We start from the raw sequence: 141,619 nt of genomic DNA on the forward strand, positions 1-141,619 counted from the left end.
CAATTATGTGGGATATGTAATGTTGAAAAAAAATTATATGCACAATAAATAATAATAATAAAAAAAATGGTCGACGACATCACAAACCATGGCCATAGCCTTCCGGTAATGCGAAACAATAAATAAAATATGCTTACACTGCCCAAAAAAAATGGAAAATGCATTTTAATACTTTAGTTACTTTTTTTCACTATTATTTCTTTCTATTAGGCTATGTGCCCACGATGCAGAAATGAAGCAGAAAATTTCTGCAGCATTTCTGCATCTCCCTGGCAGAAAAAAACGCATGCAGATTGTGCATGCGTTTTTCCTGCAGAATACATGCGGATCCACATGCGGGTTCACATGCGTTTCCGCATGCAGATTGACAAGCACTTTCCAGGCGATAGCATCACTTGGAAAGTGCTTGACAACTAGGTCACACTGTATAAATCCATGCAAACAGCATGGATTTATACAGTGTGAACCGTAAAAATTAAAACAAATAAAGCTATACTCACCCCCGAGGCCCCGGCGTGGCTGCAGCGCTGCTTCCTGGCTTGTTCCCGGCTGCCGGCATATCGCGAGACAGAGCGGTGAAGGGCCTGCGGTCACATGACTGTGACGTCACCGCAGGTCCTTCAGCGCTGCTGGCATTCAGAGAGAAGACGCCGGACAGGTGAGTATAAACTTTATTTGTTATTTTATTCTTTTTTTACAGGTACAATGGTACCCAGGTCTGGATGAGAGTCTCCTCTCCTCCAGAACAGGGCACCATCCGCACATAGAGACGCATAGAAGCCGCTTGTACAAATGTACAGTCGCGGTTTCTATGCGTCTCAATGCAAGTCAATGGCGGGAGTTCCGCTGCGCTTCCGCAAAATTAAATGACATGCTGCGGATTTTTGTACGTAGCATAAACGCCGCGGAAAAATCCGCAGCATGTGCATAGAAATTAAATCTGTGCAGATCTAAGCAGATACGTCCCTATATATTGAGACTTAGTTAAGGGGAGGCATTTATGCGGGGGCATTTATGCATACTTTATCGAAGTGCCATAATTTAGCAAAGTGCCCTGGCAGTTAGAAAATGGCAGTTGGACAGGGCAGGAGACAGGTAAGACATGCAAGACAATTAAACAAACTTGCTTCCAGGTCATCTTTTTGGCAAACAGTATTCACCATTTGTATCTGTGCCATTTATACTCTGGTTGCTACAATCATCCACATTCACCGTTCTCCCACAAATGCGGCACACTTCATCCATATTAATCCCTCACTCCTCTCTTCTCCTATGTACAGTTGTCATGCTCTCTTCACAATGTTATACCACGCAGATCCATTCATTCCCACCATACAACGCAGGAAACGCTCTCACAAATCACTCAATCATCTGCTCACTCTCTGTATCTTCCTTCTATTAGTCGCAGGTGATATTTCTCCCAACCCAGGACCCTCCAGTAATAATAACACTAACTCTTTCCCTGTTACATTCAGAAACCCTGCTAATCTCATTAATATTCCCTGCATATCTTCTGTCTCATTCAACTGTGCCCTTTGGAATGCACGCTCAGCTTGTAATAAACTCTCTTACATCCATGACTTTTTCCTCTCTAATTCCCTCAACCTTCTGGCTCTCACTGAAACCTGGATCCAGCAGTCAGACACCACCGCCGCTGCAGCTCTCTCCTATGGTGGCCTACATTTCTCTCATACCCCGCGACCTGACAACAGATCAGGTGGAGGTGTTGGTCTGCTTCTTTCAACAAAATGTACTTTTCAGGTTATCCCCCCTGTACCCTCCCTTATCTTCCCGTCCTTTGAGGCCCACACAGTCAGACTCTACCGGCCCTTCTCCCTGCGAGTGGCGGTTGTCTATCGCCCCCCAGGTCCCCCCCGTCAATTCCTGGATCACTTTGCTGCCTGGCTTACAAATTTTCTATCCTGCGACATCCCCACGATAATCATGGGAGACTTTAACATCCCAATTGGCGATCCTCTTTCCCCATCTGCCACACATCTTTTATCATTAACCTCCTCCTTCGGCCTTTCACAGCTTGCTAATTCTCCTACACATGAGGACGGGAACACATTGGACCTGATCTTCTCCCGGCTTTGCTCAGTACATGACTTTACTAACTCTCCCCTTCCACTCTCTGACCATAATCTTCTTTCATTCTCTGTCAAGAACTGTGACTCTACTCAAGACACTCCCACCGTCCACACTTATAGAAATTTACGCGCCATTAACACCCAGAAATTTATAAAAAGGTTGCAATCATCATTGGCCCCAATCTCCTCCCTCTCATGTCCCGAATCTGCATTGAAGCATTATAACAAAATAATGCTATGCGCCCTGGATGAAGCCGCACCTCCTACACAAAGAACAATTCGGCATAGACGGCGACAACCCTGGCACACGCCTCAAACACGTCTTCTCCAGAGGTACTCCAGGTGCGCTGAACGGCTGTGGAGAAAATCAAATCTGCCCGAAGATTTCCTCCACTATAAATTTATGCTGAAAACATATAACTCTGCCCTTCACCTCTCCAAACAAACCTACTTTAACAACCTCATCATCTCACTTTCCAATAATCCTAAACGACTCTTTGACACGTTTCATTCTCTCCTCAATCAAACAGCACAGGCCCCGACCACCGACCTCAGCGCTGACGATCTGGCTAACTATTTCAAAGAAAAAATTGACCATATCCGACAGGAAATTTTCTCCCAATCCCCAAATGTTATGCATGCTCCCCCCCGCCACATTGTATCTTGCTCATTTTCTGACTTCGAACCAGTCACGGAAGATGAAGTGATCAGGCTCCTTGCATCTTCTCGCCCTACCACCTGCACCAGCGACCCTATTCCCTCACATCTCCTTCAGTCCCTTGCTCCAGCTGTCACCTCTCACCTAACTAAAATTTTCAACCTTTCCCTCTCATCTGGTATCTTTCCCTCTTCTTTTAAACACGCCAGCATACAACCATTACTTAAAAAACCATCCCTCGACCAGAACTGCACGGCCAACTACAGACCTGTTTCCAATCTTCCCTTTATCTCTAAACTCCTGGAACGCCTGGTCCACTCCCGTCTAATCCGCTATCTCTCAGACAACTCTCTTCTTGACCCTTTACAATCTGGTTTCCGCTCTTTACATTCTACTGAAACTGCCCTCACTAAAGTCTCTAATGATCTACTAACAGCTAAATCTAATGGTCACTACTCCCTGCTGATTCTCCTGGATCTCTCTGCAGCATTCGACACTGTGGATCACCAGCTCCTCCTCACTATGCTCCGCACTATTGGCCTCAAGGACACGGTTCTCTCCTGGTTCTCCTCTTATCTCTCTGACCGCTCCTTCTCTGTGTCTTTTGCCGGCTCCTCCTCCTCCCTACTTCCTCTTACTGTCGGGGTTCCTCAAGGATCAGTCCTAGGCCCCCTTCTTTTCTCCTTATACACCGCTCCTATTGGACAAACAATCAGTAGATTCGGTTTTCAGTACCATCTCTATGCTGATGACACCCAATTATACACCTCTGCTCCGGACATCACCCCTGCATTACTACAAAAGACCAGTGATTGTCTTTCTGCTGTGTCTAACATTATGTCCTCCCTCTACCTAAAACTGAATCTGTCAAAAACTGAACTACTCGTCTTTCCTCCCTCCATTAATCTACCTGTGCCCGATATTGCCATCTCCGTTTGTGGCTCAACCATTACTCCCCAGCTACAAGCCCGCTGTCTTGGGGTCATTTTTGATTCAGATCTTTCTTTCACTCCTCACATCAAATCACTCGCTCGTTCATGTCATCTACACCTCAAAAACATCTCAAGAATCAGGACTTTTCTCACCTTTGACTCGGCAAAAACTCTTACTGTCGCTCTTATTCATTCTCGTCTTGACTATTGCAACGCTCTACTAATCGGTCTCCCTCTTACTAAACTCTCCCCTCTCCAATCCGTCCTGAACGCAGCAGCCAGGATCATATTCCTCGCCAACCGCTACTCAGATGCCTCTTCCCTGTGCCAGTCATTGCATTGGTTGCCCATCCAATATAGAGTTCGTTTTAAACTTATCACGCTTACCCACAAAGCGCTCCATGCTTCAGTACCCCCCTACATCTCCTCCCTTGTCTCAGTCTACCACCCTACACGTGCCCTCCGTTCTGCAAATGACTTGAAACTAAAATCCTCCATAATCCGAACTTCCCACTCCCGTCTCCAAGATTTCTCGCGTGCTGCGCCAATTCTCTGGAATGCACTACCCAGGACAGTTCGATTAATTCCCAATACCCACAGTTTCAAGCGAACCCTAAAAACACATTTCTTTAGACTGGCGTATCACCTAAACACACTCTGTCCATCCCAGCTTTCCCCCATATTAAAATCTTCTTCAACTTCGGGTTCAAACCAACCATGCACATAAAAGCCTCTGTCAGGACTGCACACATACTGGCTGGCGACCAGTCCATGTATTATTATTTATCCTATTCAGTATATCAAGGCTGCATTATACAATATATGTACTTTTTACCTTTTGTGTCTCCCCCACTTCCTCATAGACTGTAAGCTCGCGAGCAGGGCCCTCACTCCGTTCGATATGAGATATGCTTATTCTGTATTGTCTGTATAAGTCCCCCCTAAAATTTGTAAAGTGCTGCGGAATATGTTGGCGCTATAAAAATAAACTATTATTATTATTATTATTATAACATGCGGAATCCCCTTGGGGACCATGGGGTGCGGATTACCTAGCGTTTTACAAGCGTTTCCGCTGTGGAAATTCCGCAGCATAAACGCTTGAAAAACGCTACGTGGGCACACAGCCTTAGGCTGTGTGCCCACGTAGCGTTTTTCAAGCGTATATGCTGCGGAATTTCCGCAGCGTAAACGCTTGAAAAACGCATGTATATCCGCACCCCATGGTCCCCAATGGCATTCCGCAATGTCAATGCCCATGCTGCGGATTTTTCCGCAGCGTATATGCTGCGGTCAAAAATCCGCAGCATGTTCATTAATTTTGCGGAAGCGCAGCGGAATCAATGTGCGGATGGTACCCAAGTCTGGATGAGAGGAGACTCTCATCCAGACCTGGGTACCAAAGAACCTGTAAAAAAAAGAATAAAATAAAGTTTATACTTATCTTCTGATGTTTTCCCTCCGTCGCGCTGTTGTCTGAAGGACCTGCCACGTCATCGAGTCATGTGACCCACCACATGACTCAATGACGTCACCGCAGGTCCTGCACACAACAGCGTGAGCCGCTCAAGACTCCGGACGGGGCAGAGAATGCATCAGAAGGTGAGTATAAAGTTTATTTTTTTAATTTTTACCATTCTGAACAAGTTGTCAAGCACTTTTCCAAGTGATGCTTGGAGAAGTGCTTGATAACCCGCATGCGGAAATGCATGCAAAGACGCCTCACAAACGCTTCTACCTGGCGGGAAAACCGCATGTAATATCCGCATGCGATTTTCCCGCCAGGGAGAAGCGTAAAAAATATGCTTCAGGTCCGCAACGTGGGCACATAGCCTTATTATTATTTTTTTACTTTTATTTATTATTCTATAGACCTTAAAAAAGGTAAAAAAAAAAGGTATTAAAAAGAGCCCCATGTGTTGCAAAAAGAACGATTCAAAAATTATTTTTATTATTTATTATTTTTTGGTATCCCGGCAAATAAAAAAAAAATTGGAGCTTTTCTTTCTCCCTAAAAAGACGGACATTGCCGGTAACTGAGGCCAGACAGAGCACAATTTCCCATTATAGTGATTTTTTTTTATTGTGATGTAAAAAGAACAGAAGACATACGGGTGTTTAAGACGGATGTACGGAACATCATACGGATGAAATATTCTCTGTTTATCTGGATAACAAATGGACGATTTTTCTTACGCTCCTCTGAACCCAAACTTCTAACGATCTAATGATCTTCAGCACATTACAATGATTTCTTCTGTTTTCCACAGTTTTTATCAACGTGGAGAGTATAGACATCCGAATGGACCGGGAAGTATATGGCGTTGTGGGAAAATCGTCTAAATTATGGTGCAGCTTCTCCTCAAGGGATTCTACTTCTGAGTTGGTAACGGTGGACTGGAGCTATCGTCCTCGCGATGGAGGTCCTACTGTCACGGTGAGTAGAAAGAGTACTAAGCGTAAAGAAGTTTGGTTGGGTGCATGAACAGACCAAAGATGTGCCATATTTATTATTGAGTTGTGCGTCTATTATTATAGTTGACGCAACTTGGTCCAAAAGGTTATTGCATCCGATCCAGACAACTTTACGACCATGAAGGTGCCTATGCACATGAGCGTATTTCACGTTTTGTATATGGACCACATTGACCACGGATCTCCCGACCCAAACTTGCAGCCTCATATGTGTCTGAGGCTGTAAGTTTGGTTCGGAAGAGCCACGGTCAGTCCCGACATTTTGGTCCATGAAATACGCTTGTGTGAACCAGGCCTTAGTGCTAATTCACAGGAACACATAGCGCCATTTTCTCGTCCACATTATGGGCTCAAGTCCCAGTCCGACCATGGATCTCTTGACCTGGATGATCAGACTCATAGTCAAATATGTAAATGCTAAGTTGATTCGAAACATCATTAGTTGGGCTGATACTTGAGGCCTTGAAAATATGGCCACCATGTGATCGCGAGAATCAGCCCTTCAATAGCTGCTGAAATTCAGCATGCCCTATCCTTCTTTCCCACTACATCACCTGTCTGGGGAGAATTTGTGAGGTCCTGTAAATATGGTCATTTGGTCTCAGAAAAAAATTGTGGGTTCAGCTGACTTTTAAAGAAAAAAAATTGTCCGAGGCTTCAGCTTGGAACAAAATTGGCCAAATTTATCACATTGGTGCAAGCTGAATGGGAGAAGATACAGATTAGATATTAGAAAAAAGTTTTTGACAGTGATGGTGATCAATGAGTGGAACAGGCGGCCACGAGAGGTGGTGAGTCAATGGAAGTCTTCAAACAGAGGCTGGACAGACATCTGTCTGAGATGGTTTAGTGAATCCTGCATTGAGCGGGGGTTGGACGCGATGACCCTGGAGGTCCCTTCTAACTCTAACATTCTATGATTCTATCTATGATTCTATGCTAGGTGTTACATTTGGGGAATCTTGCATGAAACTGGACATTTACACTTTCATTCACTTTAGACCAAGTATGTGCACCTAAAAATTGGTGCATGCCAATTATTAATTTGTTGCTATTTTGGACTCTCTAGAACCATGCTTTCATTTTATCTAAATGAATTTGCAACAAAGAGAAGATGCGACTTAGGTATGTAAAGTCTATAAGAGGCCATCAGCTCAAAGAGGCTACCCACTCGATCTTGCAGGTCCCGGTGTTACCCCAGCCTTCACACTTTAGCCTCTCTACAGGAATCTGGACTTATAACAGGACCTCCTGGGTTGTGTCCATGGAGTAGCTACTGGCTGGGGGAGTATGTCTGAAGCAAGGATCTGGACAGAGAAAAATAGGAATAACAGGGGTCAGATACCAGGAGGTCAGACAAATACTAAGTGAGACGGACAGGGGTCAAAGTCCAGAGGGTTTACAGACGTAGGCAGCATAACAAGCCGGGCCAAAATCAGAATAAACAGAACTGAGTATAAATAACAGAGTACATGGAAAAATCCTAGGAAAATAACTGCATATTGCTGGGAGTTTAAGTAGAGTGCGGTGCTGCCCTATTGACCATAGCAGGGAGCTGGACAGTACGCACCCATTCTATCTGGCTCTGGCAGCACTACAAGTGCCATCGACACTAGTATTCCAGCTGGACAATTCCTGAACTGTCCAGCCCTGTAATATACGGTCATTGTATATCCATTCTCACTGTAGGTATACAGTCATTGTCTAATTAGAGGCAATCATTCTTTAGCATATATTGCATTGAGCATGCATTATTTGCACTCTTCACTAGAGAGGCATTGTTTTCCCATCAGACATGTTAAGCTGTGCACATACACATAGATAACACATCCTTTAAGTGGAGCCACTAACTAATCAGTGTTTGATTACTGATTTGCTCACTTTGACCATCAAAGATCAAACATTACCCTCTTTCCCTCCATCCGATCAACTATTACCCAAAATGGGAAACAATAGGGCATTGGTTGAGATTAAATTGGCTCACCCCCTCCTCTACGTACAGTAATTCGATTCTGGATATAACTATAACAAAAACTGTGTGAAAATTAATTTCAATCTTATATTGTTTTTTTTGTTTTTTTTACAGCCATAACATTTTTTTTTACCCTAAATTCTTTCATTTCATAACAATTTTTTTTTGTAATTTTAATTTTTTGATTTTTGCAAAACAAATTGTATTTTTTACTGCCACTATTTTGGACCATTAGATTATATTGTATAACTTTTAGTCATTTTTTTTTTGGACTGGTGGAAAAAATGTTAAAAAAATAATATTTATTTGTTCAAATGTAGAAATACATAAAAAAAACAACAACACAATATAAATGAGGTATCGCTGTAATCATATCGACCCAAAAAATAAAAGTTAATGTGTATTTTATACCACAAGGTGAACACTGTAAAAGAATAACCCTGTGTGAAAAAAAAGCGTTGATGGAAATGTGTTTGTGTTTTTTTGTCAGTGTAGCTGCTTATGGTGTATGGTGTTGTTGTACTTTTTATTGGTACTATTGTGGGATACAAGCAACTTTTTGATTCCTGGCAGGTATAATTATCTGATCGTTGCTCTCCGCAGTTAGCAGATTATACAATATGTGGTATTTTTCCCTTACAAGCTGCTATCGATATACATCTCATTCACTGAACATGTACCGATAAGGCACATAAGAGATTGTGATATTACATTTTGAAGATGCAAAAGCTACATTATATTCCTTCTTTCACCCTAGTGCAGTAGGGAGCTAAGTATACATTAACTGCTAACCACCATTCTTATGAAAACTGAACTTTTATCATGAATGACTTTTCCACTTTTCCTTGGAACGCATAGCACCGTAGGTTGTCTCTTCAGGTTGTTCCTACCCTTCCTCTGGGACCCCCATTTCCCCAGCAATCTTGAGAATGGGGCTCTGGAACTGGGAAATCAGGCTTTGCAAAGCCTTATCTTGAATAGAGTTCAAGGTGCGCATGCTAAGACTGTCGGAAATAGCGGAGCGCTGTACTTGCCTTTCTCCAGCAGTCCCATAGACAATGAAGGAACGGAGGTTAAATATGTGCACCTCCGCTCCATTCAAAAAAAGCTGGGTTCCTGGGCTTCAGAGGCTGGAGGTCTCAGTGGTTGGACCCACAGTGATCAAAAAGTTACATCATATGGGAAAACTTACTATCTTGGGAATAACCCCCCTAATTAATTAATGTAATTTTTAGATAGAGATGATAAAGATCTCCACGAATGCCCAGATTTTTTGGAAATAATACCTGTTCTTTTTTTCCCCCTAGATTTTGCATTACCAGTCAAAACCATACCCCACGTCTATAGGACCCTTCAAGGATCGAATAACCTGGGAAGGTGACATTGGACGTGGAGATGCTTCCATTATGTTGGAGGATCTGAAACTCACGGATAACGGCACATTCTCGTGTGTGGTTAGAAATCCTCCTGATGTCCATGGGAATGTGCCACAGATGAAACTAACAGTAACCTTAGAAAGTAAGAGGCAAATGTCCTACTGACTTCCGTGGAGAAGATGTGGGTGGTCTGTGCAGAGGTCTCCCTGTATTTGTCTCAGTTCACATTTATTAGTGTTGTTCATAGTTTTTACTATACTATAGTTGACTTGAGGGTTGTCTAGAACCATGGTGGCTCCATACACCACATAGTGGCTACTCTCGGATACTGCAGCTCACATGATAGTCACATATTCACCATCATTATCAATTATTTATATGTTTATTTTTTGGCGGGGAGTATTTATAAAATTGCCCAGGAGGAAGAAATGGCATAGAATACTAAAAATAAAGTAAAGAATAGTTGTTTGTTTAAATCCCGCGCTGGCTCCAGCCCCTCCGCTCCGGTGGTATGAATGTGAATGGTACGTGACCTATGAAGCCAATGATCACATGCATGTTGGATGGTAAGTCACTGCTGCAGGAAACTGGCGGTCACCACCTGAGTGGAAGAATTTCCTAAAATGCCATAAAACTCCTTTGAGTATTATGTAATCCAACCTTCAAAAAAAAAAAAAAACCACTACGTTTGCAAGACTGCAACTTGTAGGTCTGAACCAACCTAAAAGGTACAAGAAGTGCAGGACACTTCATCATCATTGATGCAGTTAAAGAAGCCCTTCCATCACTACCATCAAAGTTTTTCAAAGTCTTTTCTTTAATATATTGCAGTCATCATATTATATAGCACTGTGTACTTACAATTGCTCATTTTACCCTTCTACCCAGTTAATTCTTTTTTCCATTAGGTCTATGACATCACGTGATTAAAAACAGACTAGCTGAATCCTTCTAAGCTTTATGTAGAAACAAGGAGTCTGTTTTCCCAGCATGAGTCATCATTAGAACTACAATTCTACATCACTGCAAAGTCCCTGGCAGACTGGCTCTTTCCCCTGCCAGGGACTTTGCAGTGATGTAGAATTGTAGTTCTAATGATGACTCATACAGGGAAAAGAGACTTCCTGTTTCTACATAGAGCTTAGAAGGATTGAGCTAGTCTGTTTTTAATCACGTGATATCATAGCCCCTAATGGAAAAGAGAAGAATTAGCTGGGTAGAAGGGCAAAATGAGCAATTGTAAGTGCACAGTGCTGTATAATGTGATGACTGCATTATATTAAGAGGGCAAAAACTTTGATGAGAGCGATTCTTTAGGTAGGTGCAGACGCTCCACAAACTGGTATGGTAGACTAGACCTTTAATTATCCATTACTGCAGGGAGAATTAGATTTTAGCCACTAAAACATAAAATCCTTAGGTCCTCAGAATATATTACAGGAGTTTTCTAGGACTTTTATAAAAGTTTACCCTTCCAAAACCCCTGCTGCTTCAGCGCTGATGCTCCCGGTTTCTCCATAGGGATCAGAAGTAATGGTGACCTGACTCTACAGCCAATCAGTGACCTCAGAGGTTATGTGTCATCACTTCCAATGTTGGCGGATCCCACCAGAGCGGTGGCGATGGAGCAGTGGGGGTTAGGAGACAACTTTTGAAAACTGGAAAACTCCTCTAAAATTTTTAAAGTATCCCACATTCGTGGTGGTCCGTGAGCTGGGACTTCCATGATCACTAGCATTAAAGGGACTTGGGTGCTTTTTTTTCCCCCCACGGCTGATCTCTAGATATCTATGACCTACGAGAAGAAGGCTATAACAGGGGCTCGGTAACATACGATATATTTTCGGTTACATCATAATTATTCCTAGGAAAGAATTTTAGATCTTTTCAATTCCTCTCTTTAGGTCTCTCCTTTAAGTTCAACACGGCCATTTTGCTGTCCTCGTTTTTGTTCGTCCCCTCTGCTTTGGTCTCCATAATACTGCTGATAAGGATGAAGAAGGCAATCAAGAGAGACCGGATCAGGGGACAGAAGCTGAAAAAGTCTCCAATTGAAGCATCTCAAGAGTGAGTGAATATTCTCTGCTAATCTAAAATGGTTTAAAGGGGTTGCCCGGACATAAAATATTGATGGACCTGTCCCTACGATGGATTATTATCAGATTGATGGGCGTCTGACAACCAGGATCCCAACGATCAGCTGTTATTAGCTCCGGTGGTCGGAGCCATAACAGCACAGTGCCGTGTACAGTATAGTGGCCATTCCTGGTATTGCAGCTAAGCTCCTATGCAAGTTAACGGTGATATTTGTGTTATGGGGTGACAAAGGCTAAACTGGTTTAAGGTGTTGAAGCAGTTAAAGAGGTTTTCTGAGACTTTAACATTGGTGACCAATGCTTAGGAGAAGTTATTGATATCAGATTGGTGCAGGGTATAACTCTCTTTCTGCACCCCAAAGAGCACAGCACACTGGATGTTATAAAGCTCTGTATACAGTATAGTATAGTGCCCATGAATGGTACTGCACTTAGTCTCCTATACAAGTGAATGGAAGAGAGATTGCAATACCACTCATGGCCACTACACAATGCATGGAGGTGGGCCGCTTGCGGTGCTCCATGACCTGCCGAGTGTCGGACCCCATCTTATCTGATATTGTTGTCCTATCCCAAGATTACGTCATCAATATTACAGGGGTTGTCCAGGACTTAAATTCTATGTATGTAAAGATATATATTTTTTTCCCTTTTCTTTTCCATAGTTGTATGTATGATGAAAATTCGACCACTCCGCTTCATCGAAGTTCATCTTTAGAAAAGCGCCCCGGCTGTCTAATGCGATTTTGCCAGCGATGTGTAGATGTAAGATGATTTTTTTGTTAATATAGTTGCTGAGATCTGCTTGGGACCAGAAGGGAATAATAGAGCAATAACACAAGAGAGAGGGTGAGAGTGATGTAAAGTTCACCTGGGGGGTTGTTGTGTAGGGATGTGACACCTATAAGAGCCCCCATGTCACGCACAGTGTAGGAAAGACAAAGTGCAACACGAAGGGATGAGGGGAAGGGAGCCCAGACACTAGGGAAAGGGGAAGTGGAGACCTCCTAGGCTGATCTGATATCACCCTGTCTTCCCTACCATCCCTATATTGGTTCCTCACCAATCGCCGAACAGGAAACCTAAGCCCTGTAAATACCTAGAGCTAGGCCCTGATTGGGAAGGGGGGAGATGAGCACTGATCAGTACCCACTATAAACTAAAGACAACAAGGGAGACAAACACAGGGGGAAGAAACTTAGCTTGAGCCGACAACAGAGAGATTACACCAAATGTCCTCCAAGCAATACTGAGGAAGTAAGCAGACTGCAATAGCTCCAAGCCTTCACAAGGGAACATGTGAATATCACGGCACCTTCCGGCAGCAAACTGAAAGTATTTAAACACCCAGGCCAGGGTGTCAATCAGAGCAGGAGGGAGGTAGCCGCTTGGTCCTAAAGTAAGACAGATTTAAGAAGGTGTCTGTAATGCCAAACAAAGTGACCTTCTGCAACCAGCTGCAGAATGACTATCTAGTACTGTACATCTGACACACCCGTGACACCCCGTGGCTGGAAGAAAAAATTCTTCCAGATAGAAATTCACTTTAGTGGAGTTGTCACGGTACCTGGGCTGCGCTTGATTGAATGAAGTATCCTCAATGGCATAAAATTAAGGTTTTTATTACCACAACGCATTTTGTTACTGAATTGGCGCATTATTCAAGGTAAAAAAACAAATGTCTTTGTTTTACCTTGAAAAAGGCTCTAGTCCAGCACCGAAACGTGTTGGTGTAATAAAAACCTTAATTTTATGCCATTGAGGATTCTTCATTCTCGCAAGCGCAGTTCGGGTACTGTTAAATCTCCACAAAAGTAGATAAAGTATAGCTAGCGCATTCATGGAATTGGAACTTTCTATTTCTTTCCAAGAAAAAATTGGGCTAAAAAGTCCCAGTATCTTATTATTTGTAGTAAGGTTTGGGGGGCTTTGGCAAATCCAGAATTCCCAGGCACTTCCTTATCGACAGGGCAGAGTACTCGTAAACTGCTATGTCCAATCACTAGTGAGATGTCTGCAATGTGTGTCGTTGTCTTGCTGCCTTCAGCGGGCAGAGCGCTGGTCAGTAAGAAGTTGGCTCTGACCTCACCGGTGATGATGTTGGACATTGTCAAGTTCACACCCAGTTGTCAAATCAAATCATTATGGTCCCCATATACATTAGATCAATGTTGGCCGAACCCACCAACGTAGGGGCTCAATAGATAGCTTAGATCAATGTTGGCCAAACCCACCAACTTAAGGGCTCAATACTCATTAGATAGCTGTCAGTTGAGCGATGGTTTGGCCGGCAGCTCTCTCTCTCCCGATTCCCCCATACATAGGAGTGCTCTCTATGAGACACACACTACCAGACTCCAAGTTTCCTATACACGTGCTTCCCTAAGTAGGTTTGTTTAATAATGTTATTAACATAAAATCACAAGTTTCTATTTCATATTGTAGCTCTGCTGCTGGCACACCTGCATGGTGTCCCCTTCTCCCTCCATGCAGGGACACTGGCTTACTCACCAGGTGGCCGCATAGCTGCGTCCCTCTCTGGGCAGTCCCGGCCCTGGGGCACAGTTGGTCCACAAATCCACTTGCACCACCATTGGGCGTAACACACAATGAGACATGAATGTATTTTCTAGGTGGAGAACACTTAATTTTCAGGGTTTTTCTCATGGGAAGCCATACTTAAATCTGGAGTTCATTCTCCGTTCCAGCACTGCCTTAAGAATGGTCTCCTCAGGACTGGAAGTGATGACGTCACGACTGCTGAGACCCCTGATTGGCTGCAAGGTCAGATGACTGGTGGTCGTGATGTCATCACTTCCAATTCTGGAGAGACAGCGGAGGACATTGAGTATGGCTTCTTTTAATAAACAGCTGAAAAGCCCTTTTAATAAAGAAATGTTTTTTGTTCTTTTACAGATCCACCTAATTGTTCTCCATTACCATACAGATTAATGGTTTATATAGAAAAGTTTCCGTTCTTGTACTTACTATAATTTAACTTGCCCTTTAGGATGATGAAGGCGACTACGGAGGAGACACAAGGGGTCTTTTGTGAATGGAGACTACTGGATGAAACATGAAGAACACATCCAGGCTTGAGTAAATGTGAAGTAGGCTGTGAACTCCACAGGATCATGTGGACTTTTATGTAACTTTTTATTATATTTAGGTTATTTAAGATGAAATTGTAAAATGTAATTGAGATGAACCTGAAGACTTTGTAAAGTATTTTAATGTTTGTGTAGTATGAAGTTTCCGGCTTAGAAGTAGCATCCGAATGTTGTCTTATACCGGAAGTATTCTCGAACCGGCTCGTTTTCTATTCTGTTACATCAGGCTTTGATGTTGGATGATGAACACATGAAGGTCTAAAGAAAGACACAAGATTTTTGAGATCATAGTATTCTAGTGCTGTGTCCATTACCTGCTGAACAAAACTACTCTGGATGTACGGATAACGCAGATTTAAGAGAAATTCTAGCAAAGAGTTGGGGAGAAAAAAGTCTGTGCGTGCCCTCCATTGCATTTGAGATATATCTTTGTCACAGCAAGCTTAAAATGATTATATTATATTTTTAGATATATTTTTTTATCTTTCATGTCACTATCTATTTTAAAAAAGAATAACTTTGAAAGCTTGCAGTTTTCTCTCTGAGCCTGAACTTAGGCTGATACTTCCTGTTGTGTAGAGATCATTTCTCAGCAGTCATCTCATTCTTATCACAGGCTGGATTACAATGACACCTACTGTGTATAGAGACATTATTGTACAGGAAGAGGAGGAGGTGAGCTGTGACATCACCTATTGTGAATGCTGGATCCTGTGTTATCTACTGTATATAGAGGTGTTATCAGTCATTGTACAGGAGGAGGAGGTGAGCTGTGACATCACCTATTGTGAGTGGTGGAACCTGTTATCTACTGTATATAGAGGTGTTATCAGTCATTGTACAGGAGGAGGAGGTGAGCTGTGACATCACTTATTGTAAATGGTGGATCTTGTGTTATGTACTGTATATAGACGTGTTATCAGTCATTGTACAGGAGGAGGAGGTGAGCTCTAACATCACCTATTGTGAATGGTGGATCCTGTATTATCTACTGTATATAGTGGTGTTATCAGTCATTGTACAGGAGGAGGAGGTGAGCTGTGACATCACCTATTGTGAATGGTGGATCCTGTGTTATCAGCTGTATATAGAGGTGTTATCAGTCATTGTACAGGAGGAGGAGGTGAGCTGTGACATCACCTATTGTGAATGGTGGATCCTGTGTTATCTACTGTATATAGAGGTGTTATCAGTCATTGTACAGGAGGAGGTGAGCTGTGACATCACCTATTGTGAATGGTGGATCCTGTGTTATCTACTGTATATAGAGGTGTTGTCAGTCATTGCACAGAAGGAGGAGGAGGTGATCTGTGATATCACCTATGGTAAATGGTGATGAAAAGAGAGACCATGACCTAAAAATGAAGCCCCATGTATCACAAAAATTATTTAAACATCCGAGCAAGAAATGTCTTTAAACCACATGTACAAAAAAAAACAATTATGTCTGGTCAGAGACAGGTGTAAATGGTCCAGTCTTGAATAGGTTAAATCACTCCATTTTCTGAAAGTAAAGCAACTAAATAAAAAAGTATATAAATATTTGGTTTCACTGCATCTGTAAAAGTTACATTTACATTTGCAAAATTATTTTTCTTTCATCATTTCTCCTCACTTGGAAGTTTTTCCTTCTTTTTTTTCCCTGTACATTCCTTGGTAAAATGAATGACGTCATTCAGATCTACAAATGGCCCTGCAAAAAACCAAGCCCTCATATGTCTATGTTGATGGGGGGAAAAAAAGTTATGGCTCTTATGTGTAAACAGGTCTCCTTTTCTATTTCCTGTTGTCTGAACTGAGCTTTAAGTAGCCCAGAGGGAATGTTGCTCTCATCTCTACTATTGTACATTCTGCGGAAGAGTGAGACTTTATTTACATTGTACAGAAAGTACATTAATTGGATGAAGAATATTATGTTTCGTGATGTTTTTTACCTTGTTCCTGCTGTTATGTATATACAATCCAACTCTACCATCCATTATATCTCTATTTAACTGACTGCATACATGAATTCTCTACTTGAAAGCTTTTATAATAAACTAATTTCTTTAAAAAAATATAGATATTGGATCCACTCTTTTTATATTAAGGGTCTAATTTTACTGGGCATGAAATCTTAACTTTGGTTTCCACAGCTTGTCACCAATCCCAGCAGTTTGCTTCTGATCCCGGCAGCTTGCTTCTGATCCCGGCAGCTTGCTTCTGATCCCGGCAGCTTGCTTCTGATCCCGGCAGCTTGTCTCTGATCCCGGCAGCTTGTCTCTGATCCCGGCTGCTAGTCTCCGATCCCGGCATCTTGTCTCCGATCCCGGCAGCTTGTCTCCGATCCCCGCAGCTTGTCTCCGATCCCCGCAGCTTGTCTCCGATCCCCGCAGCTTGTCTCTGATCCCGGCAGCTTGCCTTCAATCCCGGCAGATTGCCACCCATCCATTTGTTCCTGTCAGTAAATGACAAGGCCCTATTTTCTCAATAAGTAGGACCTGCATCAAAAATGAATGAGTAAAACTAACTGCACCCTCTTTGAATACCATGGTTTTTATGTATCCGGAGATAGTAAAAAAATCATGGTCCTTAAAAGATGTTAAAATTAGGTGAATATATCCTGATGATGTACAACCCATGACAAATTACACCATGTTATTATTTATTTAAAAAAAGTATCTTAAAATGCTGGAGTGTGAGAAAAATGAATTGAACCCTTACTGCTTTCATAAGAAATAAGAAGACAAGTAGCAGCCATGAGCTGCTAATCAGATGCCCATGATTACTTGCTCATCAGCAATTGTGACCGCCTTTATAAAAGCAGAAGATTTGGCAGTTTGCTGGTCTGGATCATTCAGTCCTGTGATTAATACAATGCCAAGGAGGAAAGACATCAACAAAGATCTCGAAAAAAACAATTGTTGGTGCTCATCAATCTGGGAAATGTTATAAGGCCGTTTCCAAACAATTTGGAGTTCATCATTCTACAGCAGTGTTCCCCCAACTCCAGTCCTCCAGGCCCATCAGCAGGTCATGTTTTCAGGATTTCCTTAGTATTGCCCAGGTGATAATTCCATCACCTGCACAGGCAATAATTCCATCACCTGTGTAATCTAAGGTAATCCTGAAAACATGACCTGTTGGTGGCTCTTGAGGACTGGAGTTGGGGAATACTATCCTACAGTAAGATAGTTTGCAATCTTCCCAGTAGTGGACGTTCCAGAAAATTTACCCCAAGGTCAGACCGTACAGTGCTCAGAGAAATTGCAAAAGACCCAAGAGCTACAGCTCAGACTTCAAAGAAGATGTTCTTCTCAAATTTCTGAATATTCCTTTTAAAAGAGGTATTCACAAGAACGATCTGGGCATGAACACTGCTCCATTTTAACAGGGTGATAAGGAACTGACGTTCTTGTGGGAAGTCAGGGTCCCAGCGGTGGGAAATGCCATGATCAGACACCACCTATCCTGTGTGATTCTAGGACTCCCCGTATTACTTTTTCTGTCGAGTTTACTTTTTTTTTTTGGTGGGGTTGAGGGAGGAGGGGTTGTTATTACTTTTTTTTTTTACAAAAAAAAGAGGGGTTCCTTTTTTTTCATTTTTTTGGAGGTGGGCTTTTGAACCCTGAGACCTTTGGTGACCTGAACGCTTTGTTCTTTCGAGTTATGTAATATTGAAGAGTACGAAGTTCTGAGAAGTAAAATGTAGGTTTAAGCTTGTTGAAACCTGCATCGTCGTCAGCTTGTTATAACATGACCAGTATCAGGTTGTTTTATCATCTGGTTTTTATACTGAGCCGTTTCCTTCCATTATTTCCAACGCTATAATTTTCAATTGATATGTATGTATGTAATGTTGGGTTCAGCAGGTTCACAGTCTGACGGGCAGGTTTAGCTCTTGTGTAATTCCAGAAATCCCAATTAGGCTATGTGCCCACGATGCAGAAATGCTCCGGATTTTTCCTGAGCGTTTCTGCATCACCCTGGCAGAAAAAACGCATGCGGATTGTACATGTGGATTGTACATGCGTTTTTCCCACCAGGTAGAAGCGTTTGTCAAGCGTTCTTCACATGCATTTATGCATGCGGGTTATCAAGCGCTTTCCAAGCGATTTTAGCATCACTTGGAAAGTGCTTGACAACTTGGTCACACTATAGAAATCCATGCAAGCGGCATGGATTTTATATAGTGTGACCAAGTTAGTTAAAAAAAAGAATAAAAATGTTAAAAAATAAATAAAAAAACATATACTCACCTTCCGATGGCCCCTCGTCTCCTTATCCGATCCGTCCAGTCTTCCCGGTGTCTCGCGGTGGTGTAAAAGGACCTTCCATGACATCATTTAGTCATGTGACAGGTCACGCGACCGCCGACGTCAGCACATGACTAAATGACGTCATGGAAGGTCCTTTTAGACCATCGCAAGCTGCCGGGGAGCCAAGACGTACCGGATAGAAGACCGCGGGCCATCATAAGGTGAGTATAATGTATATTTCTTATTTTAATTCTTTTATTTTTTTTACAGGTACTATGGTACCCGGGTCCGGAGGAGAGTCTCCTCTTCTCCAGACCCGGGTACCATCCGCACATTGAATTGCTTAATATCCGCATGTGCACATGTAGTCATGCGGATATTAAGCGATTCAATGCAAGTCAATGGCGGCAAAAACGCACGATTACACGCAAAATAATTGGAAGTGCTGCGGATTTTTCCGCAATGATAATCTGCAGCGGAAATTTCCGCAGCATGTGCACAGCACATGCGGATTATCATTGGGGAACATGGCAGACCTTCTACCAAGCATTTTTTAAGCGTTTCTGCAGTGGACTTGCCGCAGCGGAAACGCTTAAAAAACGCATAGTGGGCACACAGCCTTACAGTGCTCCTTACCACTATTTCATAAACAATTGGAGATGCATGGGACTCAAACTTAATCCTAGAACGCGTACCTGGGGTCTCGCAGGCCCGTCCTGTTAATTGTTTCCTATTTTCTGCAAGATTACTTTAGTTAGAATTTTGAAACTCTAGGTATTCCTCAGGTATACAGTTGTTTGTCATTTTTGTTTGAGTTATTCCATGTTATTTGCACACAGGCCTAAAAGGCCCCAGGTATGTGAAAAAGTAGATTTTTATGGTCAGGCGATCTAGGGTTAAGCAGGTAAGGGGCCAAAATGCTCTCATCTTCTAATACAGGCGTAAATATAGTTCTTCACATAGTTTGAAAACTGTAAACGCAATTAACAAATCTTCAGGAGAATCAACAGGTTATAAGACAAACTCTGATTTTTTGCACTTAAAGGGTAAGCATCCTCCAACACTTCCTGATGGGTGGGTGTCCATACTTTGTAGCTCTCCCACAAATTAACACTGCTTTTGGTGCACATACAAGTCTAATATATCCAGGAACTGTACCAATATCTGTATCTTGTCATTTATTTATTTTTTGAGTGGACAGTTTCCCTTCATGAGCAGCCTTCTGCTAGTACCATAGGTGTTGGAACTTTCCTTTTCCCTCACTTTTCAGCATGCATTGCTCCTGCTATTCTACAATGGTTTGCCTGCCCTGAATTGCTCGCCCACCTTTTCTTTTATGTTTGTATACAGTTCAACAGTCGAGAGTTGGAGCAGCAAGACAAAAATCCACCCCCACTTATTGTAGAGAGACACAGTCCCACCCCAACTTATTGTAGAGAGACACAGTCCCACCCCAACTTATTGTAGAGTGACAAACCCCCACTCATTATAGAGGCAAAGCCCCATCCCAACTTATTGTAGAGGGACAAAGCCATGCCGCCACTTATTATAGAAACAAAGCCTCACCCAATTTATTGTAGAGACAAAGCCCTGCCCCACTTATTGTAGAGATAGACCAAGACCTCCCCCCACTTATTGTATAGACAAAACCCGTGCCACTTATTGTAGAGATAGACCAAGACGTCCCCCCACTTACTGTAGAGACAAAGCCTTGTCCCCACTTATTGTAGAGATAGACCAAGACCTCCCCCACTTATTGTAAAGACAAAGCCCTGCCCCCATTTATTGTAGAGACAAAGCCCTGCCCCCACTTATTGTAGAGAGACCAAGACCTTCCCCCACTTATTGTAGAGACAAAGCCTGTGCCACTTATTGTAGAGATAGACCAAGACGTTCCCCCACTTATTGTAGAGATAGACCAAGACCTCCCACACTTATTGTTAAGACAAAGCCCTGCCCCCACTTATTGTAGAGACAAAGCCCTGTCCCACTTATTGTAGAGATAGACCGACGTTCCCCCACTTATTGTAGAGACAAAGCCTTGCCCCCACTTATTGTAGAAATAGACCAAGACCTCCCCTATTTATTGTAAAGACAAAGCCCTGCCCCCCACTCATTGTAGAGACAAAGCCCTGCCCCCACTTATTGTAGAGAGACCAAGACCTCCCCCCACTTATTGTAGAGACAAAGCCTGTGCCACTTATTGTAAAGACAAAGCCCCGCCCCTACTTATTGTAGAGAGATTAAGACCTCCCCCACTTATTGTAGAGACAAAGCCCTGCCCCCACTTATTGTAGAGAGACCAAGACCTCCCCCCACTTATTGTAAAGACAAAGCTCCGTCCCTACTTATTGTAGAGAGACCAAGCCCCGTCCCACTTATTGTAGAGAGACCAAGCCCCGTCCCACTTATTGTAGAGGCAAAGTCCTGCTCCCACTTATTGTAGAGAGTGTAACATACCTGGTGGCGGGCTTGTATGGTGCACCATCTCCCACTATGTAAGATCGCAAACTTGATCTTCAGTCCAGTCTGCTAGCCTGGCTTCTATTCATGCTGTCTGTTTGTCTCTGTTCTCACTGCTTAGGGCGGCTGCCCGGTTACTTCTTGTTTTTTGTAGCTGCTATGGGCACACCCCTAATGCGTCCTCAGCCTATTGCTGTCTGTCACTGGATATTTAAACCAGCTCCACCTTGAAGCTGGTGCCTGACCTACTCTTATCCTCAGAGGGCTTCTTGCCTCTGATGTGCCAGGTCCTGTTCTGTTTTTCCTGCCTGTCCGCCTTCCTGGAGGCAGTATTCCCAGGCCTGTCTGATCACGCTGCTAGCCTGTTCGTCCTTCCTTCTGGGGGCCGCATACCCAGACCTGTTATCTGTGTCTTCTAGCCTGTTTGTCCGCAATTCTGAGGGCCACATACCCAGACTCACTCCTGTATCTCGCTGCAGTGTCAGTTCCTGTCTTAACACTCAGTTCCTGTCTGAACACTCTCCTAGCCTGTTACCTGTTTTTCTCTATGTCTGTACCTTTCCTTTTTCTGCAGAGTCTGAACCTGCACCTAACTCCTACTCGTTGTCGCTGTACTTCCGTTTGTGAGTTTGGAGTCCACTCACTACTTCTTTGCAAGTACCTCATGTGTATCTGGTTCTGCCTTTCTCTTCCAGTCTGTTCCGTCTGAACAGAGCCCTGTCCCCTCTGCTTTGTCTTTGCTCACCGCTTTGGCGGTTTCCCCCTTGCTCTGCCTTACTTACCGCTCCGGCGGTTCCTGCCCGCTCTGGCTTGTCCACCGCACCTGCGGTTTCGCTCTGCTCAGCCTTGTCCACCGCACCTGCGGTTTCGCTCTGCTCAGCCTTGTCCACCGCATCTGCGGTTTTGCTCTGCTCAGCCTTGTCCACCGCATCTGCGGTTTCGCTCTGCTCAGCCCTGTCCACCGCACCTGCAGTTTCGCTCTGCTCAGCCTTGTCCACCGCACCTGCGGTTTCGCTCTGCTCAGCCTTGTCCACCGCACCTGCGGTTTTGCTTTACTCTGCTTGATTACCGCATCTGCGGCTCTGAACCGGTCTCCCAGTCTGTACTGGACCCTACCCAGCCTGTGCTCTAACCTGCCTGTTCCTGTATTCCCCAGTGTGGGTCAACAGCCGTGTCCGGGGTCTGACCTGGAGAGGCACCTGGTCCCTCTGCTCGGTTCCTCCCTGGTGCACAGCGTCGTAGCCGTCGTGCGACCTGGGTCGGATCGGGTTGATACTTAGTTACGCCCCTCCAGGCACTCTCCGGTTCATGGCACAGTGGGATCACTAATCACGCACACGCCAGTCAGTCCGGACGTGTGCATAACCGAGAGACCAAGACCTCCCCCTACTTATTGCAAAGACAAAGCTCCGCCCCTACTTATTGTAGAGAGACCAAGCGCCGTCCCACTTATTGTAGAGAGACCAAGCCCCGTCCCATTTATTGTAGAGACAAAGCCATGTCCCCACTTATTGTAAAGAGACCAAGACCTCCCCCCACTTATTGTAAAGACAAAGCTCCGCCCCTACTTATTGTAGAGAGACCAAGCCCCGTCCCACTTATTGTAGAGAGACCAAGCCCCGTCCCACTTATTGTAGAGACAAAGCCCTGCCCCCACTTACACTGTGTTCCAAATTATTATGCAAATAATATTTTCTCAGATTTTCCCAAATTACCTATATGAATTGCAGTCATTGTAATTTTCCAGTCAAATAACTATTAGAGTACAATTGAAAGGTTTTTGTACAAACTGCCTATGATAACAGTATATTTTTAAAAAAATAAAACACTCAAACTGCACTCAAAATGCATGTTCCAAATTATTATGCACAGCAGAGTTTTCAACCTTTTCATTTTAATAAAGAACAAAAAAATGGTCATTTTTGAAATTATAAGCATTAGCAGGTTATTACAAACTGAAATCAAACAGTTTTCAACTCAAAACTTTATTCTAGGTGATGTTACATTTGCACATAGGACCCCTTGTTCGAAAGGAGCTTCTGAACTCTCTCGTCCATTGAATTTGTCAGGTTTTGGATGGTTTCTGCTTTAATTGTTTTGCATGACGACAGAATACCCTCCCAGAGCTGTTGCTTAGATGTGAACTGCCTCCCGCCATCATAGACACTCCTTTTGATGATGCTCCAGAGGTTCTCAATGGGGTTGAGGTCAGGGGAGCATGGGTGCCACACCATAAGTTTGTCCCCTTTTATGCCCATAGCAGCCAGAGATGCAGATGTGTTATGTGCAGCATGAGACGGGGCATTATCATGCATGAAAATGATCTTGCTGCGGAATGTACGGTTCTTGTTCTTGAACCATGGAAGGAAGTGCTGTTTGAGAAACTCAACATACATTATGGAGTTCATCTTTACCCCTTCAGGGATCCTAAAAGGGCTGACAATCTCTCTCCCCATGATTCCAGCCCAAAACATTACTCCACCTCCTCCTTGTTAGCGCCGTAGCCGTGTTTGCATGGGGTGTCCATCAACCAGCCATCCTCCACTCCATCCATCTGGACCATCGAGATCATTTCTACTGTTATCATAGGCAGTTTGTACAAAAACCTTTCAATTGTACTCTAATAGTTATTTGACAGGAAAATTACAATGACTGCAATTCATATAGGTAATTTGGGAAAATCTGAGAAAATATTATTTGCATAATAATTTGGAACACCGTGTATTGTAGAGAGACCAAGACCTCCCCCCACTTATTGTAAAGACAAAGCTCCGTCCCTACTTATTGTAGAGAGACCAAGCGCCGTCCCACTTATTGTAGAGAGACCAAGCCATGTCCCACTTATTGTAGAGACAAAGCCCTGCCCCCACTTATTGTAGAGAGACCAAGACCTCCCCCCACTTATCCACTTATTGTAAAGACAAAGCTCCGCCCCTACTTATTGTAGAGAGACCAAGCCCCTCCCACTTATTGTAGAGAGACCGAGCCCCGTCCCACTTATTGTAGAGAGACCGAGCCCTGTCCCACTTATTGTAGAGAGACCAAGCATCGTCCCACTTATTGTAGAGAGACCAAGCATCATCCCACTTATTGTAGAGAGACCAACCCCGTCCCACTTATTTCAGAGAGACCAAGCCCTGTCCCACTTATTGTAGAGAGACCAAGCCCCGTCCCACTTATTGTAGAGAGACCGAGCCCCATACCACTTATTGTAGAGAGACCAAACATTGTCCCACTTATTGTAGAGAGACCGAGCCCCGTCCCACTTATTGAAGAGAGACCAAGCCCTGTCCCACTTATTATAGAGAGACCAAACATCGTCCCACATATTGTAGAGAGACCGAGCCCCGTCCCACTTATTGTAGAGAGACCGAGCCCCGTCCCACTTATTGTAGAGAGACCGAGCCCCGTCCCACTTATTGTAGAGAGACCGAGCCCCGTCCCACTTATTGTAGAGAGACCGAGCCCCGTCCCACTTATTGTAGAGACCGAGCCCCATCCCACTTTTTGTAGAGACCGAGCCCCGTCCCACTTTTTGTAGAGAGACCGAGCCCCGTCCCACTTTTTGTAGAGAGACCGAGCCCCGTCCCACTTATTGTAGAGAGACCGAGCCCCGTCCCACTTATTGTAGAGAGACCGAGCCCCGTCCCACTTATTGTAGAGAGACCGAGCCCCGTCCCACTTATTATAGAGAGACCAAACATCGTCCCACATATTGTAGAGAGACCGAGCCCCGTCCCACTTATTGTAGAGACCGAGCCCCGTCCCACTTATTGTAGAGAGACCAAACATCGTCCCACATATTGTAGAGAGACCGAGCCCCGTCCCACTTATTGTAGAGAGGCCGAGCCCCGTCCCACTTATTGTAGAGACCGAGCCCCGTCCCACTTATTGTAGAGAGACCAAACATCGTCCCACATATTGTAGAGAGACCGAGCCCCGTCCCACTTATTGTAGAGAGGCCGAGCCCCGTCCCACTTATGGTAGAGAGACCGAGCCCCGTCCCACTTATGGTAGAGAGACCGAGCCCCGTCCCACATATTGTAGAGAGACCGAGCCCCGTCCCACTTATTGTAGAGACCGAGCCCCGTCCCACTTATTGTAGAGAGACCAAACATCGTCCCACATATTGTAGAGAGACCGAGCCCCGTCCCACTTATTGTAGAGAGGCCGAGCCCCGTCCCACTTATTGTAGAGAGACTGAGCCCCATCCCACTTATTGTAGAGAGACCGAGCCCCGTCCCACTTATTGTAGAGAGACCGAGCCCCGTCCCACTTATTGTAGAGAGACCGAGCCCCGTCCCACTTATTGTAGAGAGACCGAGCCCCGTCCCACTTATTGTAGAGAGACCGAGCCCCGTCCCACTTATTGTAGAGAGACCGAGCCCCGTCCCACTTATTGTAGAGAGACCGAGCCCCGTCCCACTTATTGTAGAGAGACCGAGCCCCGTCCCACTTATTGTAGAGAGACCGAGCCCCGTCCCACTTATTGTAGAGAGACCGAGCCCCGTCCCACTTATTGTAGAGAGACCGAGCCCCGTCCCACTTATTGTAGAGAGACCGAGCCCCGTCCCACTTATTGTAGAGAGACCGAGCCCCGTCCCACTTATTGTAGAGAGACCGAGCCCCGTCCCACTTATTGTAGAGAGACCGAGCCCCGTCCCACTTATTGTAGAGAGACCGAGCCCCGTCCCACTTATGGTAGAGAGACCGAGCCCCGTCCCACTTATGGTAGAGAGACCGAGCCCCGTCCCACTTATGGTAGAGAGACCGAGCCCCGTCCCACTTATGGTAGAGAGACCGAGCCCCGTCCCACTTATGGTAGAGAGACCGAGCCCCGTCCCACTTATGGTAGAGAGACCGAGCCCCGTCCCACTTATGGTAGAGAGACCGAGCCCCGTCCCACTTATGGTAGAGAGACCAAACATCGTCCCACATATTGTAGAGAGACCGAGCCCCGTCCCACTTATTGTAGAGACCGAGCCCCGTCCCACTTATTGTAGAGAGACCAAACATCGTCCCACATATTGTAGAGAGACCGAGCCCCGTCCCACTTATTGTAGAGAGGCCGAGCCCCGTCCCACTTATTGTAGAGACCGAGCCCCGTCCCACTTATTGTAGAGAGACCAAACATCGTCCCACATATTGTAGAGAGACCGAGCCCCGTCCCACTTATTGTAGAGAGGCCGAGCCCCGTCCCACTTATGGTAGAGAGACCGAGCCCCGTCCCACTTATGGTAGAGAGACCGAGCCCCGTCCCACATATTGTAGAGAGACCGAGCCCCGTCCCACTTATTGTAGAGACCGAGCCCCGTCCCACTTATTGTAGAGAGACCAAACATCGTCCCACATATTGTAGAGAGACCGAGCCCCGTCCCACTTATTGTAGAGAGGCCGAGCCCCGTCCCACTTATTGTAGAGAGACTGAGCCCCGTCCCACTTATTGTAGAGAGACCGAGCCCCGTCCCACTTATTGTAGAGAGACCGAGCCCCGTCCCACTTATTGTAGAGAGACCGAGCCCCGTCCCACTTATTGTAGAGACCGAGCCCCGTCCCACTTATTGTAGAGACCGAGCCCCGTCCCACTTATTGTAGAGAGACCGAGCCCCGTCCCACTTATTGTAGAGAGACCGAGCCCCGTCCCACTTATTGTAGAGAGACCGAGCCCCGTCCCACTTATTGTAGAGAGACCGAGCCCCGTCCCACTTATTGTAGAGAGACCGAGCCCCGTCCCACTTATTGTAGAGAGACCGAGCCCCGTCCCACTTATTGTAGAGAGACCGAGCCCCGTCCCACTTATTGTAGAGAGACCGAGCCCCGTCCCACTTATTGTAGAGAGACCGAGCCCCGTCCCACTTATTGTAGAGAGACCGAGCCCCGTCCCACTTATTGTAGAGAGACCGAGCCCCGTCCCACTTATGGTAGAGAGACCGAGCCCCGTCCCACTTATGGTAGAGAGACCGAGCCCCGTCCCACTTATGGTAGAGAGACCGAGCCCCGTCCCACTTATGGTAGAGAGACCGAGCCCCGTCCCACTTATTGTAGAGAGACCGAGCCCCGTCCCACTTATTGTAGAGAGACCGAGCCCCGTCCCACTTATTGTAGAGAGACCGAGCCCCGTCCCACTTATTGTAGAGAGACCGAGCCCCGTCCCACTTATTGTAGAGAGACCGAGCCCCGTCCCACTTATTGTAGAGAGACCGAGCCCCGTCCCACTTATTGTAGAGAGACCGAGCCCCGTCCCACTTATTGTAGAGAGACCGAGCCCCGTCCCACTTATTGTAGAGAGACCGAGCCCCGTCCCACTTATTGTAGAGAGACCGAGCCCCGTCCCACTTATTGTAGAGACCGAGCCCCGTCCCACTTATTGTAGAGAGACCGAGCCCCGTCCCACTTATTGTAGAGAGACCGAGCCCCATCCCACTTATTGTAGAGAGACCGAGCCCCGTCCCACTTATTGTAGAGAGACCGAGCCCCGTCCCACTTATTGTAGAGAGACCGAGCCCCGTCCCACTTATTGTAGAGAGACCGAGCCCCGTCCGACTTATTGTAGAGAGACCGAGCCCCGTCCCACTTATTGTAGAGAGACCGAGCCCCGTCCCACTTATTGTAGAGAGACCGAGCCCCGTCCCACTTATTGTAGAGAGACCGAGCCCCGTCCCACTTATTGTAGAGAGACCGAGCCCCGTCCCACTTATTGTAGAGAGACCGAGCCCCGTCCCACTTATTGTAGAGAGACCGAGCCCCGTCCCACTTATTGTAGAGAGACCGAGCCCCGTCCCACTTATTGTAGAGAGACCGAGCCCCGTCCCACTTATTGTAGAGAGACCGAGCCCCGTCCCACTTATTGTAGAGAGACCGAGCCCCGTCCCACTTATTGTAGAGAGACCGAGCCCCGTCCCACTTATTGTAGAGAGGCCGAGCCCCGTCCCACTTATGGTAGAGAGACCGAGCCCCGTCCCACTTATGGTAGAGAGACCGAGCCCCGTCCCACATATTGTAGAGAGACCGAGCCCCGTCCCACTTATTGTAGAGACCGAGCCCCGTCCCACTTATTGTAGAGAGACCGAGCCCCGTCCCACTTATTGTAGAGAGGCCGAGCCCCGTCCCACTTATGGTAGAGAGACCGAGCCCCGTCCCACTTATGGTAGAGAGACCGAGCCCCGTCCCACATATTGTAGAGAGACCGAGCCCCGTCCCACTTATTGTAGAGACCGAGCCCCGTCCCACTTATTGTAGAGAGACCAAACATCGTCCCACATATTGTAGAGAGACCGAGCCCCGTCCCACTTATTGTAGAGAGGCCGAGCCCCGTCCCACTTATGGTAGAGAGACCGAGCCCCGTCCCACTTATGGTAGAGAGACCGAGCCCCGTCCCACATATTGTAGAGAGACCGAGCCCCGTCCCACTTATTGTAGAGACCGAGCCCCGTCCCACTTATTGTAGAGAGACCGAGCCCCGTCCCACTTATTGTAGAGAGGCCGAGCCCCGTCCCACTTATGGTAGAGAGACCGAGCCCCGTCCCACTTATGGTAGAGAGACCGAGCCCCGTCCCACATATTGTAGAGAGACCGAGCCCCGTCCCACTTATTGTAGAGACCGAGCCCCGTCCCACTTATTGTAGAGAGACCGAGCCCCGTCCCACTTATTGTAGAGAGGCCGAGCCCCGTCCCACTTATGGTAGAGAGACCGAGCCCCGTCCCACTTATGGTAGAGAGACCGAGCCCCGTCCCACATATTGTAGAGAGACCGAGCCCCGTCCCACTTATTGTAGAGACCGAGCCCCGTCCCACTTATTGTAGAGAGACCAAACATCGTCCCACATATTGTAGAGAGACCGAGCCCCGTCCCACTTATTGTAGAGAGGCCGAGCCCCGTCCCACTTATGGTAGAGAGACCGAGCCCCGTCCCACTTATGGTAGAGAGACCGAGCCCCGTCCCACATATTGTAGAGAGACCGAGCCCCGTCCCACTTATTGTAGAGACCGAGCCCCGTCCCACTTATTGTAGAGAGACCGAGCCCCGTCCCACTTATTGTAGAGAGGCCGAGCCCCGTCCCACTTATGGTAGAGAGACCGAGCCCCGTCCCACTTATGGTAGAGAGACCGAGCCCCGTCCCACATATTGTAGAGAGACCGAGCCCCGTCCCACTTATTGTAGAGACCGAGCCCCGTCCCACTTATTGTAGAGAGACCAAACATCGTCCCACATATTGTAGAGAGACCGAGCCCCGTCCCACTTATTGTAGAGAGGCCGAGCCCCGTCCCACTTATTGTAGAGAGACTGAGCCCCGTCCCACTTATTGTAGAGAGACCGAGCCCCGTCCCACTTATTGTAGAGAGACCGAGCCCCGTCCCACTTATTGTAGAGAGACCGAGCCCCGTCCCACTTATTGTAGAGACCGAGCCCCGTCCCACTTATTGTAGAGACCGAGCCCCGTCCCACTTATTGTAGAGAGACCGAGCCCCGTCCCACTTATTGTAGAGAGACCGAGCCCCGTCCCACTTATTGTAGAGAGACCGAGCCCCGTCCCACTTATTGTAGAGTGACCGAGCCCCGTCCCACTTATTGTAGAGAGACCGAGCCCCGTCCCACTTATTGTAGAGAGACCGAGCCCCGTCCCACTTATTGTAGAGAGACCGAGCCCCGTCCCACTTATTGTAGAGAGACCGAGCCCCGTCCCACTTATTGTAGAGAGACCGAGCCCCGTCCCACTTATTGTAGAGAGACCGAGCCCCGTCCCACTTATTGTAGAGAGACCGAGCCCCGTCCCACTTATGGTAGAGAGACCGAGCCCCGTCCCACTTATGGTAGAGAGACCGAGCCCCGTCCCACTTATGGTAGAGAGACCGAGCCCCGTCCCACTTATGGTAGAGAGACCGAGCCCCGTCCCACTTATTGTAGAGAGACCGAGCCCCGTCCCACTTATTGTAGAGAGACCGAGCCCCGTCCCACTTATTGTAGAGAGACCGAGCCCCGTCCCACTTATTGTAGAGAGACCGAGCCCCGTCCCACTTATTGTAGAGAGACCGAGCCCCGTCCCACTTATTGTAGAGAGACCGAGCCCCGTCCCACTTATTGTAGAGAGACCGAGCCCCGTCCCACTTATTGTAGAGAGACCGAGCCCCGTCCCACTTATTGTAGAGAGACCGAGCCCCGTCCCACTTATTGTAGAGAGACCGAGCCCCGTCCCACTTATTGTAGAGACCGAGCCCCGTCCCACTTATTGTAGAGAGACCGAGCCCCGTCCCACTTATTGTAGAGAGACCGAGCCCCGTCCCACTTATTGTAGAGAGACCGAGCCCCGTCCCACTTATTGTAGAGAGACCGAGCCCCGTCCCACTTATTGTAGAGAGACCGAGCCCCGTCCCACTTATTGTAGAGAGACCGAGCCCCGTCCCACTTATTGTAGAGAGACCGAGCCCCGTCCCACTTATTGTAGAGAGACCGAGCCCCGTCCCACTTATTGTAGAGAGACCGAGCCCCGTCCCACTTATTGTAGAGAGACCGAGCCCCGTCCCACTTATTGTAGAGAGACCGAGCCCCGTCCCACTTATTGTAGAGAGACCGAGCCCCGTCCCACTTATTGTAGAGAGACCGAGCCCCGTCCCACTTATTGTAGAGAGACCGAGCCCCGTCCCACTTATTGTAGAGAGACCGAGCCCCGTCCCACTTATTGTAGAGAGACCGAGCCCCGTCCCACTTATTGTAGAGAGACCGAGCCCCGTCCCACTTATTGTAGAGAGACCGAGCCTCGTCCCACTTATTGTAGAGAGACCGAGCCTCGTCCCACTTATTGTAGAGAGACCGAGCCTCGTCCCACTTATTGTAGAGAGACCGAGCCTCGTCCCTCTTATTGTAGAGAGACCGAGCCCCGTCCCTCTTATTGTAGAGAGACCGAGCCCCGTCCAACTTATAGTAGAGAGACCGAGCCCCGTCCGACTTATAGTAGAGAGACCGAGCCCCGTCCCACTTGTTGTAGAGAGACCGAGCCCCGTCCCACTTGTTGTAGAGACCGAGCCCCGTCCCACTAGTTGTAGAGAGACCGAGCCCCGTCCCACTTGTTGTAGAGAGACCGAGCCCCGTCCCACTTGTTGTAGAGAGACCGAGCCCCGTCCCACTTGTTGTAGAGAGACCGAGCCCCGTCCCACTTATTGTAGAGAGACCGAGCCTCGTCCCACTTATTGTAGAGACACCGAGCTCCGTCCCACTTATTGTAGAGAGACCAAGCCCTGCCCCAACTTATTGCAGACAAAGCCCCATCCCACTTATTGTAGAGACAAAATCTGTGACACTTATTGTAAAGACAAAGCTCCAACCCAACTTATTGTAGAGAGACAAAGCCATGCCGCCACTTATTGTAGAGACTGAGCCTTGCCCACACTTATTGTAGAGATAGATCAAGGCCTCCCCCCACTTAATGTGGAGAGATAAAACCGCATCCCACTTGTTATAGAGGCCAAGCCCCATCCCACTTATTGTAGAGACTGAGCCCCATCCCACTTATTGTAGAGACTGAGCCCCATCCCACTTATTGTAGAGAAATAAAGCCGTGCTCCATTTATTATAGAGACAAAACCCTGCCCCCAGTTGTAGAGACAAAGCCTCGGCCCATTTATCGTAGAGCGACAAAGCCTCACCCCACTTATTGTAGAGCGACAAAGCCTCGCTCCACTTATTGTGTACTATCGGCGTCTCTGCCCCCTGCTAGGCAGAGACGCCGTCCCACTCACCTCCTCGCTCCCCGCGCTTCCCGCTCTGCGTTCTCCAGCGCTCCTCTTCGTGCTGCCGGCGCGCGCAACTCCCCGGGCACTGTGCTTAGGGCGCGCGCGCTCCCTCCCTCTTACAGGGGCCGCGCGCGCCGTCCTAAGGAATCCCCGGTCAATAGCCGAGGAGCCTCCCATATATAAGGCACCTCCTCCAAAATGGAGGTGCCCGAGCAAAAGTTGTTGCACAGTGTTTCTGACCTCTGCTTCAGCCTTCAGGTCCCGCTGCTAGCCTGACTACCAGTCTTGCCCGCCAGCCTGTTACCTGCCTGTTACCTGCCGTGCCTGCCAGCCCACTCACCTGGGAGCACTTGCCTGTTACCTGCTGTTACCTGCCGTGCCTGCCAGCCCGCTCACCTGGGAGCACTTGCCATGACCACCTAGAGACTCCTGCCGTCACTTGCCGTGACCACCTGCCAGCCCACCTAGAGACTCCTGCTATCATTTGCCGTGTCTACCTGATAGCCTACCTGGAAGCTTCCGCTCGCCAGCCTGCCTGCTGTGCTTACCTGCTATTCCGGTCAGTCCCTGCCATCTGTACCGTGGGAGTCACCTGCTCCCTTACAAGGTCGTCCCCAGAGTAGCACCTGGTCCCTCGACTCTGTTCCTCCCTGGTCACGGAGTCGTTAACCGCCGTACGACAAGGGTCGGTCCGGGTTGATACTTAGTTACGCCCCTCTGGGTCCCTCCTTGCACCATAGCACAGAGGTTCCACCCCCTGAACCCGTAACAGTTTGCTCGGGCCATGGAACCCGGTGGCCCCCAAGCCCCCTCGCTTACGGACCTGTACCAGGAGGTTTCTGGTCAGAGATCCCAACAGGAAACCATTCTGAACTACCTGCGGAATGTCAACTCCTGTCTGGACACGCTGTCTGTCCCACCTGTATCCACCTTGAGTCGTGTGGCTTCCGCTCCGGCAGCACCGCTGCCCACCAATACCACGGCATCCAGCCCAGGTCCCCGGCTTTCTGCGCCTCCCCATTTTGGAGGTGACCCCGTCTCAAGTCGGGGCTTTCTGAACCAGTGCATGCTGCACTTTGAACTCTTGGCACATAAGTTCATCTCCGACCGGGCCAAGGTGGCATTCATCATGTCCTATCTCACTGGGGAAGCTCTGCATGGCTAAATCCCCTGTGGGAGAGAGGGGATCCCTTGGTGTCCGACCTATCGTCTTTCCTCGCTGCTTTCCGGAGAGTCTTCAATGAACCAAGACGGAAATCCTCTTCAGCCTCCTCTCTGCTACGTCTCCGCCAAGAGAGTCTCACCGTGGGCCAATATGCCATACGGTTCCGTACCCTCGCTTCTGAGCTTGCCTGGGACAATGAGGCTCTGGTGTCCGTCTTCTGGGAGGGTCTTTCTGGTCGGATTAAGGACGAGTTAGCCGGTCGGGACATTCCTACCACCCTGGATGACCGGTGTCACTAGCCACCCGGATTGACATCCGTTTCCAAGAACGTACCAAAGAGACTACCCGGGAGAGAAAGTTTCCTCGCCTTGCTCCTACTTTCCAGAGACCAGCCTCTCAACCAGACCAGACCAAGATGGTCAAATCTCGCCAAGAGTCACGCCGAGCCAAGGGGAGCTGTTTCTATTGTGGCAGTAAGGAGCACTTCATCCGTTCCTGCCCGGAGAAGCCGGGAAACTCCAGTGTCTAGGACCGCTCGGAGAGGTCGTCTTAGGCAAGAGTAAGCCCTCTCCGTCCCTGACTTTGTCTGTCTCTATCTCCTGGGGAGAGAGCCGTCACTTTGAAATTGCTCATCTGGATTCTGGAGCTGCTGGAAACCTCATTTCCCAGTCCCTGGTAGAGAGATACCGGATTCCCACCAAACCTCTGGCTGAACCATTGTCAGTCACCTCCGTGGATGGAAGGCTCCTTCCAGTGACCATCCTGCTCGTCACTGAACCCATAACCCTGCAGGTGGGACTGCTGCACTCTGAGAAGATCTCCTTCCATGTGCTGTCCGGACTCTCTCACTCCCTATTGCTAGGTCTACCCTGGCTCCAGACACATGAACCCGTGCTGAACTGGCAATCCGGTGAAGTACTCCGGTGGGGGCAGGATTGCCATAGGACCTGCCTGGTTCCGGTTCGCCCGGCTTGTCCTCCACCTACCCCGGCTAATTTACCCGGTCTACCGGCACCTTACTGGTCCTATGCAGATGTCTTCGGTAAAAAGGAAGCAGAGACACTGCCACCTCATAGGCCATATGACTGTCCGATCGACCTGGTACCCGGCGCCACTCCACCCCGTGGGCGTATCTACCCGTTGTCGTCGGCCGAAACCCAGGCCATGTCAGAGTACATTGAGGAGAATCTGGCCAGGGGATTCATTCGGAAATCTACCTCCCCGGCTGGAGCCGGATTCTTCTTCGTTAAGAAGAAAGATGGTTCATTACGCCCCTGTATTGACTATAGAGGTCTCAACCAAATCACGGTAAAAAACAAATACCCCCTGCCGCTCATCTCCGAGTTGTTTGACCGTCTTAAGGGAGCTAGGATCTTTACTAAGCTAGATCTACGTGGGGCGTATAATCTGGTCCGAATCCGTCAAGGAGACGAGTGGAAGACGGCATTCAATACCCGGGACGGTCACTATGAATACCGTGTGATGCCCTTCGGTCTCTGCAATGCTCCCGCTGTCTTCCAAGAATTGGTCAACGACATCTTCCGTGATCTTCTTTACTCTTGCATGGTGGTGTACCTGGACGATATCTTGGTCTTCTCTGCGGATCTTCCCAAACACTGGAGGGATGTTCGTCAGGTCCTGCTTAGGCTCAGGCAGAATCACCTCTATGCAAAATTTGAGAAGTGCCTCTTTGAGCAGACCTCTCTTCCATTCCTGGGCTATGTTGTCTCCCAGACAGGCCTACGGATGGATCCCGAGAAGGTCTCTGCTGTCCTAAAGTGGCTCCGTCCGGAGGGGTTGAAGGCGATTCAGCGATTCCTGGGCTTCGCCAACTACTATCGTCTCTTCATCCCGCACTTCTCTTCCCTGACTGCTCCCATATCTGCGCTCACCCGTAAGGGAGCAAATCCCAAGGAATGGTCGCCCGAAGCCGAGGAGGCCTTCCTTTCCTTAAAGCAAGCCTTCTCCTCTGCCCCAGTGTTGCACCGTCCGGACTGAAACAAACAGTTCTACCTGGAGGTTGATGCTTCCTCCTCCGGAGCCGGAGCGGTGCTCACCCAAAAATCTTCATCCGGGAGAATAGTAACCTGCGGCTTCTTCTCCAAACTCTTCTCCTCGTCTGAGCGCAACTACTCCATAGGAGACCGAGAACTGTTAGCCGTTAAATTGGCACTGGAGGAGTGGCGTTACCTGCTTGAAGGGGCTCTATACCCGGTTATCATCTATACGGATCACAAAAATCTGGCATATCTCCAGAATGCCCAAAGACTCAATCTGCGTCAGGCCCGGTGGTCTTTGTTCTTCGCCCGCTTCGACTTCGTCCTACATTTCCGCCCGGTGGACAAGAATGTCAAAGCCGATGCCTTGTCCCGATCCTTCCTGTCCTCCGATCAAGAGGAGGAGTCTATGCACATCATCGACCCCTCCAAGGTGATGAATGTGGCCCCCTTGGATCTGACTCGTCTTCCACCCGGTAAGACGTTTGTAGCGGTACCAGATCGTGAGAGGGTTCTTCACTGGGGTCATTCATCTAAACTAGCCGGCCATGCTGGCCAAAAGAAGACCTTCCTACTCATTACCCGGCATTACTGGTGGCCTACCCTGCGCAAGGATGTGGTAGACTTCGTCTCGGCCTGTATTACTGATCTCCCGGTTTCTGCCGGTTGTACAGTCATTTGGGTGGTCGCCGGCCGCTTCTCTAAGATGGCCCACTTCATCCCTCTGCCTGGTCTCCCGTCTGCATCGGAGCAGGCCAAGGATTTCTTCCGTCATATCTTCCGTCTCCATGGCCTACCCTTCCACATTGTGTCGGATCGAGGGGTTCAGTTCACCTCACGTTTCTGGAGAGCTACCTGTAAGCTACTGGATGTCACCCTGGATTTCTCTTCCGCCTACCATCCACAGTCCAATGGCCAAGTGGAGAGTGTCAACCAAATCCTTACCAGCTACCTCCGGCACTTTGTTAACGCTCACCATACCGATTGAGTGGAGCTCCTACCATGGGCCGAATTCTTCTACAACAACCATGAGAGCGAATCTACTTCTAAATCCCCGTTCTTTGTGGTCTACGGTCAACTTCCTTGGATTCCATTTCCCATCTCCGCCTCGGTGGACAACCCTGCCGCGGAGGCTCTTGTCAGCGAATTCTCCACCATTTGGGAAAATACTAGGTCGCACTTCTTCAGTCCTCCGAGCGGATGAAGAAACATGCTGACAAGAGACGTCTGGATCCGCCTCAATTCCGCCCTGGAGAAAAAGTCTGGCTCTCTTCCAAGCATGTCCGACTCAAAATACCCCACTTATTGTAGAGCGACAAAGCCTCGCCCCACTTATTGTAGAGCGACAAAGCCTCGCCCCACTTATTGTAGAGCGCTAAGCCTCGCCCCACTTATTGTAGAGCGCTAAGCCTCGCCCCACTTAGTGTAGAGCGACAAAGCCAGGCCTAAGCTTACTGTAGTCCACCTCAGCATCTCAGCTGGTAGAGGTGGATTGCACTTGATATCAGGCAAGTGGCTGGCACTTTAGAGCGATTCCTCAAATCAGAAAGGTCATTTTTGGAAAATAAAATATTTAGGAAATTTCGTAGTTGCGTTGGCCATCATATCAGCCTAAGTTTATAGCGGCGCACAGCATTTCAGTAGACTTTTTATGTATATGTATGTATGTGTATGTATGTATGTATATTATGTATATGAACAAACTGCTCATTATAGATGCTGAACCCTACATCATCATTTTCGTTGCTGATTCAGCTGAAAGCTATTTCTTAATCCCACAATTTCTATAAGTATAGGAGCTCCTTATGGTGAATTTGTAAAAATCTCATTAAGAGCCCGTGATCGAGGGCGTGTGTTGGTAATTGTTAATGGTAATGTATGCAGTATAGTCATGTTATGACTCCGCGCATTAATTCCTGGGAAAGGATCAGATGCCATGTTATCGGATTAGGGAAGCCTTTCCCATTGCAAGAATTCAGAAATAATTTTCCACCATAATGGAATGGGATGGGATCCATCATGTTTTATAAGTACAGCAAAGAGTCTGTTTTTTACTGGGTCTAAAGTTCACCCTTAGGGGGTCACAGAGGTCCGATCCCATCAATCACAGTTACATAGCCTGTGTGATGGGTCTAATAGAACGTGTCAGTGTCGTAGGAAAACCTCTGAAGGCCAGGTTCACACTTGCACTTACCATGCACAATTTCAAGCATTCGGAAGGGAGGGAAGGGAGATGTCCGACCCCAAATGTTATCAGCGAGATATCCGGGATTTATTTTTATCATTTATTTTAGCTGCTTAGAAAACGCAATATTGAAAAGCTTTACTGTGGTGCCACCTATAGGTGAAAAGTAATGAATTCATCTCATATGTTTATAGAAAAACTAGCTATTGAACCCTTTCTACGCCCAGGTGGCGAGCATTTTTATTGGTATATGGTCTCCCATGCTGGAATGTGCTGCCCCCCTCCTGGTATTTGTGCTGCCACCATCCTGTCCCCACCATCCTATCCTAGTATGCATGGCACCCCTCACCCCCAATCCTGGTATGCATGGCACCCCTCAACCCCAATCCTGGAAGGCATGGCACCCCTCACCCCCAATCCTGGTATGTGTGCTACTCCTCATCCCTATCCTTGTATGTTTGGTACTCCTCATCCCTATCCTGGTATGCATGGTATCCCTCATCCTGGTATGCATGGGTCCCTCACCCACATCCTGGTATGCATGGGCACCTCACCCACATCCTGGTATGCATGGCACCCCTCACCCCCAATCCCGGTATGCAAGGCACCCCTCATCCCCAATCCCGGTATGCATGGCTCCCCTCATCCCCAATCCCGATATGCATGGCTCCCCTCATCCCCAATCCCGGTATGCATGGCTCCCCTCATCCCCAATCCTGGCATGCATGGCACCCCTCATCCCCAATCCTGGTATGCATGGCACCCCTCATCCCCAATCCTGGTATACATGGCACCCCTCATCCCCAATCCTGGTATACATGGCACCCCTCATCCCCAATCCTGGAACGCATGGCTCCATCATCCCCAATCCTGGTATGCATGGCACTCCTCATCCCTATCCTGGTATGCATGGGCCCCTCATCCCCAATCCTGATATACATGGTACCCCTCATCCTGGTATGCAGGGCACCCCTCATCCTGGTATGCATGGCATCCCTCATCCCCAATCCTGGTATGCATGGCACCCCTCATCCCCAATCCTGGTATGCATGGCACCCCTCATCCCCAATCCTGGTATGCATGGCACCCCTCATCCCCAATCCTGGTATGCATGGCACCCCTCATCCCCAATCCTGGTATACATGGCACCCCTCATCCCCAATCCTGGTATGCATGGCACCCCTCATCCCCAATCCTGGTATGCATGGCTCCCTCATCCCCAATCCTGGTATACATGGTATCCCTCATCCCCAATCCTGGTATGCATGGCACCCCTCATCCCCAATCCTGGTATGCATGGCTCCCTCATCCCCAATCCTGGTATACATGGTATCCCTCATCCCCAATCCTGGTATGCATGGCTCCCCTCATCCCCAATCCCGGTATGCATGGCTCCCCTCATCCCCAATCCTGGCATGCATGGCACCCCTCATCCCCAATCCTGGTATGCATGGCACCCCTCATCCCCAATCCTGGTATACATGGCACCCCTCATCCCCAATCCTGGTATACATGGCACCCCTCATCCCCAATCCTGGAACGCATGGCTCCATCATCCCCAATCCTGGTATGCATGGCACTCCTTATCCCTATCCTGGTATGCATGGGCCCCTCATCCCCAATCCTGATATACATGGTACCCCTCATCCTGGTATGCATGGCACCACTCATCCTGGTATGCATGGCACCCATCATCCCCAATCCTGGTATGCATGGCACCCCTCATCTCCAATCCTGGTATGCATGGCACCCCTCATCCCCAATTCTGGTATGCATGGCACCCCTCATCCCCAATCCTGGTATGCATTGCTCCCTCATCCCCAATCATGGTATACATGGTATCCCTCATCCCCAGTCCTGGTATGCATGGCACCCCTCATCCCCAATCCTGGTATGCATGGCTCCATCATCCCCAATCCTGGTATGTATGGCTCCCTCACCCCCATCCTGGTATGCATGGCACTCCTCATCCCCAATCCTGGTATGCATGGCACCCCTCATCCCCAATCCTGGTATGCATGGCTCCCTCATCCCCAATCCTGGTATACATGGTATCCCTCATCCCCAATCCTGGTATGCATGGCACCCCTCATCCCCAATCCTGGTATGCATGGCTCCATCATCCCCAATCCTGGTATGTATGGCTCCCTCACCCCCATCCTGGTATGCATGGCACTCCTCATCCCTATCCTGGTATGCATGGGCCCCTCATCCCCAATCCTGATATACATGGTACCCCTCATCCCTATCCTGGTATGTATGACCTCCTCATCCCAGAAACCTGGTATGCATGGCACCCAATCCCTCATCCTAGTATGCATGGCACCCCTCACCCCCCAATCCTGGTATGCATGGTCCCCTCACCCCCCAATCCTGGTATGCATGGTACCCCTCAACCTGGTATGCATGGTCCCCTCACCCCCCAATCCTGGTATGCGTGGTACGCCTCACCCCCCAATTCTGGTATGTGTGGCCCCCTCATCCCTTTCACGCTGTACACACATACAATAAAATAAACACTTATGCTCACCTTTCTTCTCTGTGCTCCAGCGCTGCGGTGACCTGTTCTGCCGGAGAAGGAGTGCGGCGCCGGAGCACCGTGCTGTCCGGCGCCATTTTGCTGAAGACACACTGCAAATGTGTCTTCAGTAAAATGGCGCCGGATAGCGCTATGCGCATGCGCTGATCCGACGCCTCACTCCTGCCCTGGTCTCCGGCGAAGAGAGGCGCCGCGGCAACGCTCCTCCCGGTCAGGTAAGTATGTAAGTATGGCGCCGGAGATCGCGGTATACGTTCAGTGTCTACACATACCATGATCTCCGGCGCCATACACTCCTCTTACCTGTAACGGCTCCAAGCGTTCTTCTGTCTGGAGCCAGACTGCGCGTCTCGCATGCGCAATCTATAAAGGCTTCAGACAGAGATGCGCATCCCCGGTTATATTATAGATATCTATAAAAAAAAAACGACATGGTAAAATGTTCCTCTCCTAAATTGTTCTGTGACATCAGATACAAGACTTCCTTGGCACATCCTTTCCTTGGAACGGTCTTGTTTTCCAGCACATGCCAGAGATGATCGATTGGATTGGGGAATTTGGAGAAAAGTCGTTACCATGAACTTTTTGTCATGTTCCTCACCAAATTTCTGAGCGACCATTACCCTGATGAATGAGGCATTGCTGTGAGTGGGTACTTGTTCAGTACAATGTCACATGCATATGATGCCAGGAGCCAAGGTTTCCTAGCTGAACATCGCCACATCACACGGCCTCCGCCAGCCTGTCCTCTTCTCATAGTGCATACTGGTGCCATCTCTTCTCAGGTAAGTGAATCACACACTTGGGCACCCACATGGGCACCTTCTTCCATTGTGCAATATGACTGTTTAAGCGCCCATCATAAGTGCTTTTGGATATACAGCTCCATGTGCGCAAACTACGAAGCTCTGCATATGCTGACACTAATCAACATTAACTTTTTCAGCAATTTGTACTACAATATGTCTTCTCAGGGTTCAGACTCATTGGGCTACCCTTCTCAACCCACAGACCTCAGTGAGGCTTAGGTGACCATAACCGTGCACTTGTTCACCAGTTGTCCCTCTTTCGATAAGTTTTTGTAGGTACTAACCCATGTCTACAAGGATCACCCAACAAGACATGGCATATACTGGAAACACCCCACAAGCCCTGCCGTATATCGGAAACACCCTACAAAATCTTTTGTATACTGGGAACACCCTACAAAACCATCAATAAAAAAGGAACACCCCTCAAGACATGCCGTAGATCGAGAACATCACACAAGACCTGCTGTAGATCAAGAACATCACACAAGACCTGCCGTAGATCGAGAACACCACACAGGACCTGCCATATATTGGAAACACCACACAAGACCAGCCGTAGATTGGGAACACCACACAAGACCTGTCGTAGATCGAGAACACCACACAAGACCTGCCATATATTGCGAACACCACACAAGACCTGCCATAGATCGGGAACACCGCACAAGACCTGCCATAGATTAGGAACACCGCACAAGACCTGCCATAGATAGAGAATACCACACAAGACTTACCATAGAAAACCCCACAAGACCTGCCATTTACCAGAAACACCATACAAAACCTGCTGTATACAAACCCGCCATAAAAAAGGAACATTCCTCAAGACCTGCCATAGATCGAGAACACCACACAAGACCTGCCGAAGAACGAGAACACCACACAAGACCTGCCGTAGATCGAGAACACCACACAAGACCTGCCATAGATCGAGAACACCCCTCAAGACCTGCCGTAGATCGAGAACACCACACACGCTCTGCCGTAGATCGAGAACACCACACAAGCTCTGCCGTGGATCGGGAACACCAAACAAGACCTGCCGTAGATGAGGAACACCACACAAGACGTGCCGTAGATCGAGAACACCACACAAGACCTGCAGTAGATCGAGAACACCAAACAAGACCTGCTGTAGATCGAGAACACCACACAAGACCTGCCATAGATCGAGAACACCACACAAGACCTGCCGTAGATCGGGAATTCCCCTCAAGACCTGCCGTAGATTGAAAACACTACACAAGACCTGTCATAGATCGAGAACACCACACAAGACCTGCCGTAGATCGGGAACACCCCTCAAGACCTGCCGTAGATCGAGAACACCACACAAGATCTGCCATAGATCGAGAACACCACACAAGACCTGCCATATATCGAGAACACCACACAAGACCTGCCGTAGATCGGGAACACGATACAAGACTTACCATAGGAAACAAAAACCCCACAAGACCTGCTGTGTATCAGAAACACTCCACAAAACCAGATATTCAAACTCAAATTGCATACAATAAATAGATATCTCAAACCTGATGATGCTGGTGTACTTTCTATGAAAATCCAACTTAAAATGGTTGTATTGCGTTTTTTTAAAGTCCATCCTTCCTACCTGATAAATACTGCATATATTTTTTTTTATTTTTTTTTACAAGTTCTCGGTCACTAGCTGAATTATTAAAATACTTATTTTAATAACTACTAGGAAATCTTCCAATCTTGATAACACAGCCATTCTGACTTGGATTTTCACAGTAAGTACACCAGCCTCATCAGGTCCAGGTGTTCTATTTAATATTGGATACAGTTTTCGTCATGAAATCTGGGAATAGACTAGCTTTTACCCAATTCCTGACTATGACAAAAAAGTACGGTATATCATATGTTTAGTGCATGTGTACGGAGCGGGCTCAGGAACCATACACTGCAGGTGTCACCTGTGCTGCACAGCTGCCGCCTGTTTCCTGATAGATATTGAGGAACAGAGGCCGCTATCTGCAGACCAGACATAACCTCAAGAGAAATGTGCTGTCTTCCAGGAGCAAAAATTAAAGATGTGTCTGACAGGATATCAAGACTCTTCAGACCTACAGATCACTACCCATTCCTGCTAATACATGTGGGGACAAATGACACCGCAAGAAAGGACCTGGAAACCATCTGCAGTGACTTTGAAGACTTAGGCAAGAAAGTGAAAGAATTGGGAGCGCAGGTGGTCTTCTCATCCATCCTCCCAGTGGATGGCCATGGAACAATGAGGTGGAATAAGATTCTACAGGTGAACAACTGGCTACGTCGATGGTGCCGTCAACAAAGATTTGGATTTCTGGATCACGGAATGAATTACCTATACGATGGACTACTTGCTAGAGATGGGGTGCACCTTACGAAGACTGGAAAACATGTATTTGGAAGTCGCCTTGCTACACTCATCAGAAGAGCTTTAAACTAGAACAATGTGGGAAGGGAAGCAAAAGGCCAGAAAAAGCCATACAGCTGACAAATACTATTGAGATCTCTGCTACTGGAAGTGGAAAGGAAGAACAAAGACAAAACAATTTAAATAATAAAAATATGGGAGGAAGAGAAACCAATCACAAACTAAAATGTTTTTATACAAATGCACAAAGCATGGGCAACAAACAAGGAGAATTGGAACTACTAATGCAGGAAAAGGAATATGATGTCATTGGAATCACTGAAACTTGGTGGGACGATACACATGATTGGAATAAAAGGCTAAAAGGATACAACTTATTTGCAAGAAACAGACTTGATAAACGAGGAGGAGGTGTTGCATTGTATGTTAGAAAAGCGTATATCTGCACAGAGATTGAAGCTTCAGAGACTGGGAGTTCTGTGGAAACTGTTTGGTTAAGAATACAAGGAGAGAACAACGGAAAGGACACCATTGTAGGCATTTACTACAGGCCACCTGGGCAAGCTGAAGATATGGATGAACTCTTTATGTATCAAATGACCAAGTTCTCCAAAAAATATGACGTAGTGGTCATGGGAGATTTCAACTATCCAGACATTTGTTGGGAATCTCTCTCAAGTAAAACTAACAGGTCAAGCAAATTCTTATCCTCTCTTGCTGACAACTTTATCTTCCAAAAGGTAGGGGAGAAAACAAGGGGATCTGCTACTTTGGATCTAATCCTTATAAACAGGGAGGAAATGGTTGAGGAGGTAAAGGTGGCTGGGACCCTAGGAGGCAGCGATCATGCTATTATAGAATTTTGGATAACTAGAGGAGGAAGACATGTGAAGACTCAGACTTCAAGGTTAGATTTTAGAAAGGCAGATTTTAAGAGACTCAGAAAGAGAATAGGAGGGATCCAATGGCTGGATGTCCTTAAGGACAAAAATGTCCAGGAAGGATGGGAAATTTTTAAAAATGAGATTCTCAAAGCACAATCGTTAACAATCCCGAAAAGTAGGAAGAATGGGAAGCATTTAAGGAAACCAGGATGGATGAACACAGAACTTAAACACATGCTAAAAAGAAAGAAAGAAATGTTTATTAAATGGAAAGAGGGAGGCATATCTAAAGAAGATTATAATGCAGTCTGCAGATCCTGCAGGGCACGTATCAGGTTAGCTAAAGCTGACAATGAATTAAGGCTTGCAAGAGATGTCAAAAGCAATAAAAAAGGATTTTGGGGGTATGTCAAAAGTAAAAGAAAAGTCAAAGATGCTATAGGATTTTTACAGGATGAAAATGGAGAAATGGTAAGAGAGGATGTTGAGAAGGCCGAACTTTTTAATTCCTATTTTGCATCTGTTTTCTCTCAGAAAGAAAATGTAACATCAACTGATCTTCACTGTCCTTTTAAAGGAATAGAGGAATCCAAGTTATCTGTAAACAGAAAGATTGTGAGGGAATATTTAGCTAACATAAATGAGTTCAAGTCTCCAGGTCCAGATGAATTACACCCCAGAGTACTGAAGGAGATCGTAGAAGAAATTTTAGAACCACTCTCCATAATCTTTGAAAATTCTTGGAGAACAGGAGAAGTCCCAGAAGACTGGAGAAGAGCAAATGTTGTTCCTATCTTCAAAAAGGGGAAGAAGGTGGACCCAGGGAACTATAGGCCGGTGAGTCTGACTTCTATACCAGGAAAGATCTTTGAACAAATTATTAAACAACATGTATGTAAGTACATGGATAAGAATGAAGTGATTAACCAGAGTCAGCATGGGTTTGTAACTAACAAGTCATGTCAGACTAACTTAATTTCCTTCTATGACAGAATCACTGACTGGGTGGATCAGGGAAATGCTGTAGATATAGTATATCTTGACTTCAGCAAAGCATTTGACAAAGTATCTCACACCATCCTTATTGAAAAAATGACCAAGTATGCAATGGACCAGGCAACTGTTAGGTGGATTCATAACTGGCTTAGTGATCGGACTCAAAGGGTGGTTGTAAATGGCTTCACATCCAGCTGGATGAATGTCTCAAGTGGGGTACCACAGGGCTCCGTCCTGGCACCTGTATTGTTCAACATCTTTATCAATGATTTAGATGAAGGAATTGAGGGTAAACTGATTAAATTTGCTGATGACACAAAGCTAGGAGGGATAGCTAATACTAGAGAAGAGAGAGAAAGGATTCAAAAAGACCTAAATAAACTGGAGCAGTGGGCAGCAACCAACAGAATGGTTTTTAACAGGGAAAAATGCAAAGTACTACATCTGGGCAATAAAAATGAAAAAAGCATATACAGAATGGGAGGAATAGAGCTAAGCAACAGTACATGTGAAAAAGACTTAGGTATACTAATAGATCATAGACTGAACATGAGTCAACAGTGTGATGCAGCAGCAAAAAAGGCAAATACAATTCTGGGATGTATTAACAGAAGCATACAGTCTAGATCACGTGAAGTTATTATCGGTCTTTACTCCTCTTTGGTCAGACCTCATCTGGAATACTGTGTACAGTTTTGGGCACCACATTTTAAAAAAGACATAGACAAACTGGAGCAAGTTCAGAGAAGAGCGACCAGAATGGTGACTGGTCTGCAAACCATGTCCTATGAGGAACGGTTGCAGGATTTGGGAATGTTTAGCTTGCAAAAAAGAAGACTGAGAGGAGACTTAATAGCTGTCTACAAATATGTCAAGGGCTGTCACATTGTAGAAGGATCATCTTTATTCTCATTTGCACAAGGAAAGACTAGAAGCAATGGGATGAAACTAAATGGGAGGAGACACAGATTAGATATTAGAAAAAACTTTTTGACAGTTAGGGTGATTAATGAGTGGAACAGGCTGCCACGAGAGGTGGTGAGTTCCCCTTCAATGGACATCTTCAAACAGAGGCTGGACAGACATCTGTCTGAGATGATCTAGTGAATCCTGCTTTGAGCAGGGGGTTGGACCAGATGACCCAGGAGGTCCCTTCCAACTCTACTATTCTATGATTCTATGATTCTATGATTCTATGATAATATACACTGTGTGCTGAATTATTAGTCAAGTTGTATTTTAGAGGATTCTTTTTATTATTGATCAACAACTATGTTCTCAATCAACCCAAAAGACTCATACATATTCAAGCTTAATATTTTTGGAAGTTGGAGTGAGGTTTTTTTAGATTTGGCTATCTTAGGAGGATATCTGTTTGTGCAGGTAACTATTACTGTGCAGAATTATTAGGCAACTTAATAAAAACCAAATATAATCCCATCTCACTTGTTTATTTTCACCAGGTAAACCAATATCAGTGCACAAAATTTAGAAATAAACATTTCTGACATGCAAAAACAAAAAAAATTAGTGATCAATATAGCCACCATTCTTTATGATGACACTCAACAGCCTTCCATCCATAGATTCTGTCAGTTGCTTGATCTGTTTTCGATCAACATTGCGTACAGGAGCGACCACAGCCTCCCAGACACTGTTCCGAGAGGTGTACTGTTTTCCCTCCCTGTAGATCTCACATTTTATGATGGACCACAGCTTCTCTATGGGGTTCAGATCAGGTGAACAAGGTGGCCATGTCATTATTATTATTTCTTCTTTTAGACCTTTACTGGCCAGCCACGCTGTGGAGTAGTTGGATGCATGTGATGGCCCATTGTCCTGCATGAAAATCATGTTTTTCTTGAATGATACCGACTTCTTCCTTACCACTGCTTGAAGAAGTTGTCTTCCAGAAACTGGCAGTAAGTCTGGGAGTTGAGCTTCACTCCATCCTCAACCCGAAAAGGTCCCACAAGTTCACCTTTGATGATACCAACCCATACCAGTACCCCACCTCCACCTTGCTGGCGTCTGAGTCGGAGTGGAGCTCTCTGCCCTTTTCTGATCCAGCCTCTGGCCCATCCATCTGGCCCATCAATAGTCACTCTCATTTCATCAGTCCATAAAACCTTTGAAAAATCAGTCTTAAGATATTTCTTGGCCCATTCTTGACTCTTTATCTTATGTTTCTTGTTCAAAGGTGGTCGTTTTTCAGCCTTCCTTACCTTGGCCATGTCCCTGAGTATCGCACACCTTGTGCTTTTTGATACTCCAGTAACGTTGCAGCTCTGAAATATGGCAAAACTGGTGGCGAATGGCATCTTGGCAGCTTCATGCTTGATTTTCCTCAATTCATGGCAGTTATTTTGCGCCTTTTTTGGCCAACACGCTTCTTGCGACCCTGTTGGCTATTTGCCATGAAACGCTTGATTGTTCGGTGATCACGCTTCAAAAGTTTGGAAATTTCAAGACTGCTGCCTCCCTCTGCAAGACATCTCACAATTTTGGACTTTTCAGAGCTCGTCAAATCTCTCTTCTGACCCATTTTGTCAAAGGAATGGAAGTTGCCTAATAATTAATCACACCTTATACAGGGTGTTGATGTCATTAGTCAACACCCCTCCTCATTACAGGGATGCACATCACCAGATTTACTTAATTGGTAGTTGGCTCTCAAGCCTATGCAGCTTGGAGTAGGACAATATGTATAAAAAGTATCATGTCATCAAAATACTTATTTGTCTAATAATTCTGCACACAGTGTATAGCAGTGAGAAAGTATTGCACTACATTATATAAACAATCTCAGGTTCAAGTCCCCTAAGGGGATTAAAAAATGTAAAAAAAAAAAAACCCTCTCAAAAATAGTTAAAATATAAAAAAAAAATTATAAAGGAAAAACCCTAACGGATTAAATCCTCCTCCTTTTCCCATTTTGAATATAAAAACAGCATATTCAGTATTGCCACATCTGTATAAGTCCAAAATATAATATTCGTGGTAGATCTGAAAGCACAAACTGAATATAATAAATAAATCTTTGAAACCTGATGATGCATAAAAAAAAAAAAGGTTTTCTGATCATCTCATCTTTCCCCAAAAATGCAATAATAAAGTATGTAAGTACCCCAATAAAAACGCCAAACTAAAAAGTTATGGGTCTTAGAAAATGGCAACACAAACTTGTATAATGTTTATATATTTGTAAAGTTCTGTTTTTTTAAGCACTGACCTGAAAAATCACATTGTCGGTCATTTTTACCGCACAATGAATGTCGTAAAAACAAAACTTAAAAAGAGATAGCAGAATTGTGTTTCTTTTCTACCATTTCACCTAATTGGGATTTTTTTCTAATTTTTGTGTATATTATTTAGGAAAATGAATGGTGCTATTCCAAACTACAGTTCGTCTCTTGGAAAAAGGGCAGGAAAAAAAATGGGAGTGCAATAACGAAAACTGTCCACGGCAGAGAAGGGGTTACACCTCCCATACAGACCGGCACCCATCTTTTCTGAAGTTGTGGATGGCAAATCAGACCAGTTTTGCAAAGATACTGCAGCGGGAAATAATTTCGGAACTTCGCAATTTGCTATTGAGAAGTCTAGGAAAACTGGTGACCGTCAGCACGGGATAGGCAATGTCTGTCACCCAGCTTTCCTGCAGAGAGGTGCAAGAGTGAAAAAACTTTTTTTTTGTAGTGCAAAAAAGAAAAAGTTTAAAGTGCATAATAAAAAACAAAAGCAACAGAATAGTTTGAAATCTATAATATTTACAAAATATGTGATAAATATTTATAATCACAGTTGGACGATCTGTCAGTCATTCTTCCCATACTTTTTCCCGGTTCAGGCTGCGGACTCTGGTGTCTTCTTTCCCGTTATTTATAGCTGCCTGTTTGATATTGTATCTGTTTTTGTTTAAGGTTCCCGCCCCAACAGTTTTTTTTTCTCCCCCTTTCCTCTGACGTCTCTCTGGTTGCCCCCTGGTAGACTGTTAAGGTCAATTCTGCTTTCTCACTTCTGCACAATGCTATTGTGTTCCAGTCTTTTTTATGATTCCTTTTTCACATTAGTAAAGATTAAGTCAACATTGTAAGTCGATGAAACAATGATACAATGGGAAATCTCACGTTCGTAGCCATAGCAACACAACATTGTGCCGATACATCTGCTATGCTTACGATAACTTGCAAAATGTTACAAAATTAAACAATTGTATTTACAAGATGCCCTTTTATTTATTTTTTTATTTAATACTTTTAATTTGATCTCAAATATTAACTTTTCTTGAATTTATATTTTATTAGAATTTCTAAAATTTTAAATTAAATTGTGACCATTTGTGATGCGGTTTGCTAGTAGTGAATTTGGAAGGGAGGAAAGATTAATACTTCTTGCTGGATTCACTTCAGGCTTAAAGAGGTTGTCCACTACTATAACATTGATGGCTTATCCTTAGGATAGGTTATCAATGTCTGATCGGTGGGGGTGCGACACCTGGTGCTCCCGCCAATCAGCTGTTTCCGGTGTCGGCTAGAACTGACCAGTTACAGAGTTGCACAACACAGCTTAATCTACTGTATAGTGGCCACGGCCAGGTACTGCACATCCGCCCCCTATTCAAATCTTTAGTGTCGCGGCCAAGGCAGTGAGTATGTCGGTGTCCCTGCAGGGGAGAAGGGGAGGAACCATGCAGGGATGCCAGCGTTGCATAACCCCTCAGATGCTACTGTCAATACCAATTGTGGCATTTAGGCAGTTAGACAAAAACTCAAAACATTGGTATAGAGTAAAAGGAATCCAAACAGGAAAAGAAACACATATACACACTGTGATACACACATACATACATGGATACACAGTTATCGTCTCTGCTGGATGTCTTTTAAAAAGATAATGGTGGTCACTAGTGCATAGAAGGGCGGGCACAGCAGGAGGGGACGGATCCAGCCAGCTGAGACTCTTGATTGATTCCTATATGTAATGCTGTCTGCCATCTGCTTGTTAAAAGTGACTGTCTCCCATGTATTATTCATGTTACCAGCATGTGACAGACATCATTACATACAGGCTATTAACATGTTCAACCAGAGGAGCATGGAAGGATGAAACAGGGAAGAATTCACATTGGATTGGGGACAACTCTGTTACCATCCTTAAAGTTTCAACAACAAAAAAATAACTTTTATAACTTTTCTTACAAAAGAGAAATCTTGGCAAACCTACATCAATGTAAAGTGGATGTCAGTAGCAATGAGACAAAAATTTGCCGTAGCCTTAACTGGTAATTAATTTTAAAAATGTAGCAAAAATACATATGAACCTGCCCCTCTGTCAGTAGATATGTCTTTTTTTGTGAGTTTTCTATGGATTTAATCCCATTTTCTGTGATTTCTTAAACTTTTATACCATTTTCTGTAATTTTATATAAAGTTTATCCCAGTTTTCTGTGATTTGTCTTAATATATGAACTATCGACAAACAGACACAAACTATATAAGAATTAGAGAAGTTGTACAAGAATGATAAACACATATTAAAAGGTTAGTTATCCTTGATCCATAAGATAGGAAAAAACCTATAGATCGCTGAGGCTCTGACTATCTCAACTGGAGTGGAGGTGCGCATGCTTGACCTCTGCTCCATTCACTGTATATGGGACTGGTGGAAAAAGCCAAGTACAGCTCTTCACCCAGGGGCGTAAAGAGTGTGACTGCGCCCGGGCCCGTGTAGGAGTGGGGCCCTGCCGACACCGGTGCCTACTTCAGCAGTATGCACATTGAAGTGAAATATATTGCATCGCAGAGACCGAACCGGTCAATCAGAGGCCGGCAGCTGACATCAGCAGGCTGCGCATGGCAGTGACGTCGTACGTTGCTCATAGCAGGCACGATAATGTCAGTTGCCGGTCTCTCCGTGTGACGTGGGAGTGGGCGAAGGTGATTAGAATTTTTTTATGCATTACAGATCAGTGGCAGAGTGGGGAACACCATTACTGGAAGAAGCCCATGATGGGGGGCATATATGCCAGGAAGGGATCCAGGATGGAGGGCATATATACCAGGAAGGAATCCAGGATGGGGGCCATATATACCAGGATAGGGGACATATATACCAGAATAGGGGACATATATACCAGAATGGGGGGCATATATACCAGGAAGGGGTCCAGGATGGGGGGCATATATACCAGGAAGGGGCCCAGGATGAGGGGCATACACACCAGGATGGAGGACATATATGCCAGGAAGGGGCCCAAAATTGATGATATATACCAGGAAGGAACTTAGGATGGGGGCATAAATACAAGGAAGGAACCCAAGATGGGGGCTTATATACCAGGAAGGGGCACAGGTTGGAAGGTGCATATATAACAGCAAGGGGCCCAGGATGGGGGAAATATAGAAGGATACAAGGGCCCATATATCCGACCAATATGCAGGGAGGGGCCCCCAAGTCCAAATTTTGCATCGGGGTCCATCGGGCTCTAGTTACACCACTGGCTTCACCACTTCCAGTTTAGGATGAAGTGCATATATACCAGGATGAGGATCAGAATGGAGGGCATATATACCAGGAAGGAACCCAGGATGTGGGGCATATATACCAGGAAGGAACCCAGGATGGGGGGCATATATACCAGGAAGGAACCCAGGATGGGAGACATATATACCAGGAAGGAACCCAGGATGGGGGGCATATATACCAGGAAGGAACCCAGGATGGGGGGCATATATACCAGGAAGGAACCCAGGATGGGGGTTTATATACCAGGAAGGGGCACAGGATAGGGGACATATAGAAGGATACAAGGGCCCATATATCTGACCAACATGCAGGGGGGGGGGCCCCCAAGTCCAAATTTTGCATTGGGTCCATTGGACTCTAGATACACCACTAGCTCCACCACTACCAGCTGTCCCCTAGATAATGAATGAAGTGGAGGACGAGTATGGGCACTTCTACTCCATTCAAGTGTTCTTCAGACCCCAATTCTCAGCTTCCAAAGCCTTGTTCTCAGGTTAGGGTCCTAATGGTTGGCTCATCAGCGATCAGCAGGTTTTCCCCTAAATTGGGTATAACCTTTTAAATCACACCTTATATTTAATTCCCTTTTTGACCATCTATTATATATTATACTATACTATATATAGTATATTCTTTAAAAAAAAAAAACTCTTTAAAAAGGGAACTAAGGATACAAACAAAATATTATATCAACTGACCAATTTTACTGAGATGAGTTTACCTGATGATGAATATTGGATGGGTCTGTTTCCAGGGGTAACTGATGAATTATAAGACTCGGGAACACGTTATTATTTTATATTTTTGGACTGTTTTTAACTACTTTACTGTGACCGGACTGGACTGCACACAGGCATTATATCATCACTTGTGGTTTATACACATTATGTTCCATTTGGAAACAAATGAAATAACCACTTGTCTGAGCAAGCCCAGAAAAGAATGGATTATTGCCTAATTAACTCTGGAAACACAAATTAAAATGATTATCATTATCTAGTTATGTCTGGTTAGTAATGCTTGTAAGATTAAGTGAATTAAATCTCATAAGGGATTGTTTATTAACCATTGTTTATGTGCAGGACATAGAATAAGTGCCATATTTATGAGGTACTAGTACTGAAGTGTGAAGGGTCATCCTCTATAGACAAAGGAAATGGTAACATCCAATCATTAATTTAGGCTGGGGCTACATGGCAACGTTGGCCGCAACACAAGACGTATGGTCAAAGTTCGCTGTAGGACACTGCAGCATAATGCAAGCGTGTGGGGTCTCATTGCGACCCGCAAGGTACTGCAACCATGATAAACAAGTCACAAAAAGTTGGAACCAGTTGGATGTTCTGCGACTTATTTGTTGCTGTTGCAATATGACCCCATTGAGCTACAATGTAGCAGCAGCAAACAGCGATTTTTTGCCAAACGTCATGAGTCACGGCCAAAGTTGTCATGTGGTCCCATTCTTATTTGTAGATAACTGACTTAAATCATAAAGTTTTAAACACATAGTCTTTTATTATTTGAAGCAGAAAAACTTCAATCAGTAAAAATATTAGACTTCCACAAAGAAATAATGAGGTAAAGAATCTACCGCACTTCTCAGTAGTTACACATTAAAAGCAGCTGTGTGTCTGAGTATGATGGAAAGAGATCTGCACACTTTTCAACCAATCATAGACAGGGTGAAAAAAAACTGTAAAGTGATAAGATCAAGCTACAATTGCATTCTAAAGGTTTTAGATAAGTGCTTTTAATTTAATGTGTAAACACTACTGAGAAGTGTGCTAGTCATCTTTTATCTTTGTGGAACTCTAAAGGCCCCTTCACACTTAGCGACGCTGCAACGATCCCGACAACGATACGACCTGTCAGGGATCGTTGCTGCGTCGCTATGTGGTCGCTGGTGAGCTGTTAAACAGGCAGGCTCACCAACGATCAGGGGAGCAGCGACATCGTGGAAAGAATCTTTCCACGATGTCCTGCTCCTGGTTACCAGCCTGCTGAAGCAGGAGCAGGCTGGTAACCATGATAAACATCGGGTTACTAGGGGCACTAGTGTGTCCCTAGCCATACACCATGAAGTCTGCCACAGAGTCTATTCAAGAGGCAACAGTGACCTCTGGTGGCCGGAGTCCGATACTGCAACATTCATTCATTACTATCTCACAAGTGTTTACACATAAATTAGAAGCACTTATCTTAATGGACAACAGTGTAATCTCAGATGTAATGATTGGGCCACAGGCTTCGATGCAACAGGCAGGTCTAGCACACGGGAAACAGGTAACATAGGTACTCGAGATCGAAGTTGGACAAGTGATCAGGAACATGTAGCAGAGGTCATGGGGACCACAGGGGGACAGGAGATCGGAAATAAGTAGCAGAGGTCCTGGAGATTGTAGGCAGACAGAACTCCGGAGCAACTAAATGTCCTAATACCAAGAAAAAAGTGTGTCTTGGTGAGCTTTATATAGGCCCAGGTGGATCATGCGTGGCCATCTGCAAAGCCCGACGTGGAGCACAACTGAGTTCAGCAGACTGGGGAGACGGGAGTAGAGCCCGGATCTGGGACAAGTGCATAACATGGATATTCGTGAGCAGCTTAATAAATAAGCAAATGCAGATCTAATTTGTGGGAATCAATGTGAAAACAAATAGCTCACATATGGAGAATATATAACATACTATATCTGGGCATGCAAATTGCCTCTTCAGAGAAAAAGAGGACTTGAACTCTATAGCGCCACCTATTGGAAGCAGCAATCCTACAAGTCTCAATAGACCCTTTAACGAGTCGTGCAATATGACTTAGGATAATCGTTAAAGGGTCGATTGTGACTTGTAGGATTGCTCGTTCCAATAGGTGGCGCTATAGAGTTCAAGTCCTCTTTTTCTCTGAAGAGGCAATTTGCATATTAAATTTCCCAGAGGAGCATTGCACGGCGAATAAGCCTCCTTACCTTGGCATGCCAGAACCCTTATGTCACTCTCCATAAGGAGAAACGTTACCCCTTATATTTGGGCAAAAACTTCTAAATCAGCATGTTCAGATGTCAGATGCTCTTTATTCCATAGAACGACAAACAATGGGATTACCCATATGAAAGTACAAATCACTTTTCATAGAATTGATAATGCAAGTGTTCAGGCACTTCCATAGTTAACCGATCGTGAAAGACTGCAGTGACTGAAGAACTTTCTACATCCCAGGTCATTCATGAGTTAAAATTCTGGCAAACTCAGCACAGTTCATAACTAGAGGACTATTACTACACTGCACTTATTGGTTCCAAGAGAGTCTGGGTATCAGTGTTCTGGTGTCTCTGGAGAGGACATTGGCTTTCATTGTGTCCTGCACAGTTATATCGCACTTTACCAGGCATCCACCATAGTGTAATTCCAAGATGAAGGGAACGCCAAGGAGCGACTGGATCAGTAACCATATTCCATGATGGGTCTAGTTACATGCAAATGAAATATATGAAATAAAAGAAATTCTATTACTTCCTTCACTGTTTTAGAATATTTATGACTGAAATCATATCTGTTGTTTCACATAAAACCTGTAGAAAACCATAGCATTGTAGAGAAATAAAGCCCCAGCCCCACTAACTGTAGAGACATAAAGCCCCACCCCCACTAAATGTAGAGACATAAATCCCCACCCCCACTAACTGTAGAGACATAAAGCCCCAGCCCCACTAACTGTAGAGACATAAAGCCCCACCCCCACTAACTGTAGAGACATAAAGCCCCACCCCCACTAACTGTAGAGAAATCAAGACCCACTCCCACTAACTGTAGAGACATGCTCCACCCCCACTAACTGTAGAGAAATAAAGCCCCAGCCCCACTAACTGTAGAGACATAAAGCCCCACCCCCACTAACTGTAGAGACATAAAGCCCCACCCCCACTAACTGTAGAGAAATCAAGACCCACTCCCACTAACTGTAGAGACATGCTCCACCCCCACTAACTGTAGAGAAATAAAGCCCCAGCCCCACTAACTGTAGAGACATAAAGCCCCACCCCCACTAATTGTAGAGACATAAAGCCCCACCCCCACTAATTGTAGAGAAATAAAGCCCCACCCCTACTAACTGTAGAGAAATAAAGCCACACCTCCACTAACTGTAGGGACATAAAGACCCACCCCCACTAACTGTAGAGACATGCCCCACCCCCACTAACTATAGAGAAATAAAGCCCCAGCCCCACTAACTGTAGAGACATAAAGCCCCACCCCCACTAACTGTAGAGACATAAAGCCCTACCCCCACTAACTGTAGAAACATAAATCCCCACCCCCATTGACTGTAGAGACAAAAATCCCCTCACCCACTTACTGAAGACATAAAGCCCCATCCCCATTAACTGTAGAGACATAAAGTCCCTCCTCCACTTACAGTAAAGACATTAAGCCCCACCCCCACTAACTGTAGAGACATAATGCCCCAGCCTCACTAACTGTAGAGAAATAAATTCCCACCCCCATTAACTGTAGAGACATAATGCCCATCCCCACTAACTGTAGAGACATAATGCCCCAGCCTCACTAACTGTAGAGAAATAAAGCCCCAGCCCCACTAACTGTAGAGACATAAAGCCCCACCCCCACTAACTGTAGAGACATAAAGCACCACCCCCACTAACTGTAGAGAAATAAAGCCACAGCCCCACTAACTGTAGAGACATAAAGGCCCACCCCCACTAACTGTAGAGACATAAAGCCCCACCCCCACTAACTGTAGAGAAATAAAGACCCACCCCCACTAACTGTAGAGAAATAAAGCCCCAGCCCCACTAACTGTAGAGACATAAAGCCCACACCCCCACTAACTGTAGAGACATAAAGCCCCACCCCCACTAACTGTAGAGAAATAAAGCCCCAGACCCACTAACTGTAGACATAAAGCCCCACCCCCACTAACTGTAGAGACATAAAGTCCCACCCCCACTAACTGTAGAGACATAAAGCCCCACCCCACTTACTGTAGAGAAATAAAGCCCCACCCCCACTAACTGTAGAGACATAAAGCCCCACCCCACTGACTGTAGAAACATAAATCCCCACCCCCATTAACTGTAGAGACAAAAATCCCCTCACCCACTTACTGAAGACATAAAGCCCCATCCCCATTAACTGTAGAGACATAAAGTCCCTCCTCCACTTACAGTAACGACATTAAGCCCCACCCCCACTAACTGTAGAGACATAATGCCCCAGCCTCACTAACTGTAGAGACATAAAGCCCCACCCCCATTAACTGTAGAGAAATAAAGCCACAGCCCCACTAACTGTAGAGACATAAAGGCCCACCCCCACTAACTGTAGAGACATAAAGCCCCACCCCCACTAACTGTAGAGAAATAAAGACCCACCCCCACTAACTGTAGAGACATAAAGCCCCACCCCCACTAACTGTAGAGAAATAAAGCCCCAGTCCCACTAACTGTAGAGACATAAAGCCCCACCCCACTTACTGTAGAGAAATAAAGCCCCACCCCCACTAACTGTAGAGACATAAAGCCCCACCCCACTGACTGTAGAAACATAAATCCCCACCCCCATTAACTGTAGAGACAAAAATCCCCTCACCCACTTACTGAAGACATAAAGCCCCATCCCCATTAACTGTAGAGACATAAAGTCCCTCCTCCACTTACAGTAACGACATTAAGCCCCACCCCCACTAACTGTAGAGACATAATGCCCCAGCCTCACTAACTGTAGAGACATAAAGCCCCACCCCCATTAACTGTAGAGAAATAAAGCCACAGCCCCACTAACTGTAGAGACATAAAGGCCCACCCCCACTAACTGTAGAGACATAAAGCCCCACCCCCACTAACTGTAGAGAAATAAAGACCCACCCCCACTAACTGTAGAGACATAAAGCCCCACCCCCACTAACTGTAGAGAAATAAAGCCCCAGTCCCACTAACTGTAGAGACATAAAGCCCACACCCCCACTAACTGTAGAGACATAAAGCCCCACCCCCACTAACTGTAGAGAAATAAAGCCCCAGACCCACTAACTGTAGACATAAAGCCCCACCCCCACTAACTGTAGAGACATAAAGTCCCACCCCCACTAACTGTAGAGACATAAAGCCCCACCCCACTTACTGTAGAGAAATAAAGCCCCACCCCCACTAACTGTAGAGACATAAAGCCCCACCCCACTGACTGTAGAAACATAAATCCCCACCCCCATTAACTGTAGAGACAAAAATCCCCTCACCCACTTACTGAAGACATAAAGCCCCATCCCCATTAACTGTAGAGACATAAAGTCCCTCCTCCACTTACAGTAAAGACATTAAGCCCCACCCCCACTAACTGTAGAGACATAATGCCCCAGCCTCACTAACTGTAGAGACATAAAGCCCCACCCCCATTAACTGTAGAGACATAAAGCCCCAGTGCCCCAGCCCCACTAACCCTAGAAACATACATCCCCACCCCCATTAACTGTAGAGACATAAAGCCCCGCCCCACTTACTGTAAAGACATAAATCCCCCCCCACTTACTGTAAATACATAAAGCCCCACCCCCACTAACTGTAGAGACATAAAGCCCCACCCCCACTAACTGTAGAGACATAAAGCCCCACCCCACTTACTGTAGAAACATAAATCCCCACCCCCATTAACTGTAGAGACAAAAATCCCCTCACCCACTTACTGAAGACATAAAGCCCCATCCCCATTAACTGTAGAGACATAAAGTCCCTCTTCCACTTACAGTAAAGACATTAAGCCCCACCCCCACTAACTGTAGAGACATAATGCCCCAGCCTCACTAACTGTAGAGACATAAAGCCCCACCCCCATTAACTGTAGAGACATAAAGCCCCAGTGCCCCAGCCCCACTAACCCTAGAAACATACATCCCCACCCCCATTAACTGTAGAGACATAAAGCCCCGCCCCACTTACTGTAAAGACATAAATCCCCCCCACTTACTGTAAATACATAAAGCCCCACCCCCACTAACTGTAGAGACATAAAGCCCCACCCCCACTAACTGTAGAGACATAAAGCCCCACCCCACTTACTGTAGAAACATAAATCCCCACCCCCATTAACTGTAGAGACAAAAATCCCCTCACCCACTTACTGAAGACATAAAGCCCCATCCCCATTAACTGTAGAGACATAAAGTCCCTCTTCCACTTACAGTAAAGACATTAAGCCCCACCCCCACTAACTGTAGAGACATAATGCCCCAGCCTCACTAACTGTAGAGACATAAAGCCCCACCCCCATTAACTGTAGAGACATAAAGCCCCAGTGCCCCAGCCCCACTAACCCTAGAAACATACATCCCCACCCCCATTAACTGTAGAGACATAAAGCCCCGCCCCACTTACTGTAAAGACATAAATCCCCCCCCCCACTTACTGTAAAGACATAAATCGCCTCCCCCACTTACTGTAGAGATAAAGCTCAACCCCCACTTACTGTGTATGGAGAAATCCTAACCGTGCCTTCCTGATAACAGATGTGATGAGAAAGAAGGATCTGCCATGTTATATTGGCTATACATGTGAGCTATCAGCCAAATCCCCCCCTCATACACATGCGCGTTCTGTACAGCTGACAATCCGCTTTTTGATAAAACATACACCCTCGGCTGAGCTGAGCATTAATGTTTCTAGGCAGAAGTCAGAAGGAAACAGCTGCTTCATATGCAAAAATGTGCGGCCATGTTATAGTGCAGGTAAAACAGCTGTGGCTGCTGTTGTTTTTTTTTTTTGCAAAATTAATTGATTGTGTAGGAGACAAGTGGAAAGACTGCAGCGGTAAGGAGCTGCTACGATTTTGTGAACGCAGCGTAAAGGGGTCCATACACCTTCAAGTGTTGCTGACTAAACGCTCATTCAGCCTATGGTTATTCTTCCCGGCCCCCTCATACATGCTCAGCAGGGGCAGACATATCATTGGTGCAGCCACACTGGGGCTCAAAAGGTAAGGGGTTCCCTTTCCACCTCCAAAGCAGCAAGCAGCTTCTGTCATAGACAGCATTATTACACTGCAAGGGGCCCGTATCCCAAGTCACGGATCAAAATCACCCATATAAGTCTATGGGTCCGTGAAAATCATGGACAGATGCTATCCATGTGCAATCCATGTGCGGCCTGTTTTAACATTGTAATGGATAGGAGAAGCTCTGCAATTTTTTTTAGCATATGAGAAGATCACTGATGGTAAAAAAAACATCACTGACCAAACACTGATAAAATCTGACCCAAAGCACTGATGAAAATCGTCTTTTTTTGCAAACGTGAAAAATCATTGACATCCGAATGGGACCTAAGAAGTCAATAGAAAAGTAACACTTTCCTAAAAGCTGCCTACAGAAATGAAAAAAAAAGGGGTGTCACTAGGGATGAGCGGACCCGTGGAAGTTTGGATTCTGGTACCCGACCCGAATTTTTGTCTAAGGTTCGGTTGAGGGACCAGAACCTTGAACCAGAACCCGAACCCCCATTAAAAACAATGGTTACTCGAATTTTGGAGCAGGAAAATTCTCTCTCTCTTTCCCTCCGGACTTTCCCCGGAATTCTGAACATTAAAACGGACTTCCGCGAGAAGTCCATGTTTGGAATTTAGCACCGGACACTAACTGTCCGGTGCGAACCCCGAACTTTTAAGTTTGCTCACCTCTAGTTGTCACTCTGCTTTCCCAGAATCCTGAATAGCAGATCAACCTGCTTGCAATACGGACAGAAGTGATGCTTGCTTATGTATACGTGCAGAGTTTAGGAAAAGCTGGATGACCCATGGGAAAAGGACGACTCAAGGAAGGGGGATACACCTTTGTAAAAGGGTCATGCCTGCTTTTAAAGAACGATGAGCAGACTTTTTTTCTAAATGCATTACATTTGCTGAAAATGCTCCGTCTGCAGTTCAGCACAGTATAATTAATATTTCATAAACCTGAAACAGATAATTGATCCCTGGTTAGACGGTCGGTCCAGGTATCCTGTGTACTTGTCTCACACAGCAATAACGCAAGACCGCCAACGCATCAATACTAAGAGCACGTCATGCAAAACTGAGTCTGGTGCTTTCAATTTTTAAATAAACGTGTTACTTTTATGTAACGCTCTATTTATTTTATTTTGTAACATTTTCAAACAATTGCATTTATTTGTAAACATGAATTAATCCCTGCCATACTAATGTATCCTTTAGATTTGCCAATCAGGACTCAAGGAAAGCTGGGTGGTTTGTTCTTTATGCATTATCTATCACTACTATAAAGGGAGTTAAAGAGTTAGTATGTAATGCAAAGAGAGATGATAATAAGGTCTTAATATTAGAAAAAAAAAGAACAGGGAACAACTTGTGAGATGTAAACAATCCCTGTAAAATGCATTCACATCCGATGTAAAGGTTTATTATATCTGGGAAATAAAAAAAAATAGGAATACATTAAAAGAGAGCTTTTTTTTTTTCTTTCTCCCTCCTGCATCATTCTAAGAAATCCACCAACCATAAAGCCAAGTGTTCCCACCACCCACCACCCCCAACCCTCCTGCATCTCTGCTGCAGCCAGAGAACCGGCCATATTGGGTTTACAATTCTGTCTGAGCTGTACCATCGAGGGGAAAATTACATTATATAAATAGATATATTCCAGGACAGCAGCCGGAGACCCCCCTCACCCCTCCCAGGCCATGGGCAGGAGAGAGCGCCCAACACCCCATGGGCTAAGCTCGGTAACACTGGCACTCAGCCTCCTGGGTAAGTTGTATGGCCAGTTCTGCATGCACAGCTGGGTATACATCTGCCGCAATGCACTTCTTCCACCCTCCGCACACTCCACAGTTACCCTTTCACTGCCAATTGGGGGTAAATGATGCCCATGAATTCAGCCTATAAAAAAAAAACACAAAAACAAAACACGATAAAATAATCAAAAATAAATAAACATTTAATTGCATAGGAATAAAACACTGTCAGAGTGGGGGTGATAGGTAGATCCTATATCTGTAAATATTGTAGGGTCGTGGGACATTTTACCTGCCATTATTGGACGATGCTCCCCAAGTCACCTTCACATGCCTGACCTAATTCTAGCACAAATCATTGCAGCTTAGATTATGGTACCGAGGGACTTCGATGCAAAAAGCAGAAGGGATTCCAGAGAGGATTAATACAGACTGAGAGGAAACGGAGGAAGAATAATTCTGATGATTTCCTAACTAGGAATTAAAAGCTTTTTTTTTTGGGGGGGGGGGGATCCTGTATATTGCAACAAGGTCATGAATACAAGAAATGTCATAGATGAGGGGGCAATCATGAATGAGGATGTCCAGTGCTATTGATAAACGCTTTGTGTAAATTACAAAAATTGATTGTAAAATATATACTTTTACTGGACCGGTTCTAAATGGTCACTGGGACCATTATAAAATACCAGTGCTCATGTTATCATAATGGTGTTGAATTGATACAATAGTTATCATCACATATCAACAAGATTTCTAATATATTATTAGTGTTAGGCAATGCATATGATTCTGGCAGGTATATATGTGCGTAAATGAAAATAAAGAAATGGATAGAAATATACCGTATATATATATGACGCGCCCCCTGGGACATATTCCTTTTTGAGGGGAATACCCGGCACCGGATCAGATGGGGAGGTTGTAGTCTCCGAGCGGCTGTGACCCGGTCCCGTGCCCAGGGCGTCAAGCTCAGTGTGATGTGGCAGTTCTACAGATGTTACTAAAGTTCTTTTGTGTCGACTACGCCACCCGTTGTGATGCGGTCACTGTGGCCGCCGCTGCAGCAGGGTCCGCTGAGGCTGATGGTGGGTGCGCAGCTTGGTGGGATAACCCCCAACGGGAAGGGTATAGCCTCAGAGGGGACAGGCGCAGAGGATGGGGGTTGTGGTGGCGTAGTGCAGACGGCAGTGAAGACAGAGTCGGGTTGTGCAGTTAAGGGTGTTTACTTACTGCAGATGTTGTACTGGTCACTCCAGCTGCTAGTGACCACCCGAGCCGTGCTGCGTCCACCAGGTCCTGGATCCAGCCAACCCCCAAACAAGTCCGGAGCGTGGCCCTGAGCTCTCCCTCTGTCCTTTCTTCAGCCGTCCCCACCAGTGATCCACCTAGGTCCAGCTCCCTCGGGCCTTCTGTTGGGACACCCTTGGCCCTGGGTTCCCTGACCCTTCATGTGGTGTGCCTTCGGGGTGAATGTGGTGGGTGACCGTGACAGACACTGCCCACGGTCTCCGGTCTCTGGCTGGGGATTGTTTTTACCCCCACCAGCTTGGGTTCCGGTACCCTGATGCTGACTCCTCACCCGGTGCTCTGATTTGGGTTCTTGGGTCCCTTCTCTTCTGTGCTCTGGGTCTTTCTCTTTTCTCCTCTCTCACTCTGGGTCTTGGTCTTTCTTCTCTCCTCTCCTAACTTGTTTTCTGCAGCTGATCCTCTCTGCATCTGACTCTCTGCGTCTGACCCTGATTCTAGTTGGTGCCCACCTTATATATCCCTCTATGTGTGAGCTCAGGTGACCAGCACCCAATGAGCTCCTAACTTTACCCAGGCTGCTCCCCCTATCTGCCCCTACACTACATGGGATGTTCCACCCCCCTCCCACTCCAGCCAGGAACAGACTCGGTCGTACCTGCACATTTCTAAGTGGGAGTACCGTCGGCCTGTTCCTCGGAAATGGGATGTGTGTAGTGCATGCAGCCTACCGAGCTCAGTTCCACTCTCCATCCTTACCCGGGAGTGGAATATCACACCTCTGGGTTGAGGTGCAATACCCCTGTAGCAGCCGAATCCTCAGGGTGCTACATTCCCCCCTGGTAAATCACAGCACGTCCTCGGGCTGTAAAGACAAAAACACCAAAACATACAAAATTTTTTTCATATAAACATATAAAACATATAAAAAACATTATATAAATAACATATCTTAGCAGATAAAACTTTCTCGTCGTCTCCTGTTTCCGGTTCCTCCTCCGGACACTGTGCACCGTGTGTCCGGGAAAAGTGCGACAGTCTCTTAGAAAATCTGGTTTTCTATAAAACCGGTAGGGGGCGCTTTAGGACGCGCAACTATTTACAGGGGAAGTTGGCCGCTCTCAGTCCTCGGCCAGGTAGAGGGAAGGGAATGGCTGCTCACAGTCCTCAGCCTGTAGGATGAAGGGGTTAACGGGTAAACAGTTCACTGGTCCCAACGGGGACTATTTTAGCAGCAACGGTTCACTGTGCCCCGACGGGCAACTATATACAGTCTCTATTCCCGTCCTCAACGACGGCTCCCTCCTGCTTTTTCTTAGTGATACGGTGTTGCTTCAGACCCGTCCGGGTCCTCTGGCTCCTCCTCCCCGTACCGCAACTCCTCCTCCGTCAAGCGGTGTACGTGGAGGGCGTAAGGTCCTTTGGCACACTTGTGCCGGGTGAAAGTGACCTCGTCTCCGACGTAGAGGTCACGGCCTTTGTGACCTTCCGGCAGGTGGGACTCGACGTCTCTGCGGGTCACAAAAACGTCACCACGGTTGTTACGGTCCCGAATAAAGCCCCACCCATGCTGCGGGTTGAACTTTATCACCGTCCCGATGGTGCGGGGACAGTGCGCTGCACGGGGGTTCCTCCTAGTCCGGCTCTTCTGCTCCGCACTCCGGATTTGGGCCTGTTGTTCTCTGACCCGCCTCTCCTCCCGTTCCCTCGTAAACTCTGCTAGCTGCTGACGACAACACTCAGTACGCTCAGCGGCGACTGCCCGAGTTTCCTGAGCGAACCCCATTAAATCTTCTCCGGTGGGGTCCCACTCAAACTGTGCTTCCGCTAGCGGGGGCGAGATCCGTGCCACGGGCTTCGGAGCCGGAATCAGGGGTTCATCCAGGGGTCTTAGTCTCTGCTGCCGTTCCAGCTCATGGTATCCTTCGGGCCAGATGAAGGGCCGCCCGTCCGGCCATGTGAGCTGGCTGAAGAGGTCCTCCCCCAGGTGTGGCACCCTTGGTATTGCGGGCGCGGTGGTGGTGGCGCCCGGGTTGCCCAGGCCTTGCGGCCAGGCCTGGGGCACCTGGAAGGTGAAGGGCACCGTTAGGACGGCGGCGCCCTGGGCTACCTGGCCTTGCGGCCAGGCCGGAGGCTCCGCGGAGGTAGGGGGCGCTGTTGGTGGTGCGGCGCCCGGGGGTACTAGGCCTTGCGACCAGGCTGGTGGTAATTCCTGCTTTGTCACGCTCCGGATCGAGGCGCGTGACGTCACAGGGGTCGCTGCGGCGGCTTCCGGTCGGGGCCTAGTCCATAGCGGTGACATGGCGGCTACGGGCACAGCAGGGGGACTTTCGGGCTCTGCGACGGGGAGCTGGGGCAGGTGAGCGGTGTCACGGCTTGGGGTATAGGCGTCCCCTTTACCTGCCTCCATGCGTTCGGCTCCCTCCTCGGCGCCGTCTCCGGCCTTGGGTCCTCCCGCGCCATCCTCAGAGGCGGTCTGCTTCCTCTTCCAGGGTAGCGTGCTCCGTTGACTGGTCTCTGCTTGCTGGGCCATCTCCCGGCTCCACTCCGCCAGTATCTCACGCTGTACCCGGGCCATCCTCCGTGCGAGGCCCTCCAAGGCAGTTTGTGCACACTCCCGGTCTCGGGGGAGCTGCGCTAAGATCTCCGCTAGACCTAGCGGGGTTGTGGACTCTAGCAGGCTCCTGACCATCGGGTCGGTGCTGCTCTGCTCTTCTTCCGGCAGGCTCCTGGCCAGCGGGCCGGTGCTGCTCTGCCCTCCTTCCTCGGTCTCTAGCAGACTCCTGGCCAGCGGGCCGGTGCTGTTCTGCTTTCTCTCCATCTCCGGGTAAGCTCCTCCGCTACTCCTCGTTAGACCTCTTGTCTCCGGGTGCGCTCGCTCCAGACTCCTCCAAGCGACACCCATCTTTTCTCTTCTCTTTCGTCTCCTCCCACTTCGAGGGCGGTCCCGGGGCAACTCGGTGACTGTCAGCTCCAGGGGGAGTTCTTTCACGCTGACAGACACCTCCAGCATCACAGTCTCTGTTGGTGGGGGCGGTTTCCACTTTTGGCGCCATTTTCTGTCCTGGCCCACGATGGGAGGTGGCCTCTTGCCCTCCTTTGGCACGCCCATAATGGCGTCCGCTGCTCTTCCAAGGCGGGAAATCTGCGGTTTTGGCGGGAAGCGTCGCCCAGTGGCGGGAAACTCTGCAGATGGCGAGAACAAGCTGGAAATGGCGGACAATCGGCGGGAAACGACCTGTGATGGGGTCCGATGGCGTGGACCCTCCGGAACCGGCGGGAGACTTCTTTCTGAGGTAAACTTGCACTTTTCTTCAGGCACGCAGTACCCGGGTGTTGCGGGCACGTAATCCTGCCGACTACGCCAAAGTTGACGCGCCCCCTGGGACATATTCCTTTTTGAGGGGAATACCCGGCACCGGATCAGATGGGGAGGTTGTAGTCTCCGAGCGGCTGTGACCCGGTCCCGTGCCCAGGGCGTCAAGCTCAGTGTGATGTGGCAGTTCTACAGATGTTACTAAAGTTCTTTTGTGTCGACTACGCCACCCGTTGTGATGCGGTCACTGTGGCCGCCGCTGCAGCAGGGTCCGCTGAGGCTGATGGTGGGTGCGCAGCTTGGTGGGATAACCCCCAACGGGAAGGGTATAGCCTCAGAGGGGACAGGCGCAGAGGATGGGGGTTGTGGTGGCGTAGTGCAGACGGCAGTGAAGACAGAGTCGGGTTGTGCAGTTAAGGGTGTTTACTTACTGCAGATGTTGTACTGGTCACTCCAGCTGCTAGTGACCACCCGAGCCGTGCTGCGTCCACCAGGTCCTGGATCCAGCCAACCCCCAAACAAGTCCGGAGCGTGGCCCTGAGCTCTCCCTCTGTCCTTTCTTCAGCCGTCCCCACCAGTGATCCACCTAGGTCCAGCTCCCTCGGGCCTTCTGTTGGGACACCCTTGGCCCTGGGTTCCCTGACCCTTCATGTGGTGTGCCTTCGGGGTGAATGTGGTGGGTGACCGTGACAGACACTGCCCACGGTCTCCGGTCTCTGGCTGGGGATTGTTTTTACCCCCACCAGCTTGGGTTCCGGTACCCTGATGCTGACTCCTCACCCGGTGCTCTGATTTGGGTTCTTGGGTCCCTTCTCTTCTGTGCTCTGGGTCTTTCTCTTTTCTCCTCTCTCACTCTGGGTCTTGGTCTTTCTTCTCTCCTCTCCTAACTTGTTTTCTGCAGCTGATCCTCTCTGCATCTGACTCTCTGCGTCTGACCCTGATTCTAGTTGGTGCCCACCTTATATATCCCTCTATGTGTGAGCTCAGGTGACCAGCACCCAATGAGCTCCTAACTTTACCCAGGCTGCTCCCCCTATCTGCCCCTACACTACATGGGATGTTCCACCCCCCTCCCACTCCAGCCAGGAACAGACTCGGTCGTACCTGCACATTTCTAAGTGGGAGTACCGTCGGCCTGTTCCTCGGAAATGGGATGTGTGTAGTGCATGCAGCCTACCGAGCTCAGTTCCACTCTCCATCCTTACCCGGGAGTGGAATATCACACCTCTGGGTTGAGGTGCAATACCCCTGTAGCAGCCGAATCCTCAGGGTGCTACATATATCTATATATATAGAAATATATATATTTATATATATATATATATATACTATCTATCTATCTATCTATATATAAATATATATAGATAGATATATATAAAATATATCAGGTTTAAAGGTCCAGTTTGCCTCTGTATGTGTATATATATATCTAAAAAATACTACTAATAATAAAAAAAAATATATATATAAATATATATATATAAAATAATAAAGAAAAAATATATATATTTATATATTTGTTATTATTTTCTATATATATAAAATAATAAAAATATATATTTTATATATATTTATATATATATATATATATATATATATATATATATATATATATATATATATATATATATATATATATATAGATAGATATACACACACACACATGCATATGTAAAAGTGTTAGGGTTTTTACATACCGGTCTAGGGCAGCAAACTGGACCTTTACATCTGATATATTAGATAGATAGATAGATATGGAAAAATGGTTTAAAAATTTAAAAAACCTAAAATTACTACATTCTTGATTTTAGCAGATTTTACAACATCCTGAAAATGGGATTTAATGATGCAAAGTCCCATTACATCAGCATCTGTGCATCTGGGACAGACAACATGCTGCATACAGGAAAACTATTCTTCCCCTCCTTCTACCTTAATACATCCAGCCCCCCACCTCCTCCTCCAGTAAACTTGACTCAGCAGAGTAGATATTGATCATGTAATAATGGAGTGCTGTGCAGTTACCCTTGCCATTCTGGTGAGCGGGGAGTGATTGCAGTACCATAAGTCACCAGTAGGAAGCCTCTTAACCCCTCTTATGCCGTTTACTCTGCAATGTGACCTGCACAGTGCACCAGATGCCGGTGGAGGATATACCCGCAGTGCAGCAACCATAGATGAGATAGAGACAAGGAAGAGAAGGAGGGGGACCTGCAAGGAAAAGTAAAAAAAAAAAAGAGTTATTAGAGATGCAGGCATTAAAATGCAAGGCGAGAACAAAGTTAGCGGAATTAGTAATGGATGCATGTAGAAGATAACAGTTTACAAGTGATGGTATAAAGGGTAAAACTCTGCAGAATTGAATTACAATTTAGGTTATTTTGTAAATAAGTAATTTTGGATTACAAGATTATCACAGAGAACTTCCGTAGCGACTATGGATTATTAGGCTACATTCCCACAATGAGGTTTTTGATGTTGCATATTTTCTGCACCTATTAAGAAAAATAAGTTACTTGCATTTTTTTTCGGAAAAAAACTCACCAAGAACTCATTGTGGAAACATAGCCTTAGTGTATTAGCCTGGAAGACTTCATGTAAGAGGTTTGGAGTAACAATACTGATCTTTTTATGCTAATAAACTACATTAAAGGGATTTCCCTATGTAATAAAAAGTTCTACAATGCTCTAATATGCTTTAATGCTTTATATTTCAATTCCTCTCCTTTTTCAAGATATGACCATGCTGTGAATAAGAGAGAACCTTCCGGGAGGCAGAAATCCCTCATCCTGTCCACTTGCCAAGAAGTAGATACAATTGTATCCCATGAAAACAATGCTCTGTGGGCAAACTGGCAGTGCGGTGTGTTCAGCTCACAGAGCATTGTCTAGACTGGATACAAATGTATCAGTCTCCTATTTATCTATCCATATTCCTCCTTTAATGTCCTGATTTTTTTCACAACAAACTTGAAACTTTGGAGGAAATAAAACATAAAGTATATTAGGAAATTGTATCACTTTACAATGTAATTTTGTAAATAAATTACTTATCTTGCACTGATCCTGAGTTACGGCTTGTATTATCGCCCATGGCTGCATTCAGGCTTCAGAGCTGGAATCTCAGAGTATTCCTTGTTGGCTCAATCTTTCCACAGATCTTTTGTTCCTTGGAACTTAAAAGCTATGGACACCTTTTGACATGAGAAAAAAAATGTTTTACATGCAGTCACGAGAAAAACTAAATACACCCTCTTTGAATTCTATGGTTTTATGTATCAGGACATAAAATAAAAAACATCTGACCTTTAGAAGGTCCTAAAATTAGGTAAATACAACCTCAGATGAACAAGAACACATAAGAAATTACACTGTCATTATTTACTTAACAGAAAATAGGCCAAAATGCGGAGAAAGATATGTGAAAAATTAAGTACACCCCATGAATCAATAGATTGCATAAAACCATAGCATTGTATGTTAGTGGTTACCTTTAGATACACAGTTTGCAATCTAGTGTCAGACTTTCCTTATGTCAATGTGCCCTCACTAGCCCTTGCTTCCTATGCTGCATCCTTCTTATATAGACCATGAAGGATCTCTTCCTACCTTGTGCTCAGAATGATGCTGAGAATTGGATGATTTTCCTCTCCCTTCCCCTGCAGTGTCTGTAGTGGGTGTTTTTCTGTATGTACGCTAACCCACAGCCTATGTGATACACAGTACACAGTTTGATCAATGTCATCAACCCTCCCTAAAGACAAAGATGTTTTACCCCTTCTTCAGACATTCCGTTCTGCCATGTAGAACCTTCTCCCCCTCTCCTGCAGCTATCCTAAACACTGACACCAGAACAACCAGCTATGTAAAGGAGTTAAAACAGACTCTACAACAGCAAAATAGTAGGAATCTTATAAGACTTTTTTTTTAAAGTTGTTGAATACTGCATTTATAAAAATGGGTGCAAAGGTATCCATAACCTTTAAGTGTGTACAATGGTCACTTTATGTTATGATAATGTAGGTACAAATATCTACGCCACATAGGAGTTCAGCTCAGCCTCGGATCTGACAACAAGGCTGCTGACTGTTTCCTATGACAACCAGCACAACTGTGAAGCAAGCTCTGTTCTAAAATATAGACTGGATCAGTGAAAATTAAGTAAAGCAATGGGTGACCACCTGTCATTGGCTTTTTTTTAAAGTTTGAATTAATGAGACTTTGGTTTAATTAATTTAATTAATTTAATTATTGAATTAAAGGGTAATTCATAGTAGCTCAATACTTTTTTTTATTCTAATTCTTAACAGTTTTGCCATATCCACTGAATTTGCTCCAAATATCTGATAGATGAGGGACCTATCCCCTGTCTCAAGGACTGGGGTGTCCCATCTCCTGACTTGCACTGCCCATTCACTTCTATGGGAGTTCCGATTGCTTGTCACTGACACGTACTGTTCTGCATGTAATGACTTCCAGTTCTACTTTTCTAATGCTTGCATGTGCTCAGTTTGTGCATCCGGGATGGAGATCACTGTGCCCGCTGTTGTTTATGCCCTTAATGGCTCCGACATTCGACTGCCCTGCAACTTCAACTCATGCTACAAGATGGACATCAAACAGTTCTCCATGAACTGGACGTATCGGAGCTGTGACAACTGTACGGAAGAGACGGTGAGAGATGGTGTGGATCTCTGTGAATTTACTGGCTCATCTGTGTAGAGTGCATCTGTGCCAAACCATTGTCCTCCAGTCTGTCCTCACCATGTGTCCTCCGGATTCACACCTGTCCACATTGCACCAACCATCTGTGAGAACCATCAACGTCTGCGCTCCGTCCGTCTACGCTGCTATTTCGTTTGTTTCTGATTCATTTCCATCAGTGTCTTGTTTCCTTTTTGTTACCAACTTTTCTCATATTGCACAAATTACATTTTATTGGCTTTGTATTCTAATACTTTTATATCCAAAACTAAACCCTAGACGTATCCAGACATGTAAAAGTCAGTCCTGGTTTTTACAAAGGATTCATGTGTCCTCCTTTGTGTATTCCCAAAGTAACAAGTTATTTCTTATCTACAGGATGCTGATGCTGGGGGTCCGACCATTCAAACCCTGAGTCAGCCTGAAATCAGGGATCTAAAAAGCAGTCATTAATGAAGCAGCAGTGCAAATGCTCCATTCATTGTTTATCAGACTTCTGTACTCTGCTTTATCCTACAGTCCCACAGACAATGAATGGAGCAGAGGTCGAGCATGCGCACCTCTACTCTATTATAAATGGGGTCAGCAGAGCCCCAATCTTGATCGAACCCCTCTACGATCAGCAAGTCATACCCTATCCTATTGATAACACATACAGTGGGTACGGAAAGTATTCAGACCCCTTTCAATTTTTCACTCTTTGTTTCATTGCAGCCATTTGGTAAATTCTAAAAAGTTCATTTTTTTTCTCATTAAAGTACACTCTGCACCCCATCTTGACTGAAAAAAACAGAAATGTAGAAATTTTTGCAAATTTATTAAAAAAGAAAACTGAAATATCACATGGTCATAAGTATTCAGACCCTTTGCTCAGACACTCATATTTAAGTCACATGCTGTCCATTTCCTTGTGATCCTCCTTGAGATGGTTCTACTCCTTCATTGGAGTCCAGCTGTGTTTAATTAAACTGATAGGACTTGATTTGGAAAGGCACACACCTGTCTATATAAGATCTCACAGCTCACAGCGCATGTCAGACCAAATGAGAATCATGAGCTCAAAGGAACTGCCCAAGGAGCTCAGAGACAGAATTGTGACAAGGCACAGATCTGGCCAAGGTTACAAAAGAATTTCTGCATTACTCAAGGTTCCTAAGAGCACAGTGGCCTCCATAATCCTTAAATGGAAGAAGTTTGGGACCACCAGAAGTCTTCCTAGACCTGGCAGTCCAGCCAAACTGTACAATCGTGGGAGTAGAGGCTTGATGAGAGAGGTAAAATAGAACCACAAGATCACTGTGGCTGAGCTCCAGAGATGCAGTAGGGAGATGGGAGAAAGTTCCACAAAGTCAACTATCACTGCAGCCCTCCACCAGTCAGGCCTTTATGGTAAAGTGGCCCGACGGAAGCCTATCCTGAGTGCAAGACATATGAAAGCCCGCATAGAGTTTGCTCAAAAACACATGAAGGACTCCCAGTCTATGAGAAATAAGATTATCTGGTCTGATGAGACAAAGACAGAACTTTTTGGTGATAATTCTAAGAGGTATGTGTGGAGAAAACCAGGCACTGCTCATCACCTGCTCAATACAATCCCAACAGTGAAACATGGTGGTGGCAGCATCATGCTATGGAGGTGTTTTTCAGCTGCAGGGACAGGACGACTGGTTGCAATTGAAGGAAACATGAATGCGGCCAAGTACAGATATATCCTGGATGAAAACCTCTTCCAGAGTGCTCTGGACCTCAGACTTGGCTGAAGGTTCACCTTCCAACAAGACAATGACCCTAAGCACACAGCTAAAATAACAAAGGAGTGGATTCAGAACAACTCTGTGACCATTCTTGACTGGCCCAGCCAGAGCCCTGACCTAAACCCAATTGAGCATCTCTGGAGAGACCTGAAAATGGCTGTCCACCAACGTTCATCATCCAACCTGACGGAACTGGAGAGGATCTGCAAGGAAGAATGGCAGAGGATCCCCAAATCCAGGTGTGAAAAACTTGTTGCATCATTTCCAAGAAGACTCATGGCTGTACTAGCTCAAAAGGTGCTTCTACTCAATACTGAGCAAAGGGTCTGAATACTTATGACCATGTGATATTTCAGTTTTTCTTTTTTTAATAAATTTGCAAAAATTTCTACATTTCTGTTTTTTTCAGTCAAGATGGGGTGCAGAGTGTACTTTAATGAGAAAAAAAATGAACTTTTTAGAATTTACCAAATGGCTGCAATGAAACAAAGAGTGACAAAGTTAAAGGGGTCTGAATACTTTCTGTACCCACTGTATCTTTAATGTCACACAAACCTGTAATAGAGCTTAGCCTTGCTGCCCTCATCCCCAACAATAAGGTACTTTTGACGCACATACCAGTTTAGTATATATTTTATAATTCTCATGCTCTGTAACTTGCCATTCAATATTTAATGTTCACTGTTATCAGCATTCTGACAGCACTGTAGGTGCTGGAACCTACTTCTCTTCTATTCGCAACACTTATTTCTCCTGCCATTGTCCAATGGCTTTTCTGACAGAAAGAAAGACACAGCCTTACAAACATCAGGTCAGATTACCAATGCACTGACTGAATGCAGCAGACCCCCGTTATAGAGGCGGGGGCAGCACATGTGCAAAATACTGATGGAGCAACCACTCACAAACCTAGTAATTCATGGAGGGAGTGATTGCCTAGTATTATAAATGCACACAAATGAGGCTTGTGTAGGGCGCCAGTCACACAGGTACGCGTGAAGCACAGTGTCTGGCTTACAGCCTATTGATGACGCCCATACTGTAAGTGCACCCCACATGGACAGACACCCCCCAATTCACCCAACCAACACTAAAGGGCCCGGCTGCATCTTGCATAAAAATGGAAAAAAATGTGCAATAAAAAGATAAAAAATGGCAGGAGAGTTGGAGTAGAAAGACAAAAAGTTGCATAAGCTCTTACTATGAGCGGCACCTCCACCTCCTTCTTTGCCATGGGTATCATCAATCCTTGTAGACCACCCTTCATTATTGGCCATGGAACCAGGGAATGATATTTCCAATAGCTTTGATTTTTTTTTGCCCAGATCAGAAATGTATTATGAGAAAACATATTTTTATGAAGGTTTTTCAAGGAAGCTAAACTTAAAAAAAAAAAAAAAAAGAAAAAGCAACACAAAACTATAATGTGTTCTTGCAGTAGGAAAGCGATCACTAATGGAAGTCTAACAATTTCTCAGGAACTAAAACCCACCATGCTATTGAAATGGGGCTTCAAAGGTCCCACTGAGAATGTATAAAAGTGTGGGAAGATGTGGAATAAGAACGTAGCGTGAAGCCGAAAACAGAAAAGAAGCAACGTGCGCTGGATTAGTCAGTTCACAAGGCTTATATGTAAGCGCACAGGTACAGGAATATGCGGCTCGGCTTGTGAATATGGAGCATGTGGGTTGAGATCGCCTCCTCAGGCAATGAGCACAACAGGTGCTGGAGCGAAGGAAGCCTGTGTGGGAAGGACATGAAGCAAAGATTAAATAGGAGAGTTCAGAAAAATGGAAGAATGAAAAAAAAAAAACGTGATAATAGAGTTAAGAATAGAACTGCACAATATAAAGTAGGATCGACGGGGAGGGTGGTGCTAGCGGGGATGGAGAAGATAACGTCAGCCGAGCTCTGTTTTCACGCTTTTTTTGCAAGATACAATTGATCAAGGGCTTGTTCACACATTATGGTCAAGTTGAGTTTTTTTGTTGTTTTTTTTTTTACCAGAATTGTCAATTTACAATTTTAAATAAAAAAAAAAAACTCAACCACAATGCTTTAAAATGTTTTGGTGTTGCAAAAGAAAATGCAGCATTTTGCTATAAATGGTGTAAAAATATTGACTGAATAAATCCTAACATACAGTGCCATGTGAAAGTATTTGGCCCCCTTGAACTTTTCTACCTTTTGCCACATTTCTGGCTTCAAACATAAAGATATAAAATTCTAATTTTTTTGGTGGACGAATCAACAACAAGTGGGACACAATCGCGAAGCGGAACGAAATTTATTGGATATTATAATCTTTTTTAACAAATTAAAAACTGAAAAGTGGGGCGTGCAATATTATTCGGCCCCCTTGAGTTAATACTTTGTAGCGCCACCTTTTGCTGCGATTACAGCTGCAAGTCGCTTGGGGTATGTCTCTATCAGTTTTGCACATCGAGAGGCTGAAATTCTTGCCCATTCTTCCTTGCAAAACAGCTCAAGCTCAGTGAGGTTGGATGGAGGGCGTTTGTGAACAGCAGTTTTCAGCTCTTTTCACAGATTCTCGATTGGATTCAGGTCTGGACTTTGACTTGGCCATTCTAACACCTGGATACGTTTATTTTTGAACCATTCCATTGTAGATTTTGCTTTATGTTTGGGATTATTGTCTTGTCGGAAGATAAATCTCCGTCCCAGTCTCAGGTCTTTTCCAGACTCCAACAGGTTTTCTTCCAGAATGGTCCTGTATTTGGCTCCGTCCATCTTTCCATCAATTTTAACCATCTTCCCTGTCTCTGCTGAAGAAAAGCAGGCCCAAACCATGATACTGCCACCACCATGTTTGACAGTGAGGATGGTGTTTTGAGGGTGATGAGCTGTGTTGCTTTTACGCCAAACATATCGTTTTGCATTGTGGCCAAAAAGTTTGATTTTGGTTTCATCTGACCAGAGCACCTTATTCCACATGTTTGGTGTGTCTCCCATGTGGCTTGTGGCAAACTTCAAACAAGACTTTTTGTGGATATCTTTGAGAAATGGCTTCCTTCTTGCCACTCTTCCATAAAGGCCAGATTTGTGCAGTGTACGACTGATTGTTGTCCTATGGACAGACTCTCTCTCCTCAGCTGTAGATCTCTGCAGTTCATCCAGAGTGATCATGGGCCTTTTGGCTGCATCTCTGATCAGTCTTCTCCTTGTTTGAGATGAAAGTTTAGAGGGACGGCCGGGTCTTGGTAGATTTGCAGTGGTCTGATACTCCTTCCATTTCAATATGATCGCTTGCACAGTGCTCCTTCAGATGTTTAAAACTTGGGAAATCTTTTTGTATCCAAATCCGGCTTTAAACTTCGCCACAACAGTATCTCGGACCTGCCTGGTGTGTTCCTTGGTCTTCATGATGCTCTCTGCACTTGAAACAGAACCCTGAGACTATCACACAGCAGGTGCATTTATACGGAGACTTGATTACACACAGGTGGATTCTAGTTATCGTTACCAGTCATTTAGGACAACATTGGATCATTCAGAGATCCTCACTGAACTTCTGCACTGAAAGTAAAGGGGCCGAATAATATTGCACGCCCCACTTTTCAGTTTTTAATTTGTTATAAAAGTTTAAAATATCCAATAAATTTCATTACACTTCACGATTGTGTCCCACTTGTTGTTGATTCTTCCAAAAAAAATTAGAATTTTATATCTTTATGTTTGAAGCCAGAAATGTGGCAAAAGGTTGAAAAGTTCAAGGGGGCCAAATACTTTCACAAGGCACTGTATTTCCATTCTTACCTATCAATCAGAAACGTTGATGAAAGTTCATGAAAATATTGATAAAAACAAAACAACACAAATCTTAATAGACAGAGTTTATGAGCTAGAAATGGACTCTAATAGAATGGAAAATATAAGAATATGTCCACGGTGACCAAACTAGGCAGATTTAGTTACGGAAATGTTGCGGGTTTGATTCAACGGTCACCCTTTTCATTACAAAGGGTTAAAATGGTGAAAATCCACGACGTGGGTCACTAACTTATAGGTATAGAACATGCATGGAAACACACAAGGCTCGCACGCCATACTTGTCCACATTGACTGGTGACATCAGGTTTGGAAAGTTCAAGAAAAAGAATGATATGAGTACACGAGTCGCCCCAGATTTTTGTGCCCACAAACATCAATAATTTGCTACATCCAATGGAAAATCACCCCAGAGCAAAGCCAAAAATAATTACTGGCACTAAAGTCCCAAAAATATTGACCTCACGATAAATAGAATAAATAGAGAATACAATAAATAAATAGAAACTTTATGAGCCTAAATAAATAAAGTCCTTAAAATAAACTCATACTGCGCCCAAAATACAGACCCCAGAGTAAGTACAGGTCCTAGACCAGATCCCCCCCAAAAAAACACAAACGAGACCCAAGGATAAATGCAGATCAAAAAAAAAAATACCCACTGAAATAAATACAGATCCACTAGATAAATACAGACCCTAAATTAGAACCCCCTGCCCCTGATCACAAAATTAATACAGACCCCCTAAATAGAGGTCCCACTGCTGGGACCTTAAACCTATTAAGACCTCATGTAGACCCAAGACCAGAACTCCTGATTAAATACAGACCCCAGAATAAATATATATCTAATATTAGATCCCATGATGCAGACTCCTGAATAACCACAGACCCCAGAATAAATCCATACATCAGACTAGACCCCCTAACCAAATACAGATCAGATCCTAGGTACACAGTACCTACAGACCACAGACCAGACCTGCTTAAATTCATGCAAACCCCAGACCAGACTCCTTCCGTAATACCCCAAAGCAGAACACCCTAAAGAAATTGACCCCATAATAAATACATACCTCAAACTGACCCCTAAATACTAAGGAACCACAAATACCGACCCCAGTACAGACTCCACGACCTCCAAAATAAATACAGACCCAGACCCGATCATGTAAAATAATGCAGACTCCAGACCAAATCCCCTAAATACATAAAATACAGCAATACATCAATGATACATGAATAATCATAAATTGCAAGAACGACAATGGATGGGGATGGAAAAAAATCCCATAAAGAAACAAAGTCATTTGAACATCAGGCTGTGTGCCAACTTCCCCAATAATAGATGTCATGGGAAAAAAGGATCAAGCATGTTGAATTTTGACATGCCCAATCTTTTGTTTCAGAAGTAGTGTCCCACACCTTGGAAACACATGCATGCTCGGTCAAGCTGAGTGTATGAGGGAGTCAGGAGGAACAGCTTTCATTGAAATGAATGTTCAGTCATCAGCCATTGAAGGTGTATGAGCCAATACTATTCCTCTGTCCACTTAGAATACTTTTATAATAAATGTTTAACCACTTTAGAGTCCATAGTTCCCCAGTGTATGTGGAAATGTGGAGGATGGAGAAACGTTTAGAAGTCTTAATAGATCAATTAGTAAATAACCACTATCAGCGTTCTCTCCCCTCTCCCGGATTTTATTATATTGTTTATGCTTCCTGAATTGATTTATAGACAATTCAGATTATACTTGATCTCCACTGCGCCATCCCATCAAGCTAAAAACTTAAACAGTAATTGACAATTTTCTAAATTTCACTGGCTGGCCATCAGTAACGGGTGTGGTTTGATGAGCAGTTCTTTATGTATAGCGTCCAGTATTTAAAGAATATGGACACCTTCTTGGGCACTTTTTTTTTTACTTAGATGCATGTATATTTGGCTAAATTATTTTGGCAGTTTGGTACTGCTAAACATTTTGCACCGTTTGACTTCTACACCCTCTATGTATCACAGTACATAGCAGTCTGTAGACTGAGTTAACAGGGAATCCATCAGTGAGCTTGTTTTGAGGACAGGGTCTGTAAGTCTTAGTCCTCTTTTGCTGAACTCTCTCCTAAGCTGATTTAGAACCAAATCCATTTGCTTTTTTCACATTCATACAAAACCCTGAAATGGGGTACAACTATGATGACTAATCATACCACTATACATTACAAAAAAACAGTATCCTACAGCGCATTCTGTACAAAATAATACACAGTGGCTACACCGTGCCATACAGAGAAGTCATAATCCCATATAGTGTACAAATAATGCCACGCATGCATTTGTTTCCTATATACAAATTTACACAACTTTCAAAATAGTCTTCATTAAAATATTCTACCATTTTGTTGCTGCAGAGTGTCTGTAAGTCCTTTATCTAGCTGAGTGCTTTACAAAAATGTTACAAATCCTTCTCCTGGTTCTGACAGCTCTCTCTGCAGAGAAAACTGGCTGTAAAAAAGATAGAAAAAACAAGATGAGGAAATAAGTGCAGGATAGAAGCTGTGCTGATATATTAGCTACTGAAACCATTAGCACCATGGATACACAAAGAGCTCACTTCCAGACAATATTACTGGGAGAGACCCACAAAGACTTCACATCCAGCCTATATTACAAGGAGAGACACACAGAGCTCACATCCAGCCTATATTACTGGGAGAGACACACAGAGACTTTCCATCCATCCTATAATACTGGGAGAGACACCCATAGACTTCACATCCGACCTATATTACTGGGAGAGACACACAGAGACTTCACATCCAGCTTATATTACTGGGAGAGATACACAGACTTCACCATCCAGCCTATATTACTGGGAGAGACACACAAAAACTTCACATCAAGCCTATATTATTGAGAGAGTCACACAGAGACTTCACATCCAGCCATATTATTGGGAAAGACGCAGAGAGATTTCACATCTAGCCTATATTACTGGGAGAGAAACTCATAGACTTCACATCTAGTCTATATTACTGGGAGAGACAAACAGAGACTTCACATCCAGTCTATATTACTGAAAGAGACACAGAGACTTCACATCCAGCCTATATTACTGAAAGAGACACACATAGATTTCACATCAAGCTTATATTATTGATAGAGTCACACAGAGACTTCACATCCAGCCTATATTACTGGGAAGACACAGAGAGACTTCACATCTAGCCTATATTACTGGGGGAGATACATAGAGACTTCACATCCATCCTATATTACTGGGAGAGACACACAGAGACTTCACATCCAGCCTATGTTACTGGGAAGACAGAGAGACTTCATATCCATCCTATATTACTGGGAGAGACATACAGAGATTTCATATCCAGCTTATATTATTGAGAAAGACACACAGAGACTTCACATCCAGTCTATATTATTGAGAGAGACACACAGAGACTTCACATTCAGCCACTATTACTGGGAGAGATACATAGAGACTTCATATCCAGCCAATATTACTGAGAGACACACCCAGATACTTCACATCCAGCCTATATTACTGGGAGAGACACACAGAGACTTCATATCCAGCTTATGGTATTGAGAGAGACACACAGAGACTTCACATCCAACCTATATTATTGAGAGAGACACACAGAGACTTCACATCCAGCCTACATTATTAAGAGAGACACACAGAGACTTAACATTCAGCCTATATTACTGGGAGAGACACACAGAGCTCACATCCTGCTTATATTACTGGGAGAGATACATAGAGACTTCATATCCAGCCTATATTACTGAGGGACACACCCAGATACTTCACATCCAGCCTATATTACTGAGAAAGACACACATAGACTTCATATCCAGCTTATGTTATTGAGAGAGACACACAGAGACTTCACATCCAGCCTATATTATTGAGAGAGACACCCAGAGACTTCACATCCAGCCTATATTACTGAGACAGCCTCTCCAACAAAGGAAAAATCTGAAGCCTGGATCAGGCTGCAAACTGCACATCAGGGGGTCTGAACATTAATGAAGGAATGAAGATTGCAGACTAAAACTGACTTCATATCCAGCTTATGTTATTGAGAAAGACACACAGAGACTTCACATCCAGTCTATATTATTGAGAGAGACACACAGAGACTTCACAATCAGCCACTACTACTGGGAGAGATACATAGAGACTTCATATCCAGCCTATATTACTGAGGGATACACCCAGATACTTCACATCCAGCCTATATTACTGGGAGAGACACACAGAGACTTCATATCCAGCTTATGTTATTGAGAGAGACACACAGACTTCACATCCAGCCTATATTATTGAGAGAGACACACAAGAGACTTCACATCCAGCATACATTATTGAGAGAGACACACAGACTTCACATCCAGCCTGCATTACTGGGAGAGACACCCAGAGACTTCACATCCAGCCTATATTACTGAGACAGCCTCTCCCACAAAGGAAAAATCTGAAGCCTGGATCAGGCTGCAAACTGCACATCAGGGGGTCTGAACATTAATGAAGGAATGAAGATTGCAGACTAAAACTGACTTCATATCCAGCTTATGTTATTGAGAGAGACACACAGAGACTTCACATCCAGCCTATATTACTGGGAGAGACGCACAGAGACTTCATATCCAGCTTATGTTATTGAGAAAGACACACAGAGACTTCACATCCAGTCTATATTATTGAGAGAGACACACAGAGACTTCACATTCAGCCACTATTACTGGGAGAGATACATAGAGACTTCATATCCAGCCTATATTACTGAGGGACACACCCAGATACTTCACATCCAGCCTATATTACTGGGAGAGACACACAGAGACTTCACATCCAGCCTATATTATTGAGAGAGACACACAGAAACTTCACATCCAGCTTATATTATTGAGAGAGATACACAGAGCTCACATCCAGCCTATATTACTGGGAGAGACACACAGAGACTTCACATCCAGCCTATATTACTGGGAGAGAAACCCAGAGACTTCACATCCAGCCTATATTATTGAGAGAGACACACAGAGACTTCACATCCAGCTTATATTATTGAGAGAGACACACAGAGACTTCACATCCAGCCTATATTACTGGGAGAGACACACAGAGACTTCACATCCAGCCTATATTACTGAGAGAGACACACAGAGACTTCACATCCAGCCTATATTATTGAGAGAGACACACAGAGACTTCACATCCAGCCTATATTATTGAGAGAGACACACAGAGACTTCACATCCAGCCTATATTACTGGGAGAGACACACAGAGCTCACATCCAGCCTATATTACTGGGAGAGACACACAGACCTCACATCCAGCCTATATTATTGAGAGAGACACACAGAGACTTCACATCCAGCCTATATTACTGGGGGAGACACACAGAGACTTCACATCCAGCCTATATTATTGAGAGAGACACACAGAGACTTCACATCCAGCTTATATTATTGAGAGAGATACACAGAGACTTCACATCCAGCCTATGTTACTGGGAGAGACACACAGAGACTTCACATCCAGCCTATATTACTGAGAGAGACACACAGAGACTTCACATCCAGCCTATATTATTGAGAGAGACACACAGAGACTTCACATCCAGCCTATATTATTGAGAGAGACATACAGAGACTTCACATCCAGCCTATATTACTGGGAGAGACACACAGAGCTCACATCCAGCCTATATTACTGGGAGAGACACACAGAGACTTCACATCCAGCCTATACTACTGGGAGAGACACACAGAGACTTCATATCCAGCCTATATTACTTGGAGCGACACACAGAACTCACATCTAGTCTATATTACTGGGAGAGACACACAGAGCTCACATCCAGCCTATATTACTGGGAGAGACACACACAGCTCACATCCAGCCTATATTACTGGGAGAGACACACAGAGACTTCACATCCAGCCTATATTACTGGGAGAGACACACAGAGACTTCATATCCAGCCTATATTACTGGGAGAGACACACAGAGCTCACATCCAGCCTATATTACTGGGAGAGATACACAGAGCTCACATCCAGCCTATATTACTGGGAGAGACACACAGAGCTCACATCCAGCCTATATTACTGGGAGAGACACACAGAGCTCACATCCAGCCTATATTACTGGGAGAGACACACACAGCTCACATCCAGCCTATATTACTGGGAGAGACACACACAGCTCACATCCAGCCTATATTACTGGGAGAGACACACAGAGCTCACATCCAGCCTATATTACTGGGAGAGACACACATAGACCTCACATCCAGCCTATATTACTGGGAGAGACACACAGAGCTCACTTCCAGCCTATATTACTGGGAGAGACACACAGAGACTTCACATCCAGCCTATATTACTGGGAGAGACACTGCCACAAAAGAAAAATCTGAAACCTGGATCAGGGTGCAAACTGCACATCAGGGGGTCTGAACATTAATGAAGGAATGAAGATTGTAGACTAAAACTGCAATTTTATTAATGAAAAGTAACTTCTAATGTAAAACTCATGTTTTCCATGTCAATATTGTCCATAGACTTTAATTTAGTTGTTACAGTATCAGTATATGCTGTGCAATATCTGTTAAAATATTTCTGCAACTTATTACCAATTCCCACCAGAACTTGACCATCCTCTGTTTCTGAACCTGCAGTTTATCCAGTATGATAAGAAGATCATCAACCAACGTCTCGATCGTTTTCAGAACCGTGTGGAGTTTACAGGAAACCCCATTAAAAATGATTTAGCAGTGACAATCCATGATGTTCAGCTGGATGATGAGGGAGAATACCATTGTTATGTGCTGAACCCTCCAGATCGTCATAAGGGCACTGGGAAAATTCGCCTAGAGGTCCTTACAGAAGGTATAAAATGGGCATCAACTAAAAGTATTGCGTTAGCCAGTCTACAATGACAATGCCCCATAGGAAAAACATGCAAATTACCTCTCGCTACTGCCACCTACTGGAGGCGTCTTCTTTGTATGTCAATGTTTGGCACTTTAATGACTAGAGATATTAGCCAAGATATTAATCATCTCCTTATAACTGACCTGTATATAGTGCTACTGTACCGGTCCAGTGACTATCATTCTGTCTTCTTCTCCTAGTTCCACCTGAAAGAGACTCCACCGTTGCAGTTTTGGTCGGAGCATCGGTTGGAGGTTTTTTGGCCGTTGTCATTCTTTGCCTTGTCATCCTGAAATGTGTCAGAAGAAAAAAAATGCAAAATCTTAACTCAGAGGATCAGAAAACCGAGGAAGAAGTCAAGACCGATGGAGAGGGGAACCCTGAAGGAGAACTGAAAGTATGTGAACAATGAGGAGCTTGGGGAGAGATGGGAGAGGGTGAGTAAGGTGGAGGGGCTTTCCTATAGTCAATAAGTTATAGTTAAGGGGAGGGTCAAGTGGGACATGTACCTCGGGCAGTGACGTACATAGAAATCACAGGGTCCCATAGCAAAAGCCCTATTTGGGTCCCTCCCCTCTAAACACCCTCTCCAAAAAAAATTGGAAGAGTCGTACTTCCCAACTTTTAAAATCAGGAAGAGGGGCGCATATTACGGAAGGTACACAGTAATTATGCCAATACTGAAGCCCCTTGATGTTCTCACTCACTAATATATCACTTTCATGGCCATTATAGAGTATAATGCCCTAAAAATGCCCCATTACTGCATTTCTCCAAAGTAAATTCCCCCACAGTCTTCTATCACACACATTATGATGACACCCCAGTGCCTCCGGAAAAGTAAGGCCAACACAGTATAATTCCTCCCACAGTATGATGCCCCTAAAGTGCCCCCCACACAGTATGATTGCCCCACAGCTCCCCTATGTATAGAATGGAGGCCCCACAGCCCCCTATACACTGTATGATGTCCCTAAAGTGCCCCCCACACAGTGTGATGGCTGCAAAGCTCCCCTATATATAGAATGGAGGCCCCACAGCCCCTATACACAGCATGATGCCCCTAAAGTGCCCCCCCACATAGTGTGATGGCCCCACAGCTGCCCTATATATAGAATGGAGGCCCCACAGCCCCTATACAGAGCATGATGCCTCTAAACTGCCCCCCCCCACACAGTATGATGACCCCACAGCTCCACTATATATAGAATGGAGGCCCCACAGCCCCATATACACAGTATGATGCCCCTAAAGTGCCCCCCCACACAGTATGATGGCTCCACAGCCCCCTATACACTGTACAATACCCCTAAAGTCCCCCCCAGAGTATGATAGCCCCACAGCTCCCCTATATATAGAATAGAGGCCCCACAGCCCCCTGTACACAGTATGATGCCCCTAAAGTGCCCCCACACCGTATGATGGCCCCACAACTCCTCTAAATATATAATGGAGGCCCACAGCCCCCTATACACAGTATAATGGCCCCACAAATCCCCTATATATAGAATGGAGGACCCACAACTGTCCTCTACAACCCCAACATGGAGTTTGAGGGCCCCCACACACAATATGATGCCCCCCCCCAAGTTCTCCATTTAGCATAAAGGCCCCCACAGCTGGCAACACAGTATGGAGACCCCCATACACAGTTTGATAGCCTTGTAAAAATATTCACAGTTTTGTAACCTTCAAGTCAACCGATAAATGCAATGCAGCTCCAGTGCATCTGCTCCAGTCAAGCTTTGTTTACCATGGAGCAGGATTGGTGACCGCTGCTACCAATCACTGGCTTTAGTGGTAATTCTAGCATGTATGGCACAGGATTGCTGAGACCAGTGATATGGGTAGAGTAAGACTAGCGGAGCACTAGAGCCTCAGAGGCTTTTTCACGTGAGTGCTTTTTTTGTTATTTTATGCTATTTGTACCATTTGGCCAATTTTTGGAGTTATAGCGCATGTCTTTCTTTTTAGCCAAAAAACATTAAATTATGATTTTAGCTCGACTTGCGCACGATCTAAAGTATACGGGGGGGTCTTCCTGACTCTTCTCTAACGGAAACAGAAAAAATAAAAATGGGGAAATACCAGATCCACAATTATATGTAACAATGGAACGCAAGAAATGTATCTGTTCCTTTGCAAAAAAAAGAAATAGAAATCATCACCTGCTCAGGACGCACATCATGTGCAGCTCTGGTTCATGTCGCTCCCTTCCAAGACTACACAGTATCTCCAGAGGGAATAATATTTCCAGTTTACGAAACCAGAGAAGATGCCAAGTCGGACTATGACTGCACAATCCAGATAAACTTGTCAAATACGGGAACTTTGGTTCCCACAAATATGGTTAATTGCTTCGGATGCTACCTTGACGTTCACGATTGAAATCCAGTCTAAATAATATAGGCTGCATTTGGTCGGGTATTTAAACAAATGGCCATGCAAAAAGGAGGAATGGAAATGTGAGCCTCATCAGAGACTATAACATTCATTTTTGGAGCAAGGAAACAAGGGGAAGGTTGGCATCACAGCAATACCAGGGCAATCACGGGCAACAGTAGGATTCTTGAGTGCATGCTTACCTGGTGAGAGAGTATATGCTGTAATGGAGATATTGCAGGGAGAGAAAAAGAAGCCGTTCCCCCATCTACTCATGTGACCACTGCAGCCAATCACTGGCCTCAGTAATGTACAGTGTGAGACCACTGAGGTCAATGATTTGCTGTAGATGTCCTGATGGTAGACAGAGATGTCATTGCTGAACCAAGGTAAAAAAAAGGACTGTTGGAGAGATCTACAGTATAGTAATGCCATTTTTTGGATAGATGGAAGTGAAAGATATTGGAGAGGGAAAACAAATATGTAAAATCCCTCAGATGACAACGTTCTGACATACAGAGGGCTACAATGTTGTCACTATAGCCATAGTAATTATAGTCATAGCTGCCAAGGCGGCTGCCATGGGACTGCTCTGCATAGTTGCCAAGATATGGATAACATTCCCAGGGACTCTGCTGCTGGGCAGGGAACTAAACGTATCATGATCAATGCATCCTGGACATAAGAATGTTATTATGTGCATCCTAAGTGCTTCCTTAAAGGGGGTTTCCTGGACTCTGTTATTGATTGCCTATCTGTAGGTTATGCAAATGAGCTCTAATCCAGGAGGAAGAAAACTGGTTCTCTAATGCCCCCACTGCAGAAAACTACTCTGCTCTAGTGGAGGTCAATGTCCGACCCTTTACCAAGCCTTACAACATGACCTGAAATATTTAGCCAAACTAGAGTCTTCTCCAATAGGAAAAGACAATCATCGGCAGACCGCTGTTTCAGGGTTCTTGCAGTTGTTGGCCGGGTGAAATACTTTTGGCAGAAGTTTAGGAGGGAGCTCTTACTCCGTGTGAAAACCATCAGCTGGTGTAGAGAGACTTATAGATCAGGCAATGCTCCTTGGATCCTGGGAAAAGGGAATGTAAATTAGCTTTTCTCTAGGAGGGAGAAAGGTGACTTTCTATTTTGAAGTGGCTAACCTTTCCAGGACTTTGTAATTGATTGGCTAGCCTTAGGATAGGTCATCAACATCAGAGGGGGTTTGACTCAAGGCACTTCATCGAGTGTCACGTCTCCACTGCTCATTAGGCACAGCTCTGTGTGCTCTATAGTAGCTGTGATGAATACTGCAGCACTCTACAGATCAGTACTAACAAGGAGCAGCAGCACCAGGCACAGCTCTGTGCACTCTACAGTAGCTGTGATGAATACTGCAGCACTCTACAGATCAGTCCTAACAAGGAGCAGCAGCACCAGGCACAGCTCTGTGCGCTCTATAGTAGCTGTGATGAATACTGCAGCACACTACAGATCAGTCCTAACAAGGAGCAGCAGCACCAGGCACTGCTCTGTGCACTCTATAGTAGCTGTGATGAATACTGCAGCACTCTACAGATCAGTCCTAACAAGGAGCAGCAGTACCAGGCACAGCTCTGTGCGCTCTATAGTAGCTGTGATGAATACTGCAGCACTCTACAGATCAGTCCTAACAAGGAACAGCAGCACCAGGCACAGCTCTGTGCACTCTATAGTAGCTGTGATGAATACTGCAGCACTCTACAGATCAGTCCTAACAAGGAGCAGCAGCACCAGGCACTGCTCTGTGCACTCTATAGTAGCTGTGATGAATACTGCAGCACTCTACAGATCAGTCCTAACAAGGAGCAGCAGTACCAGGCACAGCTCTGTGCGCTCTATAGTAGCTGTGATGAATACTGCAGCACTCTACAGATCAGTCCTAACAAGGAGCAGCAGCACAAGGCACAGCTCTGTGCACTCTATAGTAGCTGTGATGAATACTGCAGCACTCTACAGATCAGTTCTAACAAGGAGCAGCAGCACCAAGCACAGATCTGTGCACTCTATAGTAGCTGTGATGAATAATTCAGCACTCTACAGATCAGTCCTGACAAGGAGCAGCAGCACCAGGCACAGCTCAGTGCACTCTATAGTAACTGTGATTAATACTGCAGCACTCTACAGATCAGTAATAACAAGGAGCAGCAGCACCAGGCACAGCTCTGTGCACTCTATAGTAACTGTGATTAATACTGCAGCACTCTACAGATCAGTACTAACAAGGAGCAGCAGCACCAGGCACAGCTCTGTGCACTCTATAGTAGCTGTGATGAATACTTCAGCACTCTACAGATCAGTCCTGACAAGGAGCAGCAGCACCAGACACAGCTCTGTGCACTCTATAGTAGCTGTGATGAATACTTCAGCACTCTACAGATCAGTCCTAACAAGGAGCAGCAGCACCAGGCACAGCTCTGTGCACTCTATAGTAACTGTGATTAATACTGCAGCACTCTACAGATCAGTACTAACAAGGAGCAGCAGCACCAGGCACAGCTCTGTGCACTCTATAGTAGCTGTGATGAATACTGCAGCACTCTACAGATCAGTACTAACAAGGAGCAGCAGCACCAGGCACAGCTCTGTGCGCTCTATAGTAGCTGTGATTAATACTGCAGCACTCTAAAGATCAGTCCTAACAAGGAGCAGCAGCACCAGGCACAGCTCTGTGCACTCTATAGTAGCTGTGATGAATACTGCAGCACTCTACAGATCAGTACTAACAAGGAGCAGCAGCACCAGGCAAAGCTCTGTGCGCTCTATAGTAGCTGTGATGAATACTGCAGCACTCTACAGATCAGTCCTAACAAGGAGCAGCAGCACCAGGCACAGCTCTGTGCACTCTATAGTAGCTGTGATGAATACTGCAGCACTCTACAGATCAGTCCTAACAAGGAGAAGCAGCACAAGGCACAGCTCTGTGCACTCTATAGTAGCTGTGATGAATACTACAGCACTCTACACATCAGTCCTAACAAGGAGCAGCAGCACCAGGCACAGCTCTGTGCGCTCTATAGTAGCTGTGATGAATACTGCAGCACTCTACAGATCAGTCCTAACAAGGAGCAGCAGCACCAGGCACAGCTCTGTGCACTCTATAGTAGCTGTGATGAATACTGCAGCACTCTACAGATCAGTACTAACAAGGAGCAGCAGCACCAGGCAAAGCTCTGTGCGCTCTATAGTAGCTGTGATGAATACTGCAGCACTCTACAGATCAGTCCTAACAAGGAGCAGCAGCACCAGGCACAGCTCTGTGCACTCTATAGTAGCTGTGATGAATACTGCAGCACTCTACAGATCAGTCCTAACAAGGAGAAGCAGCACAAGGCACAGCTCTGTGCACTCTATAGTAGCTGTGATGAATACTACAGCACTCTACACATCAGTCCTAACAAGGAGCAGCAGCACCAGGCACAGCTCTGTGCGCTCTATAGTAGCTGTGATGAATACTGCAGCACTCTACAGATCAGTCCTAACAAGGAGCAGCAGCACAAGGCACAGCTCTGTGCACTCTATAGTAGCTGTGATGAATACTGCAGCACTCTACAGATCAGTCCTAACAAGGAGCAGCAGCACCAAGCACAGTTCTGTGCACTCTATAGTAGCTGTGATGAATAATTCAGCACTCTACAGATCAGTCCTGACAAGGAGCAGCAGCACCAGGCACAGCTCAGTGCACTCTATAGTAACTGTGATTAATACTGCAGCACTCTACAGATCAGTACTAACAAGGAGCAGCAGCACCAGGCACAGCTCTGTACACTCTATAGTAGCTGTGATGAATAATGCAGCACTCTCAAATCAGTCCTAACAAGGAGCAGCAGCACCAGGCACAGCTCTGTGCGCTCTATAGTAGCTGTGATGAATACTGCAGCACTCTACAGATCAGTCCGAACAAGGAGCAGCAGCACCAGGCACAGCTCTGTGCACTCTATAGTAGCTGTGATGAATACTGCAGCACTCTCAGATCAGTACTAACAAGGAGCAGCAGCACCAGGCAAAGCTCTGTGCGCTCTATAGTAGCTGTGATGAATACTGCAGCACTCTACAGATCAGTCCTAACAAGGAGCAGCAGCACCAGGCACAGCTCTGTGCGCTCTATAGTAGCTGTGATCAATACTGCAGCACTCTACAGATCAGTCCTAACAAGGAGCAGCAGGACCAGGCACAGCTCTGTGCACTCTATAGTAGCTGTGATGAATACTGCAGCACTCTACAGATCAGTCCTAACAAGGAGCAGCAGCACCAGGCACAGCTCTGTGCACTCTATAGTAGCTGTGATGAATACTGCAGCACTCTCAGATCAGTCCTAACAAGGAGTAGCAGCACCAAGCACAGCTCTGTGCACTCTATAGTAGCTGTGATGAATAATTCAGCACTCTACAGATCAGTCCTGACAAGGAGCAGCAGCACCAGGCACAGCTCAGTGCACTCTATAGTAACTGTGATTAATACTGCAGCACTCTACAGATCAGTACTAACAAGGAGCAGCAGCACCAGGCACAGCTCTGTGCACTCTATAGTAGCTGTGATGAATACCTCAGCACTCTACAGATCAGTCCTGACAAGGAGAAGCAGCACCAGACACAGCTCTGTGCACTCTATAGTAGCTGTGATGAATACTGCAGCACTCTACAGATCAGTACTAACAAGGAGCAGCAGCACCAGGCAAAGCTCTGTGCACTCTATAGTAGCTGTGATTAATACTGCAGCACTCTACAGATCAGTACTAACAAGGAGCAGCAGTACCAGGCACAGCTCTGTGCACTCTATAGTAGCTGTGATGAATACTGCAGCACTCTACAGATCAGTCCTAACAAGGAGCAGCAGCACCAGGCACAGCTCTGTGCGCTCTATAGTAGCTGTGATGAATACTGCAGCACTCTGCAGATCAGTCCTAACAAGGAGCAGCAGCACCAGGCACAGCTCTGTGCACTCTATAGTAGCTGTGATGAATACTGCAGCACTCTACAGATCAGTCCTAACAAGGAGCAGCAGCACCAGGCACAGCTCTGTGCACTCTATAGTAGCTGTGATGAATACTGCAGCACTCTACAGATCAGTCCTAACAAGGAGCAGCAGCACAAGGCACAGCTCTGTGCACTCTATAGTAGCTGTGATGAATAATTCAGCACTCTACAGATCAGTCCTAACAAGGAGCAGCAGCACCAAGCACAGCTCTGTGCACTCTATAGTAGCTGTGATGAATAATTCAGCACTCTACAGATCAGTCCTGACAAGGAGCAGCAGCACCAGGCACAGCTCAGTGCACTCTATAGTAACTGTGATTAATACTGCAGCACTCTACAGATCAGTACTAACAAGGAGCAGCAGCACCAGGCACAGCTCTGTGCACTCTATAGTAGCTGTGATGAATACTTCAGCACTCTACAGATCAGTCCTGACAAGGAGCAGCAGCACCAGACACAGCTCTGTGCACTCTATAGTAGCTGTGATGAATACTTCAGCACTCTACAGATCAGTCCTAACAAGGAGCAGCAGCACCAGGCACAGCTCTGTCCACTCTATAGTAACTGTGATTAATACTGCAGCACTCTACAGATCAGTACTAACAAGGAGCAGCAGCACCAGGCACAGCTCTGTGCACTCTATAGTAGCTGTGATGAATACTGCAGCACTCTACAGATCAGTACTAACAAGGAGCAGCAGCACCAGGCACAGCTCTGTGCGCTCTACAGTAGCTGTGATTAATACTGCAGCACTCTAAAGATCAGTCCTAACAAGGAGCAGCAGCACCAGGCACAGCTCTGTGCACTCTATAGTAGCTGTGATGAATACTGCAGCACTCTACAGATCAGTCCTAACAAGGAGAAGCAGCACAAGGCACAGCTCTGTGCACTCTATAGTAGCTGTGATGAATACTACAGCACTCTACACATCAGTCCTAACAAGGAGCAGCAGCACCAGGCACAGCTCTGTGCGCTCTATAGTAGCTGTGATGAATACTGCAGCACTCTACAGATCAGTCCTAACAAGGAGCAGCAGCACAAGGCACAGCTCTGTGCACTCTATAGTAGCTGTGATGAATACTGCAGCACTCTACAGATCAGTCCTAACAAGGAGCAGCAGCACCAAGCACAGCTCTGTGCACTCTATAGTAGCTGTGATGAATAATTCAGCACTCTACAGATCAGTCCTGACAAGGAGCAGCAGCACCAGGCACAGCTCAGTGCACTCTATAGTAACTGTGATTAATACTGCAGCACTCTACAGATCAGTACTAACAAGGAGCAGCAGCACCAGGCACAGCTCTGTACACTCTATAGTAGCTGTGATGAATAATGCAGCACTCTTAAATCAGTCCTAACAAGGAGCAGCAGCACCAGGCACAGCTCTGTGCGCTCTATAGTAGCTGTGATGAATACTGCAGCACTCTACAGATCAGTCCGAACAAGGAGCAGCAGCACCAGGCACAGCTCTGTGCACTCTATAGTAGCTGTGATGAATACTGCAGCACTCTCAGATCAGTACTAACAAGGAGCAGCAGCACCAGGCAAAGCTCTGTGCGCTCTATAGTAGCTGTGATGAATACTGCAGCACTCTACAGATCAGTCCTAACAAGGAGCAGCAGCACCAGGCACAGCTCTGTGCGCTCTATAGTAGCTGTGATCAATACTGCAGCACTCTACAGATCAGTCCTAACAAGGAGCAGCAGGACCAGGCACAGCTCTGTGCACTCTATAGTAGCTGTGATGAATACTGCAGCACTCTACAGATCAGTCCTAACAAGGAGCAGCAGCACCAAGCACAGCTCTGTGCACTCTATAGTAGCTGTGATGAATAATTCAGCACTCTACAGATCAGTCCTGACAAGGAGCAGCAGCACCAGGCACAGCTCAGTGCACTCTATAGTAACTGTGATTAATACTGCAGCACTCTACAGATCAGTACTAACAAGGAGCAGCAGCACCAGGCACAGCTCTGTGCACTCTATAGTAGCTGTGATGAATACCTCAGCACTCTACAGATCAGTCCTGACAAGGAGCAGCAGCACCAGACACAGCTCTGTGCACTCTATAGTAGCTGTGATGAATACTTCAGCACTCTACAGATCAGTCCTAACAAGGAGCAGCAGCACAAGGCACAGCTCTGTGCACTCTATAGTAACTGTGATTAATACTGCAGCACTCTACAGATCAGTACTAACAAGGAGCAGCAGCACCAGGCACAGCTCTGTGCACTCTATAGTAGCTGTGATGAATACTGCAGCACTCTACAGATCAGTCCTAACAAGGAGCAGCAGCACCAGGCACAGCTCTGTGCACTCTATAGTAGCTGTGATGAATACTGCAGCACTCTACAGATCAGTACTAACAAGGAGCAGCAGCACCAGGCAAAGCTCTGTGCGCTCTATAGTAGCTGTGATGAATACTGCAGCACTCTACAGATCAGTCCTAACAAGGAGCAGCAGCACCAGGCACAGCTCTGTGCACTCTATAGTAGCTGTGATGAATACTGCAGCACTCTACTGATCAGTCCTAACAAGGAGCAGCAGGACCAGGCACAGCTCTGTGCACTCTATAGTAGCTGTGATGAATACTGCAGCACTCTCAGATCAGTCCTAACAAGGAGCAGCAGCACCAGGCACACCTCTGTGCACTCTATAGTAGCTGTGATTAATACTGCAGCACTCTACAGATCAGTCCTAACAAGGAGCAGCAGCACCAGGCACAGCTCTGTGCACTCTATAGTAGCTGTGATGAATGCTGCAGCACTCTCAGATCAGTCCTAAGAAGGAGCAGCAGCACCAGGCACAGCTCTGTGCACTCTTTAGTAGCTGTGATGAATACTGCAGCACTCTACAGGTCAGCACTAACAAGGAGCAGCAGCACCAGGCACAGCTCTGTGCACTCTATAGTAGCTGTGATGAATACTGCAGCACTCTACAGATCAGACCTAACAAGGAGCAGCAGCACCAGGCACAGCTCTGTGCGCTCTATAATAGCTGTGATGAATACTGCAGCACTCTACAGATCAGTCCGAACAAGGAGCAGCAGCACCAGGCACAGCTCTGTGCGCTCTATAGTAGCTGTGATGAATACTGCAGCACTCTACAGATCAGTCCGAACAAGGAGCAGCAGCACCAGGCACAGCTCTGTGCGCTCTATAGTAGCTGTGATGAATACTGCAGCACTCTACAGATCAGTCCTAACAAGGAGCAGCAGCACCAGGCACAGCTCTGTGCACTCTATAGTAGCTGTGATGAATACTGCAGCACTCTACAGATCAGTACTGACAAGGAGCAGCAGCACCAGGCACAGCTCTGTGCACTCTATAGTAGCTGTGATGAATACTGCAGCACTCTACAGATCAGTACTGACAAGGAGCAGCAGCACCAGGCACAGCTCTGTGCACTCTATAGTAGCTGTGATGAATACTGCAGCACTCTACAGATCAGTACTGACAAGGAGCAGCAGCACCAGGCACAGCTCTGTGCACTCTATAGTAGCTGTGATGAATACTTCAGCACTCTACAGATCAGTACTAACAAGGAGCAGCAGCACCAGGCACAGCTCTGTGCACTCTATAGTAGCTGTGATGAATACTGCAGCACTCTACAGATCAGTACTAACAAGGAGCAGCAGCACCAGGCACAGCTCTGTGCACTCTATAGTATCTATGATGAATACTGCAGCACTCTACAGCTCAGTACTAACAAGGAGCAGCAGCACCAGGCACAGCTCTGCACACTCTATAGTAGCTGTGATGAATAATGCAGCACTCTCAGATCAGTCCTAACAAGGAGCAGCAGCACCAGGCACAGCTCTGTGCGCTCTATAGTAGCTGTGATGAATACTGCAGCACTCTACAGATCAGTCCGAACAAGGAGCAGCAGCACCAGGCACAGCTCTGTGCACTCTATAGTAGCTGTGATGAATACTGTAGCACTCTCAGATCAGTACTAACAAGGAGCAGCAGCAACAGGCAAAGCTCTGTGCGCTCTATAGTAGCTGTGATGAATACTGCAGCACTCTACAGATCAGTACTAACAAGGAGCAGCAGCACCAGGCACAGCTCTGTGCACTCTATAGTAGCTGTGATGAATACTTCAGCACTCTACAGATCAGTCCTAACAAGGAGCAGCAGCACCAGGCACAGCTCTGTGCGCTCTATAGTAGCTGTGATGAATACTGCAGCACTCTACAGATCAGTCCTAACAAGGAGCAGCAGGACCAGGCACAGCTCTGTGCACTCTATAGTAGCTGTGATGAATACTGCAGCACTCTACAGATCAGTCCTAACAAGGAGCAGCAGCATCAGGCACTGCTCTGTGCACTCTATAGTAGCTGTGATGAATACTGCAGCACTCTCAGATCAGTCCTAACAAGGAGCAGCAGCACCAGGCACAGTTCTGTGCGCTCTATATTAGCTGTGATGAATACTGCAGCACTCTACAGGTCAGTACTAACAAGGAGCAGCAGCACCAGGCACAGCTCTGTGCGCTCTATAGTAGCTGTGATGAATACTGCAGCACTCTACAGATCAGTCCTAACAAGGAGCAGCAGGACCAGGCACAGCTCTGTGCACTCTATAGTAGCTGTGATGAATACTGCAGCACTCTACAGATCAGTCCTAACAAGGAGCAGCAGCACCAGGCACAGCTCTGTGCACTCTATAGTAGCTGTGATGAATACTGCAGCACTCTCAGATCAGTCCTAACAAGGAGCAGCAGCACCAAGCACAGCTCTGTGCACTCTATAGTAGCTGTGATGAATAATTCAGCACTCTACAGATCAGTCCTGACAAGGAGCAGCAGCACCAGGCACAGCTCAGTGCACTCTATAGTAACTGTGATTAATACTGCAGCACTCTACAGATCAGTACTAACAAGGAGCAGCAGCACCAGGCACAGCTCTGTGCACTCTATAGTAGCTGTGATGAATACCTCAGCACTCTACAGATCAGTCCTGACAAGGAGCAGCAGCACCAGACACAGCTCTGTGCACTCTATAGTAGCTGTGATGAATACTGCAGCACTCTACAGATCAGTACTAACAAGGAGCAGCAGCACCAGGCACAGCTCTGTGCACTCTATAGTATCTGTGATGAATACTGCAGCACTCTACAGATCAGTACTAACAAGGAGCAGCAGCACCAGGCACAGCTCTGCACACTCTATAGTAGCTGTGATGAATAATGCAGCACTCTCAGATCAGTCCTAACAAGGAGCAGCAGCACCAGGCACAGCTCTGTGCGCTCTATAGTAGCTGTGATGAATACTGCAGCACTCTACAGATCAGTCCGAACAAGGAGCAGCAGCACCAGGCACAGCTCTGTGCACTCTATAGTAGCTGTGATGAATACTGTAGCACTCTCAGATCAGTACTAACAAGGAGCAGCAGCACCAGGCAAAGCTCTGTGCGCTCTATAGTAGCTGTGATGAATACTGCAGCACTCTACACATCAGTCCTAACAAGGAGCAGCAGCACCAGGCACAGCTCTGTGCGCTCTATAGTAGCTGTGATGAATACTGCAGCACTCTACAGATCAGTCCTAACAAGGAGCAGCAGGACCAGGCACAGCTCTGTGCACTCTATAGTAGCTGTGATGAATACTGCAGCACTCTACAGATCAGTCCTAACAAGGAGCAGCAGCACCAGGCACTGCTCTGTGCACTCTATAGTAGCTGTGATGAATACTGCAGCACTCTCAGATCAGTCCTAACAAGGAGCAGCAGCACCAGGCACAGCTCTGTGCGCTCTATATTAGCTGTGATGAATACTGCAGCACTCTACAGGTCAGTACTAACAAGGAGCAGCAGCACCAGGCACAGCTCTGTGCACTCTATAGTAGCTGTGATGAATACTGCAGCACTCTACAGATCAGACCTAACAAGGAGCAGCAGCACCAGGCACAGCTCTGTGCGCTCTATAGTAGCTGTGAAGAATACTGCAGCACTCTACACATCAGTCCTGACAAGGAGCAGCAGCACCAGGCACAGCTCTGTGCGCTCTATAGTAGCTGTGATGAATACTGCAGCACTCTACAGATCAGTCCGAACAAGGAGCAGCAGCACCAGGCACAGCTCTGTGCGCGCTATAGTAGCTGTGATGAATACTGCAGCACTCTACAGATCAGTCCTAACAAGGAGCAGCAGCACCAGGCACAGCTCTGTGCACTCTACAGTAGCTGTGATGAATACTGCAGCACTCTACAGATCAGTCCTAACAAGGAGCAGCAGCACCAGGCACAGCTCTGTGCGCTCTATAGTAGCTGTGATGAGTACTGCAGCACTCTACAGATAGTACTAACAAGGAGCAGCAGCACCAGGCACAGCTCTGTACACTCTATAGTAGCTGTAATGAATACTGCAGCACTCTACAGATCAGTACTAACAAGGAGCAGCAGCACCAGGCACAGCTCTGTGCACTCTATAGTAGCTGTGATGAATACTGCAACACTCTCAGATCAGTACTAACAAGGAGCAGCAGCACCAGGCACAGCTCTGTGCACTCTACAGTAGTGTGATGAATACTGCAGCACTCTACAGATCAGTCCTAACAAGGAGCAGCAGCACCAGGCACAGCTCTGTGCATTCTGTAGTAGCTGTGACAAATACTGCAGCACTCTACAGATCAGTCCTAACAAGGAGCAGCAGCACCAGGCACAGCTCTGTGCCCTCTATAGTAGCTGTGATGAATACTGCAGCACTCTACAGATCAGTCCTAACAAGGAGCAGCAGCACCAGGCACAGCTCTGTGCACTCTGTAGAAGCTGTGATGAATACTGCAGCACTCTACAGATCAGTCCTAACAAGGATCAGCAGCACCAGGCACTGCTCTGTGCACTCTATAGTAGCTGTAATGAATACTGCAGCACTCTACAGATCAGTCCTAACAAGGAGCAGCAGCACCAGGCACAGCTCTGTGCGCTCTATAGTAGCTGTAATGAATACTGCAGAACTCTACAGATCAGTACTAACAAGGAGCAGCAGCACCAGGCACAGCTCTGTGCACTCTATAGTAGCTGTGATGAATACTGCAGCACTCTACATATCAGTAATAACAAGGAGCAGCAGCACCAGGCACAGCTCTGTGCACTCTATAGTAGCTGTGATGAATACTGCAGCACTCTACAGGTCAGTACTAACAAGGAGCAGCAGCACCAGGCACAGCTCTGTGCACTCTATAGTAGCTGTGATGAATACTGCAGCACTCTACAGATCAGTACTAACAAGGAGCAGCAGCACCAGGCACAGCTCTGTGCACTCTATAGTAGATGTGATGAATACTGCAGCACTCTACAGGTCAGTACTAACAAGGAGCAGCAGCACCAGGCACAGCTCTGTGCGCTCTATAGTAGCTGTGATAAATATTCCAGCACTCTACAGATCAGTACTAACAAGGAGCAGCAGCACCAGGCACAGCTCTGTGCGCTCTATAGTAGCTGTGATAAATACTCCAGCACTCTACAGATCAGTACTATCAAGGAGCAGCAGCACCAGGCACAGCTCTGTGCACTCTATAGTAGCTGTGATGAATACTGCAGAACTCTACAGATCAGTACCAACAAGGAGCAGCAGCACCAGGCACAGCTCTGTGCGTTCTGTAGTAGCTGTGATGAATACTGCAGCACTCTACAGATCAGTCCTAACAAGGAGCAGCAGCACCAGGCACAGCTCTGTGCACTCTATACTAGCTGTGATTAATACTGCAGCACTCTACAGATCAGTACTAACAAGGAGCAGCAGCACCAGGCACAGCTCAGTGCACTCTATAGTAGCTGTGATGAATACTGCAGCACTCTACAGATCAGTACTAACAAGGAGCAGCAGCACCAGGCACAGCTCTGTGCACTCTATAGTAGCTGTGATGAATACTGCAGCACTCTACAGATCAGTACTAACAAGGAGCAGCAGCACCAGGCACAGCTCTGTGCACTCTACAGTAGTTGTGACAAATACTGCAGCACTCTACAGATCAGTACTAACAAGGAGCAGTAGCACCAGGCACAGCTCTGTGCACTCTATAGTAGCTGTGATGAATACTGCAGCACTCTAAAGATCAGTACTAACAAGGAGCAGCAGCACCAGGCACAGCTCTGTGCACTCTACAGTAGCTGTGATGAATACTGCAGCACTCTACAGATCAGTCCTAACAAGGAGCAGCAGCACCAGGCACAGCTCTGTGCACTCTATAGTAGCTGTGATGAATACTGCAGCACTCTACAGATCAGTACTAACAAGGAGCAGCAGCACCAGTCACAGCTCTGTGCACTCTACAGTAGCTGTGATAAATACTGCAGCACTCTACTGATCAGTACTAACAAGGAGCAGCAGCACCAGGCACAGCTCTGTGCGCCCTACAGTAGCTGTGATAAATACTGCAGCACTCTACAGATCAGTACTAACAAGGAGCAGCAGCACCAGGCACAGCTCTGTGCGCTCTATAGTAGCTGTGATGAATACTGCAGCACTCTACAGATCAGTACTAACAAGGAGCAGCAGCACCAGGCACAGCTCTGTGCACTCTATAGTAGCTGTGATGAATACTGCAGAACTCTACAGATCAGTACTAACAAGGAGCAGCAGCACCAGGCACAGCTCTGTGCACTCTATAGTAGCTGTGATTAATACTGCAGCACTCTACAGATCAGTACTAACAAGGAGCAGCAGCACCAGGCACAGCTCTGTGCACTCTATAGTAGCTGTGATGAATACTGCAGCACTCTACAGATCAGTACTAACAAGGAGCAGCAGCACCAGGCACAGCTCTGTGCACTCTATAGTAGCTGTGATGAATACTTCAGCACTCTACAGATCAGTACTAACAAGGAGCAGCAGCACCAGGCACAGCTCTGTGCACTCTATAGTAGCTGTGATGAATACTGCAGCACTCTACAGATCAGTACTAACAAGGAGCAGCAGCACCAGGCACAGCTCTGTGCGCTCTATATTAGCTGTGATGAATACTTCAGCACTCTACAGATCAGTACTAACAAGGAGCAGCAGCACCAGGCACAGCTCTGTGCGCTCTATAGTAGCTGTGATGAATACTGCAGCACTCTACAGATCAGTACTAACAAGGAGCAGCAGCACCAGGCACAGCTCTGTGCACTCTATAGTAGCTGTGATTAATACTGCAGCACTCTACAGATCAGTACTAACAAGAAGCAGCAGCACCAGGCACAGCTCTGTGCACTCTATAGTAGCTGTGATGAATACTGCAGCACTCTACAGATCAGTACTAACAAGGAGCAGCAGCACCAGTCACAGCTCTGTGCACTCTACAGTAGCTGTGATAAATACTGCAGCACTCTACTGATCAGTACTAACAAGGAGCAGCAGCACCAGGCACAGCTCTGTGCGCTCTACAGTAGCTGTGATAAATACTGCAGCACTCTACAGATCAGTACTAACAAGGAGCAGCAGCACCAGGCACAGCTCTGTGCGCTCTATAGTAGCTGTGATGAATACAGCAGCACTCTACAGATCAGTACTAACAAGGAGCAGCAGCACCAGGCACAGCTCTGTGCACTCTATAGTAGCTGTGATGAATACTGCAGAACTCTACAGATCAGTACTAACAAGGAGCAGCAGCACCAGGCACAGCTCTGTGCACTCTATAGTAGCTGTGATTAATACTGCAGCACTCTACAGATCAGTACTAACAAGGAGCAGCAGCACCAGGCACAGCTCTGTCCACTCTATAGTAGCTGTGATGAATACTGCAGCACTCTACAGATCAGTACTAACAAGGAGCAGCAGCACCAGGCACAGCTCTGTGCACTCTATAGTAGCTGTGATGAATACTTCAGCACTCTACAGATCAGTACTAACAAGGAGCAGCAGCACCAGGCACAGCTCTGTGCACTCTATAGTAGCTGTGATGAATACTGCAGCACTCTACAGATCAGTACTAACAAGGAGCAGCAGCACCAGGCACAGCTCTGTGCACTCTATAGTAGATGTGATGAATACTGCAGCACTCTACAGGTCAGTACTAACAAGGAGCAGCAGCACCAGGCACAGCTCTGTGCGCTCTATAGTAGCTGTGATAAATATTCCAGCACTCTACAGATCAGTACTATCAAGGAGCAGCAGCACCAGGCACAGCTCTGTGCACTCTATAGTAGCTGTGATTAATACTGCAGCACTCTACAGATCAGTACTAACAAGGAGCAGCAGCACCAGGCACAGCTCTGTGCACTCTATAGTAGCTGTGATGAATACTGCAGCACTCTACAGATCAGTACTAACAAGGAGCAGCAGCACCAGGCACAGCTCTGTGCACTCTATAGTAGCTGTGATGAATACTTCAGCACTCTACAGATCAGTACTAACAAGGAGCAGCAGCACCAGGCACAGCTCTGTGCACTCTATAGTAGCTGTGATGAATACTGCAGCACTCTACAGATCAGTACTAACAAGGAGCAGCAGCACCAGGCACAGCTCTGTGCGCTCTATAGTAGCTGTGATGAATACTTCAGCACTCTACAGATCAGTACTAACAAGGAGCAGCAGCACCAGGCACAGCTCTGTGCGCTCTATAGTAGCTGTGATGAATACTGCAGCACTCTACAGATCAGTACTAACAAGGAGCAGCAGCACCAGGCACAGCTCTGTGCACTCTATAGTAGCTGTGATTAATACTGCAGCACTCTACAGATCAGTACTAACAAGAAGCAGCAGCACCAGGCACAGCTCTGTGCACTCTATAGTAGCTGTGATGAATACTGCAGCACTCTACAGATCAGTACTAACAAGGAGCAGCAGCACCAGTCACAGCTCTGTGCACTCTACAGTAGCTGTGATAAATACTGCAGCACTCTACTGATCAGTACTAACAAGGAGCAGCAGCACCAGGCACAGCTCTGTGCGCTCTACAGTAGCTGTGATAAATACTGCAGCACTCTACAGATCAGTACTAACAAGGAGCAGCAGCACCAGGCACAGCTCTGTGCGCTCTATAGTAGCTGTGATGAATACAGCAGCACTCTACAGATCAGTACTAACAAGGAGCAGCAGCACCAGGCACAGCTCTGTGCACTCTATAGTAGCTGTGATGAATACTGCAGAACTCTACAGATCAGTACTAACAAGGAGCAGCAGCACCAGGCACAGCTCTGTGCACTCTATAGTAGCTGTGATTAATACTGCAGCACTCTACAGATCAGTACTAACAAGGAGCAGCAGCACCAGGCACAGCTCTGTCCACTCTATAGTAGCTGTGATGAATACTGCAGCACTCTACAGATCAGTACTAACAAGGAGCAGCAGCACCAGGCACAGCTCTGTGCACTCTATAGTAGCTGTGATGAATACTTCAGCACTCTACAGATCAGTACTAACAAGGAGCAGCAGCACCAGGCACAGCTCTGTGCACTCTATAGTAGCTGTGATGAATACTGCAGCACTCTACAGATCAGTACTAACAAGGAGCAGCAGCACCAGGCACAGCTCTGTGCACTCTATAGAAGATGTGATGAATACTGCAGCACTCTACAGGTCAGTACTAACAAGGAGCAGCAGCACCAGGCACAGCTCTGTGCGCTCTATAGTAGCTGTGATAAATATTCCAGCACTCTACAGATCAGTACTAACAAGGAGCAGCAGCACCAGGCACAGCTCTGTGCGCTCTATAGTAGCTGTGATAAATACTCCAGCACTCTACAGATCAGTACTATCAAGGAGCAGCAGCACCAGGCACAGCTCTGTGCACTCTATACTAGCTGTGATTAATACTGCAGCACTCTACAGATCAGTACTAACAAGGAGCAGCAGCACCAGGCACAGCTCAGTGCACTCTATAGTAGCTGTGATGAATACTGCAGCACTCTACAGATCAGTCCTAACAAGGAGCAGCAGCACCAGGCACAGCTCTGTGCACTCTATAGTAGCTGTGATGAATACTGCAGCACTCTACAGATCAGTACTAACAAGGAGCAGCAGCACCAGTCACAGCTCTGTGCACTCTACAGTAGCTGTGATAAATACTGCAGCACTCTACTGATCAGTACTAACAAGGAGCAGCAGCACAAGGCACAGCTCTGTGCGCCCTACAGTAGCTGTGATAAATACTGCAGCACTCTACAGATCAGTACTAACAAGGAGCAGCAGCACCAGGCACAGCTCTGTGCGCTCTATAGTAGCTGTGATGAATACTGCAGCACTCTACAGATCAGTACTAACAAGGAGCAGCAGCACCAGGCACAGCTCTGTGCACTCTATAGTAGCTGTGATGAATACTGCAGAACTCTACAGATCAGTACTAACAAGGAGCAGCAGCACCAGGCACAGCTCTGTGCACTCTATAGTAGCTGTGATTAATACTGCAGCACTCTACAGATCAGTACTAACAAGGAGCAGCAGCACCAGGCACAGCTCTGTGCACTCTATAGTAGCTGTGATGAATACTGCAGCACTCTACAGATCAGTACTAACAAGGAGCAGCAGCACCAGGCACAGCTCTGTGCACTCTATAGTAGCTGTGATGAATACTTCAGCACTCTACAGATCAGTACTAACAAGGAGCAGCAGCACCAGGCACAGCTCTGTGCACTCTATAGTAGCTGTGATGAATACTGCAGCACTCTACAGATCAGTACTAACAAGGAGCAGCAGCACCAGGCACAGCTCTGTGCACTCTATAGTAGCTGTGATTAATACTGCAGCACTCTACAGATCAGTACTAACAAGAAGCAGCAGCACCAGGCACAGCTCTGTGCACTCTATAGTAGCTGTGATGAATACTGCAGCACTCTACAGATCAGTACTAACAAGGAGCAGCAGCACCAGTCACAGCTCTGTGCACTCTACAGTAGCTGTGATAAATACTGCAGCACTCTACTGATCAGTACTAACAAGGAGCAGCAGCACCAGGCACAGCTCTGTGCGCTCTACAGTAGCTGTGATAAATACTGCAGCACTCTACAGATCAGTACTAACAAGGAGCAGCAGCACCAGGCACAGCTCTGTGCGCTCTATAGTAGCTGTGATGAATACTGCAGCACTCTACAGATCAGTACTAACAAGGAGCAGCAGCACCAGGCACAGCTCTGTGCACTCTATAGTAGCTGTGATGAATACTGCAGAACTCTACAGATCAGTACTAACAAGGAGCAGCAGCACCAGGCACAGCTCTGTGCACTCTATAGTAGCTGTGATTAATACTGCAGCACTCTACAGATCAGTACTAACAAGGAGCAGCAGCACCAGGCACAGCTCTGTGCACTCTATAGTAGCTGTGATGAATACTGCAGCACTCTACAGATCAGTACTAACAAGGAGCAGCAGCACCAGGCACAGCTCTGTGCACTCTATAGTAGCTGTGATGAATACTTCAGCACTCTACAGATCAGTACTAACAAGGAGCAGCAGCACCAGGCACAGCTCTGTGCACTCTATAGTATCTGTGATGAATACTGCAGCACTCTACAGATCAGTACTAACAAGGAGCAGCAGCACCAGGCACAGCTCTGTGCGCTCTATAGTAGCTGTGATGAATACTTCAGCACTCTACAGATCAGTACTAACAAGGAGCAGCAGCACCAGGCACAGCTCTTTGCGCTGTATAGTAGCTGTGATGAATACTGCAGCACTCTACAGATCAGTACTAACAAGGAGCAGCAGCACCAGGCACAGCTCTGTGCACTCTATAGTAGCTGTGATTAATACTGCAGCACTCTACAGATCAGTACTAACAAGAAGGAGCAGCACCAGGCACAGCTCTGTGCACTCTATAGTAGCTGTGATGAATACTGCAGCACTCTACAGATCAGTACTAACAAGGAGCAGCAGCACCAGGCACTGGTCTGTGCACTCTATAGTAGCTGTGATGAATACTGCAGCACTCTAGAGATCAGTACTAACAAGGAGCAGCAGCACCAGGCACAGCTCTGTGCACTCTATAGTAGCTGTGATGAATACTGCAGCACTCTAGAGATCAGTACTAACAAGGAGCAGCAGCACCAGGCACAGCTCTGTGCACTCTATAGTAGCTGTGATGAATACTGCAGCACTCTACAGATCAGTCCTAACAAGGAGCAGCAGCACCAGGCACAGCTCTGTGCACTCTATAGTAGCTGTGATGAATACTGCAGCACTCTACAGATCAGTACTAACAAGGAGCAGCAGCACCAGGCACAGCTCTGTGCACTCTATAGTAGCTGTGATGAATACTGCAGCACTCTAGAGATCAGTACTAACAAGGAGCAGCAGCACCAGGCACAGCTCTGTGCGCTCTATAGTAGCTGTGATGAATACTGCAGCACTCTACAGATCAGTACTAACAAGGAGCAGCAGCACCAGGCACAGCTCTGTGCGCTCTATAGTAGCTGTGATGAATACTGCAGCACTCTACAGATCAGTACTAACAAGGAGCAGCAGCACCAGGCACAGCTGTGTGCACTCTATAGTAGCTGTGATGAATACTGCAGCATTCTACAGATCAGTACTAACAAGAAGCAGCAGCACCAGGCACAGCTCTGTGCGCTCTATAGTAGCTGTGATTCATACTGCAGCACTCTACAGATCAGTACTAACAAGAAGCAGCAGCACCAGGCACAGCTCTGTGCGCTCTATAGTAGCTGTGATGAATACTGCAGTACTCTGCAGATCAGTACTAACAAGGAGCAGCAGCACCAGGCACAGCTCTGTGCACTCTATAGTAGCTGTGATTAATACTGCAGCACTCTACAGATCAGTCCTAACAAGGAGCAGCAGCACCAGGCACAGCTCTGTGCGCTCTATAGTAGCTGTGATTAATACTGCAGCACTCTACAGATCAGTACTAACAAGGAGCAGCAGCACCAGGCACAGCTCTGTGCACTCTATAGTAACTGTGATTAATACTGCAGCACTCTACAGATCAGTACTAACAAGGAGCAGCAGCACCAGGCACAGCTCTGTGCGCTCTATAGTAGCTGTGATGAATACTGCAGCACTCTACAGATCAGTACTAATAAGGAGCAGCAGCACCAGGCACAGCTCTGTGCACTCTATAGTAGCTGTGATTAATACTGCAGCACTCTACAGATCAGTACTAACAAGGAGCAGCAGCACCAGGCACAGCTCTGTGCACTCTATAGTAGCTGTGATTAATACTGCAGCACTCTACAGATCAGTCCTAACAAGGAGCAGCAGCACCAGACACAGCTCTGTGCGCTCTATAGTAGCTGTGATGAATACTGCAGTACTCTACAGATCAGTACTAACAAGGAGCAGCAGCACCAGGCACAGCTCTGTGCACTCTATAGTAGCTGTGATTAATACTGCAGCACTCTACAGATCAGTACTAACAAGGAGCAGCAGCACCAGGCACTGCTCTGTGCACTCTATAGTAGCTGTGATGAATACTGCAGCACTCTACAGATCAGTACTAACAAGGAGCAGCAGCACCAGGCACAGCTCTGTGCACTCTATAGTAGCTGTGATTAATTCTGCAGCACTCTACAGATCAGTCCTAACAAGGAGCAGCAGCACCAGGCACAGCTCTGTGCGCTCTATAGTAGCTGTGATTAATACTGCAGCACTCTACAGATCAGTAATAACAAGGAGCAGCAGCACCAGGCACAGCTCTGTACACTCTATAGTAGCTGTGATTAATACTGCAGCACTCTACAGATCAGTACTAACAAGGAGCAGCAGCACCAGGCACAGCTCTGTGCACTCTATAGTAGCTGTGATGAATACTGCAGCACTCTACAAATCAGTACTAACAAGGAGCAGCAGCACCAGGCACAGCTCTGTGCACTCTATAGTAGTTGTGATGAATACTGCAGCACTCTACAGATCAGTACTAACAAGGAGCAGCAGCACCAGGCACAGCTCTGTGCACTCTACAGTAGCTGTGACAAATACTGCAGCACTCTACTGATCAGTACTAACAAGGAGCAGCAGCACCAGGCACAGCTCTGTGCGCCCTACAGTAGCTGTGATAAATACTGCAGCACTCTACAGATCAGTACTAACAAGGAGCAGCAGCACCAGGCACAGCTCTGTGCGCTCTATAGTAGCTGTGATGAATACTGCAGCACTCTACAGATCAGTACTAACAAGGAGCAGCAGCACCAGGCACAGCTCTGTGCACTCTATAGTAGCTGTGATGAATACTGCAGAACTCTACAGATCAGTACTAACAAGGAGCAGCAGCACCAGGCACAGCTCTGTGCACTCTATAGTAGCTGTGATTAATACTGCAGCACTCTACAGATCAGTACTAACAAGGAGCAGCAGCACCAGGCACAGCTCTGTGCACTCTATAGTAGCTGTGATGAATACTGCAGCACTCTACAGATCAGTACTAACAAGGAGCAGCAGCACCAGGCACAGCTCTGTGCACTCTATAGTAGCTGTGATGAATACTTCAGCACTCTACAGATCAGTACTAACAAGGAGCAGCAGCACCAGGCACAGCTCTGTGCACTCTATAGTAGCTGTGATGAATACTGCAGCACTCTACAGATCAGTACTAACAAGGAGCAGCAGCACCAGGCACAGCTCTGTGCGCTCTATAGTAGCTGTGATGAATACTTCAGCACTCTACAGATCAGTACTAACAAGGAGCAGCAGCACCAGGCACAGCTCTGTGCGCTCTATAGTAGCTGTGATGAATACTGCAGCACTCTACAGATCAGTACTAACAAGGAGCAGCAGCACCAGGCACAGCTCTGTGCACTCTATAGTAGCTGTGATTAATACTACAGCACTCTACAGATCAGTACTAACAAGAAGCAGCAGCACCAGGCACAGCTCTGTGCACTCTATAGTAGCTGTGATGAATACTGCAGCACTCTACAGATCAGTACTAACAAGGAGCAGCAGCACCAGTCACAGCTCTGTGCACTCTACAGTAGCTGTGATAAATACTGCAGCACTCTACTGATCAGTACTAACAAGGAGCAGCAGCACCAGGCACAGCTCTGTGCGCTCTACAGTAGCTGTGATAAATACTGCAGCACTCTACAGATCAGTACTAACAAGGAGCAGCAGCACCAGGCACAGCTCTGTGCGCTCTATAGTAGCTGTGATGAATACTGCAGCACTCTACAGATCAGTACTAACAAGGAGCAGCAGCACCAGGCACACCTCTGTGCACTCTATAGTAGCTGTGATGAATACTGCAGAACTCTACAGATCAGTACTAACAAGGAGCAGCAGCACCAGGCACAGCTCTGTGCACTCTATAGTAGCTGTGATTAATACTGCAGCACTCTACAGATCAGTACTAACAAGGAGCAGCAGCACCAGGCACAGCTCTGTGCACTCTATAGTAGCTGTGATGAATACTGCAGCACTCTACAGATCAGTACTAACAAGGAGCAGCAGCACCAGGCACAGCTCTGTGCACTCTATAGTAGCTGTGATGAATACTTCAGCACTCTACAGATCAGTACTAACAAGGAGCAGCAGCACTGGGCACAGCTCTGTGCACTCTATAGTAGCTGTGATGAATACTGCAGCACTCTACAGATCAGTACTAACAAGGAGCAGCAGCACCAGGCACAGCTCTGTGCGCTCTATAGTAGCTGTGATGAATACTTCAGCACTCTACAGATCAGTACTAACAAGGAGCAGCAGCACCAGGCACAGCTCTGTGCGCTGTATAGTAGCTGTGATGAATACTGCAGCACTCTACAGATCAGTACTAACAAGGAACAGCAGCACCAGGCACAGCTCTGTGCACTCTATAGTAGCTGTGATGAATACTGCAGAACTCTACAGATCAGTACTAACAAGGAGCAGCAGCACCAGGCACAGCTCTGTGCACTCTATAGTAGCTGTGATTAATACTGCAGCACTCTACAGATCAGTACTAACAAGGAGCAGCAGCACCAGGCACAGCTCTGTGCACTCTATAGTAGCTGTGATGAATACTGCAGCACTCTACAGATCAGTACTAACAAGGAGCAGCAGCACCAGGCACAGCTCTGTGCACTCTATAGTAGCTGTGATGAATACTTCAGCACTCTACAGATCAGTACTAACAAGGAGCAGCAGCACCAGGCACAGCTCTGTGCACTCTATAGTAGCTGTGATGAATACTGCAGCACTCTACAGATCAGTACTAACAAGGAGCAGCAGCACCAGGCACAGCTCTGTGCGCTCTATAGTAGCTGTGATGAATACTTCAGCACTCTACAGATCAGTACTAACAAGGAGCAGCAGCACCAGGCACAGCTCTGTGCGCTCTATAGTAGCTGTGATGAATACTGCAGCACTCTACAGATCAGTACTAACAAGGAGCAGCAGCACCAGGCACAGCTCTGTGCACTCTATAGTAGCTGTGATTAATACTGCAGCACTCTACAGATCAGTACTAACAAGGAGCAGCAGCACCAGGCACAGCTCTGTGCACTCTATAGTAGCTGTGATTAATACTGCAGCACTCTACAGATCAGTCCTAACAAGGAGCAGCAGCACCAGACACAGCTCTGTGCGCTCTATAGTAGCTGTGATGAATACTGCAGTACTCTACAGATCAGTACTAACAAGGAGCAGCAGCACCAGGCACAGCTCTGTGCACTCTATAGTAGCTGTGATTAATACTGCAGCACTCTACAGATCAGTACTAACAAGGAGCAGCAGCACCAGGCACTGCTCTGTGCACTCTATAGTAGCTGTGATGAATACTGCAGCACTCTACAGATCAGTACTAACAAGGAGCAGCAGCACCAGGCACAGCTCTGTGCACTCTATAGTAGCTGTGATTAATTCTGCAGCACTCTACAGATCAGTCCTAACAAGGAGCAGCAGCACCAGGCACAGCTCTGTGCGCTCTATAGTAGCTGTGATTAATACTGCAGCACTCTACAGATCAGTAATAACAAGGAGCAGCAGCACCAGGCACAGCTCTGTGCACTCTATAGTAGCTGTGATGAATACTGCAGCACTCTACAGATCAGTACTAACAAGGAGCAGCAGCACCAGGCACAGCTCTGTGCGCTCTATAGTAGCTGTGATGAATACTTCAGCACTCTACAGATCAGTACTAACAAGGAGCAGCAGCACCAGGCACAGCTCTGTGCGCTCTATAGTAGCTGTGATGAATACTGCAGCACTCTACAGATCAGTACTAACAAGGAGCAGCAGCACCAGGCACAGCTCTGTGCACTCTATAGTAGCTGTGATTAATACTGCAGCACTCTACAGATCAGTACTAACAAGGAGCAGCAGCACCAGGCACAGCTCTGTGCACTCTATAGTAGCTGTGATTAATACTGCAGCACTCTACAGATCAGTCCTAACAAGGAGCAGCAGCACCAGACACAGCTCTGTGCGCTCTATAGTAGCTGTGATGAATACTGCAGTACTCTACAGATCAGTACTAACAAGGAGCAGCAGCACCAGGCACAGCTCTGTGCACTCTATAGTAGCTGTGATTAATACTGCAGCACTCTACAGATCAGTACTAACAAGGAGCAGCAGCACCAGGCACTGCTCTGTGCACTCTATAGTAGCTGTGATGAATACTGCAGCACTCTACAGATCAGTACTAACAAGGAGCAGCAGCACCAGGCACAGCTCTGTGCACTCTATAGTAGCTGTGATTAATTCTGCAGCACTCTACAGATCAGTCCTAACAAGGAGCAGCAGCACCAGGCACAGCTCTGTGCGCTCTATAGTAGCTGTGATTAATACTGCAGCACTCTACAGATCAGTAATAACAAGGAGCAGCAGCACCAGGCACAGCTCTGTACACTCTATAGTAGCTGTGATTAATACTGCAGCACTCTACAGATCAGTACTAACAAGGAGCAGCAGCACCAGGCACAGCTCTGTGCACTCTATAGTAGCTGTGATGAATACTGCAGCACTCTACAAATCAGTACTAACAAGGAGCAGCAGCACCAGGCACAGCTCTGTGCACTCTATAGTAGTTGTGATGAATACTGCAGCACTCTACAGATCAGTACTAACAAGGAGCAGCAGCACCAGGCACAGCTCTGTGCACTCTACAGTAGCTGTGACAAATACTGCAGCACTCTACTGATCAGTACTAACAAGGAGCAGCAGCACCAGGCACAGCTCTGTGCGCCCTACAGTAGCTGTGATAAATACTGCAGCACTCTACAGATCAGTACTAACAAGGAGCAGCAGCACCAGGCACAGCTCTGTGCGCTCTATAGTAGCTGTGATGAATACTGCAGCACTCTACAGATCAGTACTAACAAGGAGCAGCAGCACCAGGCACAGCTCTGTGCACTCTATAGTAGCTGTGATGAATACTGCAGAACTCTACAGATCAGTACTAACAAGGAGCAGCAGCACCAGGCACAGCTCTGTGCACTCTATAGTAGCTGTGATTAATACTGCAGCACTCTACAGATCAGTACTAACAAGGAGCAGCAGCACCAGGCACAGCTCTGTGCACTCTATAGTAGCTGTGATGAATACTGCAGCACTCTACAGATCAGTACTAACAAGGAGCAGCAGCACCAGGCACAGCTCTGTGCACTCTATAGTAGCTGTGATGAATACTTCAGCACTCTACAGATCAGTACTAACAAGGAGCAGCAGCACCAGGCACAGCTCTGTGCACTCTATAGTAGCTGTGATGAATACTGCAGCACTCTACAGATCAGTACTAACAAGGAGCAGCAGCACCAGGCACAGCTCTGTGCGCTCTATAGTAGCTGTGATGAATACTTCAGCACTCTACAGATCAGTACTAACAAGGAGCAGCAGCACCAGGCACAGCTCTGTGCGCTCTATAGTAGCTGTGATGAATACTGCAGCACTCTACAGATCAGTACTAACAAGGAGCAGCAGCACCAGGCACAGCTCTGTGCACTCTATAGTAGCTGTGATTAATACTACAGCACTCTACAGATCAGTACTAACAAGAAGCAGCAGCACCAGGCACAGCTCTGTGCACTCTATAGTAGCTGTGATGAATACTGCAGCACTCTACAGATCAGTACTAACAAGGAGCAGCAGCACCAGTCACAGCTCTGTGCACTCTACAGTAGCTGTGATAAATACTGCAGCACTCTACTGATCAGTACTAACAAGGAGCAGCAGCACCAGGCACAGCTCTGTGCGCTCTACAGTAGCTGTGATAAATACTGCAGCACTCTACAGATCAGTACTAACAAGGAGCAGCAGCACCAGGCACAGCTCTGTGCGCTCTATAGTAGCTGTGATGAATACTGCAGCACTCTACAGATCAGTACTAACAAGGAGCAGCAGCACCAGGCACACCTCTGTGCACTCTATAGTAGCTGTGATGAATACTGCAGAACTCTACAGATCAGTACTAACAAGGAGCAGCAGCACCAGGCACAGCTCTGTGCACTCTATAGTAGCTGTGATTAATACTGCAGCACTCTACAGATCAGTACTAACAAGGAGCAGCAGCACCAGGCACAGCTCTGTGCACTCTATAGTAGCTGTGATGAATACTGCAGCACTCTACAGATCAGTACTAACAAGGAGCAGCAGCACCAGGCACAGCTCTGTGCACTCTATAGTAGCTGTGATGAATACTTCAGCACTCTACAGATCAGTACTAACAAGGAGCAGCAGCACTGGGCACAGCTCTGTGCACTCTATAGTAGCTGTGATGAATACTGCAGCACTCTACAGATCAGTACTAACAAGGAGCAGCAGCACCAGGCACAGCTCTGTGCGCTCTATAGTAGCTGTGATGAATACTTCAGCACTCTACAGATCAGTACTAACAAGGAGCAGCAGCACCAGGCACAGCTCTGTGCGCTGTATAGTAGCTGTGATGAATACTGCAGCACTCTACAGATCAGTACTAACAAGGAACAGCAGCACCAGGCACAGCTCTGTGCACTCTATAGTAGCTGTGATGAATACTGCAGAACTCTACAGATCAGTACTAACAAGGAGCAGCAGCACCAGGCACAGCTCTGTGCACTCTATAGTAGCTGTGATTAATACTGCAGCACTCTACAGATCAGTACTAACAAGGAGCAGCAGCACCAGGCACAGCTCTGTGCACTCTATAGTAGCTGTGATGAATACTGCAGCACTCTACAGATCAGTACTAACAAGGAGCAGCAGCACCAGGCACAGCTCTGTGCACTCTATAGTAGCTGTGATGAATACTTCAGCACTCTACAGATCAGTACTAACAAGGAGCAGCAGCACCAGGCACAGCTCTGTGCACTCTATAGTAGCTGTGATGAATACTGCAGCACTCTACAGATCAGTACTAACAAGGAGCAGCAGCACCAGGCACAGCTCTGTGCGCTCTATAGTAGCTGTGATGAATACTTCAGCACTCTACAGATCAGTACTAACAAGGAGCAGCAGCACCAGGCACAGCTCTGTGCGCTCTATAGTAGCTGTGATGAATACTGCAGCACTCTACAGATCAGTACTAACAAGGAGCAGCAGCACCAGGCACAGCTCTGTGCACTCTATAGTAGCTGTGATTAATACTGCAGCACTCTACAGATCAGTACTAACAAGAAGCAGCAGCACCAGGCACAGCTCTGTGCACTCTATAGTAGCTGTGATGAATACTGCAGCACTCTACAGATCAGTACTAACAAGGAGCAGCAGCACCAGTCACAGCTCTGTGCACTCTACAGTAGCTGTGATAAATACTGCAGCACTCTACTGATCAGTACTAACAAGGAGCAGCAGCACCAGGCACAGCTCTGTGCGCTCTACAGTAGCTGTGATAAATACTGCAGCACTCTACAGATCAGTACTAACAAGGAGCAGCAGCACCAGGCACAGCTCTGTGCGCTCTATAGTAGCTGTGATGAATACTGCAGCACTCTACAGATCAGTACTAACAAGGAGCAGCAGCACCAGGCACAGCTCTGTGCACTCTATAGTAGCTGTGATGAATACTGCAGAACTCTACAGATCAGTACTAACAAGGAGCAGCAGCACCAGGCACAGCTCTGTGCACTCTATAGTAGCTGTGATTAAAACTGCAGCACTCTACAGATCAGTACTAACAAGGAGCAGCAGCACCAGGCACAGCTCTGTGCACTCTATAGTAGCTGTGATGAATACTGCAGCACTCTACAGATCAGTACTAACAAGGAGCAGCAGCACCAGGCACAGCTCTGTGCACTCTATAGTAGCTGTGATGAATACTTCAGCACTCTACAGATCAGTACTAACAAGGAGCAGCAGCACCAGGCACAGCTCTGTGCACTCTATAGTAGCTGTGATGAATACTGCAGCACTCTACAGATCAGTACTAACAAGGAGCAGCAGCACCAGGCACAGCTCTGTGCACTCTATAGTAGCTGTGATGAATACTGCAGTACTCTACAGATCAGTACTAACAAGGAGCAGCAGCACCAGGCACAGCTCTGTGCGCTCTATAGTAGCTGTGATTAATACTGCAGCACTCTACAGATCAGTACTAACAAGGAGCAGCAGCACCAGGCACAGCTCTGTGCACTCTATAGTAGCTGTGATTAATACTGCAGCACTCTACAGATCAGTACTAACAAGAAGCAGCAGCACCAGGCACAGCTCTGTGCACTCTATAGTAGCTGTGATTAATACTGCAGCACTCTACAGATCAGTACTAACAAGGAGCAGCAGCACCAGGCACAGCTCTGTGCACTCTATAGTAGCTGTGATTAATACTGCAGCACTCTACAGATCAGTCCTAACAAGGAGCAGCAGCACCAGACACAGCTCTGTGCGCTCTATAGTAGCTGTGATGAATACTGCAGTACTCTACAGATCAGTACTAACAAGGAGCAGCAGCACCAGGCACAGCTCTGTGCACTCTATAGTAGCTGTGATTAATACTGCAGCACTCTACAGATCAGTACTAACAAGGAGCAGCAGCACCAGGCACTGCTCTGTGCACTCTATAGTAGCTGTGATGAATACTGCAGCACTCTACAGATCAGTACTAACAAGGAGCAGCAGCACCAGGCACAGCTCTGTGCACTCTATAGTAGCTGTGATTAATTCTGCAGCACTCTACAGATCAGTCCTAACAAGGAGCAGCAGCACCAGGCACAGCTCTGTGCGCTCTATAGTAGCTGTGATTAATACTGCAGCACTCTACAGATCAGTAATAACAAGGAGCAGCAGCACCAGGCACAGCTCTGTACACTCTATAGTAGCTGTGATTAATACTGCAGCACTCTACAGATCAGTACTAACAAGGAGCAGCAGCACCAGGCACAGCTCTGTGCACTCTATAGTAGCTGTGATGAATACTGCAGCACTCTACAAATCAGTACTAACAAGGAGCAGCAGCACCAGGCACAGCTCTGTGCACTCTATAGTAGTTGTGATGAATACTGCAGCACTCTACAGATCAGTACTAACAAGGAGCAGCAGCACCAGGCACAGCTCTGTGCACTCTACAGTAGCTGTGACAAATACTGCAGCACTCTACTGATCAGTACTAACAAGGAGCAGCAGCACCAGGCACAGCTCTGTGCGCCCTACAGTAGCTGTGATAAATACTGCAGCACTCTACAGATCAGTACTAACAAGGAGCAGCAGCACCAGGCACAGCTCTGTGCGCTCTATAGTAGCTGTGATGAATACTGCAGCACTCTACAGATCAGTACTAACAAGGAGCAGCAGCACCAGGCACAGCTCTGTGCACTCTATAGTAGCTGTGATGAATACTGCAGAACTCTACAGATCAGTACTAACAAGGAGCAGCAGCACCAGGCACAGCTCTGTGCACTCTATAGTAGCTGTGATTAATACTGCAGCACTCTACAGATCAGTACTAACAAGGAGCAGCAGCACCAGGCACAGCTCTGTGCACTCTATAGTAGCTGTGATGAATACTGCAGCACTCTACAGATCAGTACTAACAAGGAGCAGCAGCACCAGGCACAGCTCTGTGCACTCTATAGTAGCTGTGATGAATACTTCAGCACTCTACAGATCAGTACTAACAAGGAGCAGCAGCACCAGGCACAGCTCTGTGCACTCTATAGTAGCTGTGATGAATACTGCAGCACTCTACAGATCAGTACTAACAAGGAGCAGCAGCACCAGGCACAGCTCTGTGCGCTCTATAGTAGCTGTGATGAATACTTCAGCACTCTACAGATCAGTACTAACAAGGAGCAGCAGCACCAGGCACAGCTCTGTGCGCTCTATAGTAGCTGTGATGAATACTGCAGCACTCTACAGATCAGTACTAACAAGGAGCAGCAGCACCAGGCACAGCTCTGTGCACTCTATAGTAGCTGTGATTAATACTACAGCACTCTACAGATCAGTACTAACAAGAAGCAGCAGCACCAGGCACAGCTCTGTGCACTCTATAGTAGCTGTGATGAATACTGCAGCACTCTACAGATCAGTACTAACAAGGAGCAGCAGCACCAGTCACAGCTCTGTGCACTCTACAGTAGCTGTGATAAATACTGCAGCACTCTACTGATCAGTACTAACAAGGAGCAGCAGCACCAGGCACAGCTCTGTGCGCTCTACAGTAGCTGTGATAAATACTGCAGCACTCTACAGATCAGTACTAACAAGGAGCAGCAGCACCAGGCACAGCTCTGTGCGCTCTATAGTAGCTGTGATGAATACTGCAGCACTCTACAGATCAGTACTAACAAGGAGCAGCAGCACCAGGCACACCTCTGTGCACTCTATAGTAGCTGTGATGAATACTGCAGAACTCTACAGATCAGTACTAACAAGGAGCAGCAGCACCAGGCACAGCTCTGTGCACTCTATAGTAGCTGTGATTAATACTGCAGCACTCTACAGATCAGTACTAACAAGGAGCAGCAGCACCAGGCACAGCTCTGTGCACTCTATAGTAGCTGTGATGAATACTGCAGCACTCTACAGATCAGTACTAACAAGGAGCAGCAGCACCAGGCACAGCTCTGTGCACTCTATAGTAGCTGTGATGAATACTTCAGCACTCTACAGATCAGTACTAACAAGGAGCAGCAGCACTGGGCACAGCTCTGTGCACTCTATAGTAGCTGTGATGAATACTGCAGCACTCTACAGATCAGTACTAACAAGGAGCAGCAGCACCAGGCACAGCTCTGTGCGCTCTATAGTAGCTGTGATGAATACTTCAGCACTCTACAGATCAGTACTAACAAGGAGCAGCAGCACCAGGCACAGCTCTGTGCGCTGTATAGTAGCTGTGATGAATACTGCAGCACTCTACAGATCAGTACTAACAAGGAACAGCAGCACCAGGCACAGCTCTGTGCACTCTATAGTAGCTGTGATGAATACTGCAGAACTCTACAGATCAGTACTAACAAGGAGCAGCAGCACCAGGCACAGCTCTGTGCACTCTATAGTAGCTGTGATTAATACTGCAGCACTCTACAGATCAGTACTAACAAGGAGCAGCAGCACCAGGCACAGCTCTGTGCACTCTATAGTAGCTGTGATGAATACTGCAGCACTCTACAGATCAGTACTAACAAGGAGCAGCAGCACCAGGCACAGCTCTGTGCACTCTATAGTAGCTGTGATGAATACTTCAGCACTCTACAGATCAGTACTAACAAGGAGCAGCAGCACCAGGCACAGCTCTGTGCACTCTATAGTATCTGTGATGAATACTGCAGCACTCTACAGATCAGTACTAACAAGGAGCAGCAGCACCAGGCACAGCTCTGTGCACTCTATAGTAGCTGTGATTAATACTGCAGCACTCTACAGATCAGTACTAACAAGAAGCAGCAGCACCAGGCACAGCTCTGTGCACTCTATAGTAGCTGTGATGAATACTGCAGCACTCTACAGATCAGTACTAACAAGGAGCAGCAGCACCAGTCACAGCTCTGTGCACTCTACAGTAGCTGTGATAAATACTGCAGCACTCTACTGATCAGTACTAACAAGGAGCAGCAGCACCAGGCACAGCTCTGTGCGCTCTACAGTAGCTGTGATAAATACTGCAGCACTCTACAGATCAGTACTAACAAGGAGCAGCAGCACCAGGCACAGCTCTGTGCGCTCTATAGTAGCTGTGATGAATACTGCAGCACTCTACAGATCAGTACTAACAAGGAGCAGCAGCACCAGGCACAGCTCTGTGCACTCTATAGTAGCTGTGATGAATACTGCAGAACTCTACAGATCAGTACTAACAAGGAGCAGCAGCACCAGGCACAGCTCTGTGCACTCTATAGTAGCTGTGATTAAAACTGCAGCACTCTACAGATCAGTACTAACAAGGAGCAGCAGCACCAGGCACAGCTCTGTGCACTCTATAGTAGCTGTGATGAATACTGCAGCACTCTACAGATCAGTACTAACAAGGAGCAGCAGCACCAGGCACAGCTCTGTGCACTCTATAGTAGCTGTGATGAATACTTCAGCACTCTACAGATCAGTACTAACAAGGAGCAGCAGCACCAGGCACAGCTCTGTGCACTCTATAGTAGCTGTGATGAATACTGCAGCACTCTACAGATCAGTACTAACAAGGAGCAGCAGCACCAGGCACAGCTCTGTGCACTCTATAGTAGCTGTGATGAATACTGCAGTACTCTACAGATCAGTACTAACAAGGAGCAGCAGCACCAGGCACAGCTCTGTGCGCTCTATAGTAGCTGTGATTAATACTGCAGCACTCTACAGATCAGTACTAACAAGGAGCAGCAGCACCAGGCACAGCTCTGTGCACTCTATAGTAGCTGTGATTAATACTGCAGCACTCTACAGATCAGTACTAACAAGAAGCAGCAGCACCAGGCACAGCTCTGTGCACTCTATAGTAGCTGTGATGAATACTGCAGCACTCTACAGATCAGTACTAACAAGGAGCAGCAGCACCAGTCACAGCTCTGTGCACTCTACAGTAGCTGTGATAAATACTGCAGCACTCTACTGATCAGTACTAACAAGGAGCAGCAGCACCAGGCACAGCTCTGTGCGCTCTACAGTAGCTGTGATAAATACTGCAGCACTCTACAGATCAGTACTAACAAGGAGCAGCAGCACCAGGCACAGCTCTGTGCGCTCTATAGTAGCTGTGATGAATACTGCAGCACTCTACAGATCAGTACTAACAAGGAGCAGCAGCACCAGGCACAGCTCTGTGCACTCTATAGTAGCTGTGATGAATACTGCAGCACTCTAGAGATCAGTACTAACAAGGAGCAGCAGCACCAGGTACAGCTCTGTGCACTCTATAGTAGCTGTGATGAATACTGCAGCACTCTACAGATCAGTACTAACAAGGAGCAGCAGCACCAGACACAGCTCTGTGCACTCTATAGTAGCTGTGATGAATACTGCAGCACTCTAGAGATCAGTACTAACAAGGAGCAGCAGCATCAGGCACAGCTCTGTGCGCTCTATAGTAGCTGTGATGAATACTGCAGCACTCTACAGATCAGTACTAACAAGGAACAGCAGCACCAGGCACAGCTCTGTGCGCTCTATAGTAGCTGTGATGAATACTGCAGCACTCTACAGATCAGTACTAACAAGGAGCAGCAGCACCAGGCACAGCTCTGTGCGCTCTATAGTAGCTGTGATGAATACTGCAGCACTCTACAGATCAGTACTAACAAGGAGCAGCAGCACCAGGCACAGCTCTGTGCGCTCTATAGTAGCTGTGATTAATACTGCAGCACTCTACAGATCAGTACTAACAAGAAGCAGCAGCACCAGGCACAGCTCTGTGCACTCTATAGTAGCTGTGATGAATACTGCAGTACTCTACAGATCAGTACTAACAAGGAGCAGCAGCACCAGGCACAGCTCTGTGCACTCTATAGTAGCTGTGATTAATACTGCAGCACTCTACAGATCAGTACTAACAAGGAGCAGCAGCACCAGGCACAGCTCTGTGCACTCTATAGTAACTGTGATTAATACTGCAGCACTCTACAGATCAGTACTAACAAGGAGCAGCAGCACCAGGCACAGCTCTGTGCGCTCTATAGTAGCTGTGATGAATACTGCAGCACTCTACAGATCAGTACTAATAAGGAGCAGCAGCACCAGGCACAGCTCTGTGCACTCTATAGTAGCTGTGATTAATACTGCAGCACTCTACAGATCAGTACTAACAAGGAGCAGCAGCACCAGGCACAGCTCTGTGCGCTCTATAGTAGCTGTGATTAATACTGCAGCACTCTACAGATCAGTCCTAACAAGGAGCAGCAGCACCAGGCACAGCTTTGTGCGCTCTATAGTAGCTGTGATTAATACTGCAGCACTCTACAGATCAGTAATAACAAGGAGCAGCAGCACCAGGCACAGGCACAACGTCATCTACAAAGCTGTGCCAAAGGGCTGCGGCCTCTTAAACCACCTGATCAACGGGGAGCCAGTAGTCGAACCATGACCAATCTGATATTAATGACAGATTCCAAGTATAGGCCATTATTATTTAACCCCTTTAAGCTTGGGACATTTGCTACTTACATACATACTATAATTTCATTAGACCACATAAGAACTTGCTTGGTGATGCTCATAAACCGCCATTGGTTATCCTATAATTAGATTGCTGTACTTGGTATATCTAGGGTTTTGGGTAGCGGTGTGGAAATGATGTAATAATCCAGATGTTGTGTGAGTGTAATTACGTTTTTACATTTATCCATGGTATTACATGCTATCCATAATTTGGTTGTAATGTTTTCTCCATTCTTTTTTCCCGCAGGCGACCATCCCTGAGGTTCTATGACCTGCCTCTTACATCTACAGTTACAAGCGGATTCCCAGGGAGAAGAAGACAACTCTGTCCTTAGAATATATTAATAATACTCTGATATTCATTTTGAGCATTCTCAGCTCCCGGGCATGAAGATTATGTGACACCCACTGTTAATAATCCCAACAGACTGCAAGAACCCTTCTCCTGTGTATGATCGTGATGTAGTGAAGGAAACATCTGGGCAGCTTTAGTCCGGAGACGGTTGGAGCCTTCTCCTGTTTGTCAGCTTGCACATGTCAGGTTCAGTGGGTGCCCTGAGGGTGGGCGATCCTGTGGACTGTTTTTGTAAATGTGGACGAACCCCGGTCTCCTTTTATGTATGGATCACTCGCCGAATGTTTTTCTGGCATTGCATAGGTTTTGCATACATCCTTCTTCATACATTGCTGTCCCATTACGAGTCCCATTACCAGTTCCACACGCAATGTTTTTAAGGTGCCGACATCTATTAAGAGTAAAGCTGGCCAAACCTGGTGGAATTGACCACCTAAGGAATATGTATGGGGTGTACCAGACTCTACCCTAACAGATAATATTGGGGGAATGAAGGACCGGGCATGTTGATTTTCAACACCTGCACCTTTTGTTATTAGGAGAGATGTCTGATAGCAGAAATATGTTTCTTAGAATTGTTTTCTTAGCTGGCACCTGTACACACTAGTTAGGATGTGCTGGTCAGTTTTTCTCTTTATCTCTGATAGCAGCACACTCTTCTCTCTACAATAAGAACACAAGCATAATGCACGCTCTGCAGAAGTGAGAGTGCATGTGTATAGGGTAGTTGGGTGAAACAGCTGTTGGTCAAAGAAATGTTTACCCAACAGCTACCTAATTTGTATGGCCAGGCTTAGACTAGACTCTCCCCAATGAGAACACATGCATGATCATCTGAACTGAGCATGCATATTAATAGAGGAGGGCCTTTGGCTGAATAAGCACTTGAAAAACCGAAAATCTAAGCTGGTATATGTGCAAAGTGTAAGAGCACATTCACACTGTGGCCATTTCACAGACAAAACCCAAGAAAAAAGCAAAACAAGCATATACCCAACAGCAAGTAAATAGTAACAGTACATGTAAGTAACATAGAGTACAAGTTAACACTATTTTGATCACAAAAGCATAAAAGTCATCCCACCACGACAAGGTGTACCCACTGGGACAGTCCCCTCTTTCTGAGCAAAGTATCTGTATAGCTTCCCATGGTTGGGAGTCTAAATTAGATCGCTGTCCTGCTCGGCCCTTATTCACATTGACATTGTATGGCACATGGTAAGGTTTTAATACTAGACAGGATAGGGCCGCCCCAGTGGGTTCACCTTGACGCGGTGGAATGGCTTTTATGCTTTTTTATCAAAATAGTGCTAACTAAGCATCCTATGTTATTTACATGTACTATTACTATTACTATTTATTTACTGTAGGTTATATACTCATTTTGTTTTTTCTTGGGTTTTGAATAAGCACTTGGCCAACACCTATTAAAGGTGTATGGAGACCTTTATATTGTCTCATTTCACAGTATATCCATGGCAGAAGAACTTTATTTGCAGGCTGTATGACATGGAGAATGTCAAGAGGACCGTCCTTCTTCAGGACATCATTACATTCACAAAGGTACAAGATGCCATATTCTGTAAATATACCAATAATACAGAGCAGTCTAGACTAATGCATCCTGTAGATCAGGGCCCCAAGTCTATTGGTTTCTGACTGTCACTGATTTTTCCTTTTTTCCAATTCTCTGATAATGATAACACAATGGGTCCAATCAGAAAAACACTGCCAGTATCGCATAAGAACCAAATGTATCAGGCATCCCTGCAAAATATTTTGTAAATCCTTATACCAATTGCTTTTTATTCTTTCTATACTTAGAAGGAAACATACGATAGTATCGATATAACAGGATGACCTATTCAGCACTGCCAATATACTGCCAATTGCATCGATATAGGTATTTTAATTCCTATTATTGTAGCAATGTTTTCTTGACTCAAATTCTTTTGCTGTTGTGATGCCAATCTCATGAAGAAATGTCTTTCCCAAGTGCTAACTGGTGACACTAAGTTTAGAAAGACAAAGCTTCTGTGACAGCCCCATTTCATTCATTGATGAGAACAGACTGGCTGTATCACTTCTCAGCAATGTCACAATGTATCCATGTATTGTAACAACAGGGTCATAGCTTCTGTCCTGTTTGTACTGTATATAGAAGTCCAGCACATAAAGACCCTACTCTGCAAGATCTTACACTAGGGATAACACTTATAAAAGCCAAAACCAGTAATGACACACAAAATGTAATTTTAAAGGGAACGCGCCAGCATAATTTTATTTACGAAACTAGTGATTTGGCAACATAGGTCCAAGTAAGACAATAAAAATGATACCTGCCTTGTAGTAATCGGATGTGCCAGCGCTGAGAAATCAAGCTTTGAATCCATATGCAAATTACCCTGAAAGGCTGGGAATGTTTCAATTCCCATAGAGTCAAGGACACACCCCCACATTAATTTGCATATGGCTTCAAAGCTTAATATCTCAGCTCTGCCACATCGGATTACTACAAGAGAGGTATCATTTTAATTTTTATACCAAGACCTCTACAGCCATACAACTGGTTTCAGTATTAAAATCATAATGACGAGTTTACTTTAAACCCTTATACACAGCGGAAGGGTCCCCTGCTTAATGCATTTCTGTGTTTCTGGGTCCTGCATGCCTAGATTAGGGGTAAACGCGAACATGCACTGCATATTCATAAAATAAAGCCACAGGGATGTTTTGCTGATGGCTGCTAAAATACAGCACACTGATTTAAGGCGTTAGCTTTATATTTCCAGTTGGTCAAGCTCAGCGCTGTTTGATACAGTACTGGGCTATTCACTTTGTCCTTCATTATTTCAGGGATAATAAAAATGATTAAATCTAAATTTGTCTTATTATGTGGTCTATCTATGGACATAAGTCTCTGCGCCCTGTGAAGGGTCTTCTCTGGCCTCCTATTGGAAACAGAGAAGGGGCAGGGCTACTGCTGCAGCCAGTCGCCTAACAGCTAAAGGGAGGTTTGAAGGGGGTACGGGACTGATCTCTTGGTACACGTATAGGAGAATTATTCATATATTTATTTATATTGCATATTATTTATACACTTTTAACAGCTTTAATTGGGACCGGAAATTATTAAAGGGGTTGTCCCGGACTTTAACATCCATGGCCTATCTTCAGGATAGGTCATCAATGTCTGATCGGTGAGGGTGTGACAACCGGTACCCCCGCCGATCAGCTATTCCCAGTGTCGGCGGTGTACGCCAGAACTCAGCGTCCGTATCTAACTATTGCGCATGTCAGGAGGAACAGACAGGATACGCTACCGCTACCAAGCAGGAGCACATGATCAAAAGGTCATCAACTAAGGATCCTTGCGCATGCGCCGTGTGCATCAAACTTCTCATGGCATCTTGGATCAGGGCACACTATCTAATGCGCAAGCGTCAATACCGCACAGGTCTCAATAGAGATACGTGCAGGCGAATAAGGTAACACTCAACCTCACCAGCCACAACTGAACAGGGAAATTAGCCCATTCAGCGCTACTCCTCACCATACGTTATCAACAATTCAAAGTTAACGCTGGGCAAAAGCAATTCAACAAGTTCATGGCATACGTGAGAAAAGAATTTATACAAAATCATGCATATTATTCAGGTGTAAGATATGCTGACCAGTCCCAAAAAATGAAATGGGAACACCCCCCATTAGCTGCGGATGGCAACCCAGTGTCCATTTCAGGCAAGACACGAGATATGTACTAAGGGCACAAATCTCAACCGACCATATCCATTAGGACTCTAGTGTCTATAACATATCACCTTATGCACTGTATCAAAATTTATTATAACATATAATACCCTTTATACGCCAATAAAAATGATCTCAAAATCCCATATTCTTCCTGACAATAGCATAAAATTAATTTAGACAACAATAATAAATTGTATACATATATACACTGCTCAAAAAAATAAAGGGAACTCTTAAACAACAGAATATAACTCCAAGTAATTCAAACTTCTGTGAAATCAACCTGTCCACTTAGGAAGCAACACTGATTGACAATCAATTTCACATGCTGTTGTGCAAATGGAATAGACAATAGATGGAAATTATTGGCAATTATCAAGACACCCTCAATAAAAGAGTGATTCTGCAGGTGGGGACCACAGACCACATCTCAGTAACAATGCTTTCTGGACGATGTTTTGGTTACTTTTGAATGTTGGTTGTACTTTCACACTCGTGGTAGCATGAGACGGACTCTACAACCCACAGAAGTTGCTCAGGTAGTGCAGCTCATCCAGGATGGCACATCAATGAGAGCTGTGGCAAGAAGGTTTGCTGTGTCTGTCAGCGTAGTGTCCAGAGGCTGGAGGCGCTACCAGGAGACAGGCCAGTACACCAGGAGACGTGGAGAGGGCCGTAGGAGGGCAACAACCCAGCAGCAGGACCGTTAACTCCGCCTTTGTGCAAGGAGGACCAGGAGGAGCACTGCCAGAGCCCTGCAAAATGAACTCCAGCAGGCCACAAATGTGCATGTGTCTGCACAAGCGGTTAGAAACCGACTCCATGAGGGTGGTATGAGGGCCCAACGTCCACAGATGGGGGTTGTGCTCACAGCCCAACACCGTGTAGGATGCTTGGCATTTGCCACAGAACACCAGGATTGGCAAAGTCGCCACTGGCGCCCTGTGCTCTTCACAGATGAAAGCAGGTTCACACTGAGCACATGTGACAGACGTGACAGAGTCTGGAGACGCCGTGGAGAGCGATCTGCCTGCAACATCCTTCAGCATGACCGTTTGGCAGTGGGTCAGTAATGGTGTGGGGTGGCATTTCTTTGGAGGGCCGCACAGCCCTCCATGTGCTCGCCACAGGTAGCCTGACTGCCATTAGGTACTGAGATGAGACCCTCAGACCCCTTGTGAGACCATATGCTGGTGCGGTTGGCCCTGGGTTCCTCCTAATGCAGGTGTGGCGCCCCTGAGGGTTCGGTCGCCGCAGAGGCATCTCAGCCAGAGATGTGGCATCTCACTCTCAGGTAAGGAAGGAGTACAGCTCTGGATCCTAACACCTGCATGCAACACACCACTCCAGGCCAGCAGGAGGGGCAAAGATGTCTCTGATGCTTGCTGAGCCCCTTTCCTGGCTGGAGTGGGGGGGGATCCAGAGAGGGGGAACCATGTAGTGGGTGTGGATGGAGGAAGTAGCTTAGGGGAGCACATGAGAGGAAGATATAAATTGGGAAGCCATCTTAGAAAGATAGATCAGTCAGAGGAGGAAAGTGAGGGGAGCAGAGGCTCTGCAGGAGCTCTGCTCCAGAGGTGGGCCTATCCAGTGAGGCCCAAGTCTGAAGAGAAGGAGAGAAGAGAGGAGAGGGAGCAGGAGAAAGGCTCTAGGAATCAGGAAAGGACCCCAGGGGTACGGGCCGCACAGAAGGCCACCCGTACACCCGCATCTTTGCCAGGCGGTGGAGGGGTCAGGCCATCAAAAGGGAACCGGTCCCTCAACTAGCGGAGGACTTTATGCCCAACTAGAAACCGGAGGCTGCAGTACTTTATGTCCTGTAGCCACAAGTCCACACCAGTCTTACCGAGAAGGTATCCATATAGGACCCAGGGGACGGAACAGACGTCGCCCCCAAGGCCCGCGGGTACCGGATTGGACATACTAGGTGTGAGGTACAGGAAGAAGGCCAGAGAGCGAGGACACACAGAAGGGGGTCCTGCTAAGTACTCCGGAGCTACCTGGGGGTAGACCGAACCCCTCCTTGAGTAAACACAGGACGACGAGGGCAGTTACATGGATTCCTGTAATCTGGACCGCAACAACTGTGAGTAAAGACCCTGGGACTGCACTTCCTTGTCTCTGTGTTTCTTGCTGCGCCATCAACCCCTGCACTACAACGCGCAGCACAACCTGCAACATCTACACTGCCCTGGAGCTAAGCTCTTCCTGTGGAGAGCCACACCATCCCTGCTGCAGTAACAACAGCTTCAGAGGACTTGCTCCGCAGCGGCGGCTCCCTTTAGCCGCATTCCACAGGTGGCGGCACAAACTTTATAAACTATAATCCCATGTAAATAACCCCTTCCTTTTTATGGACCGCCCTGGGTCACGGACCGGGTCACCGCCACTGTGACATTCCCCAGCATCCACCGGTCCAGCACCGGGTACCCCACGGCCCACGGGGCGTGTCATACTTGGCATCACGAACAGGATTTTGTGCCCGTTATCACAGGGTACTGTGCGCCTAGAGACTGTGTTTTATACTGAATGTGGCGCCCGCCCCAGAAGAAGGGGCGCCATTATGTGCGAGCCAAACGACAGTAAGAGATCACCTCCCATCGTGGGCCGGGTCCCAGAATGGTGCCAAAAGCACGGCCCACCCACTGCAACTGTGGCCATATGTAGTGCCGGCGTCCCTGCCCTCTGCTAGGCAGGGACGCTGTTCCCCTCACCGCTCTGCTCCGTGTCCGGCGTCCCTCTCCCGCTCTGCTGGCAGCGCGCGCTCCTTCCCGGCCACTGTGCTTAGGGCGCGCGCGCGCGCTCTCCCTCCCTCTTAAAGGGGCCGCGCGCGCCGTCCTAAGGAGTCCCCGGCCAATGGCCGGAGGACTTTACCATATATAAGGCACCTCCTCCAAAATGGAGGTGCCCGAGCAATGTTGTTTGCACCTGTGTCTCACCTGTGCTTCAGCCCTCAGGTCCCGTTGCCAGTTACCTGCCAGTTACCTGCCAGATTCCTGCCTGATTACTTGCTACCTGCCTGCTAGTCTGAGGTCCGACGGTCTGCCTTACTAATCCTGTCAGTCTGTCTAAGGACCAGCCTGCCCGCTCACCTGAGAGCGCACATCAGCTACCTGCCTGCTTGCCTGTGGTCCGACGGTCTGCCTTCCAACTCCTGTCAGTCTGTCTATGGACCAGCTTGCCCGCTCACCTGGGAGCGCACATCTGCTACCTGCCTGCTAGCCTACCTGGAGGCTCCGCCGTCACGTGCTGTGACCACCCGCCTGTCCAGAGACTTCTGCCCGCTCACCTGGGAGCGCTCATCTGTCGCCTGTCCGCTGGTCTTCCTGGAGGCTCCGCTGTCACATGCTGTGACCACCCGTTCATCCAGAGACTCTCGCCTGCTCACCTGGGAGCTCACGTATATCTTCAGCCGCCACAGGTCGTACCAACCCTATACCTAGAGACTGCCCCGGTCACTTGCCGTGACCTCCAGCCCGTTCACTCAGAGACTGTCCCGTTCACTCAGAGACTGTCCCGTTCACCTGCTGAGACTTCCAGCCCGTCTTCCCTGGTCGCCACCCGCTCCCTTACAAGGACCGCCCCCTTGTATAGTAGCTCAGAGGTTCCGCCTCCCAGACCCGTTACAGTTTGCTCGGGCCATGGAACCCGGTGGCACCCAAGCTCCCTCGCTCTCGGACCTGTGTCATGAACTGTCCCGTCAAAGGTCCCAACAGGAGTCCATTCTGGGTCACCTGCGGAATGTCAATACTCGCCTGGACACTCTGACTGCTCCACCAGCAACCTCCGCCAGTGCCATGTCTCGCAATCCGGCAGCTCCACTGCCCACTAATACCATGGTATCTTACCCCGGACCCCGGCTTTCTGCACCTCCTCGCTTCGGAGGCGACTCCGCCCAGGCTCGGGGCTTCATAAATCAGTGCACCCTGCACTTTGAACTATTATCTCACCAGTTTAACTCCGACCGGGCCAAAATTGCATTCATCATGTCCCATCTCACCGGGGAGGCCCTGGCCTGGCTAAATCCTCTATGGGAGAGAGGAGACCCCCTGGTATCCAACTTGCCTGCTTTTCTCACGGCTTTCCGGAAAGTCTTCGACGAACCCGGACGGAAGACCTCATCCGCATCATCTCTGCTACGCCTCCGTCAGGAAAGTCTCACCGTGGGCCAATACGCCATACGGTTCCGTACCCTTGCCTCGGAGCTGGCCTGGGATAACGACGCTCTGGTTTCCGTCTTCTGGGAGGGTCTGTCCGGCAGTATTAAAGATGAGCTTGCCGGTCGGGACATTCCTACCACTCTCGATGATTTAATAACTCTTGCCACCCGGATTGACCTACGGTTCCAGGAGCGTGCCAGAGAGGTCACCCGTGAGAGGAGATTACCACGTCGAGCTCCTACTTTTCAGAAACCCGTCACTCCTTCTGTCTCTTACCAGGTACACTCTCCTGAGCCTATGCAGGTCGACCAGACCAAGATGGTCAAGACCCGTCAGGACTTACGCCGTGCCGAGGGGACCTGCTTCTACTGTGGCAGTAAGGAGCACCGGATCCGTGCCTGCCCGGAGAGGTCGGGAAACGCCTGTGTCTAGGTTCGCTCAGAGAGGTCCACCTAGACAAGAATAAATCCTCTCCATCCCTGCTGTTGTCAGTTTCAATCGTCTACGGGGAGAACCGTTATTTCGAACTAGCCCAACTTGACTCTGGAGCAGCCGGGAATCTTATCTCACAGTCCCTGGTAGAGAAATACCGCATCCCCACCAAACCTCTGGCTGTACCCTTGTCTGTTGCTGCCGTGGATGGGGGGCTCTTACCACGCCCCATCCAACTCATCACCGAATCCATTACTCTGCAGGTGGGAATGCTGCATTCTGAAAGTATCTCCTTCTATGTTCTGCCTGGACTCTCTCACGCCCTCCTGCTAGGTCTACCTTGGCTCCAGAGACATGCACCCGTTCTTGACTGGCAGACCGGAGAAGTCCTTCGCTGGGGACAGGGCTGCCATAAGACCTGTCTGGTTCCCGTCCATCCCGTCCGTCCTTCTCCTACCCCAGCTAATCTACCTGGACTTCCGATCCCTTATTGGTCTTATGCTGATGTCTTTAATAAAAAGGAAGCAGAGACACTACCCCCTCATAGACCATACGACTGCCCTATCGACTTGTTACCTGGTACTTCTCCTCCCCGTGGGCGTATTTATCCATTATCCGCTGCTGAGACCCGCTCGATGTCCGAATATATTGAGGAGAATCTGGCCAGGGGATTCATCCGGAAATCTACCTCCCCGGCGGGAGCAGGCTTCTTTTTCGTCAAAAAGAAGGACGGCTCTCTCCGTCCCTGTATAGACTATAGAGGCCTTAACCAGATCACGGTGAAGAATAAGTACCCCCTTCCGCTCATTCCGGAGTTATTTGATCGTCTGAGGGGGGCTAGAATCTTCACCAAACTAGACCTCCGTGGGGCGTACAACCTGGTTCGTATCCATCAGGGGGATGAATGGAAGACGGCATTCAACACCCGGGACGGCCACTATGAATATCTGGTAATGCCCTTTGGCCTCTGTAACGCTCCTGCCGTCTTTCAAGAGTTGGTCAATGACATCTTCCGGGACCTTCTCTACTCCTGCGTAGTGGTGTACCTGGACGACATCTTGGTCTTCTCTCCGGATCTCCAGACTCACCGGAGGGACGTTCGTCAGGTCCTGCTCAGGCTCAGGCAGAACCATCTCTACGCTAAATATGAGAAGTGCCTCTTTGAGCAGACCTCGCTTCCGTTTCTGGGCTACATTATCTCTCAGACCGGCCTACAAATGGATCCTGAGAAACTGTCTGCCATCGAGAAATGGCCCCGACCGGAGGGGTTGAAGGCCATTCAGCGATTCCTGGGCTTCGCCAACTACTACCGCCTCCTCATACCACACTTCTCTTCCCGGACTGCCCCAATTTCCGCGCTCACCCGTAAGGGTACTAATCCCAAAGAGTGGCCGCCCGAAGCAGAGGAGGCCTTTCTTTCCCTAAAACAGGCCTTCTCTTCCGCCCCGGTGCTGCATCGCCCGGACGGCAACAAGCAGTTCTTCCTGGAAGTTGACGCCTCCTCCTCTGGAGCCGGAGCGGTACTTACTCAAAAATCATCTTCCGGGAGAATGGTAACTTGTGGCTTCTTCTCCAAACTCTTCTCCTCTTCTGAGCGCAACTATTCCATAGGAGACCGAGAGTTATTGGCCATCAAGCTGGCGCTGGTGGAGTGGCGTTACCTACTCGAGGGGGCTCTTCATCCGGTAATAATTTACACTGACCACAAGAACTTGGCTTACCTCCAGCATGCCCAGAGACTTAACCCGCGCCAAGCCCGGTGGTCCTTGTTTTTTGCTCGCTTTGATTTTGTTCTTCATTTTCGCCCGGCTGACAAAAACGTCAAAGCAGACGCCTTGTCCCGATCCTTTCTGGTGTCCGATCTCGAGGAAGAACCTAAACATATCATCGATCCCGCCAGAGTAATGCAGGTGGCTCCCGTGAGTCTAAATCGTCTCCCTCCCGGTAAGACGTTTGTTTCAGTACCTGATCGGGAGAAGATCCTACACTGGGGCCATTCGTCTAAGCTAGCTGGCCACGCCGGTCAGAAAAAGACCCTCCAGCTTATTGCCCGGCACTATTGGTGGCCTACCCTGCACAAGGACGTAATAGACTTTGTTTCTGCCTGTGTGTCCTGCGCCCGCAACAAAGTCCCGAGACATCTGCCAGCCGGACGCCTCCTTCCGCTTCCTGTGCCTGCTGCCCCCTGGCAGCATATTGCTATGGACTTCATAACTGATCTCCCCGTCTCTGTCGGTTGTACGGTCATTTGGGTGGTCGCTGACCGCTTTTCCAAGATGGCTCACTTTATTCCCCTGCCAGGCCTCCCGTCTGCACCCGAGCTGGCTAAAGACTTTATCCGCCATATCTTCCGTCTTAATGGCCTGCCCCTCCACATCGTGTCGGATCGTGGGGTACAGTTCACCTCACGTTTCTGGAGAGCCACTTGTAAACTACTAGACGTCACCCTGGACTTCTCCTCCGCTTACCACCCACAGTCCAATGGTCAAGTGGAGCGGATCAATCAGAACCTGACCAGTTACCTCCGGCACTTCGTTAATGCCCACCATTCTGACTGGGTGGATCTCCTACCATGGGCCGAGTTCTCTTATAATAATCACGAGAGCGAATCCTCCTCCAAATCCCCGTTTTTTGTAGTTTTCGGTCAGCATCCTCGGATTCCTTTTCCTGTCTCCACCTCTGTGGACAACCCGGCTGCGGAATCTCTCGTTAGCAAATTTTCCTCCATATGGGAGAGTACCCGGTCCGCACTCCTTCTGTCATCCGAGCGTATGAAAAAACACGCTGACAAAAAACGCCTGGATCCTCCACAATTTCGTCCAGGAGATAAGGTCTGGCTCTCATCTAAATATGTTCGACTCAAGATACCTTCTTACAAGTTAGGGCCTCGGTTCATCGGTCCTCTGGAGGTCATCAGTCAGATCAACCCGGTGGCCTATAAATTGAAACTCCCGGCCAACTTACGGATCCCTAACTCCTTCCATGTATCTCTCCTCAAACCCGTGGTGCTTAACTCTTTTTCCAAGTCTACAGGTACGCCTCCTGCTCCGGTTTCCGCTGAGGACGAGTTTGAGGTAGAGAACATTCTTGCTACCAAAAGGGTAAGAGGGAAGACCTTTTTTCTGGTAGATTGGAAGGGGTTTGGTCCTGAGGAGAGAACGTGGGAGCCCCGGGAGAACATCCATGCCCCTCTCATCCTTGCTAAATTTCTGTCTGGCCTAAAAAAGGGGGGGCCTAAAGGGGGGGGTACTGTAGTGCCGGCGTCCCTGCCCTCTGCTAGGCAGGGACGCTGTTCCCCTCACCGCTCTGCTCCGTGTCCGGCGTCCCTCTCCCGCTCTGCTGGCAGCGCGCGCTCCTTCCCGGCCACTGTGCTTAGGGCGCGCGCGCTCTCCCTCCCTCTTAAAGGGGCCGCGCGCGCCGTCCTAAGGAGTCCCCGGCCAATGGCCGGAGGACTTTACCATATATAAGGCACCTCCTCCAAAATGGAGGTGCCCGAGCAATGTTGTTTGCACCTGTGTCTCACCTGTGCTTCAGCCCTCAGGTCCCGTTGCCAGTTACCTGCCAGTTACCTGCCAGATTTCTGCCTGATTACTTGCTACCTGCCTGCTAGTCTGAGGTCCGACGGTCTGCCTTACTAATCCTGTCAGTCTGTCTAAGGACCAGCCTGCCCGCTCACCTGGGAGCGCACATCAGCTACCTGCCTGCTTGCCTGTGGTCCGACGGTCTGCCTTCCAACTCCTGTCAGTCTGTCTATGGACCAGCTTGCCCGCTCACCTGGGAGCGCACATCTGCTACCTGCCTGCTAGCCTACCTGGAGGCTCCGCCGTCACGTGCTGTGACCACCCGCCTGTCCAGAGACTTCTGCCCGCTCACCTGGGAGCGCTCATCTGTCGCCTGTCCGCTGGTCTTCCTGGAGGCTCCGCCGTCACATGCTGTGACCACCCGTTCATCCAGAGACTCTCGCCTGCTCACCTGGGAGCTCACGTATATCTTCAGCCGCCACAGGTCGTACCAACCCTATACCTAGAGACTGCCCCGGTCACTTGCCGTGACCTCCAGCCCGTTCACTCAGAGACTGTCCCGTTCACTCAGAGACTGTCCCGTTCACCTGCTGAGACTTCCAGCCCGTCTTCCCTGGTCGCCACCCGCTCCCTTACAAGGACCGCCCCCTTGTATAGTAGCTCAGAGGTTCCGCCTCCCAGACCCGTTACACCATAACCCTGGACCTGTCCATCGGTCTGGAGGAGACGCCCCCGGGTGTGACCGACAGCAAACAGACATGGGACCGTCCCAAAAAGGGGAGAAGGAAGAATAAAACTGGGAGACAGGGTGTGGTCTGGGCCCATTTAGACAGACCATACCCGGCAAAGAAGATGGAAGGAAGAGAGACTGGAATCCCTGCCAGCGGCCTGTTACAACCGGAGGCGCCCCTCACCCTGGAGGGGTTAATTGCCAGGCTGTCCCGAGAGGATTCAGAGTTCCTCTACGCCGGGATGGAAGACCTGAACCGGAGGATGGAGAGGGCCCAGCAAGATGCTATCACAAGCTGGAAAAAGGAAATGGTGGAAAGGATGGCAAGCCAGCAGCAAACATCGCTACCCAGTACAGGCAGCGCCCCAGCCTTGGCGGATCCGGACCAGCGCCAGGAGGCAGAGTGCAGCGCAAGAGCGGCCGCGGGAGAAGGTAAGAGGAGTCTCCCTGTCCCGGGCGCTAGAGCCGCTGACCTGCTCCTGGGCCTCCTGGTGGAACCGCCGATCCTGGGCGCTACTGACACCGGCCCGCTCCTAACACCTCAGCAAGGCCCTCTGCCCCCGGGCGCGGAAGACACGGACCCCTTCCTTACCCTCCTCCCAGGACATCTGTCCCCGGGCGCGCGCGCCCTAGACGTCCTTCAGGCCCCGGAACCGTCACCTCCGGGCACCAGCGACACCGGCCCGCTCCTGGGCCCCTTACGGGAACCGCCTCCCCCGACACCTGAATGGGTGTGTAGACGCCGTCCATGGGATTGGTCCGCGGAGGTGGAGGTCCAGCAGCCCCCACTCCTACCGGTTCCCCTGCCCTCCGCCGTCTCCCGAGGTGAGGAGGATCAATTCGAGTGGGACAACCCTGGGGGAGACCTCATGGGGTTTCCCCAAGAAACAAAAGCAGAGGCAGCCCGCAGGAAAGAGCACTGCAGGAGGGAGCTGGAGCAGCTCGAGAGGGAGTGGCACATCCGACGGGTGCGTTGGGAGAAGCTGGAGTCCCGGAACATGGAGGAGAAGGCCTGCAAAGACAAGAGAGCAGCCTACGGTCCCCGTGCCGAAGGGACTGTAGTGAAGTTCAACCTGGAGGGAGGTTGGGGCTTCATCCGGGACCCGCAGTCCGAGACAGATCTTTTTGTGAACCGGAGGGACGTGGAGTCCCACCTAAAAGAAGGTCACCCGGACCGGAACATGTACCCGGGTGATTACGTCACCTACACCAGACACAGAGGTGAAAGGGGCTGGTATGCCCTGAATGTCCGCCGGGTGGGGAAAGGGAGCAGTTCCTCACCCTACAGCGCTGAAGACCCGGCTGGGCCAGCCTATTGTGGACAGGTGCTTCCCAGGAGGGACCACCACTATCGAACTGCTTCCTTTGAACTGTATTGTATATAGTTAGTTACCCGTAAGGGTACAGCAATGTTGGTGTGAACTGGAAAAAAGTTATGAGTGTGTTTCCATAATTACCCGGAAAGGGTACAAGGAACTGACAGGCTGAGGACTGTGAGCATCCAAGAACTGATCTTGTAAATAGTTGCACTTCCTAAAGTGCCCCTTATTGGTTTTATATCTGCACAACAATGACCTCAGAATAAAAACCCGTTTGGCGTGGCTGAAGACGTGGTCCAACGACCGGATCACCTATGCCCTGCAGCCACGCCCAAGGCGTACGTTGAGGGTTTTCGGACGGGTCCCTCATACTCAAGTTTGCTAGTTTGCACCTTACTAAAGAAAAGGGACACCTGGTTGCAGATCGTGATGTAACCTGTTAAGGAACAGTTTATATGAAAAATGTTTTGTCTGGAAGATGTTTTATAGGTGAAGGAAAATGTTATTTAACAAGTCTTATAATGTTTTGATATAGTAACCTGAAATGTTCAAGAAAATGTGCCTCCCATAAAGGGAAGAAAAGGTGTTATGTTTATAATCTTCTATGTGATGCATCTAAAATTTTGCATGTCTTTAAAATTGTTTTTACTCTGTTCCAGCCCGCGGACGTGCTGTGTTTTACCAGGGGGGTATGTGGCGCCCCTGAGGGTTCGGTCGCCACAGAGGTGTTGCATCTCAGCCAGAGATGTGGCATCTCATTCTCAGGTAAGGAAGGAGTACGGCTCAGGACCCTAACACCTGCATCCAACACACCACTCCAGGCCAGCAGGAGGGGCAAGATGTCTCTGATGCTTGCTGAGCCCCTTTCCTGGCTGGAGTGGGGGGAACCCAGAGAGGGGGAACCATGTAGTGGGTGTGGGTGGAGGAAGTAGCTTAGGGGAGCACATGAGAGGAAGATATAAATTGGGAAGCCATCTTAGAAAGACAGATCAGTCAAGAGGAGGAAAGTGAGGGGAGCAGAGGCTCTGCAGGAGCTCTGCTCCAGAGGCGGGCCTATCCAGTGAGGCCCAAGTCTGAAGAGAAGGAGAGAAGAGAGGAGAGGGAGCAGGAGAAAGGCTCCAGGAATCAGGAAAGGACCCCAGGGGTACGGGCCGCGCAGAAGGCCACCCGTTAGCCCGCATCGGCCAGGCGGTGTTGGGGTCAGGCCATCAAAAGGGAACCGGTCCCTCAACTAGCGGAGGACTTTATGCCCAACTAGAAACCGGAGGCTGCAGTACTTTATGTCCTGTAGCCACAAGTCCACGCCAGTCTCACCGAGAAGGTAGCCACATAGGACCCAGGGGACGGAACAGACGTCGCCCGCCAAGGCCCGCGGGTACTGGATTGGAGATACTAGGTGTGAGGTGCAGGAAGAAGGCCAGAGAGCGAGGACAGACAGAAGGGGGTCCTGCTAAGTACTCCGGAGCTACCTGGGGGTAGACCCAGGGCCGGCTCCAGGTTTTTCTGGGCCCCGGGCGAAAGAGTCTCAGTGGGCCCCTTTAACACATACCACGATTCATGATGCAGAGATACAGCGGAGAAATATATATATATATATATATATATATATATATATATATATATATAGTACAATGCAAAGATTTCACTTCTTACATTACATGAGTGATATCTATTGTAAATTCCACAATAGCTCAGAAACCGGTGAATCGCTCCACACAGAATACTGGCCCCCATATAAGGCTCCATACGGAATACTGGCCCCCATATAAGGCTTCATACGGAATACTGGCCCCCATATAAGGCTCCATACGGAATACTGGCCCCCATATAAGGCTCCATACGGAATACTGGCCCCCATATAAGGCTCCATACGGAATACTGGCCCCCATATAAGGCTCCATACGGAATACTGGCCCCCATATAAGGCCCCATACGGAATACTGGCCCCCATGTAAGGCTCCATACGGAATACTGGCCCCCATATAAGGCTTCATACGGAATACGGGCCCCCATATAAGGCCCCATACGGAATACTGGCCCACATATAAGGCCCCATACGGAATACTGGCCTCCATATAAGGCTCCATACGGAATACTGGCCCCCATATAAGGCTCCATACGGAATACTGGCCCCCATATAAGGCTCCATACGGAATACTGGCCCCCATATAAGGCTCCATACGGAATACTGGCCCCCATATAAGGCTCCATACGGAATACTGGCCCCCATATAAGGCCCCATACGGAATACTGGCCTCCATATAAGGCTCCATACGGAATATTGGCCCCCATATAAGGCTCCATACAGAATACTGGCCCCCATATAACGCTCCATACAGGATACTGGTCCCCTTATAAAGCTCCATACAGGATACTGGCCCCCATATAACGCTCCATACAGGATACTGGTCCCCTTATAAAACTCCATACAGGATACTGGCCCCCCATATAACGCTCCATACAGGATACCGGTCCCCTTATAAAGCTCCATACAGGATACCGGTCCCCTTATAACTCTCCATACAGGATACTGGCCCCCATATAATGCTACATGCAGGCTGTTACCCCCCACATAATGCCCCATACAGGCTGCCCCACCCTTATAATGCTCCATGCAGGCTGTTACCCCCCACATAATGCCTCATACAGCCCCCCCCCCTTTTAATGCTCCATGCAGGCTGTTACCCCCCACATAATGCCCCATACAGGCTGCCCCCCTTATAATGCTCCATGCAGGCTGTTCCCCCCCACATAATGCCCCATACAGGCCCCCCCCCTATTAATGCTCCATGCAGGCGGTTACCCCCCACATAATGCCCCATACAGGCTGCCCCCCCTTATAATGCTCCATGCAGGCTGTTCCCCCCCACATAATGCCTCATACAGGCCCCCCCCTTTTAATGCTCCATGCAGGCTGTTACCCCCCACATAATGCCCCATACAGGCTGCCCCCCCTTATAATGCTCCATGCAGGCTGTTCCCCCCCACATAATGCCCCATACAGGCCCCCCCCCTTTTAATGCTCCATGCAGGCTGTTACCCCCCACATAATGCCCCATACAGGCTGTCCTCCCTTATAATGCTCCATGCAGGCTGTTCCCCCCCACATAATGCACTATGCAGGCTGCCCCCCCCCTTTATAATGCCCCATGCAGGCTGTTCCCCACCTTATAATGCCCCATGCAGGATGTCACCCCCCCCTCTATATAATGCCCCATGCAGGATGCCCCCCCCCCTCTTTATAATGCCCTATGCAGGATGCCCCCCCTTCTCTTTATGCTGCCCCATGCCTCCATACATTAAAAAAAAAAAATCAAATACTCACCTCCCTTCTCCTCACCTGCTGCCCGCTGCCCGCTGCTTGGGTCTGAACGCCAGCGTTGTCGGTGTCTTCCCGCTCAGCGCTCCCTGTGACGGCTCAGGGGAGGGCGCGGTGAAAAGACGTCACCGCGCCCTCTGACCTGAGACGTCACAGGGAGCGCAGAGCAGGAAGACAGCGGATCTGCGGAGGCACGGGGAGAGGTAAGTATCCAGCTGCCGGGGCCCTGAGCAAGCGGCGGAGAAGGGCGGGCGCTGACACCGCTCTCCTCCGCCCATAGCCCAGCGCGGTACGCGACCGCCAGTGGGCCCCTCTGCCTGCTCAGGGCCCCGGCATTTGCCCGGGTGCGCCGGGTGCTGACGCCGGCCCTGGGTAGACCGAACCCCTCCCTGAGTAAACACAGGACGACGAGGGCAGTTACATGGATCCCTGTAATCTGGACTGCAACAACTGTGAGTAAAGACCCTGGGACTGCACTTCCTGGTCTTTGTGTTTCTTGCTGCGCCATCAACCCCTGCACTACAACGCCCTGCACAACCTCCAACATCTACACTACCCTGGAGCTAAGTTCTACTTGTGGAGAGCCACACCATCCCTGCTGCAGTAACATCAGCTTCAGAGGACGGCTCCGCAGTGGCGGCTCCATTTAGCCGCATTCCACAGGTGGCGTCACAAACTTTATAAACTATAATCCCCTGTAAATAACCCCTTTTTATTGACCGCGCTGGGTCACGGACCGGGTCACCACCACTGTGACATTCCCCAGCATCCACGGGCCAGGCACCGGGTACCCCACGGCTCAGGGGGCGTGTCACAGGACAATGCCAGACCTCATGTGGCTGGAGTGTGTCAGCAGTTCCTGCAAGATGAAGGCATTGAAGCTATGGACTGGCCCGCCCGTTCCCCAGACCTGAATCCGATTGAGCACATCTGGGACATCATGTCTCGCTCCATCCACCAACGTCACGTTGCACCACAGACTGTCCAGGAGTTGGCGGATGCTTTAGTCCAGGTCTGGGAGGAGATCCCACAGGAGACCATCCGCAACCTCATCAGGAGCATGCCCAGGCGTTGTAGGGAGGTCATACAGGCACATGGAGGCCACACACAATACTGAGCCTCATTTTCACTTGATTTAAGGACATTACATCAAAGTTGGATCAGCCTGTAGTGTGTTTTTCCACTTTAATTTTGGGGGTGACTCTAAATCCAGGCCTCCATTGGTTAATAAACTTGATTTCCATTGATGATTTTTGCGTGATTTTGTTGTCAGCACATTCAGCTTTGTACAGAACAAAGTATTCAATGAGAATATTTCATTCATTCAGATCTAGGATGTGTTATTTAAGTGTTCCCTTTATTTTTTTGAACAATATATATATATATATATATATATATATATATATATATATAGTCAGATAGATAATAGATAGATAGATCGATATGTACAAGTGTTATAATTCAACAAACAAAACTCTGTTATCTCTGTGTGTCCAGTATAATATTAGAAGATATATCTAGATGGATAGATAAAAGCTGTAACATGTCCCTCGTACTAAAAGTGACGCCATGTGCGATGTGCATTTGGATGTCCACGTTTAACACATTTACCGTAAATATATTTCTGTCCCGTCCTGGTTTTTATGACACCTGATCACATCCTGACGTCAGTGTTACTAACACATCACATTGATTTATTCCTCCTAATGCTATTTGCAATTTCCTTCTGCAACCTAATCTTCCACAGAGGCACCAACTCCTACAATTAGTCCCTGGCTGTCACTATCTATATCTTTGCAGCATACTATCCATAGGATTTTGTCCTGGGCTGTTAGGGTGGTGTATATATGTGGCACCCCAGGGGTCTGGTTTCCATAGTAACGGCAATGTTATGTCTGAGAGCAGGTGGGAGGTCTCTTGGTCAGGAATCCTATGCATGCCACACCTCCTGCCCAGTCCTGGGAGGGGAAGGACTTCCCCTATATAAACCTGGGGCTGAGGCAGGGTTAGGGAGTTCAGAGGGAGAGTTCAGCCAGGAGGGCTGACAGGGAGCTGTGGCTCCGGCTGGGCCCAGCTCCTGGGCCATGCCAGAAGTAGAGAAGAGAAGCAGCATAGGAAGAAACAACAGGAGCTCTGTGGGAGCAGTGTTACAAAGAGTCAGGGGCTGGCAGCTGCAGAGCTCGCCCTGACTGAGAAGATTTCTTACCGGACCCGGAGTCCGAGGCTGTGGGGACTAACTCCTACCCAGCAGCAGAATCCGTCAGGCAGGGAATTTCAGGTCCTCTGGCCAAGAAACCCGAAGGCACGGTCACACGCATGGGACCAGCACCGCCGTCGTGGAGCGGAAGCTACTAGAAGGCCCCGAGTCACCGGCCATACGGGTGAGCACCACACGGTACACTCAGGGACGTGGGCTACTTATACTCGCTTCTAGCAAGGTAGCCAGAAGAGTATCGTTAGTTTGGGAGGCCTACAACTCCGCCTGGCCAGGGGAGATCCCATCTGCTCAAGGACTGACCAGGCCCCGATCGCTAGCAAGTACTCCGGGAGGGTCTATCTTTGTCACCAGTAAAGACCCTGAACTACACGCATCGTCTCTGAGTGGTTCCTGCTACCCCCATCATCCACGTCGGCTGCCCTGAGGCCATACCCCTCCCGTTGGGGGTTATACCATCCCCGCTGCACCATCCTTCCACCGGCCTCAGCGGTCTGCCCTGCAGCGGCAGCTCCAAAGCTGCATTCAACGGGTGGCGTAGTCATCCAACATCTACTGCTAATAGACTCGCCACTTAGTTTGACTCCCTGGGCACGGACCGGGTCACCGCCACGAGACTACTACCCCCATCTGATCCGGCTCCGGGTAAGCCCCCGTGCACGCGATGCCGCACGACACAGAAGGCCCAGGGGCGCGTCAACTTTTGGCGTAGTCGGCAGGATTTCGTGCCCGCAACCACCGGGTACTGCGTGCCTGAAAAAGACTGTTCAAACTTACCAGTGGTGAAGATTCCCGCCATCCGGCGCCATCTTCCGCTTCCTTCCCGCCATCGGTGGAGTTTTCCCGCCATCCGGCGCCATCTTCGGCCTTCTTCCCGCCATACGTGGAGTTTTCCCGCCATTGGACGCCATCTTGAGGACGCCGCGCGGGAAGAAGAGGGGCGTGGACTCCGAAAGCGCGCGAGAACTGAAGCCCCGCCTCACGTCCGGACGTTGCGTAAGGTCCTGGAAGGAGCCCAGCAGACGCCGACGTCACAGGAGCGCGACGGAAGGTCCTCAACCCTGACGATCCACTGCGGAGCCGCGGCCTATGGAAGAGGATCATCGCAAGGTAGGCCACGGTCCACTAGGGGGGAGAAGGATGTCGGATACGGAGGAGAGCTTCACCGCTTCAACCCCCGCCAGCGCCACCGCTGTTGCGGTCATGCCTTTCACCATGCCCTATATCCCGGGGGCAGCCTGGCTACCCCAGTACTCAGGGGAGTCACATACCCTGCATGACTTTAGAGAAAAGCTGGATAGCCTCTTCCAGGTGTACCCCCTCACAGAGGAGCAAAAAGTGGGCATCCTGGTGGCCCAATTAACCGGGGCAGCCCAAAGGGAGGTAAAGTCCTGGCCACCTGGGAGGAGGACTGTCGCAGAGATACTAACCCAGCTAACCGAGGAGGAGCTGCAGTACTACCAATACGAGGAAAGCCAAGAGGACCCGGACGGGTCTGAGGACTACCCTCAGGAGGGAGCACAAAGAGGACATAGCTACTGAAGGGAAGTAGCGTGAATAAAGAGCTGTAAATAGTTACCCGTAAGGGTACAAGGACTGCTGCTAATTAAAATATGGTCCCCGTTGGGATTAGTGAATTGTTCCCCGTGTGTCCCTATCCCTTACCAGGCTGAGGACTGTGAGCAGCCATCCCCTATCCCTTACCAGGCTGAGGACTGTGAGCAGCCATTCCTTATCCCCACTGGCCGAGGACTGAGAGCAGCCATATCCTGTAAATAATTATGTGTTTCTAGTTATTTTTAGGAGTCCTTGGTGGATTTACCGGGAATCCTTGTACAATTGGTTGGAGCGTAACCCAGGAATGGACTAAAAGACTGTTTAGGACTCGGGGCAGGACAGACCCCTACCTGGTTACGTCTCCCTGTTTTGGTGAAATGGACACCT

At 47.3% G+C, this 141,619-nt stretch overlaps 2 protein-coding genes across 4 annotated transcripts in view; both read left to right on the forward strand.

Moving 5' to 3' along the window:
• Positions 1-16,766, forward strand: part of LOC141172631 (myelin protein zero-like protein 3) — a 29,953-nt gene extending 13,187 nt beyond the window's left edge. Inside the window, exons 2-7 of one of the 2 annotated variants that reach the window (XR_012252501.1) lie at positions 5,951-6,117; positions 9,435-9,645; positions 11,408-11,570; positions 12,265-12,364; positions 14,610-15,832; positions 15,920-16,766. Coding sequence is in view for 1 of the 2 variants with exons in the window: in XM_073657045.1 (XP_073513146.1) it covers positions 5,951-6,117; positions 9,435-9,645; positions 11,408-11,570; positions 12,265-12,364; positions 14,610-14,654 (686 nt within the window). In the remaining variant the exon portion in view is untranslated. Of the gene's footprint in view, positions 1-5,950; positions 6,118-9,434; positions 9,646-11,407; positions 11,571-12,264; positions 12,365-14,609 lie in introns of both variants that reach the window. The other variant, XM_073657045.1, reaches the window with a different exon arrangement.
• Positions 16,767-61,150: 44,384 nt separating this feature from the next.
• On the forward strand, positions 61,151-120,308 carry SCN2B (sodium voltage-gated channel beta subunit 2). 2 transcript variants are annotated; one of them, XM_073657046.1, is made up of 5 exons: positions 61,151-61,386; positions 70,448-70,611; positions 82,898-83,108; positions 83,354-83,550; positions 120,119-120,308. In XM_073657046.1, the coding sequence occupies exons 1-5, from the start codon at positions 61,320-61,322 to the stop codon at positions 120,140-120,142; spliced, it is 663 nt and encodes a 220-aa protein (XP_073513147.1). In that variant the 5' UTR covers positions 61,151-61,319; the 3' UTR covers positions 120,143-120,308. The 2 variants fall into 2 exon arrangements, with proteins under 2 accessions (XP_073513147.1, XP_073513148.1); XM_073657047.1 differs by having other exon boundaries at positions 61,152-61,386; positions 83,354-83,590.
• The last annotated feature ends 21,311 nt before the right edge of the window (positions 120,309-141,619 follow it).

Source organism: Phyllobates terribilis, unplaced genomic scaffold (genome assembly GCF_046119375.1).
Source record: "Phyllobates terribilis strain yellow unplaced genomic scaffold, ASM4611937v1 Scaffold_12__6_contigs__length_324123572, whole genome shotgun sequence".
Lineage (NCBI taxonomy): Eukaryota > Metazoa > Chordata > Amphibia > Anura > Dendrobatidae > Phyllobates > Phyllobates terribilis.

What these genes read in the sequence shown, in the direction of transcription:
- SCN2B (XM_073657046.1), top strand. Translation starts at nt 61,320, where the DNA reads ATGGGCAGGAGAGAGCGCCCAACACCCCATGGGCTAAGCTCGGTAACA. An exon ending in ACTGGCACTCAGCCTCCTGG is followed by an intron (nt 61,387 to 70,447) that starts GTAAGTTGTATG and finishes GCATGTGCTCAG; the next exon opens with TTTGTGCATCCGGGATGGAG. An exon ending in CCTAGAGGTCCTTACAGAAG is followed by an intron (nt 83,109 to 83,353) that starts GTATAAAATGGG and finishes TTCTTCTCCTAG; the next exon opens with TTCCACCTGAAAGAGACTCC.